The sequence below is a fragment of the Trifolium pratense genome, linkage group LG1 (genome assembly GCF_020283565.1).
Source record: "Trifolium pratense cultivar HEN17-A07 linkage group LG1, ARS_RC_1.1, whole genome shotgun sequence".
Classification (NCBI taxonomy): Eukaryota; Viridiplantae; Streptophyta; class Magnoliopsida; order Fabales; family Fabaceae; genus Trifolium; species Trifolium pratense.
Window position 1 is genome coordinate 31,620,502 of NC_060059.1, and position 144,179 is coordinate 31,764,680.

The following is a 144,179-nucleotide window of genomic DNA, read 5'->3' on the forward strand; positions in this document are numbered from 1 at the left end:
ATAATTATTGCTTTAACATGTGAAATATTGCACATGTTAGACAAACCTTTAAGTTAATGATTTAGGGTTTTTGCTTTTAATTTAGGAGTTAATGATGTTTTCTCGGTTGAGTTTATTGGTGCAATTGCTACTATTGAGATCGCACATAAGAGGGTTAGAATCATCTTTGGCTTGAGTGTGACTCCAAACTTTTGACTCTAACTTTCAAGTCTCAATCTATTCCTTGGAAGCTAAGAAACCGTTTGAACAATTGTTTGCATTTGGTGAGAAATATGTATTTTGTAGTCTCTCATATCTATAGGAAGAGAAATCATGTGGCAGATAAACTAGCTAGTTTAGGCCTTGACATTAATGATACCATATGGTTTGATAGTTACCCATTGTTTTTAGGAATCACCTTGTTAATAGATTTGATCCGTCTAATTTTCAATTTTCTTAACCTTGAGGAAGGTTTGTTTGTTTTCGTCTCTTCTGTATCTCTCTCTTTTTATGTTAAGTTTCTAGAAGTTGGTCACCTTAGCTTTTCTCCTTTGTTAAAAAAAAGCGTGCACGAATAAAATCAAAGATAAATTTAATATATTTGAAATGATAAGTGAAATGATAAATTCACTAAGATATATTTGAATGCAAATTTTTCAAGAACACAAAAGATATTATATGGATTGAAGAATGTATTGTACAACTTGTGGGACTATCCCAAAATTCAAGAGTGGTTGGAGGCAAGTGAATCTTCATGATGATGAAAATGTACACTCTAAGAGCTGAAGATGCTATGATACAACTTGTGAAATTACCTAAAAAGCCTAATGTAGTTCAATGCAAGTAGAGATTAATGTCTAGGTCAAGGTTCAAGTAGGGATTGAACTTGGTATATTGTCTTCAAGATTAATTCAAAGGTGAAGAGAACAACAAGGAGATTATTGGTTAAATTTACATCACCACCAATTTAAAGTCAAGGTAGAGAATTGTTGTGTGTGTCTTCAAATTCTGGACAATTTCGCCTTAAGTGTTTCACACGTGAATTTAAATCACAAGGAAGTTTTGGACAGTGGATTGGAAGCTTTTCACTTTGCCTTGAACGATGGACATGTGGATTTGGCCGCAAGGCGGTTGTCACAACAATGCAGCATTTTGCATCTAGTTGATCACGAGGCAGGTGTGCTGATGTGTGAGGCGCCTACTTGTGTCTTTAGGTAAAAAAACCTCCTTTGTTTTATAGACTTGGAGTGAGCTATGTAATAACCTAGTAGAGAACCTTAGTGACAAAAACTGACGATTCTTAGGAAACCTTACGAGTTAAGGGTTGGTGTCTATTGGGAGAGATTATAGGGTTGAGAAGTACTTTGAGTGAAAACTATCAAGTGTAGGGTTGAAAGAGGAAATAAGATAATTTGGGATTGCTCCGGTGAGCAGTATATGACTGTTTCTTGGTCACTTTTGTAACTATTGTTAACAAGAGATTGAAAAAAAAATAGGGTTGGTTTTCCACTTAAAGCTAATTTCCCATAACTCTTTTGTATCTCTTGTAAAGACCATCGATAACGGATCAAAGAACGACACTCTCTTTCAGACGTAGGTCAATTTAGGTCGAAGTTGGTAAAGACTCATTGTATCTCTTGTTCCTTCGGTCTCTTTATTTTGATCTTTTGATTGGTTGTGTGATTTTGCTTTACACTTAGTGTGTGCTTGGTTTCCATTCTACACACCCTAGAATCCATTCTACCTTGAAAATGAAAAAAAATAAATTGTGTTTGGTTATTCTCCAAAATCCATTCTAATTAAGGTGAGTAGAATCAATTCTAGTTGAAGCCATAATTTATAGTTTTTATGGTGGGGAGAATCAATTCTACATTTATGACATACAAACTCCTCTATTATTTCCTTAACTGGCCTCTTTGATTTTTTCTTTCATCAACACTCTGTTTTGTATCTCATCAACATCAATACTCATGTCTTTCAATTTTTCTATCGAGAACCCTTCACTGCCCTCTACTGATTTTTTTTTTTCTTCTTCATAAATTAGCGTTGTGATAATATTTTAGTACTATAATATTGCACTTTAAATTCTATTGTCTATTTGTAATTTTTATTTGACTACTTCATATTTAGTATTATGCTAATTTAATTTATGTTTTAACGAGTATTATAATGATGTGTAATTTTTATCTATGCCCATTTTGATAGTTATACACTCAAAAGCAATTTTGTTCAAAATTATCCAAACAACATGGATTGACAACAATCAATTCTGTATTATTGTATCTAAACATAAATTAATTCTGTCAAACTCAATTCTGTCAAAATCAATTCTGTCAAATTCAATTCTATCAAAATCAATTATGTCTACCAAAAAACGAAACACATACTTAGTTGCTAGGTTAATTACTTAGACTGTTTAGTTTGATTACTATTGTTATTTACTTCACTTTTTATTCTTGTAGGTTTTAAACAAAAGAGCGTTTGTCAATTTAGAGCATCCACATGGTCTAGTCTTTTAATGTTTTAAGTGATCAAATATAACATCTTTGGAACGCATTAAATATTCAAACAATATAATATTCTTAATTTAATTTAGACTTAGTTCAAATTCCCCTCACATTCTCTCCATCTCGGTTTCCCATTTTATAGACTTTACTTATTTTTTTTGTCGAACTTTATATTAAGAGGCTCTACTATATTTTCTTTGGTTACAATAGAGAAAAAAATGAAAAAGAAAAAATTACTCCCGGATGAAAACTACATCCTGCGCATCAGCGAGAAGAGGCATAGAGAGTTCATTAGGAGGTGAAGTAATTTTCACTAATGGCAAGTTAGAGAGAGCACTCATCTTGGCTAGCACATCCGCACAAGCATTATCCTCTCGGAGCGTATGTTCCACAACCACATCCCAATCTTTATCAACTAGTTGACGGATGCTAAAGATTTCATTCGCAAACCGGTGATGAGCCGAGACTCCTTCCCGGATTAAATTAACTGCCCGAAGCGAATCTGAGAAGCAAATGATTCTTCTGAACTCATTCTCCCAACAAATTTGTAAGCCATGTAGCACCGCCATAAGCTCGGCGAATAAAATGCTCTGAACTGTTGCAACACCGTAAAAACCCAAAATAAAGTCACCATTATTATTACGCAACAGCCCACCATACCCGGCTGTATTTGTAGTGCCCAACAAGCTACCATCCACGTTAAGACATGTGGTTCCTTCTGTAAGCCTAGACCATGCTACTATAATCTTGGATTGACAAAAGTGATCGTTGACACTTATTAAAAATAAATAGTTAAGTACATTTAATTTTTGGTTTTATTATTTTTGGTTGACACTAATATGTGATAACTTTTTATTTTGGTTTTACACTTATTAAAAATAAATAGTTAAGTACATTTAATTTTCTTAATATTATGTAAAAAAAATTATATTTACTAATTTACCCCTAATACCATCTAGTAACGCATACTCACAACATTAAGTAAATACTAATGTAATAACATTTTTGAAAAAATACCATTAAATATGAATAGAATTATGGATTTACTTATATTTAAGTCCAAAAAAATTATGAAAACTTTTGTTTATAAACAAAATAAGAGACTAGTAATTAATTATTTTTGTACACGTGAGCTTTAACTCAGTTGGTAGGAACATCAATATTTTATATGCAGGGGCCGGGATTCGAACCCTGAACACTTATCCATCTTTAAAGTGGAATTTAAAGTCACTAGACAACCTGACAAAAAACAAAAACTATTTGTATAAAAAAAAAATATATTTTTGTCTGTTAAATAGCCTAATGACTAAAATATTACATAAACTATCTCTACCGATTAAATTATTCTCTCAATTACTACTTAATTAACAATTTTTAATTATCTACAACATAAGATTTGACATGAATTTTTTTGAATAAATGATTAACAAAGGATAGTAGCCGGTAAGACAGTGCCACCAACCACCAATCCTCACAGTCACACAGATCTATCACTATACATCTATAAATAATCACAATACATCTCCTCCCATTCCGCGCTTCTTCTTCATTCATTCTCTCTCCCTCTCTCTCCAGGTACGATTCAACACCTCCTCTTTCTCTCCCTCTCCCATTCCCATTCAATTATCATCATTCTCGTTAATCCTCATTTCATTCATCATCAATTTACTGCTTATAATGTTCATATATCTGATCTACTACACTATCGAATTTCTGCTCAATTTGCTTTAACCGTCTTTTCTTTTTAGATCTGTATGAAAATAATTGTCACCATTTCAGAAACTTTGTAGTTGTAGTTTTGCTTATGAAATTGCTTAGTTAATTGTTGGATCTAGCTGATCTAATTATTAATTTTGTTGATTTTAGTAATTAATTATATTAATTTTAGTTTTGTTGGTTACTTGCTTCAGGAGAATTAGTTAAATTGATAAAAAGAGAAAAAAAATGAAGGTGATAGACAAAATTAGATCAGCTGCAGCGGATCCAAACAGAGTAGTGTTTTCATTTGAGTTTTTTCCGCCGAAAACTGAAGATGGAGTTGATAATTTGTTCGAGAGAATGGACCGAATGGTTGCTCATAATCCATCATTTTGTGATATTACTTGGGGTGCTGGTGGAACAACTGCTGATCTGACATTAGAAATTGCGAATAAGATGCAGAATATTATTTGTGTTGAAACTATGATGCATCTTACATGTACTAATATGCCTGTTGATAAGATTGATCATGCTCTCGAGACTATTAAGTCTAATGGGATTCAGAATGTGCTTGCTCTTCGTGGTGATCCGCCTCATGGTCAGGAGAAGTTTGTTCAGACTGAAGGTGGATTTGCTTGCGCGCGTGACTTGGTATGGATGTTTCTTACTCTTGAGTAATTCTTGTTTATAGTACTAGTGTTAATTAATCATTGATTTGAAGATAATAATATGTTAAAATCATATTAGCATGGTTTAGATGGTTTTCGCTCTGTTTTGTTATTGTTTTTAGTGTAGTTTTAGATCACGGGGTGGAGATATGAAAATGGTTTTCTTTTTTCCCTTAACAAGCATGGTTTTAGTATGCGTGGATACTTTGTATCTGAATTGATTTTGCCTTTAAAACTCGATTTGATTAGAAGAAATAAATAAAAGTAGCTTTTACGATAAGTTGAAAAATTTGTACTAGGTTTTTTGGCAAGCTTGTTTTAGAATAAAAAACATCCAACTATAAGTGGCTTAACTTCAAACTCAATTTTAAACGAATAAATTTTATAAAATAAAGTTTATTTAAAATCATATTTGTGAAACACTCACCCAAATATGCACTTAATGTGTCTTGACGTTTCAATTAATTGTGCCATTAGGAGCTGTGCTGAGAATCATTCCTAGTTACAACACTCTCTCTTGCAGTTTTCAGTTTTTGAATAATTTGTTTATGAGTTGCTATTATAACATTTCTATTTTTGCCAAGGTTGGCTGGAATCATTACGTGATATCATGTCTTAACTCATGCTTCCATTCTCAGAGTTCAGTACTTAGATTTTTGTTCAAGCTATTTTCTCAGAAAGTATTTTGACAAAATCCTTTAATAGGAAAAGCTCTACCGTTGTAAAAAGACATACTTTCAATATAACACTGTTTGATTCATCCTTTTAAAAAAAAAATACTGTTTGATTCATCATAGCAGATGACTTCTGAAAAGATGATGCTAATTTTTCTTACTCGGGAGATTCTTAATGTATTGGGGATATTTTCAAATTATTACTGCTCCCAACATAGAAAAGTAATCAAAAACCTGTAAATGCAAAGAAATGCACCTTTTACAGACCATACTTTAAATAAATAGACACCAGTTTCCAATAAGTTATGGTACATTATATTCAATTCTTATTGATGATAAAACCTAACACTTAGTTTCATAAAATTTGACATATATGTCTCTGGTCTTGAGTCTTGATTTTTTGGATGTTGATGCTTTTGTAGGTTCAACATATCAGAAGCAAATATGGTGACTACTTTGGCATTACGATTGCTGGTTATCCAGGTTTCTTTCTTATGTTATCATTTTTTTTCATCTTTATTATTTCTTCCTACTATATGTTTTTCTTTTCCTCTTCCCACCATCTTTTGATCTCACATTCTATTGTCTTTCTCTTCAGAGGCACATCCCGATGTTATAGGAAATGATGGGTTGGCTCCAGCAGAAGGTTATCAAAAGGATCTTGCTTACTTGAAGAGCAAGGTCTTGTCTCTAAATCAGAATCTACCCTTTTTATTCCTCAAAAGTTTTTTTTTTTTTTTTTTAAATTTTTTTATCAGCTCTAGAATATAATTTTTGGGAATTGTTTAAATCTGTGACTGGCAGTGGCATGCTTAAACATGTAAGAAAAGAAATAGATAAGTCAGGAAAGTTGCATTTATTTAATAATAAAAGTGGCAGGGTTGAGCTGCAGCCATGGGGGTCTTGCAGAGACTTTTTGTTAATCTTTCTGTCTTATTTTGGCCTCCTTTTCTGAACTTATGTTTCCTTTATAGGTTGATGCTGGAGCAGATTTGATTGTCACCCAGTTATTTTATGACACTGATATATTCCTCAAATTTGTGAACGATTGTCGCCAAATTGGAATAACATGTCCTATTGTGCCTGGAATTATGCCCATTAACAATTACAAGGGATTTATCCGCATGACCGGTTTTTGCAAAACAAAGGTAAGCAAAAATTGTTTTATAGATATTCCAGCATTAAATTTCCAAAATATTCTATTAGTTTAAGAACCTTTGGAGTTTGGATCCCCCAAAGAAGGCATGAAAATTCACTTAATTGTTAATAGTTTTCTATTTGTTTGCTTTTTACTGTTGTGTTTTTGGTAGTCAATGTCATGGATTGTAATTGTAATTGTAATATGTTGTTTCATTTTCAATGAATCTAGATACCTGCTGAGATAATGGCTGCTCTAGAGCCTATCAAGGACAATGAAGAAGCTGTCAAGGCTTATGGAATACACCTGGGAACTGAAATGTGCAAAAAGATCATGGCTCATGGAATTAAGACGGTGCATCTTTATACGCTAAATATGGAGAAATCAGCACTGGCAATACTAATGGTTGGTCTCTTATTTCATGCAACATTGTAGCTTGTGATATGTATATCGTCGATTTGTCATTAACCAATTATTCTTAAAGATTGAATTGTTTGGTGAAAGCAAATGACTGGTTTTATATCTAAAATGCCCCTTCCCACAGGAGCCCTTTGGGCTTTAAGTGTGGTAATGCACAGGTCCACTTACCTTGTGCAAAAAGGCAATTTTGTATTAAAAGAATGTATGCAAAAAGGATCAAATTCTATCCCACTTAGTTATAGAGATTCTAATATAATGTTATATCCCAAAAGCTTGAGTTGTTGGGTGTGAAAGCATGTGAATGTATAGCTTTTTTCATATTATTTTGGCAAGACTTTACTTAAGTTGATGTTGATTTTTTTACTTGCAGAGCCTTGGCTTAATTGAAGAATCCAAAATTTCTAGATCCTTACCTTGGAGACGCCCTACAAATGTTTTCCGTGTTAAAGAAGATGTTCGCCCAATCTTTTGGTATGTCACTGTTGCAGCTATCGTCTTGTTCCCAAGTATAAGAGGAGTGTCTGTATTTGTTTGAAGCATTTCTCACTTTTTCATCCAACCATTGTAGGGCAAATCGTCCAAAAAGCTACATATCAAGGACCATAGGATGGGATCAATACCCACATGGGCGTTGGGGTGATTCCGGTAACCCATCATATGGCGCATTAACTGACTATCAGGTGCAGATGACCACTTTTAATATGTTGATGTCACACTTTTATTTTCTTTCACTGTTGATATCAATTTCTTTTACTTTACAATGTGCAGTTCATGCGGCCACGTGCAAAGGACAAGAAGCTTATTGAAGAATGGGCTGTTCCCTTGAAAAGCGTTGAAGATATTTATGAGGTAGAATTACTTTAGTTGGAATGTTGTTATGTAGCATTCTTACCAACAGTTCAAGATCAACTAAATAATTGTTCATTGTTACATATCAGAGATTCAGATTGTTTTGCCTGGGAAAGTTGAGAACCAATCCTTGGTCAGAACTTGATGGTCTTCAGCCAGAGACAAAGATCATAAATGAGCACCTGGAGAAGATTAACACAAAGGGCTTTCTCACCATTAATAGCCAGCCAGCAGTCAATGGGGAGAAGTCAGATTCTCCTACTGTAGGTGGGTGGAAAAATATTGTTTTGTATCCGTACTTGATTTTTTCTGAATGTTGGATTTGAGCATTCTAATTTGTGTTAACTATATATGACTAATTTTCTTTTACAAGTTAGTTATGAAACTATGGCAACATCCGTATGAGAAATCCAGTAAAATTATGATTTAGGCTATTGATGTCACCCATATTATTGGTAACATGAGATACACTAACTCTTTTATTTTGACATATTACCTAGGCTGGGGTGGACCTGGTGGGTATGTTTACCAGAAGGCATACTTAGAGTTCTTCTGCTCTAAGGAAAAGCTGGATGCACTTGTTGAGAAAACCAAGGATCGACCATTCCTAACTTATATGGCTGTGAATAAAGAAGGGGTTTGGAAATCTAATGTGCGCCAAACTGATGTGAATGCCGTGACATGGGGGGTCTTCCCAGCTAAGGAAATAATACAACCAACAATTGTGGATCCTGTCAGCTTCAGCGTATGGAAGGATGAGGCATTTGAAATTTGGTCTAGAGCATGGGCGAGCTTGTACCCTGAGGCTGATGCCTCCAGGAAATTGGTTGAAGAGGTTAGTTTTTCGACCGATAAATCCTTTAAAGCTTGCACATAACCTTTTTAGAAATACTATAGGGCCTGGTTGATTCCCATAGGGCTTGTTCCATTTTTCTTAAAATATGTTCTTCAGTTTATTAAAACTGGAAAACTTGTTTGGTTAACTTTTTCTGTAACACTGTTTCTTATTGTATTGTTTTTAAAACTAAAATGTCAAAACAGATAATACCTGTTTTAAAAAACTAAAACAACCACTATTTTAAAATCAAACCGTACGTTGAATCGGCCAGACCTTTGAATAATAGTTCGACTACTTTAACCTGCTTGTACTGTGACGAAACCGTGATCCAACCATTCAAATAACTTAACCATGGAGAGTGCCGGTTCACGGTTTAATCGATTGAACCGTCGAGCTCGATTTTTGAAACATTGAATCAAACAACCCCATCATGTACTTCATGTCAGTGCTGTATTTTTGTTTTTGGCTGTAGAGGTTTCAGAGTTTTGATAATTCTTTCTAATTGTGTCGCAGGTGGGAAGCAGCTACTTCTTGGTCAGCTTGGTGGACAATGATTACGCCAATGGTGATCTTTTTGGTCTGTTGGCTGATTTCTGACACTTCGTAATATTTTAGTTCTTTAACGAAGCCAGTTCTGTTTCTCGTCAAGTTTTTTCCTTTTAATTTTTTGTTTCCTTTCCCTTAAACGTGATTATTCACATTATATAGATGATTGTATGTTGGAGTGCAAATTAATTGTAATGGGAAATAAATATCATGAATTAAGTAGTTTATTTTAATCTTATATAATAGTTTATTTTATGTCATTTTACATTTTTATCCTTTAGGTTGTATTTAAAGGCATTGTGCCTCACTTTGAAAAGGAATCAATATTCAACAAGTTATCTTCTTCTCTAAAAAACCTTTCTCATTCAATATTATGCTTTGCATAATCTCTCTTTGGTACCGGATTCTATTCTAGATAATTGGAATCTCTACTCTTGAGACTTGATTCTACCGGCTTGTCCCTAGAATCTAATTTATCCGTTACAATTGGTATCTAGAGCCTTTGATTTGGCGCGCTCATGATGGCTGAAAAATACAAATCCGTGAAAATTTTGAGTGCTTTCGAAGTGGAAGAGAAGATGGAATTGGGTTTATGTTTATTATGCGATGAAATTTTTACTCGAGATCATGCATCGAAGCATAAGCGCATTCGATTCAAAGTAGTAGAGATGGATGAGGAAGGGGATAATGATTTTAACCACCACATCCCAGCTCCCTTTTCATGTCCACCAAAATCACTTTTACACTCCGATTCAACGACAGTTTTCTCTAATTCGACATTGTCCGATGATTGCACAAAGAAGGCACAGCTTGAAGAAAAAGTTGTGGCAGATTCAAATTTAGAGATGAACACAGAGATGAAGAGTCTTGACCACGACTCTTCTTTCTTAAACTATAGTAGCGCGGTTCCGAGGCTGTCACTCCAAGTGTTTAACCATATGCCCACAATGCAGCAGTTGAAATCCACATCGTTGAACCAAAAACCAACTATGACAGGATCTATCCCACTCTCAAAAGGTAAAAATCAAACCTTCCAATCTGCACAACAACATTCATCACCATCCAATCTGCAACTCTTGAGTAAGGTAAAAATCAAACCACTGTCATCTAACACAATTGATGTGTCTGCACAATCAATTTCTCTAAACCTCAACAAGCTCAAATGTTTTGATCCCGGTGGAATGATTTCTCTCTTGTTTCCTCCAATTTCTTCTGTTTTTATTTCGGTTCAATTTCCATCAACAATGTCATTGCCAATACCTCCAGAACCACCTGATTGGGTTGCGGTTCAATCATCGTCACTCAATTTTTCTCTGTTGGTTACTACTGCAAAGCATTTTTCAATGTTGCAAAGTTCCCTCCAACTGTTTGATGAAATGCCAAAGGGCCACATAGCTGTTTGGAGTGTCATCATCAATAGATGCATGGATAATGAGCAAGCTGTTGAATTTGATTTGTCCAAAGGCATTAATAGGATGTGTATTATGCCTAGTCACTATACCTTATTCAATATGTTGAGTTTATACTATTGGGAGTTTTGGTATTTTGGAAGACACGCTCATTATGAAGCTGAGGTAACTATGAATTTTATTTTAGAATTAAAGGTTAGGAAACATCCAGATAATTATGAAGATGATTTTAACATAAATGAATATGGATGTTGTCTTTATAGAATGAGTGGAACCTTACCTTGTGATAGATGTCCTGCTACTAATCATTCAAGGTGCATAGGGGTGATGGATTCATGGTTTCTGCACAATAACTGTGAATTTTGTCTTCTAATTTTAGAGGATTTAAAGGGAAAACACAAACCAATTTATTATAGCCCACACAATGCTTACAGCAGGGTATTTCAAGAGTGGCACATGCTTGGTGATAGTAGAAATTGCTTTGAGCTTTCTTGTGTTGGCCGCATATGCATGAGAACTGATGTTAGACATAAGAAAAGTCACAATCAAATTGGTTGGAAATGGAAAAAGGTTAGTTCGGTATTGTTTTTAAAGCAAATGTCACCCATAATTATTTTTCATAGAGAAATGATCATGCCAAAGGAATCAAATGGTCTCATTAGTACTCTAATATTGGAAGCAAATGGGGTTGTGAACTTTAATGATAAATTTCTGAATATTAGCATTTTTATTCCTAACCAAGAGGCCTATCATGATAAATCTCAACCATATTGGAAGATAACACCAATTACTTTCACATCAGATATGAAGATGTTACCTCTGGAATGTTGTGATTTAAGTTTTGGAAATTGGGGGCTAAACTCACTTAGCTCAGTTCTTCATAACTTCTCTAAGCTTCAAATGGACTTTTTAATATTTGGAAAGAAGTTTGTATTGAGGGGAGTTAAACCTCTAGTCAGTAAATTGATTCACATATCATATGCTCAAGCGATCCCACATAGCGTTCAACTGTGTTGTGTGTACATGGATAGTTTCAACAATAATTCGGAACTTCCTACTTGCAATATTCACATGGTAATTGAAATGCAACATGTTCACACTTGGAGCTGCTTGAATGGTTTTTTTTATGACGAGTGTAGTTCTATTATGGCAAAAAGTCATTGTTATTTTGGTGACAGGGCAGATGGCAGATGTGTTTATTGTGTTTCTAAGGTTGGTGGTAATGAGATTGGCTTGTTATGTTTTGAAATAATGCGAATTCACTTTGGACATCCAAAACTGACCTTGGAGCTTTTGACAAAATCATCTCACATGATTATTCATCAATTGTGTGTTCTCTTGTGTGGTCCTTTAGGTAGAAAAAAGAACTTACTAGCACTCAAATTATTGAACTCAACTAGTTTGGTAATGCTCAAGTTTAATTTAAAACAAGATGAAAGTGCTATATTTTTTGTTTGTCTGAAACATTGCATGAAGATCAATACATTCCTGGTCAAAATTTGCTATGCACTTGAAATGCTTCAATATATTAAAGGAGATACAATATATCGGAAGGCTCTATTGTTTGCTTATTTGAAACTGCACTGTTTTGAGGCTGCCTATTATGAAGTTCATAAATGGTTGATTTTGCAGAGGAAGATGATCTACAAGGGTAGTTTTCATGCTCCTAAAGTTTTAACCAACTTGAAGGATTGGCAACCGAAGAATGGATCGCGGAAGGTTGCTACTAATGTTAGTTTTGTTGTGGCTATTCTACATAGGAAGATGATTAATAGAGGAAATGTTCGAGATGCTAAAGTTCTAAGCAAATGGAAAGTGTTGCCTCTTAAACACGGCACTTGTGATTGTTCATCCTTGAGGACAAGGATGTTTGAAGGGGAGGGTATTGTAATGGGAAATAAATATCATGAATTAAGTAGTTTATTTTAATCTTATATAATAGTTTATTTTATGTCATTTTACATTTTTATCCTTTAGGTTGTATTTAAAGGCATTGTGCCTCACTTTGAAAAGGAATCAATATTCAACAAGTTATCTTCTTCTCTAAAAAACCTTTCTCATTCAATATTATGCTTTGCATAATCTCTCTTTGGTACCGGATTCTATTCTAGATAATTGGAATCTCTACTCTTGAGACTTGATTCTACCGGCTTGTCCCTAGAATCTAATTTATCCGTTACATTAATTGTCTGGAATATATGGCAAACATCTTAATTTTGCCATGTTTCAGAGTCTCATGCGTAATCTGTAATTTCATAAAATCTCCTGTATGTTGACTTGAAAACAAGTCGCTTATTCCTTTGAATTGAATTTGATGGTTGTATGAGACTGAATTTTTATCTATAAATATTATGAGTGGAGGTAGAAGTCGAAAAATGAAGTCCTATTTATAAAAAGGGTCATGCTAACCGCCCCGGGGGCACTGTTTAGCATTTTCCTTATAAAAATGAAGTAGAAGTAGAGTTTGATGTGTTATCCTTTGATGGCAATTCCATTAGCTTCCTAGTGTTCGACATATCCCTCCTCATTCCAAAGAACCAAGATATGATGAACTGTAGAAGGAATGACTCTCACAATATGAATCCACTCTCAAACAAGCAACAAGTTATAATTTTCCTTTGAAGGTGCTATTATAAACATTGTTGATTGAAATCATGGATCCTACTTTTAGATCTAGCGTAATCACACCATATTTTTGAGGTTTTACCATTAAAAGCAGCGATCTCCATGTTATGAGTGACCGTGTTTTTCTTAGTTTTTATTAACTTCATCAGTCTCTCAGACATTAGGTGACAGTAGCTCCACCATTGATCAAAACCTTGTTAACCTTTATCACATCATCATCTATCTCAACTCGAATGAACAATGGCTTCAAATAGCCACTCATCTTGTTAGAGGGGAAATTGAAGAATGTAGAATTCCACACAGGTTTGTGTATTTCCCTTAGGTATAAGATCAAGTTTTGATGTACTTAAATTCACCTACATTCAAACATCGAGCATATGTAGGTGTATTTATGTATGTCGGAAAAACAAAAATACCCTAAAATTTTGCCACAAGATAAAAATGTAGAAAACTATTATATGGAATCCAAATCTGTTATCATGCTAGGGGCATCTTCCAATTGCTATTTTTGGAACTGCTCGTCTAACTCATCAAGATCAAACACTTGTCAGCATATTCCACTGGCAACATAGAAATTATGTCCACTCCACAGATGTCTTATCAACAAATCCAATTTCAAAGTTGTCAGTAACTTCATCGTCATCATCCTGATAATCAACCAACTTGGAATCAACACGATTAGTTACCAATCCTATAGTCTTTCCCACATCACCGTGATAAGTAATTTTGTTGCCACCATATTTGATGGTCACGTTGACACATAATTATGATAAGAGATTTGCTATGAGTGAGTAAATCAATGATAAATTCATGATTTATTATGATATCTATAATATTTATATTTATTTATATTTGATTTGTTAATCATCTGTTGATGTTATTTGCTTTATATTTTGCCAAAAAAAAAATTATTTACTTTATACTTGAAAGTGAATATTTTAGAAGAGGCGTATATTAAATTCTCCGAGTTTAAGTTCAACTAGTATCCGGACCCGTGCCAAGCACGGGTAAAATAAGACTACAAAAATAATATTTTAATATTAAAATTTTCAAAATTCTCAAATAAAAAGAATGGAAATTTATAAACATAAAAAAAAAATCCCGTATTAGTAAAAAAATAAAACATAGAATATCGTATTAATATATAAATATAAATCCCGTGTAAATCTTTATGTAAAAATATAGACTCGTGTGTAAACTTTAAAAAAAAAAAACAAAAAAAGTTAAATTCGATAGTAAAATAAATATGAAACAAAAATACCCTAAAGAAATTATCATAATATGTCTTATATTAGTTAATTTTCTCATCAATATCCTCCGAATAAAATAAATATAGAACCTAGTATATATTATAAATAAAAAATATGTCTCTGTATTAATATATGAACAAACATACGGTTCCTATAATAATATATTTTTTTGGTATTCGTTTATCAAAAATATATACTTTTTGGTATTTACCATCTTGTTCTTAGGGGAAGAGTTCTCTGATAATTAATAGTTCGACCGCCATGTGCATATATATATCCCCAAATAATACATGTGCAAAATTCTCCCAAAAATAAGAAAATAGATCATATATAAATAACAAAATAAAAAGAACATAGGCCACATAATAATACAAAAAATAGGTCTATGTATTAATATATGAGTAAAAGTATAAAATCCCGTATAAATGTCTTAAAATAAAAGTATATAACCACGATAAAAAATATAACAAATAAAATAGATAAACAAAAATAGGAAAATTAATAAAAAAAAAAAAAAGAGAATGTCTTAAAATCCCGTATAAATGTCTTCAAATAATTGTACTATTTTCCTCCTTCTTTTTTTTGAACAATTCTCTTCCTCCTCTTTATTATTGGTCTTCTCTTCTTTTTTTTTGGTACAAATTATTGGTCTTCTCTAAATAAATAAAAAACTAATACATAAAATAATCTTAACCTAATCAAATAAATTTAATCCACTCTAAGAAAAGAATATCATTGATCCCGTCAAGTTCTATCGCAACCAACTTGGTATTAATTCATTCCTTTCATAGTCTTTCTATACATCTGCAAATAAAATATAATAAATGATTAAATCCAATATAAAACATTGCTTTGGATATTTTTACGGTACAATAAATATAATAAAATTAATGTTTGCAATAAAAAGAATATTCCTTAACGATGTGAATTTTCTGTACAACTATTAATAGAATGTTGCATCGCCTATTTCATTATAGAATGTTTTTAATAACGTCCAATTTGCATATTATTAGTATTAATGGTACAGTTATAAATCATCAACTTTCTATGTAGAATTTGAATTTTTGGTTTCTTATGTGAATTATGTGGATTAATTGTCAAAGCCATATGAGAAGAGAAGCCTTTTGGACATGGCATGTGTACAAAATTCTTTGAAAAAAAGGACTCAAATCACGGGTAAAAATGTGTTTGTAAATTCTTGTTCCCATGAAACTTATTTCAAGCAAGTAAAACACAAAAATTCATATTTTAAATTATTCTATTTTACTTATCTTAATAAATATGAATTTATTTATTTATTTATAATATAAGACGGAGGAAAATTTCAATACTACTATGAATTCTTTTCCTCAAATTTAACTTCCCGTTTATCAACTACTTTTTTTTACTGATTATATATAGTATTTTTTTACTAAATCTCTTTTTTAAATACTTTTTCTTTCGTCATTGTAGTATTTTCTTACCAAATATATTTTTTTTAACCAATCCTTACCAAATATTTTGAGAAAGGATTAATACTCAAATTATAGCATTTAAAGCATTTAATTATATTAAAAAATATTATATTTTTTCTCTCAAATATATTTGGCTTATTAGTAATTTTTTGTAAAAAATTGTAAAAAAAAAGATATATTATTAGTAAAGATCAATAAATTGCAGCGTTTTACATTGAATGAGATTGATATTGCTTACGTGAATTTATTGTCAAAATCATATGAGAAGATGATCACTATCGAAATGCCATGTGTACAAAAGTATCTGAAAAACAGCTATCAAATAATATATCAATAGATTCCAATAGCAATTGACGTTGCAATTAGAAATAAATGACCATTGCTTATTGTGAAATTTGAATCAAAATGTATAATGATAAAATAAATGATCATTGCTCTGTTTCCTTTTATTTTTTTGAAGCATATTAATGATAGAAAGATCAACTTTGTTATTAATTTGATTATCTATACATAATATAAAGAGGATACATAAGTTTGGTGTGGACTTTTTAAAATACCAAGAATACCCTTGGCTAATTGGCAACACTATAAATTCACATCATATCTATACATAATCTATATCTATATCTATATCTATAGTCTATACATCTATATCTATACATAATATAAAGAGGATACATAAGTTTGGTGTGGACTTTTTAAAATACCAAGAATACCCTTGGCTAATTGGCAACACTATAAAGTCACATCATATCTATACATAATCTATATCTATATCTATATCAATATCTATAGTCTATACATCTATACATCTATACATAATATAAAGAGGATACATAAGTTTGGTGTGAACTTTTTAAAATACCAAGAATACCCTTGGCTAATTGGCAACACTATAAAGTCACATCATATCTATACATAATCTATATCTATATCTATAGTATATATAAAGAAAATACAAATATTTTTGGTGTCGACTTTTCATAATACCAACAATACCCTTATTTTTTTTATTAACAAATTCACCATATCATAAGGTACATCTTTTTTTTAGTAGCAAAAATCTTTTATCAACAAACTCACCATAACATAAGACATATTTTTTTTTTTGACATAAGTTAGACACAGGCAGGCGCGGAACGCGCCTGTCTGGCCGCTAGTGATAATAATGTCAAAATACTGCTAGAAGATGATTGATATGAGTGTGTCATGTGTACATTAAACCCTAAAAAAAAGTCCAAATAATATAATATATCTTATATTAGTTAATTTTCACATCAATATCCTCCGAATAACATAAATATAGAACCTAGTATATATTATAAATAAAAAATATGTCTCTGTATTAACATATGAACAAACATACGGTTCCTATAATAATATTTTTTTTTGGTATTCGTTTACCAAAAATATATACTTTTTGGTATTTACCATCTTGTTCTTATGGGAAGAATTCTCTGATAATTAATAGTTCGACCGCCGTGTGCATATATATATCCCCAAATAATACATGTGCAAAATTCTCACATAAATAAAAAAAATAGATCATATATAAATAACAAAATAAAAAGAACACAGGCCACATAAAAATACAAAAAAATAAGTCTATGTATTAATATATGAATAAAAGTATAAAATCCCGTATAAATGTCTTAAAATAAAAGTATAAAACCACGATAAAAAATATAACAAATAAAATAGATAAAAAAAAATAGGAAAATTAATAAAAAATAGGAGAATGTCTTAAAATCCCGTATAAATGTCTTAAAATAATTGTACTATTTTCCTCCTTTTTTTTTTGAACAATTCTCTTCCTCCTCTTTATTATTGGTCTTCTCTTTTTTTTTGGTAGAAATTATTGGTCTTCTCTAAATAAATAAAAAATTAATACAGAAAATAATCTTAACCTAATCAAATAAATTTAATCTACTCTAAGAAAAGAATATCATTGATCCCGTCAAGTTATATCGCAACCAACTTGGTATTAATTCATTCCTTTCATAGTCTTTCTATACATCTGCAAATAAAATATAATAAATGATTAAATCCAATATAAAACATTGCTTTGGATATTTTTACGGTACAATAAATATAATAAAATTAATGTTTGCAATAAAAAGAATATTCCTTAACGATATGAATTTTCTGTACAACTATTAATAGAATGTTGCATCGCCTATTTCATTATAGAATGTTTTTAATAACGTCCAAATTTCATATTATTAGTATTAATGGTACAACTATAAATCATCAATTGTCTATGTAGAATTTGAATTTTTGGTTTCTCATGTGAATTATGTGAATTAATTGTCAAAGCCATATGAGAAGAGAAACCTTTTGGACATGGCATGTGTATAAAATTCTTTGAAAAAATGGACTCAAATCACGGGTAAAAACGTGTTTGTAAATTCTTTTTTCCATGAAACTTATTTCAAGTAAAACACAAATTCTAATTTTAAATTATTCTATTTTACTTTTCTTAATAAGTATGTATTTTTTTATTTATTTATAATATAAAACGGAGAAAAATTTCAATACTACTATGAAAAGAGAATAATTTAATATCTCCTAGTACCCAAACCCGTGCTAAGCACGGGTAAAAATGTGACTATATAAATAATATTTAAATATTAAAATTTTCATAAATAAAAAATAAAAAAATTAAAAGTTATAATTATAACATAAAAAGCGAACATGTTTAATAAGTCACACAAAATACCCACATCAGTAAAAATATGCTTAATACTTGTTATCATTTTATTAATAAAAAATTGAATTAAATATAAAACTATTATTTGAGAGAAGAAAGAAATACTCCAATAAAAACATTAAATTATATTATGATATTTGATTCTATTCAAATCTATTTAACTAATTTTTTATTTTATAATAATACATGTATTTTATCTCCAAAAGTTTTTATAGGTTAAAAGACATCTCAAATTCAAACTCCATTCATTTATTTGTAAGTGTTCTTTCGGTCCTAAGACATTCATTATGTTAGAATGAGGTTTTCAAATACATTCTTTTTTCTACTTTACCCATTTTTAGAGCACACTTTAAAAATTCATTTATTATAGGGGCTTTTTAAAAAAATTGTATCATTTTGGTTTAACAAAATTAAATTCATTAAAACAACAAATCGTTCTCTATATAAATTCATTTGCTTGGAACAAAAACATTTGCAAATGCAAGTGTTAAGTCAAAAATATAATAATTTGAGTATCATTTCTTTTAAAAGCTTAAGGTAAGCAATATATCATGTATTATGCCCAGACCCGTTTTTATGATTTTGGTGGCCTATGGATAAACTTATAATTGGGCCTAATTTGAATTCTTAAAAAATATTGAATTCAACTGCTAATTTTTTTTTAAGGAAATTACTCTCATGTCAACAACCACCAAAAAATAATTGACTCTAAAAATTCTTCGGGTGATTGTATTCCTCGTCATTATCATTTTCGTCACATTGACTTTTTCTAAAGCCACAATGTTTTGTTGGCATATATAATATTAATATACTTCCGGATACTAAAAATCCGGATACTAAAAATCATAATTGGATGAAAGTTCATAATAAAAAAACTTAAGGATGAAAATTCATAATGAAAAAACATAACAATATCACATGAATGTATAATGTAATCATTCAACCAAAACAACACAACTTGACTGTCACTTAAAATTTACAATACACATTACACTTTTATGTAAAAATAATAATACACATTACATCTTTAAAACCAATTTACAACATTCATAATTATGTGGCAAAATAATCTTCACTTAAAACTAATCAATTTTAATCAATAGTGTCAGATCCAATATCTATAGAGTTCAGATACCATATTCTTCATCTAAGATCCATTTCTGCAAAAATTAAAAAGAATGATGAATATAGATTAAGATGAATAATAAGCGGAAAAGAGAAGGGTACAAAAAGTTTAAGAATTGTACCCGTGAATTTGAGACTGTGGCCACTTGGCAACATCCATTGTCACTGGATTCCTTATGTATTCATGTCAGCCTATGAATTTTTTTGGGTACAAAATCAGCATATAAGTTTTACTTGAGTTGTGAAATCCCAATTAAAAAAATGAATGTAACGATAGCCATAACCATGAATTTTCAAAAGTGAAGAATATGAGAGTGCATATATATCTATATATATTTGAGTCATTCTCATTCATACTCAGACTAATATGCTCATAACCTGATTTATTTGCTGTCATAATTAATATGTATTAATGCAAATAATACCAATATTTTATGATTAGATGTATTTGATATGGATGCAAGAATTAGGGGTGAAACATATTGTTAATCAATGAGCATTAAAATATTAAAATAATGGCTAAAATGAATTTCTATTGGAAGAATGAATTTGACGTGATTTTATGGGGAATGGTAAAAATTATTAGTCATTAATATTAGGTGTAAAATTTCTATGAAAGTGATTGGGATGGACATGATATGGACAAATTATTAGTCATTAATATTAGGTGTAAAATTTCCTTAATAATAGTAAACGATAACATGATATGGACAAATCCACTATTAAATGGTAAATTGATGCGATCCTTAATAATAGTAACCGATAATGATATGGACAAAATTGAATAGGGGAATGAGTAATTGGACAAATCCACTATTAAATGTTGAATCAATTGCCATAAATGTAAAGACTAAATAAATTTTGCAAAAGAAACATTAAATGTGAGAAATGAGGTTGAATGAGGAGAGGAGAGAGAAAGGGAAATATGTCTGGCTTATTACATATTATAGATTATAGATTTATGTGAAGAACAATTTATGAGTGGTTGGACTCAAGTGACTAGGTTAATAAGCTTTAGTTAAAGACAAATCACACGAATTCAAATCCTAATTATAACACTCATTAATTGACTATATTTTATTTACCTTATGGTTCAACTTCAAATTACAAGATACTCCATTCTCGTGAAAATAAGAGAATTAAGGCAAAAGAAGTAATACGAATTACGAGTGTAGTATTTTCTCTTCCAATTTTACTATTGATTTAAACTATTTAATCATAATTTTTTCGTTTATTACTCAATCAAATAATTGAATTTCTATAGGGATGCTAACTTTTGATATTACGACATTTTCTTTCAATGTTAACCTTCATTTAGACTATTTTATTTTCAATTTTACCTTTCTTTACTCAACAAAGAAGAGAAAGAAAAACAAGTGATTGACACAAATGGTCATACATCCAATTAGTGCCAATCTATATGCTAGTATTATATGATATTGACAATAGCATAGTTATCGTGTTGGCGGTCAATTTCATTTTCCATTTTCAAAATATAAATTTAGGATTCAATTACTCACACTTCACTTTTTTTTTTGTTTTTTTTTTGCAATTTGGTTTCGTGCTCGTAGCAAATTCGCTGAATTGTGCATTTGAAATGTGGGTTTTAGGTTTTGGACTTTGATTTGCTTTTATGTTGATTTCCTTTCTTTACCATTTAGAATTATTATGTATTATCCCTTTATAGGTTGTTCGTTCTCTGTTTTGATTGAGTTACACTCTATCTCCCCCCAACCTTTTGTACTTTTTTATTTAATCTATTTAGAGGTTGCAAGTTCACCCACACCTTTTTGCTTAAAAAAACTCAACTTGAATGACTCAATATCAATTTTTAGTAAAATAAAAATAGTTATTTTGAAGGTGGGTGGGTAGCAGAACTAGTTTTAACTAAAAGTTAACTCAGTTAAGATGTAAGAAGATTAAAGTTTAAGTCCGGATTAAAGTGAAAAATATTATGGAATCTTGGTAATATATATATATATATATACACACACACACGTATGATAATTACACTTGAATGGAAGGTAAACGGGGCAACAAGCTGTGCCTCTAATCCTTTTTGAATGGCAAAACCAATTCTCTTGAATACTATATCTAGAGACATAAGAGACACCACATTGCTATGCATGACTTTTTGAATTCTTATCAAAATATTCACAGCATCTGCTACTAGGAAACAAAAAGTGTCAAAAATATTAGGCTTAATTATAGTTTTTTTTATCCTCTTATTTTCATTCATTCACAAAAATGACCCTATTTTAAAATAACGCAGTTTTGGTCTCTCAATTAATTTTTTATACTTAAAAATGATGATTTAATATATTTTAAATGACATAACATACAATTTGATCATTCAAGGGAATTAATTATTTACATTTTATCAATTAAATTACAAAAATGAACAATTTTTATAATTGAAAGTGAATTTTTGTAATTAATTTTCTTGTAACTTTATGACATTTTTTTCTAGTCTAGTAGTTAGAAATTCACCTTTCAAGATGAATAACGGAGAGTATCAGAGTTCAAATTCTGACCATACATATTAATACAATGTTCATACCATCACCGGAAAAAATTAAAATAATTTCTTGCAGCTTATTATTATTATTATTTATTTTTTGTAAATTTGACAATTTTTTAAAAACATAGTACTAATATTTAAGAAAATAATTATATATATAAAAAAAAAACATGTGCGTGAAGTAATGAAGTTGGGAGCGAAGGTGGGAGAGGCTTCTCCATTTTACTGAGAGAGTGAGCAGCGCCGAATAGCTGTGGGAAAAAGGAAGCTAAGCTTAGATACAGATTAAAGAGATCACAAAAACAACACAAAACCAACGCAGTAAGATGCATCTTTTTTTCTCTGATTTATTTTCACGTTATATAAGTATCTCGACACACACGCACACAACGTGTTTGATGAAATGTTTCGTTGAAATCACACATATATTCATCTCCTTTTTTTATCGATACCCATTTCCCTGAATCCAATTATTGTTCCATTGCATCACACACGTTTATGTCTAAATTTTTTTAGGGTTAGTTCACCCCTTTTTCGCACCTAAATGTCATAATTTTATTTTTTGTAGTTTTCTTTTTTAACTTTGATGTGCTTAGTATTGAACTGTTGCATACCCAGGAACTGAATCAAGACAATGAGTGTGTTTTCTATGTTTGGAATTTGATTGAGAAACTATTTCCTATTCTCTTGTACAGAAAAAAAGAACACAATTATGGTGCAGTGGCAGAGGCATATTTTCCCGATTCTTCGTCGTATTCATAAGGGAGTGGAGCATGCTAATAGTTCGGCTACAAACCTTGTAATTTATCGCTTTGGCTCTTCTCTTTCACAAGGTTAAAAGTGTTTCTTCTGTTTCCATTTTGATATTCTTTTAGTTTTCTAGTCACGAGTTAGTTTTGTAAGGGTTTATTAAGAAAAACATTTTTTTTGGGTATTGTAGGTCAGTTACAGAGGCAATGGTCAACAAGTTTGCCAAGTGTCTCAAGGCCTTTTTATCATTGTTTTCAATATCAGGTAAATTCGTGTTTCAACAAATCATCATTGTTCCGCGATACACAATCTAGTACTAAGTGTTGTCAAATAGTGGCTATAATTGCAACATAGTACTGTAGCGTAGCTGAAATTGAACAACCAGCTATTTTCCGCGATATGAGATTGAGACACTGCTTGGTTTAGAAGTTTGGTGCTTAGGTTTAGTTGGAACTGAGGGCATCTTGTATTCTCATGTATAACAAAATTGATTTGATGTTACCAAATGTTTGTTCCTGGTGTGATTTATGCAGTACTAGCAACGCAATTATTTTTAACTAGTCTTCACAAATTATTCACCAAGGGCCTGTTTACTTTGAGAAATTGTGTTCTGTTTTCTGTCAGTGTTTCCTGTACAAATGTTTGAAAACAGCTTTTTTTTAAAAAAATGTTTGAAAACAGGAAACAATTTAAAAATAAGGTGATATTTTCGTAATCCAAATGAAAAAGGCTTTCTCAAAGTAAAGGGACTTTGCAGTTTTCTCCTATAGATTGCATGAGATTCTTATTGTATTGATACTATTGCAAAAAGTGTAAGTGCTTTTGCTCCCGCTGATTGAGTTTTCCTTATTTATATAGTTTTGAATATTAAACTGTGAATCTTATCCATTTAAAATTGATTGTGCATTTATGCCAAAGGATTCCTCCTCAAGCAATTTAGTAAACATTTGCACATCTCAAGAGTATTCTTTCTCTGTTATTGTGACATAGGGACACTGATACATAAAATCTTTCCTAGAATGTGTTGATCTTTCATGTTCACAGGTTGGAGAATTTCACTCCCAGTGGTTTCTTTAGTTAGCACTTTGTTTTAAATTCATTCTTCTAGCATAGATAAGTTTTCCCTTGATAATTTTATTAAGAAATGGAAAAACATTCCTAAGGCGAAGTTGTTTGCCTTGATATTATTTGTATAATGTGCACGATCAACTCTGATGCAGTTATACATTTTGTACATTGCCTTATTGCTAATTTTTTGTAGAACAGGTAGTTTGGTGTCTGTGGTGAGTATTAGGTTTGTCTCTTGAGCTTTCCTGACATAGGGATAGGGTTTAAAGGGTTTGAAGTTTGATCAAGAAAAATAGTTTAAGCTTATTTGGAACGGTGCTTTGTTGTTGTGTGGTTCATGTCTTGTAGAAAAATGCTTGGACTTTTTGAGGTGTTTCAATGTTTGTAGAATTGTTTTTGGAAATATTAAGGTTGTTGGTTTCACTTTAGTGCTTGGCCCATTGACCTTTAAGGGAGTTGCCGTTTGGGACTAGACATGCCACTATTGTAGGAACAAAACAAAACTGATAAATGAGAATAATATTATATTATGGATCATAGTCACATAATTTTTGCACCAAGTAGAGAACCACAAATTGGTTTACGGTTACCAATTCACAGTACTTCTGCAAATAGGTTCTCTCCGATACACACACAATTCACTGAAAATGAAGTACCGGATCAATGAAACTAATCTGGACAAAAAAATGGCCAATATCAAACGGCTAAAACCTGAAAGCTATTAGCCGAATATGAGAATCAGCTCATAAGCTTCGAATTGCCTGGCACTTTAGCTTTGCTTTGCCGCCTCTGTTGTTTGTTTAAAGCGGCTGGAGCGGCCACTATCGTGGCGCAGCGCGGAAAAAATGAGGTCACCGCTTCTAGCCGTGTCGGAGCGGCGCAGACGAGTAATGCGGTGGAGCAGATGGGATCACGGGCGCTATTGCAGATTGGATCGGTGTTGACGCGGACGCTACTAGTGATTCTGCGTTTTTGATAGGTTTCACAGCTGCACATAAGTTGTGGTTCGTGGGTCGCACTAAAAAACAACATTGACTTTAAAAACCCTAAATAACGCATTTAAAACATGTGAAGCCGTTTGGTTTCTTTCTTTCTATCTTTTTTGTTTATTTATTTTTTAATAAAAACCTGTCGTTCAGTTCCTAACCCACTAGTATATTACACTTCACATATGCACCTCTTTTATAGCTAATGTTCCTCTGTGTTGTTTTGAAATTTCCGATGTGTGACTATTTTAAAAATGTAAGTTTGAAAGCTTAAACTTATATTGGTTTTAGTTTTAGCATTCATTCGATGTAGGGCTGTTACTATCCTATCATTGCTAGTTGTTGGGTTAGTTTCTCTTTTATTTTATAATTGTTAATCAAATTAGAATGAGTAATTAATGTGCATAAATATTAGAGGAAGCCTTGTTCCACTTCTGGTGTACCATTTAAAATATTAGAACGTACCACGATCCCAAAAAGTGCACAGAGTATATATGCCCCCACTTATCCAATACTTCAAGAGCTGCGTACCACGTACCCGAATCCGTACCACATACCAAAAAGAATTGTGGAACATACTTTTCTTCTTGCTTCTTTCTAAACTGTGCCGACCTATTTTCTTGGACTTCATGAGCATACTTTTATATAGAGTAGTTTGTTCAAATTTATCTTTCAACTAACCAAATCACTATCTTGGGTCACACTGAGCTCGTGTTATAACTATTATATCTCTGTAAAGATTTATTTTGCTACTGAAAATGTTCTCTTCTCAACTTCATGTTTTGTATTTTATTATTTGTAAATTCAATTTCAGGGAATTTCAAGTTCTACCCAGTTGCTCAAAAATTCATCGGAGGAGGCACCTGTTTCGTCGCCTTTAGTTCCAATTTCATCATTAGGTAGTTCAAAAGGTGAAGAACAGAATCAGAAAGCTATTACTAAGGCTGAAAAAGTTCAAGCAGTACTAAAGAAAATAAAGCAGGTTTGAGATGCGTTTTCTCTTCGTGCTCTTGATGGATTGCTTTTGGTTTTCTTATATGTCTGATTTGGATGCAAGTGCTTCACATTCAATTTTACACTATCGACTTATTTGATAGATCTTAAAAAATCAGTATTTAAATTTTAGTCCTGAAATTTTTAAAATGGAATGTATTTTGTATGAAAAGATTTTAATTTTAAGCGCTAAAGTGTGCATTAAAGAAAAACAATAGCTTTTCACGAAATAAATAGGGAATAAGTAAAGAAATTATCATCATTTAATGCTTTAGATGGAAAACTAGTTTCTGCTTTATTCACTCAGTTGAGCCAATGAGCTGAATATACTCAGCCTATTTCACTTAAATGCCAAATAGTTTAATTTTTAATATCACATATTCTGATAGAAACGGGAAAATCAAAGTGTTGATATACAAACTGTATAAATTTTGAAGCAGACTCCTGTCACTGTTATAACTTATGAGTAACATGATGAGGAAAGCATATGTAGTATCCAAATGAACCACCGAAAATTGGAAAGTAGACTGAGGCAGAACTTCAAGGATCTGCTGGGCCTTTCCCCATATCTCAACTCGTGCATAGCCTCATTTTTTTATAGTACTAACTTGCTCCTAGCACTTCCGACGTTCCCTTCCCTGTGTAAAAGTTGGTTACGCACAAACTTCCTACTATTTTCAGACTTCTCAACCTTAGCAACCGGTACAATTCCACCAATACCCGTCCAACTCTTTCTGCTATACTCCTTTGAAATAGGAGAGTAACACACTTTCAGATCTACAATTCATTGTTGAATATTTTCAATTCATCCTAAAATGATCAAATAGGCTTTAATTTTTGAAATACTTTATTTCATTTGCAGTTCATTATTGTACTCCATTCAGGTGTAACTGATTATAATTCAATCTGATATGAATTTAGGTTCTGTTCAGGATAGATTGTGTTATGGTTATGGCAAATTTTGATGTAATTGCTTAAAATCCATAGCTTATTTTTGCTTCAGCGTTAGACTTTTTATATTAAATGTTTTAGAGGCAAATGCTTTTTTTAAGGCAAAAATTAGAGTGCAAAGGCATCACATGGTAAAGGTTGACATCCGAACTATGTTGAAACCTCAAGGCAACCACCTATCCTATACAGCACCCTAATAAATTCATTGAAGTAAAATAAAGAAAAATAAGTAGCTTGGGGGAACTAGGCAAAAACCCAAGGAATCAAAGATGATGTAGTACAGCAAAACATTACACTACTTTTTTTTAAATATCACGTGTTTTCCCTTTTGTGTTATCTTTGGTTAGGTACGTATTTAAATTTAATGTGTTTATCAAGCTTGTTAAAGTGGACACAAGAAGCTTCACCAATAGTATATTCATATCATTGTAATGACGTGGATATTGAAAAGATGGAATTGTTTTATTTCAGCGTTTAGCGCCACTTCCAGTTTGGTGAACCTGTAGACCATAACCCGGTGGCATTAAATATAATATATGTTTAATAGATGGTAGAGATTCATCACCTCTGTCTTGTACGAGGTTAGATACATAATTTATGCAAATTGCAAACCTATCCTCTTCAAATCAATCTCTGATACTACTATAGCTATGCATATGAAAATTGAGATGAAGATGAGATACAGAGAAGAAAGAAATAAGAATAGATATAACCCTAGCATCCATCCCTTCCTTTTCTCTCTCCATCCACAATGGCCACCTACCACACATTATTCCCTCTATTACTATCTCATTCCCAATTACCTCTTCTACTGCTACCCTTCCTACTCTGTCTCTCACCCCCCCTCCCCTCTCTCCATCGACTCCGATCTCATCCCTCCTCTGCACTGCCTCCTTTGCCCCAAGCTTCAGATCGCCCTTTTTCATTTGGACGTGTCAAAATCACATCTACTTGATAAGAAACTGTTATTTTATTCAGTTTGCAACAATATTTTGCAGACAATTTGCCATCTAATTTTCTATCCGTTGAAATGCCTCTCTTATAGATCTTTATTACTCTGGAAACTGTTATCATGGTTTATGTTTCAAGGGTTTAATTTATGTTCATTTTTCAAACTGTATTTTAGAGTCCAAAGAAGGTCAACTTGGTTGCTACTTTGGTTCGTGGTATGCTTGTTAAAGATGCATTGCTGCAGTTGCAAGTGACAATAAAGCGGGCATCAAAGACTGTATATCAGGTAGTAACACTTGTTATTGTTCTTTGTCACCTAATTTGACAAGATTGTAAAAACTATATATTTTAATTGCTTTCCAAGATCTGGGATATGCATCAGCTATTGTTAAATTTAATTTGAGGTCTTTACGATTTTAATTGAAGAGGAAGGTTCTTCTATTCCTAGTTATAGGAAAAACATGCTTTAAAATTTCATACAAATTGCAGGTTATTCATTCAGCCCGAGCAAACGCTTCTCACAATCATGGTTTGGATCCAGAACGCCTCATTGTTGGTAATATTTTTTATGCTCTAAATTGTTAGGGGTGAAGTTTTTTATTTTTATTTTGTTGCCTTGTTTTCTCTTTACTGATGATGCGGTGTTCATGTTTCTTACAGCTGAAGCATTCGTAGGAAAGGGAGATTTTAAGAAGAGAGTTTCCTACCATGGCAAAGGAAGATCTGGAATCATGCACAAACCGGAATGTAGGCTTACTGTTGTAGTAAGAGAGATAACCCCTGAAGAAGAGGCAGAGATTGCTAGGCTGAAGGTCCACAACTTTAAGAAGCGCACTAAGAGGGAGAGTCAACTTGTGCCGCACCAACTTATCGAGACAACTCCTGTTTGGGGCAGAAAAAACAAATCTAACCGTCAAAACTCAAGTGCATCAGTTGCATGATCCTTATTTATTTTAAAGTTTCATGGTTTAATTTATGGTTATGGCATAGTTTTTTGCAATAGATTCTTGTGCATTACCTCGAAATAGTTGAGACATGCAAACTATGGAGTATTAGAATTTGTTTGCTCCTTGTTGCAAATAATAAAATTTTGTTTTGAACCATGATTCGTATTAATCTCATTATCAGCTTTGTTTCGGTCCTACAATAATGCCTGAAGACATCACAAACATGCACTCTAATAAGTTGTTATAAATTGATCGGTAAACTAGTAAGTTGATTACTTGTATGACGTTAAATTTGAAAAATGCTCTAATCTTGGCATCATAAGGGATATTCAAGAAAACTGAAGACATTACAAACAAAATGCACAGTAAAATCTTAAACTAGATACGCACTGAAGGTTTCTCTAAAGAAATAAAAATATTAATCAAATTTATATTTTATAGTAACCAGCAAGCAAATGACATTGGCAAACCCAAATTCCATCTTTCTGTTCACGACAATGTACATATCATAAACATGCACTCTGATAAGTTATCATATCAACCACAATTTGGAAACTAGCAGACAATGTGGCCGCTTTAGCTAGATTATGAGCAACATCATTTATCTGTCTCTGCAAAAACTCTACACTAAAGTTTCTATAATAAGTAGAGAAAATTAATTTACAATGATCCATAATAACACCAAATTCAATAAAGTCTCAACTTGAAGAACGGAATCTATCAACCACTCTCTTAGAATCCAACTCAAACTCTACCGGTCCTAAATTAAGCTTGTGCACCCAATTAAGTGTAGACAGTACACAGTAGCCCACATGCTTCACCAACATGAATATCACTTTTTGGAGAAAACCATTCATTCTTAGCTAAAATGAAGGCTCCATGTTCATCTAATACAAATACCAATACCGCCTCTATTAAAATTAACCGGAAATGAAGCATCTATGTTGCATTTTATCCGTCCAACCATCAGTTTACGCCAAGTTCGCTGCATTTCAGCATGCGTTGCTGCTGTACCTGATGTAGCAGCTGCATCGCGCACTGCTCTCTAGTCCTGCAACATTGAAACAACACGAGAAAACACAAAACTCTGAGCATCGGAGACATTATTCCAAATTTGATTGTTGCATTGCTTCCAAATACTCCGGAAAATACATGCAAACAAGGCTACATCATTCTTTAACAATTGTTGCAAAATATGAAAAATCACGGTTTTACCATCATTGTCACTATTAGCAGCGTTAGACACCACCTGCAGAAAGACAAACATACTCCACATTTTGACTACTAGGACAATTGAAAAACACATGCTTACTATCCTCTTCCTCCACATTACACAATGCACAGACTGCCGGACATTCCACTCTACATTACGGTGATGGAAACTTTGTATCGATATCATGATAATAAAAAAAAAACTTAAATCTTCAATAATTTACTTTTAACAAATGCTTTGCATAAAGTTGATGAATAGTGGATCGTAGAGTCACATCACATGGATTGCCAATATAAGATAAATGGTAATGAGATATTAATGGTGAATGAAGCACCACAGCAACTGAACCGAACAATAAAGCATTCAAATAAATCTAATGACTCATACGGATCAATAATTTTAGGACATTTACCCAACAACCAATAAAAATAAATTATATAAGTAGATTTATATGTAGTATTTATAACTAGCTTTTAATCAAATTTTACCTCACATTCATATGACTTGTTTTATTCGATGGTTGCATAAATACCTTTAAATTATCGAGAAATAATGTAAAAACATAAAATTCATTATATTTCTTAATTAATTTTATGTGCCAAAGTTTCTTATATTTTGAGGTAGATATATATTATCTGCATCACCTCCAAAGTGTGAAATGATCACATCTAACTTTCATTGATGTGAGACGGATCATAAGTATTAGCTATAAAATTATTCTTTCACTGTCATTAAAATATGTTGTTATTATTATGCATTTGTTTATATCTATTTATTTTTTAGAAAAGAAAAATTATTAAAAGGATCAAGGCTAAACACAAGATGTACAAAGATCATTATTTAAGGGAATATTACAAAGTCATGTTTAATCTATATCAATCATATCTTTTATTTACTTTGATCTTCAAGCCATCTTTCATGCGAAGAGCAATAGAAACTTTTGGAGCTATAGAGTGACCTTCCACAACATGTATGCGGAACTTCCATAAAATAGAAATTGCAACCATTTTTATTTCAACAAAGCTAATATCTTTCCCAAGACAACTTCTTGGACCAGCATTGAATGCAATGAACTTGTAAGATGGTACGTGTTTAATTTGTCCTCTGTCTGATATCCATCTCTCCGGTTTAAATTCCAGACAATCTTCTCCCCATATTTGTTCCGTCCTTCCCATTGCATACAAAGAGTATATTAACTTTGTATTTGGCTTAACATGGTCTCCACTAGGTAGTTTATCAGATTTGATTGCACATTTGTGTTGAAATGCTAGTGGAGGAAAAAGCCTTAAGGCTTCACTTATAGCTCCATGAAGGTAAACTAGCTTATCAAGAACTTCTACACTGAAATTAGTGATTAAGTTCTCCCCTTGTGTTAAACAATTATCTCTAATCTCTTGAATAATTTTAGCTTCTACAATAGGATGAATTGAAACAAGCCAAAAAAACCAACTGAGACCAGAACTAATTGTTCCATTTCCTGCAATTAAAAGATTGACTGCGGTGTCTCGAATATACCTGTCAAACTTTTCCCCCTTTTCCAGTCCTTCCTTCATTAGTTCCTTTAACAAGCAAGAATGGCTTTCATCCACATCTTCATTGCCTTTGTAATAATTTATACATTTGTATAAAAATTGGTGAAGAGTTTCTTGAGCTACCTTGCCCTTCTTCTCTTGACCAATGTTTAACCATTTTTGTAGCTTCCAAATGCATTTTGGAATATAGTGCCTGAACAATATCATATCCTCAAGCACAGAAATAGCTTTTACATAAGCAATTTCTGATAACTCGTTAAAGTTGTAAGGAAGGCAATTAGGATCAAATCCAAATAAAGAAGTGCAAGCAGTATCAAAGGTGAACCTTTCAAGAATATCTTGCAAGTCAAGTACTTGTACTCCTTTAGATGCTTGATCAAGAAATGGTAATAAGCAATTCTCTAGCTTATTTTGAATGATTTGTTGGAGGAATATCTCAAAGTTTTTATTTTTGAGCAATGAATGAAGTAGTGTCCTTTCGTGCTTCCATTCATCGGAATCCAAATTGAAAATACCAAGACCAAGAAGTTCAAAAATCTCATGGAAATCAGACCCTTTTCCATAGTTTGTGAAATTCTTGCTAGTGATGTGGTGCACATTCATGGGATCACTAGTGAGGATAAAGTTGGCAATGTTTGTGAACCAAGGTCCTTTAAACTGAAAAGTTCCTCCATGATGTTTCAAAATCCAGGCTGCATAATCATGAATATTGGATTGATTATGCAAAATTGATGGTAGCATGCCAATTATTGGCCAATTTGGTAAAAGTGCATTTTTGGTGTGTTTCCATATATTGTAGAATATGATGAAAAAAATGGCAACAAATATTGTAATATAGTGAAACATGGTGATTGTACTTAGAGTGCAAGTAAAATTCAAGAAGAGGATATGAGTGATCAATTGTAATTGCAATTGTAGAATATACTGAACAAGAGGAGATGAGTGATATATATAAGGAAGAAGAGGAGATGAGTGATCAATTGTTAGTACAACTGGATTTTAATTCATATTGAATGTAGGTATGTGTGTCTGTATGTAAATATACACACGTATACCCCTTTCTCATTATGGTGGTTGATTAGATGAGTTCTAATTTGTGGTGGTGTGACTCATTGTTTCTTTGTAGTTTTTGTCATTGCTATACTAGTTTACCATGAACCAAAATAGATAATTTTTTTTTTGTACATAATAGATAACAGTTTATATAGAAAAGAGAATGTAACTTTGATGTTTGTGAAGTAGTCTGAATAGATGAAAAAATTAAGAATAGTTTACCAAGAATCAGAGTAGAGAACAATTTATATAGAAAAGTGATGTATGTGAAATAATCTGAAAAATCTAGAATGCAAGTAAAAAACTCATAATAGTATTTTTTTTAGAAAGCAAAAAGCACAGGACAACTCATGTGAATTAGCTAAAATACCTCTGTGATGAAGTGCAGATCTCATTGGCAACCTTTCTAATAATAACCTCCAGCCAAATACATGTACCTTTGACGGTACATCATTCCTCCATAGCTTCTGAATAGCAGATAACACATTAGAGTTCAACCCTCAACCTGTCTATGTTCTAATAACCAATCATAACAAGACTTTACAGAAAACTGACCTGTTTTACCAAGAGCCCACCCCATGTATCTCCCATGTTTGGTTGTAACATAAACCCATCAGGAACTCCTTAAGGTCTTCCAAAAGTTGTTCTTCGCTAGCGGTTAAATGCTCAGACCACTGCCAATACCACTGTAAAGACACTCCATTCCCTTTTATCCTCTGAGCTATCATTACATCTTGAGAAGCCTCTTTAGCAAAAAGATTAGGGAATAAATCTAGAAAAGTATGATTCCCAAACCATTTAAGCTATCATTACATTTTGTTTAAACCAATCAGTCTCCATCCCCTGCCCAGACCTATGACATCCTTCCACCAAAAAAATGACCTTGCATTAGACCTCACAGTGTCTCTGCCCACCAAAAAAACGACCTTACATTAGACCTCACAGTGTCTCTGCCCAACAACTGAGTTGGTAAATGACCATACCTAAAACATAAAAAATCACTCCACACAACATCCCCATCAGATAGAAACAGCTATTTCCAATTACATAACAATTGTTGATTAATCAAACCTAAGTTCTTAACTCCCAACCCACCTTTCTCCTTTGGTAATAGAAAAAAGGTATGTAATTTGATGTACCAATTTGTATCAATATAAACTTTAACTAAAACAAACATGACCGTAAAAAATTAAGTTCTATAATATTCCATGAATATAGGAAATATTAGTTTTGAAACTAAAGTAGTGGCATTTTTTGGTTGCGTCATCAAATGGATAAGAGTAAGTAAAAACAAATAAACATTACTGAATAAGAGATAAAGATGCATAACACGTGTACTTAGCATATTTGGTTTAAATAAAATAAAACTAACTTAAAACACTTTACGAAAAAAAAAAAAAAACTAACTTAAAATACAACCGTATTATTTATTGCTAAACTAATGTTTCAAAGAAAAAAAAATACCTAAACTAAGCTACGAGAATATTGAATAATATAAAATTTTACTATAAATTTAAGGGTAATTATTAAGTTTAAAAAAAAATTATTAATTTAATTATCACGTATTGTTCGGATTTTTTTTTGTTAAGTGTCCGGATAAATTTTTTATTATGAAAAGAAGAAAAGTTGAACAAGCCAATTACACTCTTTTGTGAGTTCAACGTCTAATTTAAGTAAGATTGTTATGTTACAAAAATATGATAATGAATACCACGAGATTATTTTATCATAAAAAAGTCTCTTAAATTTTTTTGAAATCACAATCCAATACACCCATCAGTTTTAAAGGATCATGCTAAACAGTGTTCCAGAGTACTTGTTAAGCATAACAAAAAAGGAGATAAAAATAAAATTAATATGGAAAAGACAATTTTTTATACTTTTGAGGTATTGAATACACGCATTTCAAGACAGAATTTCTACTTTAACATACGTAACCAGTGTCCGGAGGCACTGTTTAGCATTTTCCTTAAAACAATTATGAATTTGAACCTCAACATATATAGTCGGAATTGGATCTTCTAATGTAACTGTGTCACACAGTTACAGTTCTCAAACATCCGATCTAAATAGATTATTGAGATAATTCATGTGATGTAGACCGTACGATCTCAAATCAAAATTGCAAATTATTACCGCATGAATAGTGGACCGTAGAGTCACATCACATGAGTTACCAATATAAGATGAATGATTTATAAGATACTAACGGTGAATGAAACATCATAGCAGTTGACCGCATCGACGAAGCCTTAAAATCAATCCAATGACTTATATATTAATTGGTTTAAATAATGTAATATATTTGTTTTTCTTTTACTGAATCTTACTGAATTTTGTCTTTACTTTATTTTTCTTTTCGTTTTTATATTTATATATAATAATGTATAATTTTTTTATGAGAATAATAATGTTGTCATTAAAAAAGTAAAAAATTATCTATGAATTAGGCGTGTAACATTCTAAAATTACTAAACTAAGCTACTAGATTATTGAATAATAAGGTTTTGTGATGAATTTAAAGGTAATTATTTAATTTTAAGAAAAATAATTATTATTTTATCATATATTGTCCGGATAAATTTTTTATTATTCAAGAAGAAGAAAAGTTGAACAAGCCAAAATACACTCTTTTGTGAGTTCAACATCTAATTCAAGTAAGATTGCTATGTTACAAAAATATGATAATGATTTTACCTAATTAACCGATGGAAACAAAGCATGCATGGACCAAAAATGGTGTTAAATAGAGCCTTGGTAATATCACTTTCTTTCAGAAAAATAATATTTCTTTCATTAGAATAGTCCATTTTTAAGGTAATTAAGTTATAATAAATTAATAATTGTCTTCATTGAATACCACAAGATTTATTTAAACTTTATAAAAGTCTTGGTTGAATATAAACAAATTCAGATAGAACTCTGTTCCCAAATCCTCCTTTTCTCTCTACTCTAATCACTACACTCATCACTTAAAATCTCTTAATTGAATACCACAAGATTATTTTATCATTAAAAAATCTCTTAAAATCCTTTAAAATATCGATATAATATCCCCCCAGTCATAGAAGGAATAGGGTGCCATAACTTTTACTAATAAACCATTTTTGAGATTTAAGTTTCACCCTATCTATCATATAATCAACATAAAATATTCTATCATAAAATATTACATCCCATAAGCCCACTTTCTTTAGTAATCTTTTATTTTTAGTCGGTTTCATAAGATTTTAAAAATTCAGAGCTTTATTTTTTTAATTTTATATCCCAGTACCAAATCCCCAACTCCTATATCTTATGAAATTTTCAATTTTACCATTGTAATTTTTCAACCCACTTTTCTCTCTTTTTTTTATTGAATAAAATATATATATTCCAACTTACTATATAAGCAACGAGCATCATCATTTATATGATGACATTACCTTTTATTTTTATTTTTTTTAAACAGCAAAATATTATTAATAATAATCGATCTCTGCACAAGATGAACAGAGGTCGGGATAAACGGAATTACAAAACAGAGGCGCCGTATATAAGCGGAATACCAATGAGAAAGCAAAAAGACGGACACCACCTAGTACACACTCCACAGTCACCAGACCACCTAGAGCACACAACAAAAACACCGGACCACCAAAGAGGACCATCAACCCGACCCAAAAAGATGCCATAAGACTCTAACTCTCGATCTCGAATCAAAAGTGATCGACCCATCAGAATAAAAAAAGCAGCTTAGCGAGACAAAAATTAATGGGGCAACGGTAGAATGAAAACTTAGGCAGTTAAATCCCCAGATCGCAGTCAACACCGATGCGAAAAAGGTCGACCAGATGCAAAGAAACCTGCAAATCTCAGCAGATTTGGAAACTCTCAGAGACTCAAAAACGAGTCCTGCAAACCTCAACAGATTTGTAAGCAGTCAGAGAACCCGTATCGAGAAAAACCAGTCACACACAGCATCAACCTCACCGGCGGCGCCAAAACCAACACATCTACTTCAACCCCCGTATATGTCCTTCTCTAATAACATTGATTCCTACGCATTTATATGATGACAATAACTTTTATGGATATGTCCTTCTCTTAGAACATTGATTCCTACACAAATAGTAATTGTCAACATTGCTACACCTTAATTTTTCAGCTTAACACCGCGCGATAATTTTCAGACGCGAGTCTCAAACTCTATAATTTTTCTCGCATACATAAGATGCATGGACTATCGTCTACTGTTCCAAAAATCTTTCACATTGCAAACTAACTTTAATTACGTAGCAGATGCGTCTTTTCATTTAGACGATCATTATGTTGTCTATAATTCTCCGATTCAGGATCTCATTATCTCTTGTCACACATAGCTAGATCTTGGGTTGCCCCATAGCTTGGTCCTATGGCCGACGACATAGTACTATATGTGAACAATAGAAAGTTTTGGTGGAAAAAAAAAAAGAACTGACTGAAGGAAAAAAGACTTTGGAAGGTAGGCAAAATCTTGAGGGTTTGAGTGAGATGGTTGGATGAGTGCAGTATGTGTATTTTTAACTAAAAAGTCTCACAAAATCCACTCTTTGAAAGAATCCATTCAAATTCATAGACTTTTTAATACCAAGAGGCATTTTATAAATCATAAGAAATCTCAATTCATTGCCGGCGGATTAATTGGATATCACAAGATTATTTTATCATAAAAAAGTCTCTTAAAATCCATTGAAATCTCAATCAAATATACCCCTTAGTTTTAAAATAATTATGAATTATGAATGTGAACCTGAACATATAGTCGGAATTGGATTTTCTAATGTAATTGCGTCACACAGTTACAGTTTTCAATCGTCCGATCTAAATAGATCATTGAGATAATTTTATGTAAGTGATTTAGACAGCCCAATCTCAAATCAACAATCCAAATTACCTCGTGAAACAACATGAATAGTGGACTGTAAAGTCACTTCACATGGGTTGCCAATATAAGATGAATGGTTTATGAGATATTAATGGTGAATGAAACATCACAGCAGCTGAACCACATCAATGAATCCTTCAGATCAATCAAATGGCTCGTATAATAACTAGGTTAAATAATGTAATATATTTGTCTTTCTTTTACTGAATTTTGTCTTTACCTTTTTAACTTTTCGTTTTTATATTTATATATAATACTGTATAATATATTTGTCATTAAAAAAATAAAAAATTAGGTATGAATTAGGTGTGTAACATTCAAAAATTAATAAACTAAGCCACTAGAGTATTGAATAATAAGGTTTTATGATGAATTTAAGAGTAATTATTTAATTTTAAGAAAAATAAGAATTATTTTATCATATATTGTCCGGATAAATTTTTTATTATTCAAGAAGAAGAAAAGTTGAACAAGCTAATTATACTTTTTTGTGAGTTCAACTAAGATTCCACTAAGATTGTTATGTTACTAAAATATGATAATGAGTTTACCTAAATGATAGAAACAATGCATACATGGACCAAAAATGGTGTTAAATAGAGTCATTGCAATATCACTTTCTTTCAAGAAAATAATATTTCTTTCATTCTTCGATTAACCCATTTTAAGGTAACCAAATAAAAATAAGGGTCTTGCTAAACAGTGCCCCCGGGGCACTCTTTAAGCATTCCTTTTAAAGAAATAATTTATCCAAAAAGTGAAACATTTCGATTTCCAAAGCGTTGACTTCACACATTTCCATAAAAATTTAACAAAAACTTACTATTTAAGATGCTTAAAGAGTGCCCCAGGGGCACTGTTTAGCATTTTCCTAAAAATAATACCGGCAATTGGTAGCTTGGTAGTAGATTTTAAGCTTAATTGCATATTTAGTCTCTTATGTTTATTTTAGGTTTTAATTTGGTCACTTATGTTTAAAAAGTTTCAAGTTGGTCCCTTATGTTATCGATGTCAACATAAGCTGGTCCTTTTCGCTAAATTTTGAGCTAATTTTTTCTAATCTTTTGTTAAATTTTGAGTTAATTTCTTCCAAACTTTCACATAGTACACTCCTAAGTTGTCCGCCTATGCAAATACATTAGTCACATAGATGATTTAAATAATTTTTTTGCTAAAAGGATCAACTTGAAACTTTTTAAACATAAGTGACCAAATTGAAACCTAAAATAAATATAAGGACCAAATATGCAATTAAACCTAGATTTTAAAATCTTACATTTTAACATTGGGTAGATTAGCGGTAAATGTTAAAATCATATATTTCAGTTAAAATCTTATAATTACTTTTAATATATATTTAGTAGCTTAATAGTAGATGTTCCTATTTATTTTATTTTTCTATAATTTTTTTATAGACTAAACTTTCTATAATTTTTTGTTTGTTTTTCCTATTTTTATGTGAGAATATACATGCTTGAAGATATATATTAAAGAAATCATTATTGAGTACATCGACAGGTGTAACAGGCTGCGGAGGACAGGAGTGTTACAGAACTATCATGGTGGTTTCGATCCTTGCTTCTTTCGTTGCTAAAATGGGACCAGTTTCATGCAAAAACATATTCATGTGGAGTCTCATTCTTTGATAGCAATTAATCTCATCCTCGGAATGGCTGCAACAAAGATCATCATGTGTTCCAATTACTTGTGCATGCATGCTGCTTTGCGTTTTACTGAAGTGATTTGGAAACAGTGTTATATATGGAGGTGATAACATTTAGTCAAGCAATGAATGTTTAAACATTGGACACAACAAAAAAAAACTCCTAACAAGTCCCTGAAATTACCATAGATACTTAATGGGTTTACATTTACATAAAATTATTTATTGCATGAGTTTACATTTATGCAGGAAGAAAGAAGAGTGTTTTCAAGATTCAATGTTTAAAAGATTTATGAATGGTGTATTAAGTATATATGGTAATTTTAGGGATACACTACCTAATCATTGATCCTTATAGAAATTTAAGTGTCATTGTAATCAATGTCTAAGCAAAAGATATGATGTTTGAAATTCTACCCTTAAATTCTCACACGGTTTCAAGACTTGGGATTTATCGAACATATAATCGGAATTGGATTTTCTAATGTAACTATGGCACACAATTACAGTTCTCAATCGTCCGATCTAAATAGACCATTGAGATAATTTCGTGTAAGTAATTTAGACTGTTCGATCTCAAATCAACAACCTAAATTATTACCGCGTGAAACTGCATGATTAGTAGACTGTAAAGTCACATCACATGTGTTGCCAATATAAGATGAATGGTTATGAGATACTAATGGTGAATGAAGCATCACAGCAGCTGAACCGCATCAATGAAGCCTTAGACCAATCCAATGACTCATATACGGATCAATAAATTTAGGACATTTACCCAACAAACAATAAGAATAAATTATATAAGTAGATTTATATGTAATATTTATAACTAGCTTTTAATCAAATTTACCTCACATTCTATGACGTGTTTTATTCTATGGTTGCATAAATACCTTTAAATTATCGAGAAATAATATAAAAAACATAAAATTCATTATATTTATTAATTAATCTCATGTGCCAAAGTTTCTTATATTTTGAGGCAGATATATATTATGTGCATCACCGCCAAATAATATGTTTGAAATGATCACATCTAACATTCATTGATGTGAGCCATCCTAAGGCATCTCATATATGAAACATCAATGTAAATAACATAGATAGATGTGATCATTTAATCATATATGAAACATTATTTAATCCAATTAATATATGAGCCGTTGGATTGATCTGATGGCTTCACTGATGCGGTTCACCTGCTATGATGTTTCATGATCACCAGAAGTAGTGGTGACCGTATCCGAAAAAATCTAAAAGTAAAACCGCAAACCGAATCAAACCGCAAAAACCGCATTTGGTTTGGATGTATTTGAATGACTTTCTTACTAAACCACAAATCGCAAAAACTGCAAACCGTAAAAACGGCGGTACCACAAAAATTGCATTAAGTTACTATTATATATTTATATTCCAATATACATAGCCCAATTACCAAGTCAGTCGACCAAATTAATTGAACTTCAAGTTGTTTTTATTTTTGTGTTGTGGTGTTATTTTGGTGTTGTAATGTAATTTTAGATAAAACAACTCTTATTGGTATTGTGATGTTATGGAAATTCAAGTTGTTTTTTTTTTAATATTTAAAATTGTAAGATATTATAATGTTATTTTGAAACTTCAAGTTTTTTTTTTTTTATGTTTAAAATTGTTAGGTGAGACGTCATCCGCTATGATTCGTGAAATATACTCTCACGACATCTAGCATTTTTCTTTCTTTGATCGTCGTATTCTTTTATAGTTTGGCCTATCAGTCTCCCCCTTAGCAGATATATATATATATATTTTTTGGTGTGATGATAAAAAACCATAAATACATGCATGATACATACAATTAAGGAAAGAAGTGTCTTATTCAAACACAAATTTTGAGACACAAAATTAACATAACTCTCTTTCTACTCACAAGCACGCAAAACGAGGTATGTAAAAAATATTAAAAAAATTAAAAAAGTACATTTGTTGTATTTTTGTCAAATAAATGTGTTTACATAACCTTTTCTTTAAGGAAAGAGGTGTCTTATTCAAACACAAATTGAGACACAAAATTAACATAACTCTCTTTCTACTCACAAGCACGTAAAACGATGTATGCAAAAAATATTAAAAAAATTAAAAAAGTATATTTGTTGTATTTTTGTCAAATAAATGTGTTTACATAACATTTTCCCTTAAGGAAAGAGATGTCTTATTCAAACACAAATTTTGAGACACAAAATTAATATAACTCTCTTTCTACTCACAAACACGCAAAACGATTTATGCAAAAAATATTAAAAAAATCAAAAAAGTATATTAGTTGTATTTTTTGTCAAATAAATGTGTTTGAATAACATTTTTCTTAAGGAATGAAGTATCTTATTCAAACACAAATTTTGGGAGACAACTTAGTTGCCCATCCATAAAAATTGGGCTGATCAGCCCATCCTAGCTGTCACGAAAAGAGTGGTTGAGAAATATCCAATTTCAATGTCATTAAGATGACAATTTGTTTTCAATTTTAGCAATGAAACTTTTATTAATTATAAAAAGACCCTGCAGCATTGCGTTTTCCAAAACTAGTGAAGGGGAAGTTTTAAAATCAACGCACACAATTCAAGGTTTGTATTTGCACATTATACTAAAAAAGGACCAGACCACCAAAGAGGACCATCAACCCGACCCAAAAAGATGCCATAAGACTCTAACTCTCGATCTCGAATCAAAAGTGATCGACCCATCAGAATAAAAAAAGCAGCTTAGCGAGACAAAAATTAATGGGGCAACGGTAGAATGAAAACTTAGGCAGTTAAATCCCCAGCTCGCAGTCAACACCGATGCGAAAAAGGTCGACTAGATACAAAGAAATCTGCAAATCTCAGAAGATTTGGAAACTCTCAGAGACTCAAAAACGAGTCCTGCAAATCTCATCAGATTTGTAAGCGGTCAGAGAATCCCGTATCGAGAAAAACTAGTCACACAGAACAACAACCTCACCGGCGGCACCAAAACCAACACATCTACTTCAACCCCCGTATATGTCCTCCTCTAATAACATTGATTCCTACGCATTTATATGATGACAATAACTTTTATGGATATGTCCTTTTCTTAGAACATTGATTCCTACACAAATAGTAATTGTCAACATTGCTACACCTTAATTTTTCAGCTTAACACCGCACGATAATTTTGAGACGCGGGTCTCAAACTCTATAATTTTTCTCGCATACGTAAGATGCATGGACTACCGTCTACTGTTCCAAAAATCTTTCACATTGCAAACTAACTTTAATTACGTAGCAGATGCGTCTTTTCATTTAGATGATCATTATGTTGTCTATAATTCTCTGATTCAGGATCTCATTATCTCTTATCACATATAGCTAGGTCTTGGGTTGCCTATAGCTCGGCCCTATGACCGACGACATAGTACTATATGTGAACAATAGAAAGTTTTGGTGGAAAAAAAAGAACTCACTGAAGGAAAAAAGACTTTGGAAGGTAGGCAAAATCTTGAGGGTTTGAGTGAGATGGTTGGATGAGTGCAGTATGTGTATTTTTAACTAAAAAGTCTCACAAAATCCACTCTTTGAAAGAATCCATTCAAATTCATAGACTTTTTAACCAAGAGGCATTTTATAAATCATAAGAAATCTCAATTCATTGCCGGCGGATTTCGTTGCCATTAAAAAAAATTCATATTTGTTTTAATTGGATATCACAAGATTATTTTATCATAAAAAGTCTCTTAAAATCCATTGAAATCTCAATCAAATATACCCCTTAGTTTTAAAAAATTATGCATTGTGAATGTGAACCTGAACATATAGTCGGAATTGGATTTTCTAATGTAATTGCGTCACACAGTTACAATTTTCGAAGTCCGATCTAAATAGATCATTGAGATAATTTTATGTAAGTGATTTAGACAGCCCAATCTCAAATCAACAATCCAAATTACCTCGTGAAACAGCATGAATAGTGGACTGTATATGTAAAGTCACTTCACATGGGTTGCCAATATAAGATGAATGGTTTATGAGATATTAATGGTGAATGAAACATCACAGCAGCTGAACCGCATCAATGAATCCTTCAGATCAATCAAATGACTCGTATAATAAATAGGTTAAATAATGTAATATATTTGTCTTTCTTTTACTGAATTTTGTCTTTACCTTTTTTTCTTTTCGTTTTTATATTTATATATAATACTGTATAATATATTTGTCATTAAAAAATAAAAAATTAGGTATGAATTAGGTGTGTAACATTCAAAAATTAATAAACTAAGCTACTAGAGTATTGAATAATAAGGTTTTATGATGAATTTAAGAGTAATTATTTAATTTTAAGAAAAATAATAATAATTTTATCATATATTGTCGGGATAAATTTTTTATTATTCAAGAAGAAGAAAAGTTGAACAAGCTAATTACACTTTTTTGTGAGTTCAACATCTAATTCCACTAAGATTGTTATGTTACTAAAATATGATAATGAGTTTACCTAAATGATAGAAACAATGCATACATGGACCAAAAATGGTGTTAAATAGAGTCATTGCAATATCACTTTCTTTCAAGAAAATAATATTTCTTTCATTCTTCGATTAACCCATTTTAAGGTAACCAAATAAAAATAATACCGGCAATTGGTAGCTTGGTAGTAGATTTTAAGCTTAATTGCATATTTAGTCTCTTATGTTTATTTTAGGTTTTAATTTGGTCACTTATGTTTAAAAAGTTTCAAGTTGGTCCCTTATGTTATCGATGTCAACATAAGCTGGTCCTTTTCGCTAAATTTTGAGCTAATTTTTTCTAATCTTTTGTTAAATTTTGAGTTAATTTCTTCCAAACTTTCACATAGTACACTCCTAAGTTGTCCGCCTATGCAAATACATTAGTCACATAGATGATTTAAATAATTTTTTTGCTAAAAGGATCAACTTGAAACTTTTTAAACATAAGTGACCAAATTGAAACCTAAAATAAATATAAGGACCAAATATGCAATTAAACCTAGATTTTAAAATCTTACATTTTAACATTGGGTAGATTAGCGGTAAATGTTAAAATCATATATTTCAGTTAAAATCTTATAATTACTTTTAATATATATTTAGTAGCTTAATAGTAGATGTTCCTATTTATTTTATTTTTCTATAATTTTTTTATAGACTAAACTTTCTATAATTTTTTGTTTGTTTTTCCTATTTTTATGTGAGAATATACATGCTTGAAGATATATATTAAAGAAATCATTATTGAGTACATCGACAGGTGTAACAGGCTGCGGAGGACAGGAGTGTTACAGAACTATCATGGTGGTTTCGATCCTTGCTTCTTTCGTTGCTAAAATGGGACCAGTTTCATGCAAAAACATATTCATGTGGAGTCTCATTCTTTGATAGCAATTAATCTCATCCTCGGAATGGCTGCAACAAAGATCATCATGTGTTCCAATTACTTGTGCATGCATGCTGCTTTGCGTTTTACTGAAGTGATTTGGAAACAGTGTTATATATGGAGGTGATAACATTTAGTCAAGCAATGAATGTTTAAACATTGGACACAACAAAAAAAAACTCCTAACAAGTCCCTGAAATTACCATAGATACTTAATGGGTTTACATTTACATAAAATTATTTATTGCATGAGTTTACATTTATGCAGGAAGAAAGAAGAGTGTTTTCAAGATTCAATGTTTAAAAGATTTATGAATGGTGTATTAAGTATATATGGTAATTTTAGGGATACACTACCTAATCATTGATCCTTATAGAAATTTAAGTGTCATTGTAATCAATGTCTAAGCAAAAGATATGATGTTTGAAATTCTACCCTTAAATTCTCACACGGTTTCAAGACTTGGGATTTATCGAACATATAATCGGAATTGGATTTTCTAATGTAACTATGGCACACAATTACAGTTCTCAATCGTCCGATCTAAATAGACCATTGAGATAATTTCGTGTAAGTAATTTAGACTGTTCGATCTCAAATCAACAACCTAAATTATTACCGCGTGAAACTGCATGATTAGTAGACTGTAAAGTCACATCACATGTGTTGCCAATATAAGATGAATGGTTATGAGATACTAATGGTGAATGAAGCATCACAGCAGCTGAACCGCATCAATGAAGCCTTAGACCAATCCAATGACTCATATACGGATCAATAAATTTAGGACATTTACCCAACAAACAATAAGAATAAATTATATAAGTAGATTTATATGTAATATTTATAACTAGCTTTTAATCAAATTTACCTCACATTCTATGACGTGTTTTATTCTATGGTTGCATAAATACCTTTAAATTATCGAGAAATAATATAAAAAACATAAAATTCATTATATTTATTAATTAATCTCATGTGCCAAAGTTTCTTATATTTTGAGGCAGATATATATTATGTGCATCACCGCCAAATAATATGTTTGAAATGATCACATCTAACATTCATTGATGTGAGCCATCCTAAGGCATCTCATATATGAAACATCAATGTAAATAACATAGATAGATGTGATCATTTAATCATATATGAAACATTATTTAATCCAATTAATATATGAGCCGTTGGATTGATCTGATGGCTTCACTGATGCGGTTCACCTGCTATGATGTTTCATGATCACCAGAAGTAGTGGTGACCGTATCCGAAAAAATCTAAAAGTAAAACCGCAAACCGAATCAAACCGCAAAAACCGCATTTGGTTTGGATGTATTTGAATGACTTTCTTACTAAACCACAAATCGCAAAAACTGCAAACCGTAAAAACGGCGGTACCACAAAAATTGCATTAAGTTACTATTATATATTTATATTCCAATATACATAGCCCAATTACCAAGTCAGTCGACCAAATTAATTGAACTTCAAGTTGTTTTTATTTTTGTGTTGTGGTGTTATTTTGGTGTTGTAATGTAATTTTAGATAAACAACTCTTATTGGTATTGTGATGTTATGGAAATTCAAGTTGTTTTTTTTTAATATTTAAAATTGTAAGATATTATAATGTTATTTTGAAACTTCAAGTTTTTTTTATGTTTAAAATTGTTAGGTGAGACGTCATTCGCTATGATTCGTGAAATATACTCTCACGACAACTAGCAATTTTCTTTCTTTGATCGTCGTATTCTTTTATAGTTTGGCCTATCAGTCTCCCCCTTAGCAGATATATATATATTTTTTGGTGTGATGATAAAAAACCATAAATACATGCATGATACATACAATTAAGGAAAGAAGTGTCTTATTCAAACACAAATTTTGAGACACAAAATTAACATAACTCTCTTTCTACTCACAAGCACGCAAAACGAGGTATGAAAAAAATATTAAAAAAATTAAAAAAGTACATTTGTTGTATTTTTGTCAAATAAATGTGTTTACATAACATTTTCTTTAAGGAAAGAGGTGTCTTATTCAAACACAAATTGAGACACAAAATTAACATAACTCTCTTTCTACTCACAAGCACGTAAAATGATGTATGCAAAAAATATTAAAAAAATTAAAAAAGTATATTTGTTGTATTTTTGTCAAATAAATGTGTTTACATAACATTTTCCCTTAAGGAAAGAGATGTCTTATTCAAACACAAATTTTGAGACACAAAATTAATATAACTCTCTTTCTACTCACAAACACACAAAACGATTTATGCAAAAAATATTAAAAAAATCAAAAAAGTATATTAGTTGTATTTTTTGTCAAATAAATGTGTTTGCATAACACTTTTCTTAAGGAATGAAGTATCTTATTCAAACACAAATTTTGGGTGACAACTTAGTTGCCCATCCATAAAAATTGGGCTGATCAGCCCATCCTAGCTGTCACGAAAAGAGTGGTTGAGAAATATCCAATTTCAATGTCATTAAGATGACAATTTGTTTTCAATTTTAGCAATGAAACTTTTATTAATTATAAAAAGACCCTGCAGCATTGCGTTTTCCAAAACTAGTGAAGGGGAAGTTTTAAAATCAACGCACACAATTCAAGGATTGTATTTGCACATTATACTAAAAAAGGACCAGACCACCAAAGAGGACCATCAACCCGACCCAAAAAGATGCCATAAGACTCTATCTCTCGATCTCGAATCAAAAGTGATCGACCCATCAGAATAAAAAAAGCAGCTTAGCGAGACAAAAATTAATGGGGCAACGATAGAATGAAAACTTAGGCAGTTAAATCCCCAGCTCGCAGTCAACACCGATGCGAAAAAGGTCGACTAGATACAAAGAAATCTGCAAATCTCAGAAGATTTGGAAACTCTCAGAGACTCAAAAACGAGTCCTGCAAATCTCATCAGATTTGTAAGCGGTCAGAGAATCCCGTATCGAGAAAAACTAGTCACACACAGCAACAACCTCACCGGCGGCACCAAAACCAACACATCTACTTCAACCCCCGTATATGTCCTTCTCTAATAACATTGATTCCTACGCATTTATATGATGACAATAACTTTTATGGATATGTCCTTTTCTTAGAACATTGATTCCTACACAAATAGTAATTGTCAACATTGCTACATCTTAATTTTTCAGCTTAACACCGTGCGATAATTTTGAGACGCGGGTCTCAAACTCTATAATTTTTCTCGCATACATAAGATGCATGGACTACCGTCTACTGTTCCAAAAATCTTTCACATTGCAAACTAACTTTAATTACGTAGCAGATGCGTCTTTTCATTTAGATGATCATTATGTTGTCTATAATTCTCTGATTCAGGATCTCATTATCTCTTATCACACATAGCTAGGTCTTGGGTTGCCTATAGCTCGGCCCTATGACCGACGACATAGTACTATATGTGAACAATAGAAAGTTTTGGTGGAAAAAAAAGAACTCACTGAAGGAAAAAAGACTTTGGAAGGTAGGCAAAATCTTGAGGGTTTGAGTGAGATGGTTGGATGAGTGCAGTATGTGTATTTTTAACTAAAAAACTCTCACAAAATCCACTCTTTGAAAGAATCCATTCAAATTCATAGACTTTTTAATACCAAGAGGCATTTTATAAATCATAAGAAATCTCAATTCATTGCCGGCGGATTTCGTTGCCATTAAAAAAAATTCATATTTGTTTTAATTGGATATCACAAGATTATTTTATCATAAAAAGTCTCTTAAAATCCATTGAAATCTCAATCAAATATACCCCTTAGTTTTAAAAAATTATGAATTATGAATGTGAACCTGAACATATAGTCGGAATTGGATTTTCTAATGTAATTGCGTCACACAGTTACAATTTTCGAAGTCCGATCTAAATAGATCATTGAGATAATTTTATGTAAGTGATTTAGACAGCCCAATCTCAAATCAACAATCCAAATTACCTCGTGAAACAGCATGAATAGTGGACTGTACATGTAAAGTCACTTCACATGGGTTGCCAATATAAGATGATTGGTTTATGAGATATTAATGGTGAATGAAACATCACAGCAGCTAAACCGCATCAATGAATCCTTCAGATCAATCAAATGACTCGTATAATAAATAGGTTAAATAATGTAATATATTTGTCTTTCTTTTACTGAATTTTGTCTTTACCTTTTTTTCTTTTCGTTTTTATATTTATATATAATACTGTATAATATATTTGTCATTAAAAAATAAAAAATTAGGTATGAATTAGGTGTGTAACATTCAAAAATTAATAAACTAAGCTACTAGAGTATTGAATAATAAGGTTTTATGATGAATTTAAGAGTAATTATTTAATTTTAAGAAAAATAATAATTATTTTATCATATATTTTCGGGATAAATTTTTTATTATTCAAGAAGAAGAAAAGTTGAACAAGCTAATTACACTTTTTTGTGAGTTCAACATCTAATTCCACTAAGATTGTTATGTTACTAAAATATGATAATGAGTTTACCTAAATGATAGAAACAATGCATACATGGACCAAAAATGGTGTTAAATAGAGTCATTGCAATATCACTTTCTTTCAAGAAAATAATATTTCTTTCATTTTTCGATTAACCCATTTTAAGGTAACCAAATAAAAATAATACTGGCAATTGGTAGCTTGGTTGTAGATTTTAAGTTTAATTGCATATTTAGTCTCTTATGTTTATTTTAGGTTTTAATTTGGTCACTTATGTTTAAAAAGTTTCAAGTTGGTCCCTTATGTTATTGATGTCAACATAAGCTCGTCCTTTTCGCTAAATTTTGAGCTAATTTTTTCTAATTTTTTTGTTAAATTTTGAGTTAATTTCTTCTAAAACTTTCACATAGTACGCTCCTAAGTTGTCCGCCTACGCAAATACATTAGTCACGTAGACGATTTAAATAATTTTTTTGCTAAAAGGACCAACTTGAAACTTTTTAAACACAAGTGACCAAATTAAAACCTAAAATAAACATAAGGACCAAATATGCAATTAAACCTAGATTTTAAAATCTTACATTTTAACATTGGGTAGATTAGCAGTAAATGTTTAAATCATATATTTCTGTTAAAATCTTATAATTACTTTTAATATATATTTAGTAGCTCAGTAATAGATGTTCCTATTCATTTTATTTTTCTATAACTTTTTTTATAGACTAAATTTTCTATAATTTTTTATTGTTTTTTGTTTTTATTCCTATTTTTATGTGAGTCTATACATGCATGAAGATATACATTAAAGAAATCATTATTGAGTACGTCGACAGGTGTAACAGGCTGCGAAGGACAAGAGTGTTACGGAACTATCATGGTGGTTTCGATCCTTGCTTCTTTCGCTGCTAAAATGGGATCAGTTTCATGCAAAAACATATTCATGTGGAGTCTCATTCTTTGATAGCAATTAATCTCATCCTCGGAATGGCTGCAACAAAGATCATCATGTTCCAATTACTTGTCCATGCATCCTGCTTTGCGTTTTACTGAAGTGGAAACAGTGTTAAGGAGGTGATAGCAATTAGTCAAGCAATGAATGCTTAAACATTGGATACAACAAAAATAAAAACTCCTAACAAGTCCCTGAAATTACCATAGATACTTAATGGGTTTACATAAAATTATTTAGAAGAGTATTTTCATGATTCAATGTTTAAAAGATTTGTGAACGGTGCATTAAGTATATATGGTAATTTTAGGGATACACGACATAATCATTGATCCTTATAGAAATTTAAGTGTCATTGTAATCAATGTCTAACCAAAGATATGATGTTTGAAATTGTACCCTTAAATTCTCACTCGGTTTCAAGACTTGGGATTTATCGAACATATAATCGGAATTGGATTTTCTAATGTAACTGCGGCACACAATTACAGTTCTCAATCGTCCGATCTAAATAGACCATTGAGATAATTTCGTGTAAGTAATTTAGACTGTCCAATCTCAAATCAACAACCTAAATTATTACCATGTGAAACTGCATGATTAGTAGACCGTAAAGTCACATCACATGTGTTGCCAATATAAGATGAATGGTTATGAGATACTATTGGTGAATGATGTAGAGTCACATCACATGGATTGTCAATATAAGATGAATGGTTATGAGAAACTAATGGTGAATGAAGCATCACAGCAGCTGAACTGCATAAATGAAGCCTTAGATCAATCCAATGACTCATATACGGATCAATAAATTTAGGACATTTACCCAACAAACAATAAGAATAAATTATATAAGTAGATTTATATGTAATATTTATAACTAGTTTTTAATCAAATTTTACCTTACATTCATATGACTTGTTTTATTCGATGGTTGCATAAATACCTCTAAATTATCGAGAAATAATATAAAAAACATAAAATTCATTATATTTCTGAATTAATCTCATGTTATATTTTGAGGCAAATATATATTATGTGCATCACCGCCAAATAACATGTGTGAAATGATCGCATCTAACATTCATTGACGTGAGCCATCGTAAGGCATCTCATATATGAAAAATCAATGTAAATAACATAGATGTGATCATTTAATCATATATGAAACATTATTTAATCCAATTAATATATGAGCCATTGGATTGATCTGATGGCTTCACTGATGCGGTTCACCTGCTATGATGTTTCATTCACCAGTAGTAGGGGTGATCGTATCCGAAAAAATCTAAAAGTAAAACCGCAAACCGAACCAAACCAAACCACAAAAACCGCATTTGATTTGGATGTATTTGGATGACTTTCTTACTAAACCGCAAATCGCAAAAACCGCAAACCGTAAAAATTGCGGTACCGCAAAAACCGCATTAAGTTACTATTATATATTTATATTCCAATATACATAGTCCAATTACCAAGTCAGTCGAACAAATTAATTGAACTTCAAGTTGTTTTTATTTTTTGTGCTGTGATGTTATTTTGGTGTTGTAATGTAATTTTAGATAAACAACTTTTGTCGGTATTGTGATGTTATGGAAATTCAAGTTGTTTTTTTTTTTAATATTTAAAATTGTAAGATACTATAATGTTATTTTGAAACTTCAAGTTTTTTTTATTATGTTTAAAATTGTTAGGTGAGACGTCATTCGCTATGATTCGTGAAATATACTCTCGCGATATCTAGCATTTTTCTTTCTTTAATCGCCGTGTTCTTTTATAATTTGGCTTAACAGTCTCTGCCCTTAGCAGATTTTTTTTTTTTTGGTGTGATGATAGAAAACCATAAATATATGATACATACAATTAAGGAAATTCCGGTATTAGAATGGAGAGATGTATATATTCAGGTATATTTAAGAAATCAACAAACCTATCTTCTTAAAAAGAGCTGGGATATGTACGGGACAAGATGGTATTAAAAACCTCTAGTCAGGAATTTACAGTCACACAAATTGGAATCCAGCAGCAAGGAAATCAACTCCCATAAATATCTAATGGGTCTGTATTTTTATTTGCAAATCTAAGTTATGCAAGATATCAAATATGTCAACAAAGTAAATGCTTGATTTGTCTCCAGCAATGAATTCAAATACTCTACTGTTCACCTCAATAAAACTGACACCCGGCATCTTTTCGACACCTGCATCCCGCATAACCTTTCTTGCCTCCCGAGATTCACTCCATCTACCGAGTGAAGCATAGGTATTGGACAAGAGTGAATAATTTCCGCTATGGCCAGGCTCCAACACCGTGAGATGGCGCAAAGCTTCCTCTGCTAGCTCAGCATCACCACATCTAGTTGAGGCAGCAAGCAGTGATCCCCATATAGCTGCATTTGGTTCAAAGGGCATCCTCAAAACCAGTTCTTTCGCTTCTTGAAGATGGCCAGCACGTCCAAGCAAATCAATCATGCAACCATAATGCTCAATCTTAGGTTCAATTCCATATCTAGACCTCATAGACGTGAAATAATCGCGGCCTAGTTCTACCAATCCAACATGGCTACAAGCAGAAAGGACGGCGATAAAGGTGACTTCAGTGGGCTTCACTCGACCCTCTTTCTCCATGCAGGAAAATATATGAATGGCTTCCTTTCCTAGACCGTGTAAAGCAAGCCCGGTGATCATTGTTGTCCATGTTATAATTGTTTTATGCTTCATATTCTCAAATAATTGTAGTGCTTTGTGTATGTTGCCGGATTTGGCATACATGTCTATGAGTGAGTTGTAAATAGGAACAATCTTGTTCAACTTGTGCTTTTCAATGTAGTTGTGAATCCACTCTCCCAAGTGAAGAGCACCCAAATCAGCACAGGCAGATAGTACAGCCAAAATTGCAATTTCATCTGGTTTCACATTCTCTAGCTGCATTCTACGGAAGAGCTTAATAGCTTCATTGGGATTATGAGTCTGCAAAGACATTTGGTAAACATATTAGAAAAGTGCAAAACTGAATATATATTGTGTAAATTACACCGACATCCAATAAAAATTCACTATTTTACCACATCACCTCGCTTTTGTAACTGTATTTTTGAATTAATTGAATGACATGAAAATAGTTTGATATCAACATAAAACTAATTTACACTGACAGTGTAAATCAATTAAACTCTTCAACACACATTAGTTTAAGACAATTCAAGATTTTGATTCTCTCTAGTCATGTACTCACACATTTGTAGATTTTGACCGTCACATGAAAATCAGATATTTCATATTCCAAAATGTTTTTTAAAGCCAATTTGATGATTTAGAGTCCTCTTATATTCATCTAACAGCCAAGACTCCTTCATCGCACGACTGCTTGCTTTTCTTGACCATGAAGAATCCAAGTCCGAAAATTTTGTTGGGACTCTAAGTCCCTTTAGTCGACAAAACATTCATGCAATCAATCAACACATCAGTGGTTGTCGGATCAAGATCAAATAGGAAAAGTTCCAAGTTCATTATTTCAAAAAATGTTGATATCTACATCCAACAATCACCAATGCACAAATCGCATGAATGCAGAATATTCCAACGACCCGGATTCCATTTCCAATTTACTAATGTCCCAATAGAACAAAACAATTCCTGTTACATTCCAAAATTACCTGCGTGTAACCCGAAATAAGAGTAGTCCATGAAATAACATCCTTATCCATTTGAGGCATAGAATCAAACAACTTCCGTGCATTACAAACATCACCAACTTTAGCATAAGCAGCGATCATAGCATTCCAAACAGACCCATTTTTTCCAAACCCATCATCATCAAACATCTTCCGAGCAGAAACAACATCATTACAACAACAAGAATACATTTGAATAATCGAACTAACAACAGATAAATAACAATCCAAACCAGTAACAATACCAACACAATGAACCTGTTTTCCCAAAACAACGTCGTTTAATGAAACAATAGCTTTCATAACATAAGGCAAAGAATAAGAATCAAACGACAATTCAAAACTACGAACAACATTGAATAACGAGACGGCACGTGTAGGGTTAGATGAAGAAAGAGCCCAAATAACGTTGTTGTAGACAAAGATGGGTAATGGACGGTTGTGATTGGAAGTGAAAATAGAGTAAGAGTAGTTTGGGAAATTGAGTGAAGCGGATTTGTGAATGAAACGGGAGAGGTTGATGTCGTTTTGGTCGAGTGATGTTTTGAGCATGAAGGAATGGGTTTGTTGAAGGTGAGTTAGGTTGGTGCAATTAGAGAGTAGTTGTTGGAGTTGGTATTGTGATGAGGTTATTTGTTTTTGGTAATGTTGTTTTGTGTTGGAGAGTGTTCGAATTACTGATGAATTCATAGGTAATAGTGCGGTTTAAGTTTGGTTATTTAGAATAGATTATCATAGTGGTGTGATCAATGGATGTTGAAGCAAGCAACTATTATAGTCGGTTCCCTGTAACTTGGGAGAGATTGAATAGATGATGAGATGATGATCGATAGGGTAATCGTACGGTTGCTAATCAAAGCAACCTACAGATATTTTTTGTTTTTTTTTTTTTTTTTTGGTACATAAAGAGGGCAACAAGCCCAAAAAAAGAAAGAAAAAAAACTACGAAATTAGACGAACATTTCTAGGCATGCAAGTCCCTGAAATGTCATCAAACAAGATACTCTGCAGCTCCCTCGGTGGGGCCTCTAAAACAATGGGAAAAAATGAATCATTTGTTAGACTATATGAAGCTAACCAATCAGCACATCTGTTGCCTTCTCGCAAGGTATGGTTAACCTGAACATGCCAAGAAAGATTAATAAGATCTCGGATTCGACGAATCAGAACGGGAGTAGCACCATTAATCTGGCAATTATTTGTAACCATGTCCACTAGCAATTTAGAGTCACTTTCCACAATTATATGTGAAAAACCTTGGCGTCTAGCTATCTTTAACCCCTCATACATTCCCCACATCTCAGCATGAAGAGCATCACATGTTCCGATCTTTCGAGTATAACCTGTTCGCCATTGACCGTCGCAGTCTCGAATAAGGCCCCCACATCCTGCAAGATCCAAGGACTCCTTATAGGCTCCATCACAATTAAGTTTAACCCAACCTCCTTGTGGTCTCTTCCAGCCAATGTAGATAGTGTCAATACGTCTCGACCCTCTTATTAGGTGAAGATGTCCGCCCCTATCAATAGCTTGAACCAAATCAAGAATGACCCGAATAGGATCAGTAGGCCGATGAAAGTCTTCCTCAAAAATAGATTTGTTCCTCCACGTCCAGAGATTCCAACAGGTCACCATGAATATAGATCGCCACTCCTCTTTGCGTGTTCCATACACTTGATTGGCGAGGTTCTTGAAGATCCAGTCCCTGCAATTCAAAGAAAAGAAATTAGTAATATGAATTGAGGCAACTAACTTGATCCATACCTGGGTTGCGTAAACACAATCTCGCAAAACATGTAAAAGTGTTTCGTCACCATTCCCACAACTAGGGCAAATGGGTGAAACTCCAATCCCCCATCTGCTTCGGCGATAGTTAGTTAGGAGACGTTCATGTGCCGCTATCCACATGAAATTTTGGAGTTTGTGGGGACCCTTCCAGTCCCATATCTTTTGCCAATCCCCTTCAATATGGTTTAAATTTTGACACTGAAGTTCATAGGCGCTTTGAACTGTGAAGTGGCGAGTACTAGTTCCTTTCCATCCAAGAGAGTCAGGACCATCAGCTTCCATGGGTGCAGGAATGGCCAACACCTGATTAGCCTTGTCAGGGGGTAGATGTGCCTTTATGAAGTCAATATTCCAATGACCATTAATCGTCACGACATCTTTGACAGTGAGAGTTGTGTCAACAAACTGTTGGGTAGCATTCAACATCAGCGATGAACCACAAGGAGCCCATTTGTCCAACCAAAAATTTATATTTTTCCCATCTCCTAGTTGCCACACAGTATGGTTCTGGAACTGGTCCCAAATGCAAGCAAGGGATTTCCATAGAGGGGAGTCGTATGGTTGAGAACTAATAGCTTGTCGGAGATCCTTCTTCCTACCATACTTATTGTAAAGGACCTTACACCAAAGGTTATCAGGTTTGTTGATCATGTTCCAAAGAATTTTCATAAGGAAGGCATCATTCATTTGATGAGGACTTTTAATTCCGAGTCCTCCAGCTTTCTTTGGCAAGCAACAAACATCCCAACTAATCAGATGAGGTCTACGCTTCTGTTCAGTGTCTCCCCACAAAAAACCTCTCTGAATTTTCTCCATCTCATCACAAAGAGTTTTAGGGATCTTAGCATATTGCATATGATAGTACGGTATAGAGCTCAACACAGATTTTGTCAGAGTAAGTCTACCAGCAAAACTCAGACATTGATGTTTCCACCCACTTAACCTGTTTTGCATCTTGCTTATAACATGTTCAAACTTCCCTCTTGTTGTTCTCCCGGGAGCAATATTAGCCCCCAAATACTTGCCAAGACTATCAACTTGTGTGAATCCTGTATGCTGCAAGATGTCACCTTTGAGCTGTTGGTCAACATTTTTGGAGAAAAATATTTGAGTCTTTTGATTATTAATCCTCTGGCCTGACGCTTGGCAAAACTGGTCAAGGCAATGCATCACACAATGAGCTTGTTCAATCGAAGCCTCTGCAAAAAGAAGAAGATCGTCAGCAAAAAGGAGGTGTGAAATTTGAGGGCCAGATTTACCTGCTCGCATTGGCTTCCAGTAGTTAGCCTCCACTTGATCAGCAATAATATGGGAGAGTCGTTCCATACAAATAACAAATAAATATGGTGATAATGGGTCTCCTTGACGAATGCCTCTCGTAGGAGAGAAATTATCCGTCTTGTCCCCATTCCACAAAATTCTAAAGGAGGGAGAGGTAATGCAATAATGAATTATGCTAATAAGTTTAGAGGGAAACTTACACTCTGTCATACAATTTTCAATAAAGTTCCAATTGAGACGATCATAAGCTTTTTCTAGATCAATTTTTATAGACATGAACATTCGTTTACCTTTCATCTTAGCCATGGAGTGTACCATCTCTTGAGCCACAATGATGTTGTGGTGAATGGTACGTCCTGGAATAAAGCTAGATTGATAAGGGGAAATAATGTCATCCAGCAAAGGCTTGAGTCTGTTAACAATAACCTTAGTAATAATTTTATAAGTCACATTACATAGGGCAATCGGACGAAATTGAGAGACAGACTCCGGCTTATCAACTTTGGGGATCATCACAATAAGAGTATTATTAATAAAAGATATAAGAGAAGGGTTAGACCAAACCTGGTTCACATACTGATAGAGAGAATTTGCTATCGTATCCCAACATTGTTGGAAGAACATGGCTGGATAGCCATCTTCACCCGGCGCCTTGTGGGGTCCCATATCAAACAAAGCGCGTTTGCACTCTGAAAAACTAACCAGAGCACTCAACCTAATCTGATTCGCCTCAAGATTCATAGGATAAGTAGACGAAGAAACCAATGGTTCCCTGATTGGTTGCTCTTCTTTGTATAAGTCAATATAGAAATTCCGCACCATATCTTTAAGTGTCTCAGAATCTTCCACCCAATCTCCCGCCTCGTTACGCAAGGAAATAATTTTATTCTTTCTTCTTCGGATAATGGTTTTCGAGTGATAATACTTGGTATTACGGTCACCATCTGAGATCCACTTACCTCTAGATTTTTGAAACCATAAGCACTCCTCTTGGTATAAAGTAATGGCTAGTTTCTCTTGAAGCTCTTTTTCAAGTGAATCCAAAAAAGTACTATAACCATAACTGGAGCTATTCTGAATACCATTCAATCTAGCAAGTAACTCTTTCTTTCTTCTAAAAATATTACCGAAAGTATCCTTATTCCATTCCTTCAGAAGGGGAGTGAGTTGATGAAGTTGCTCCACCAAGTTATTGTCTCGTCTCCATTTATCTTTAAGGAAGTGATGAAAATCAGCATGAGTAGTCCACGCAGCCTCGAAACGAAAAGGGCGATTCCTACTAATATTAGATTCACCCTCCGTAAGAATCATAATGGGATGATGATCAGACTGCACACGAGGTAGGACCCTGCCGAACGCTTCTTGGTATCTAAGTCTCCACTCGACATTGCAGAGAACTCGATCAAGCTTCTTGAAGACTCTATCTCTCCCATTCCACTTAGGCCCTCTCCAAGTAAATTTGGTACCTGCAGTAGTAACTTCCATCAATTTGCACTCATTAATCCAACAATTGAATTTTTGACATTTACTAATATCTAACTGAGCGCCTCCTTTTTTTTCATCTGGACTAGCTATCTCATTAAAATCACCCATCATAAGCCAAGGCTCAGTAGTGGTATCAGCCATATTTCGTAGTTGTTGCCAAGTACCCTCCCTCTCCTGTTCTCGAGGACTAGCATAGACCACAGTGAGCAACCATGGTTCCGTATTTTGCTCATTCACCTGCACATGAAGAAAGTGAAAATCATTTTTAATTAAATGGACTTTAATATCCATTCTATTCCACATAAGCCATATTCCGCCGGAGAACCCCCTAGCTTCAGCAAGAAAATGGTTTTTAAAACCGAGCTTTCTTATGGTGTTAATGGCAGTGTTGCCACTACATCGAGTCTCTTGCAAAGCTACCATATCGACTTTGTTTTTCCTGCAGAAATTATTTAGTGCTCGACGGAAATTTTTTCCTTGAGCACCTCTACAATTCCAATTTATCAATATCATTAAAAGATAAATAAAAAAATAATAAATAAAACACACTAAGTTAAAAGCAATAAAACCCATTAATTTAGATGCATGCTTGTATCCTCCGCAGCACCAAAACTGCTCTTCATCTCCTCAGGTGACATATTTTGCGCAGCACCCACTATTGTTGCTGAAGCCATGTCAACATGTGTGGATTTTGAAATGTTTTGTTTTACACTACCATTCCCAATATCATAATCCTTGTGATGCTTTTGTGCAATACTAGTGGAAGCTCCATGAATATTTTCCACGTTTGGAATTCCACTCTTAATTAGGCTAGCATTCTTTTCCATTTGTATATGGTTTGGAATTTGAGTAACCTTGGCATTTATTGTATTATGTCCACCATTGTATACTCCCATTGATGTAGAAACATCTACCTTGGAAGTTACATGCTGACTAATTTTATTTGTACCAGTGGTGTCATATCTAGGCCTCTTCTTTTTAAATTTCCTTTTTGAATTTTGATTGGGCCCAGCTTCAGACCGTTGACTTGTATTAACATGATTTCCATTATTGTGTTCAATTACAGGCTTGTTTAGCTCCTTGCTGTGATTTTGCACGTTGGTAGGAAACGGAATCCCACTATTATTGCTAGCATTAAATTTATTTCCCCGTTTCTTTCTCTCCACTCTGATCCAATCACCGTGCAAAAAATCTGGATCTCCTTCCTCTCTGTTGGGAACCATATTCCAAGCGCTATCCTCCGTAATTTTAGCCTCGATTTGAGTTTGTGGAGGTGTCACCGGAGTGCCTTCTGTTGCGGGACTATTGGCGGTTTTCGCAACCTCTGTAACTGGCTTCTTTTTTGTCTGTGCACAGTCTTTTAGAAGGTGACCATAACATCCACATTGAGTGCATATGATGTGTAACCCTTCATATTGAACTTGATACCATTCGCCGTTGACTCCTACTCGACCAACTACCGGCTTTGTGAGATCAATTTCAACGCACATTCTAGCGAATCTTCCCCGTTCTACTCGCAGCGTGTGAAGGTCAACCTTTACAGGATTGCCAACCATTGATGCCAGGGCCCAAAGTAAACTTTCATCATAATAAACAAGGTTCAGGCTTGGAACCCGGATCCACACCATCGTCTTGTCGATCGTCGCAGTAGCCGCGTTGAAAGTTGGAGACCACTGACTAACGGCCAAGTAGTGATCATAGATCATCCAAGGACCCCCATTTATCACCTTGTTCTTGTCATCTTCTCCATCAAACTTCACCATGTAGAAAGCATTACCAATATCCATCAACTCTATGCCTCCTACTAGTTTCCATGTAGTTTCCAATTTATTCTTCATCGTGTTGTATCCTAACTTCTTTCCCAATAATTTAATCACCAAAGCATCCTTCCATGGTATACTCAATTCTTCTATAACTTTCCCTTCAACGTGGAGCATCGGCATTAAACGATTTCCTTTTACCAGTTCAACCTTAGCCAACTTATTAGCTAATAGATCCACACGTTCCCTTGTGATAACAGCTTGTTTCCCTAACACTTTATCCCTAAAGGATATCATCTCTCTTTTTTCATGCACCTTATCAATATTAGATCCGTTACCACTTCCTCCTTTATCTGGTGGTTCCGGTGGCAGTCGTTGTTCTGCCGGTGGCGGCAGATTGGCTGTAAACGTGAAGTCCATTTTCTCCAAACCCTAGCAGAGCAGTTTTAGAGAAAAATAGGGTGATTACAGATATTTTTTGTTTTATTAATTAGAAAAATGCTAAACAGTGCCCCGGGCACTAGTTAAGGATATAAATATAGAAGTTTTATCTCGTAAATTGTGCATTCAATGTTTTAATGATGTGAAAAGTTATTCTCTCCCATCATTAACTTTATCATTTGTTTCATTTTTTAGTATGCTTAACTAGTGCCCCAGGGGCACTGTTTAGCATGACCCTATTAATTAATGAGGAGGGTTATATTGACTCCAAGAGTAAGTTTTATAACTTACTCCAAATCTTCACCTTTGATTTTAATTCCAATTAATGGCTAAGATGGATTGATAATAATTGTTAAGGTGAGACTTATTCTTTTGTTGCACTTGAAAATCAAGATTATCAAAACATACTTTAAATAGAATATAACCCTCCTCTTGGAGTAAGTTATAATATTTCCATTTATTTTTGAATAAATTGACTTTTGTATATCCCCGTCAATATAACTCAGTTGGCAGGAACAATGCATGTAATATGCAGATGTATTTGTAATAGACAAACTGATAAACACGCATCAAATTTACACATATAACTGTAAGTTCGAACCAGGGTGAAGAAATTGAGCCTTAATAATATCAACATCTTTTTTTATTTGTTGACAATATTTATAGGATTTAGATACTTTAAAGTAAGTAAAGTGTAAAGTGAGAAAATTAAGCTTTGTGATTCATGTTCCTCTCTTTACACTCTATATCTACCTTTAATTTGTTAATTAAAAGTTGATATTACTCATTTTACACTCTAAAGTGAATCATTCACATTAATATAGTTGAGGATACGAATCATTTCTTCCAGAATTATTATGTATATGGGGTGGCTTGTAACGGTATAATTTCATGTCTAGGGGTTCCTTGCATCCTTCCTAATGTTATAGCTATGGCTTCTAAGTTTTATGGGGCATGCAATTTTCGCAAAATTCCAAGAAGCTACCTACAAGCAACCTGGTAAGCGACTGTTTGATTTATTTGAAAAGAGCATCATAATAGAGTTATTAACCGCAAAGATGTGTCAGCAACTACATTGGTTTACTTCGTACCAAAAAAAAAACTACACTTTTTTGACAATATCAAAATCAACACTTGGTGGTGGATGAAAGTTAAGCATAAAGGCTTTTGTTTGTTGTCCAATCCATATGCTTGTATAGGGATTGTGGTAGGTTGAGTTTTATCTCTGTTTGTTTGATGTCTATTTTTTGTACTCTTACTTTAGCCATTTCTTGTACCTTTATGCTTCCATGTTTACTTCCATGTTTTGGATGGGAGATGATGATGGTAATGTAGATTTTGCAGCACCACGTAATGAGAAGATATCGTGCAGAACAGATTCCTCAACCTTTTCGAATTCAAAACCCTGAAGTATATTTGCATCATGAAGCCTCGCTAGAATCTTCTGAATCTGAAATATCAGCCATCTTCTCAAGTGCATCTAGGTTGCCAGCTTCAGAAGTTGTCTGTAATCTGAGTAGGTCGGCGTCTTCACTGAGGAAAAAGAAAACCAAGAAACATTTCTTTCTGAGCATGATACTTTAGTATTCTGACAACAGAGACAGTACTATTGATAAAAAAAAGTTCAATGGATTTCTAGCATGTACATTCATAGCTAGTATCTATTGTTAATTTTTTTTTACGAGAAAAAGTTATGTGAGACATTAAGTTCATTTTATGTGAGAATGCTGATAGAGATATCAAGTTCTTTAAGAAACTTCAGAGTGGGAATAATAGTTAGAAGTAAAACGTAAAGCATCGATTCTTCACACTTTTTTTTTAATCAAACTAAAGTATGAACGAAAAAACCATATAAACGCATACTCTGTAACCCCGAAGATTTCCTTGACAACTAAAGAGCTATCACTTGAACAGAACTCTGGCAGCTGGAATCAGAATAAAAGGAAAAAATCTAATCAATTCATCATCATATATTAAAAACAAGAAACTCAATAACAAGAATGTACATTATTAGCCTTTCACCTAAAACATATATATTAAAAAGTATGAGAAATTTCAGATTAGAAAACAACTAAATTATTCAATGTTAAAATATAATATATATCTTCCTAAAACCAGAAAATAGAACCACTCCTTTCCAAAAATAACTATATACGACCTTTTAAGCATTTCCCCAAAAGTCAAAATAAACATTGCAAAAACCATAACCTTTACCCTTTAAGTGGCATGGGCTATTATGAATCATGTCTAATGACATCATTTAAAACCAGATATTTCTTGGTGACCTATATTTGTATGTGGTCTATCCCCATCACTAACAATTGAATCATAGTTCCTTTATTTTTATCTTATCTATCCTCTTTATTGTTTCTTGTTTAGATCTTCTTCGCACATGTCCTCTTAGAATTTGGATTGGGCCTAACTCAATCTCCTACAAAACTAGCTTATAAGATGAGGACTGTCCAAACTATATAATCACTACTTAAGCAATGTCTTCCGGCAACGTGGGACAAAATCCCCGGCCACACCCAGCACAACGAAGGTGCTGGAGGCAGCAATGAAGGCAACACAAATGCCGCCATTAAGCATGTCCAAACCACCAAAGCCAGGATACTCTGCCTTGTTAGGCATGTGTGGTAATTTTGTATCAAACTACACTGAAGCACTCTTATGTTTCATCCACCTTACTTGAACCCTATGGTTCCTATTTCCTTGGCATTTTGTATGATGGATTCAAGATACTCAAGTCATAGTACTTGTGGTATGGTGTATTATTGGGATTTTCACATCTCCCGGCCTATAACAATTTCCGTATTATTGGCCCATATAAATTGTTGAACAAATTCAGAAACCACAATTGAGGTTACCATATCAGATGGTATCAGAGCCTCTTAATGGTTCTGAGCATACAGAAAGAAAGACAAAAATAATTGTGTCGAATGGACTGTTTAAGACCACTCACCTCAGATAGATAGAAAACCTTTCCAAAAAGGGCCTGAACAGCTAGTTTTCTCTTGAAACCCTTTTCAGTATAACCTGATTTATTCATTACAATTGGGCCTAGAAATCATTTAAAAAAATTAGAGTCAGAGAATAGATATAAAAATGCCTACTTCTTAATTTAACTAAATATTAACTGAAAAAAACAATTTCATGGACTGAGAAAAAATGATTCGGTATATGTCTGTTCTGACGTAGAACTTGCTATTATTTAAAAGTGTGTTGGCTTCAAAATAGCTTTATAGTAATGGAAAACCAAAGTATACAACCCTCAGTATGCTGCCGACAGAGAAACAGACTAGGAAAAAAGCAATCTCGATAGATACATAGTTGCAATTCCATGCATATTATCATTAGTGGCAGATTGGCATGTCAGAGCCTCCGGCCACTGTGAGAATCAGCTAGTGTTGCATTTCACTGTTGTGGGAGTTTGACCAGACCAGCTGATGTTACTAAAATTCCTTTTTTCGACTGTTATTTTATCCAAATTTTTTAGTTCCACTATTGTTAGTTTTCTATTTTTTTCCCCAAACTTGCAACAAAAGATTTATGGGTTGATTTGCTGGGTAGGATGAAACAGGACATTCAACAGTTTAAGGCAGCCTGTGACATTGTTCTGTTCAGAGAAACATATATCAGAGTCTATCCGATCCTTGCAGGGAGTCTACAGCCTTTACCTATTCCTACCAACATATTGCGGGGATCTTGATGAATTTTATCATGGGTAGGTTACAAAAAGTTAATCTTGAAGACAAAATTCTGCTGGTGGTTGAATTACATGCAAAAATATGTCGATGTTATTTATCTAACTCATTGTTTTACTTCAAAGGATCTAGTTGAGACTTTTCTCAAAGAGGTGGTTCAGTTGCCTGGTTTTCAGCATCGAGTCTCGGACTGAGGCAAGGTGGCATTTTTTATTTAGGTTGTTTCACTTAGCTGGTACCAAAGAAATTCAGATTTTTTTTTATGGTGAATGTTAGTAAGTTATTTCACTCTTCAATTTCTCCACCCGAACCACCAAGCCAGCCTTATACATCCAAGACAAACAAACAAATTATGTTTTACTTACTATCTGAAATCAAACGGCTAATCAAAAGTGATGAATAAGTGTTTGGAGATCGATATGAGAAGCTCGACAGATGAAAAAACAAAACAATGGCACAAATGTGACCTAATATGACCAAGACCCTTCTATGTTACCGAAAGAAACTACTTTTCCCTCAGCAACTGGGGAAGTTATATGGCTGGTGAACAGGATGCCATGCCAGCAGTTTTGAAGGTGAATCTGTGTCATACTTGGGCCAAAATGAAAACTCAATCGGATAAGCGCAGATTGAATGTTCACTTTCAAGTAGGTGATTGGGTTTTGCCCAATTTGCAAACTTGCAACCCCAAGATTCAGGTCACAAACCAAAATACTCAATGACAATTTAATCCCAAGGTTATTCAAACAGATGGGCAGGTCACCCACCCATCACTTTTAACTAGCCTAAACACGGTAACATCCATCTTGTCCTTCATGTGTTACCCATTTGAAAAGGAAAATTTCACATCATGCATTTCACAACCATTGCCTCTATTGTTTTGTGAGGATTTGAAGTTTCAGGTTCAACTAACTCTGGTTCTGGTCCACAGACATCTCTTGTGAAGTTGCAGAAGTTTTGATAATTTTAAGGCCAGAGAGAAATAATCATTTTCGCTACAGTTCACCAGTATACTTTCCTATGCAGCCTTGGCCAAAATATACTACCATGCACAAGAACTACTCAGATGAAAATTTTGTCTAATATTAAGAATACATTATATATTACCTTTGTCTCGCACAATTCTTCGTGAAATTTCATTCAGAATCTCAGCAACTTGTGAGTCATTTAACGTAGAAGCTCTCCTTAGCTGAATTAAATCAGCTACAACATCAGGGTTGAATGGTTTCTCATTCAGAACATACCGGATATATTTGCGCAAAATTTCTTGCAAACCAAAACCTGTCTGGATATGAATTTGCAGTTGTTACATAAAATCAGATGGCACATATGCACAGAAAGACAAAATTACGGGTAGCAAGCAAACAGAAACAAGATCTTCCATCAGATTTTCCTCAGCCAGCAAAATGAAATGTAAGAACTAATTTTTTATCTAGACAGCTGGCATGATACCTATATTAGAAAAGCCACAAAGGTAGCTGCTTAATTGTCTACTCAATTGCACCGAAAAACATATCATGATTAGGAAACAAAGCATATACTACTCCGGTTCTAAATATAAGGAAAAAAAAACTTTCTAGGTTCATTGAATAAAGCATGTATGTCAGGATAAAAAGGTCCAGATACATGTTTTATTCAATAAACCTAGAATGTTATTTTTTGCTTATATTCAGAACCGGAGGGAGTACACATTAACAACAAAAATTTCACCTAAGGTTAGACAGGATAAAGATGCAATATGTCAGATTCAGACTCTTAGTCTATATACTATAAAAAATATCATCAAAATGAATTGATGGTGGTAATTATTTACAATACTATATTAGTATTTATGGTCTTTCAGTGCAATCATTGTTCTTATTTTGTAAAAATAAGACATATTATTATCGACTAGTACGAAGCATGGATTCCAGGCAGATGACATGGCACGACACTAGATGATAAACAAACCAAAACTGAGAAAATATACAAGCAAATACTCAGCCTTACACATAACTAAGTGAAAGAAAACATAATGTCTCTATTGTAATTGATAAGCAGTCAACTATGTCACTCAAGTTAACTGCATCTGTTCGTGATAGTTTTTTATTCTCTTACACTAGCATTGTATGACTGATACTAATTCTCAACAGATACAAAGACTGTATTCTGTTGTCAATTATTACTACTAGAACTACTGCGAGTTTCTTCGTGTAATTTCTCTCAAGGTAGCACTCAACATGCATGTGGAAGAACGATCATTCTCTACAGTTAGTAGACACCAATTTAAAAAGTGATTCCATTACCATCCAGAACAGAATAAGGGGGCCATACATTATTCAACAACAAATAGTGACTACATGCCATATTCAAGGTTTTTCAAAAAAAGGTCCACAACTGCAATATAAACCTTCAATATTAACAGTTTTTTTATGTCTCTATGCCTACACAGTGACTGCAGTTGAAGCCACATTTAACTACGATTTTTCATAGTATCAAAATTGCGATGCAAATAGTTCCAAACTATGGTCTGAATACAGGCGTCATTTGATCCATGTAGCCAGTCCCACTTAGCAGGATAAGACTTGGTTGTTGTATGGTCTGCAAGACTGCAACCACAATTGCTTGCTGCCTGCCGCAATATAAATTTTTCAGAGGTCCTAACTCCTAACAACGGCATCACAATTGCAATTGCAGCCACATTTGGTTGCATTTTGCCGCAATATCAAGATTCTCAATGTAACCACAACCGCAATTTAGAACCATACACAACTACATCTACATCTACAATATAAAACATTGGCCATTGTCTTTTAAACAAGATATTTTTCATATTATACACCTCACCTTATCCGCAATTGCCTTGAGATCATCAACCTTAACTTCATCTCTTCCTCTTTGTAACAACAACTCATCCACCGACTTACACAGCATCGCATTTTTACCAACCTAAAACAAACAAACAAAAAACATTATAAATTCCCTTTTTGGAAATATTCATAAAATTTGGTGGTTTAGTTTACTGAACAAAAAAGGAAGGTTCGAAAGAAACAAGAAACCAACCAATTTACGTCGCTGTGCTTTAGGAGAAGTAAACTTCTTAACAGTCTTAACAAACGCAATAACAAAAGTAACACCAACATAACCAAGAGGAACAGCGAGAATCCACGGCAACGAAGTGGGACCCACTCTAGGTCCAGGAATAGCTTGTGTAACCGAACCAGTGAACTCAACAAGGTCAAGAGCTTTTACCATCATTGTCAGTTGTCACTATTGGCAGCGTTAGACACCACCTGAAAAAAGACAAACATACTCCACACATTTTGACTACTAGGACAATTGAAAAACACATGCTTACTATCCTCTTCCTCCACATTACACAATGCACAGACTGCCGGACATTCCACTCTACATTACGGTGATGGAAACTTTGTATCGATATCATGATAATAAAAAAAAACTTAAATCTTCAATAATTTACTTTTAACAAATGCTTTGCATAAAGTTGATGAATAGTGGATCGTAGAGTCGCATCACATGGATTGCCAATATAAGATGAATGGTTATGAGATATTAATGGTGAATGTAGCACCACAGCAACTGAACCGAACAATGAAGCATTCAAATAAATCTAATGACTCATATATGCAGGGCTGTTCCCGAGTATTTGGAGGCCCTGTTTGAAAATTAAAAATGTATCTTTAATAAAAATATAATTTTTTTTAAAAGTCATTCTCTATTTAAATTGTAAATAGCATAAAAAATAGTTATCATAGTAAATAACATTTAAAAGCAACATATTTTAATCAATAACATTAAAATACATCTTCAATATAATATCATTATCAACTTTACATTTCCTTAGGAATTTTCTTATAATGTTGCTTTTTTTATTTACAATCAACCGCAAATTACTTATAAAATTAAGAGTATGTCCATTAGATTTTTTATTTTTTTAAAGTAATAAAATATTTTTAGTAGTAACAAAGTTATTAAATTTTTTTTACATATATAAATTTTTTAATAGATCGATATAAACAATTAGAGGCCCCTAATTGTTTGAGGCACTGCGCGGTGGCTCACCTTGCACACCCACATGGCCGGCCCTGCATATATGGATCAATAATTTTAGGACATTTACCCAACAACCAATAAAAATAAATTATATAAGTAGATTTATATGTAGTATTTATAACTAGCTTTTAATCAAATTTTACCTCACATTCATATGACTTGTTTTATTCGATGGTTGCATAAATACCTTTAAATTATCGAGAAATTATGTAAAAACATAAAATTTATTATATTTCTTAATTAATTTTATGTGCCAAAGTTTCTTATATTTTGAGGTAGATATATATTATCTGCATCACCTCCAAAGTGTGAAATGATCACATCTAACTTTCATTGATGTGAGACGGATCATAAGTATTAGCTATAAAATTATTCTTTCACTATCATTAAAATATGTTGTTATTATTATGCATATGTTTATATCTATTTATTTTTTAGAAAAGAAAAATTATTAAAAGGATCAAGGCTAAACACAAGATGTACAAAGATCATTATTTAAGGGTACATTACAAAGTCATGTTTAATCTATATCAATCATATCTTTTATTTACTTTGATCTTCAAGCCATCTTTCATGCGAAGAGCAATAGAAACTTTTGGAGCTATAGAGTGACCTTCCACAACATGTATGCGGAACTTCCATAAAATAGAAATTACAACCATTTTCATTTCAACAAAGCTAATATCTTTCCCAAGACAACTTCTTGGACCAGCATTGAATGCAATGAACTTGTAAGATGGAACATGTTTAATTTGTCCTCTATCTGATATCCATCTCTCCGGTTTAAATTCCAGACAATCTTCTCCCCATATTTGTTCCGTCCTTCCCATTGCATACAAAGAGTATATTAACTTTGTATTTGGCTTAACATGGTCTCCACTAGGTAGTTTATCAGATTTGATTGCACATTTGTGTTGAAATGCTAGTGGAGGAAAAAGCCTTAAGGCTTCACTTATAGCTCCATGAAGGTAAACTAGCTTATCAAGAACTTCTACACTGAAATTAGTGATTAAGTTCTCCCCTTGTGTTAAACAATTATCTCTAATCTCTTGAATAATTTTAGCTTCTACAATAGGATGAATTGAAACAAGCCAAAAAAACCAACTGAGACCAGAACTAATTGTTCCATTTCCTGCAATTAAAAGATTGACTGCGGTGTCTCGAATATACCTGTCAAACTTTTCCCCCTTTTCCAGTCCTTCCTTCATTAGTTCCTTTAACAAGCAAGAATGGCTTTCATCCACATCTTCATTGCCTTTGTAATAATTTATACATTTGTATAAAAATTGGTGAAGAGTTTCTTGAGCTACCTTGCCCTTCTTCTCTTGACCAATGTTTAACCATTTTTGTAGCTTCCAAATGCATTTTGGAATATAGTGCCTGAACAATATCATATCCTCAAGCACAGAAATAGCTTTTACATAAGCAATTTCTGATAACTCGTTAAAGTTGTAAGGAAGGCAATTAGGATCAAATCCAAATAAAGAAGTGCAAGCAGTATCAAAGGTGAACCTTTCAAGAATATCTTGCAAGTCAAGTACTTGTACTCCTTTAGATGCTTGATCAAGAAATGGTAATAAGCAATTCTCTAGCTTATTTTGAATGATTTGTTGGAGGAATATCTCAAAGTTTTTATTTTTGAGCAATGAATGAAGTAGTGTCCTTTCGTGCTTCCATTCATCGGAATCCAAATTGAAAATACCAAGACCAAGAAGTTCAAAAATCTCATGGAAATCAGACCCTTTTCCATAGTTTGTGAAATTCTTGCTAGTGATGTGGTGCACATTCATGGGATCACTAGTGAGGATAAAGTTGGCAATGTTTGTGAACCAAGGTCCTTTAAACTGAAAAGTTCCTCCATGATGTTTCAAAATCCAGGCTACATAATCATGAATATTGGATTGATTATGCAAAATTGATGGTAGCATGCCAATTATTGGCCAATTTGGTAAAAGTGCATTTTTGGTGTGTTTCCATATATTGTAGAATATGATGAAAAAAATGGCAACAAATATTGTAATATAGTGAAACATGGTGATTGTACTTAGAGTGCAAGTAAAATTCAAGAAGAGGATATGAGTGATCAATTGTAATTGCAATTGTAGAATATACTGAACAAGAGGAGATGAGTGATATATATAAGGAAGAAGAGAGATGAGTGATCAATTGTTGGAGTACAACTGGATTTTAATTCATATTGAATGTAGATATGTGTGTCCGTATGTAAATATACACACGTATACCCCCTTTCTCTTTATGGTGGTTGATTTGATGAGTTCTAATTTGTGGTGGTGTGACTCATTATTTCTTTGTAGTTTTTGTTGTTGCTGATACTAGTTTACCATGAACCAAAATAGATAACAATTTTTTTTTATTTTTTTTTAGAAAGCAAAAAGTACAGGACAACTCATGTGAATTAGCTAAAATACCTCTGTGATGAAGTGCAGATCTCATTGGCAACCTTTCTAATAATAACCTCCAGCCAAATACATGTACCTTTGAAGGTACATCATTCCTCCATAGCTTCTGAATAGCAGATAACACATTAGAGTTCAACTCTCAACCTGTCTATGTTCTAATAACCAATCATAACAAGACTTTACAGAAAACTGACCTGTTTTACCAAGAGTCCATCCCCATGTATCTCCCATGTTTGGTTGTAACATAAACCCACCAGCAACTCCTTAAGGTCTTCCAAAAGTTGTTCTTCGCTAGCCGTTAAATGCTCAGACCACTGCCAATACCACTGTAAAACACTCCATTCCCTTTTATCCTTTGAGCTATCATTACATCTTGAGAAGCCTCTTTAGCAAAAAGATTAGGGAATAAATCTCGAAAAGTATGATTCCCAAACCATTTAAACTTCCAAAATCGAATGTCCTGACCATTCCCAAACCATTTAAGCTATCATTACATTTTCTTTAAACCCATCAGTCTCCATCCCCCTGCCCAGACCTATGACATCCTTCCACCAAAAAAACGACCTTGCATTAGACCTCACAGTGTCTCTGCTCACCAAAAAAACGACCTTGCATTAGACCTCACAGTGTCTCTGCCCAACAACTGAGTTGGTAAATGACCCTACCTAAAACATAAAAAATCATTCCACACAACATCGCCATCAGATAGAAACAGCCATTTCCAATTACACAACAACAACTGATTAAACAAACCTAAGTTCTTAACTCCCAACCCACCTTTCTCCTTTGGTAATAGAAAAAAGGTATGTAATTTGATGTACCAATTTGTATCAATATAAACTTTAACTAAAACAAACATGACCGTAAAAAATTAAGTTCTATAATATTCCATGAATATAGGAAATATTAGTTTTGAAACTAAAGTAGTGGCATTTTTTGGTTGCGTCATCAAATGGATAAGAGTAAGTAAAAACAAATAAACATTACTGAATAAGAGATAAAGATGCATAACACGTGTACTTAGCACATTTGGTTTAAATAAAACTAACTTAAAACACTGTACGAAAAAAAAAAAAAACTAACTTAAAATACAACCGTATTATTTATTGCTAAACTAATGTTTCAAAGAAAAAAGAATTACCTAAACTAAGCTACGAGAATATTGAATAATATAAAATTTTACTATGAATTTAAGGGTAATTATTAAGTTTAAAAAAATTATTAATTTAATTATCACATATTGTTCGGATATTTTTTTTTTGTTAAGTGTCTGGATAAATTTTTTATTATAAAAAGAAGAAAAGTTGAACAAGCCAATTCCATCTTTTGTGAGTTCAACGTGTAATTTAAGTAAGATTGTTATGTTACAAAAATATGATAATGAATACCACGAGATTATTTTATCATAAAAAAGTCTCTTAAATTTTTTTGAAATCACAATCCAATACACCCATCAGTTTTAAAGGAAATAAAAATAAAAATAATATGAAAAAGATAATTTTTTATACTTTTAAGGTATTGAATACACATATTTCAAGATAGAATTTCTACTTTAACATGCGTAATCAGTGTCCGGGGCACTGTTTAGCATTTTCCTTAAAACAATTATGAATTTGAACCTCAACATATATAGTCGGAATTGGATCTTCTAATGTAACTGTGTCACACAGTTACAGTTCTCAAACATCCGATCTAAATAGATCATTGAGATAATTCATGTGATGTAGACCGTTCGATCTCAAATCAAAATTGCAAATTATTACCGCATGAATAGTGGACCGTAGAGTCACATCACATGAGTTGCCAATATAAGATGAATGATTTATAAGATACTAATGGTGAATGAAACATCATAGCAGTTGACCGCATCAACGAAGCCTTCAAATCAATCGAATGGCTTATATATTAATTGGTTTAAATAATGTAATATATTTGTTTTTCTTTTACTGAATCTTACTGAATTTTTTCTTTACTTTTTTTTTCTTTTCGTTTTTATATTTATATATAATAATGTATAATTTTTTTATGAGAATAATAATGTTGTCATTAAAAAAGTAAAAAATTATCTATAAATTAGGCGTGTAACATTCTAAAATTACTAAACGAAGCTACTAGAATAATATTTCTTTCATTAGAATAGTCCATTTTTAAGGTAATTAAGTTATAATAAATTAATAATTGTCTTAATTGAATACCACAAGATTTATTTAAACTTTATAAGAGTCTTGGTTGAATATAAAAAAATTCAGATAGAACTCTGTTCCCAAATCCTCTTTTTCTCTCTACTCTAATCACTACACTCACCACTGAACCAAAAAACAAAAATATATCTTAATTGAATATCACAAGATTATTTTATCATTAAAAAATCTCTTAAAATCCTTTAAAATATCGATATAATATCCCCTCACTCATAGAAGGAATGGGGTGCCATAACTTTTACTAATAAACCATATTTAAGATATAAATTTCACCCTATCTATCATATAATCAACATAAAATATTCTATCATAAAATATTACATCGTTTCCATAAGCCCACTTTCTTTAGTAATCTTTTATTTTTAGTCGGTTTGATAAGATTTTAAAAATTCATAGAGATTTATTTTTTTAATTTTATATCTCTACCAAATTCCCAACTCCTATATCTTATGAAATTTTCAATTTTACCATCGTAATTTTTCAACCCATTTTTCTCTTTTTTTTTTTTATTGAATAAAATATATATATTCCAACTTACTATATAAGCAACGAGCATCATCATTTATATGATGACATTATTTTTATTTTTATTTTTTTTAAACGGCAAAATATTATTAATAATAATCGATCTCTGCACAAGATGAACAGAGGTCGGGATAAACGGAATTACAAAACAGAGGCGCCGTATATAAGCGGAATACCAATGAGAAAGCAAAAAGACGGACACCACCTAGTACACACTCCACAGTCACCAGACCACCTAGAGCACACAACAAAAACACCGGACCACCAAAGAGGACCATCAAACCGACCCAAAAAGATGTCATAAGACTCTAGCTCTCGATCTCGAATCAAAAGTGATCGACCCATCAGAATAAAAAAAGCAGCTTAGCGAGACAAAAATTAATGGGGCAACGGTAGAATGAAAACTTAGGCAGTTAAATCCCCAGCTCGCAGTCAACACCGATGCGAAAAAGGTCGACTAGATACAAAGAAATCTGCAAATCTCAGAAGATTTGGAAACTCTCAGAGACTCAAAAACGAGTCCTGCAAATCTCATCAGATTTGTAAGCGGTCAGAGAATCCCGTATCGAGAAAAACTAGTCACACACAGCATCAACCTCACCGGCGGCGCCAAAACCAACACATCTACTTCAACCCCCGTATATGTCCTTCTCTAATAACATTGATTCCTACGCATTTATATGATGACAATAACTTTTATGGATATGTCCTTCTCTTAGAACATTGATTCCTACACAAATAGTAATTGTCAACATTGCTACACCTTAATTTTTCAGCTTAACACTGCGCGATAATTTTGAGACGCGGGTCTCAAACTCTATAATTTTTCTCGCATACATAAGATGCATGGACTATCGTCTACTGTTCCAAAAATCTTTCACATTGCAAACTAACTTTAATTACGTAGCAGATGCGTCTTTTCATTTAGACGATCATTATGTTGTCTATAATTCTCTGATTCAGGATCTCATTATCTCTTATCACACATAGCTAGGTCTTGGGTTGCCCATAGCTTGGTCCTATGACCGACGACATAGTACTATATGTGAACAATAGAAAGTTTTGGTGGAAAAAAAAAAGAACTGACTGAAGGAAAAAAGACTTTGGAAGGTAGGCAAAATCTTGAGGGTTTGAGTGAGATGGTTGGATGAGTGCAGTATGTGTATTTTTAACTAAAAAGTCTCACAAAATCCACTCTTTGAAAGAATCCATTCAAATTCATAGAATTTTTAATACCAAGAGGCATTTTATAAATCATAAGAAATCTCAATTCATTGCCGGCGGATTTCGTTGCCATTAAAAAAAATTCATATTTGTTTTAATTGGATATCACAAGATTATTTTATGTTTAAAAAGTTTCAAGTTGGTCCCTTATGTTATTGATGTCAACATAAGCTGGTCCTTTTCGCTAAATTTTGAGCTAATTTTTTCTAATCTTTTATTAAATTTTGAGTTAATTTCTTCTAAACTTTCACATAGTACACTCCTAAGTTGTCCGCCTATGCAAATACATTAGTCACATAGATGATTTAAATCATTTTTTTGCTAAAAGGATCAACTTGAAACTTTTTAAACATAAGTGACCAAATTGAACCCTAAAATAAATATAAGGACCAAATATGCAATTAAACCTAGATTTTAAAATCTTACATTTTAACATTAGGTAGATTAGCGGTAAATGTTAAAATCATATATTTCTGTTAAAATCTTATAATTACTTTTAATATATATTTAGTAGCTTAATAGTAGATGTTCCTATTTATTTTATTTTTCTATAATTTTTTTATAGACTAAACTTTCTATAATTTTTTGTTTGTTTTTCCTATTTTTATGTGAGAATATACATGCATGAAGATATATATTAAAGAAATCATTATTGAGTACATCGACAGGTGTAACAGGCTGCGGAGGACACGGAACTATCATGGTGGTTTCGATCCTTGCTTCTTTCGTTGCTAAAATGGGACCAGTTTCATGCAAAAACATATTCATGTGGAGTCTCATTCTTTGATAGCAATTAATCTCATCCTCGGAATGGCTGCAACAAAGATCATCATGTGTTCCAATTACTTGTGCATGCATGCTGCTTTGCGCTTTACTGAAGTGATTTGGAAACAGTGTTATATATGGAGGTGATAGCATTTAGTCAAGCAATGAATGTTTAAACATTGGACACAACAAAAAAAAACTCCTAACAAGTCCCTGAAATTACCATAGATACTTAATGGGTTTACATTTACATAAAATTATTTATTGCATGAGTTTACATTTATGCAGGAAGAAAGAAGAGTGTTTTCAAGATTCAATGTTTAAAAGATTTGTGAATGGTGTATTAAGTATATATGGTAATTTTAGGGATACACTACATAATCATTGATGCTTATAGAAATTTAAGTGTCATTGTAATCAATGTCTAAGCAAAAGATATGATGTTTGAAATTCTACCCTTAAATTCTCACACGGTTTCAAGACATGGGATTTATCGAACATATAATCGAAATTGGATTTTCTAATGTAACTATGGCACACAATTACAGTTCTCAATCGTCCGATCTAAATAGACCATTGAGATAATTTCGTGTAAGTAATTTAGACTGTTCGATCTCAAATCAACAACCTAAATTATTACCGCGTGAAACTGCATGATTAGTAGACTGTAAAGTCACATCACATGTGTTGCCAATATAAGATAAATGGTTATGAGATACTAATGGTGAATGAAACATCACAGCAGTTGAACCGCATCAATGAAGCCTTAGACCAATCCAATGACTCATATACGGATCAATAAATTTAGGACATTTACCCAACAAACAATAAGAATAAATTATATAAGTAGATTTATATGTAATATTTATAACTAGCTTTTAATCAAATTTTACCTCACATTCTATGACTTGTTTTATTCTATGGTTGCATAAATACCTTTAAATTATCGAGAAATAATATAAAAAACATAAAATTCATTATATTTATTAATTAATCTCATGTGCCAAAGTTTCTTATATTTTGAGGCAGATATATATTATGTGCATCACCGCCAAATAATATGTTTGAAATGATCACATCTAACATTAATTGATGTGAGCCATCCAAAGGCATCTCATATATGAAACATCAATGTAAATAACATAGATAGATGTGATCATTTAATCATATATGAAACATTATTTAATCCAATTAATATATGAGCCGTTGGATTGATCTAATGGCTTCACTGATGCGGTTCACCTGCTATGATGTTTCATGATCACCAGAAGTAGGGGTGACCGTATCCGAAAAAATCTAAAAGTAAAACCGCAAAACGAATCAAACCGCAAAAACCGCATTTGGTTTGGCTGTATTTGGATGACTTTCTTACTAAACCACAAATCGCAAAAACTGCAAACCGTAAAAACGGCGGTACCACAAAAATTGCATTAAGTTACTATTATATATTTATATTCCAATATACATAGCCCAATTACCAAGTCAGTCGACCAAATTAATTGAACTTCAAGTTGTTTTTATTTTTGTGTTGTGGTGTTATTTTGGTGTTGTAATGTAATTTTAGATAAAACAACTCTTATTGGTATTGTGATGTTATGGAAATTCAAGTTGTTTTTTTTTTAATATTTAAAATTGTAAGATATTATAATGTTATTTTGAAACTTCAAGTTTTTTTTTATGTTTAAAATTGTTAGGTGAGACGTCATTCGCTATGATTGGTGAAATATACTCTCACGACATCTAGCATTTTTCTTTCTTTGATCGTCGTATTCTTTTATAGTTTGGCCTATCAGTCTCCCCCTTAGCAGATATATATATATTTTTTGGTGTGATGATAGAAAACCATAAATACATGCATGATACATACAATTAAGGAAAGAAGTGTCTTATTCAAACACAAATTTTGAGACACAAAATTAACATAACTCTCTTTCTACTCACAAGCACGTAAAATGAGGTATGCAAAAAATATTAAAAAAATTAAAAAAGTACATTTGTTGTATTTTTGTCAAATAAATGTGTTTACATAACATTTTCTTTAAGGAAAGAGGTGTCTTATTCAAACACAAATTGAGACACAAAATTAACATAACTCTCTTTCTACTCACAAGCACGTAAAACGATGTATGCAAAAAATATTAAAAAAATCAAAAAATTATATTTGTTGTATTTTTGTCAAATAAATGTGTTTACATAACATTTTCCCTTAAGGAAAGAGATGTCTTATTCAAACACAAATTTTGAGACACAAAATTAATATAACTCTCTTTCTACTCACAAACACGCAAAACGATTTATGCAAAAAATATTAAAAAAATCAAAAGAGTATATTAGTTGTATTTTTTGTCAAATAAATGTGTTTACATAACATTTTTCTTAAGGAATGAAGTATCTTATTCAAACACAAATTTTGGGTGACAACTTAGTTGCCCATCCATAAAAATTGGGCTGATCAGTCGATCCTAGCTGTCACGAAAAGAGTGGTTGAGAAATATCCAATTTCAATGTCATTAAGATGACAATTTGTTTTCAATTTTAGCAATGAAACTTTTATTAATTATAAAAAGACCCTGCAGCATTGCGTTTTCCAAAACTAGTGAAGGGGAAGTTTTAAAATCAACGCACACAATTCAAGGTTTGTATTTGCACATTATACTAAAAATTTACAATAAAATTCAACTGCCTAGAGCCCTAGATACAGTAGTACACGTTTTATATTCTAATTCTAATAGCAATATTTTTTGACTAATAGCAATTATCAACGAATATATACTCTTTTTTGTCATAATTATAAATAAATTTGACATTTTATATATTGAAATTTTTTGTCATAATTATAAATAAATTTGACATTTTATATATTGAAAAATTGATGTATTTAATTCATAAACAATTTTTAAAAAAGTTAAAAACTAAATTTATCTTTGAAAAAAAAATATTTAGTCCACGAATTTTAGCTCAACTGACAGAAGTGTCGAAATTACTAGGTCAGATGTCATGATCGGGGTTCGTTCGAACCCCGGTCACTCCACTGTGTGTGAGTTTCCAATAGCTTTGTCATTTCGTCTATGTAAAAAAAAAATTATAATAGTGATCGGAGAAATTATAATAAAAATACTTGTACAAACTAGTAACACAAACTAATAGAAACATTCACTCACTCTTCTTTTATTATTTTTATTTTTTGGCACTCTTTTCAATTTGATTTAACAAATTCAAACATTTTTTTTTTACGGTAACAAATTCAAACATAATACATACTCCCTTTCTGATAAAATATAAATAAAATTCAGTTTTTATGTTCATTGTATAACTAATGTATTTAGTCTATATAAACAAAATTCATGGAAGGAATAACACGTGATAAAAAGATGTTTATTGGCTTGTTAAAAAAAATGCGATATAAAAATATAGGTATGGTCATATTTTTAAATAAATTTTTATTTATTTAAATTGATTAAGTACTTTTTTACTACTTATAAATACAACAAAGGGATTCTCTAAGATTGAAATCTAGCACATAAAAACACACACCGAAAAGAATGTCAGGTCTAGAAGCAGTTAAATAAAGTAGAGAATCAATCATACCTCTATATAAATATATCAAATTTCATATTTAGTCCCACTAAAATCTCCTTCAAATTTTAGTCCCCTAAATTTTTAGTTTTCAAATCTAACTCCTTTTTTTTTCCTTTCAAAAGTTTATGTCTCACTAAATGATTTTTTTGAAACATATCATTATTAAGACCTTAAAATATTATTAGTTTGATTATTTAACTATTTAATTTTTTTTTATAAATATAAAAAAATATGGGTGATGACAGTCAATTATATGATGTTTTTAGTAGTAGATTAGGGTAGATTTAATAGCAATTGAAGCCCAAAAGCAAGCAAATACCTGAAATAGTGAAGTTACTTGGCCCATAAGCAAGAAAAGTGGAAAAAGCAGCAAAAAAGGCAAAAACGTAATAAACAGTGTGCACCATCGTACCTAAGATGCGATCCAGCGTGACGCGATGAGAAGACAGTTTAAATTAAAGAAAATCTGCAACAAATCTTTCCCATCATACCACGATGACTTGTCATCGTGGCACGATGAAAGGCGGTTGAAGAAAATAGAAAATCCTGATCAAATCTTCCATCGTACCACGATATGATCCATCGTGGCCACGATGAGGCAAAATTACATGCCATCGTATAGGTCATCGATAAAAAATTTAGAAAAATTGAAAATCATTTGATATGTTATTGAGTATCAAGATTAACGGTATTTAAGAAAACTCATAAACCGTTAATCTTAATGAGTTTCAATAACATATCAAATTATTTTCAATTTTTCTAAATTTTTTGATGATCTATATGATATAAACTTTAAATCCAACGGTGAATTTTTAAAATTCGTATTCGTTATAACGTTATTTATGAGTGATCCACCATGGACCACTTGACGAAGTGGTCCATATTAGAATTTATCTGTAAGTGCTGCTAAGATTAAGGCCAACGTTACAGCGGAGTAGTTTTACAAGTGGTTCACCGTGGACTAATGCTTAAAATTATCATAAATTTGAATGTCTGTCGTTAATAATTTTTAAAAGTAAAAATCACGACTTTTCTCGTTTTTATGGTTAAAAAAATGACATTATTAACGCCAATTCAGTAAAAGTTATATCTTTATTATATGTTATTTTAATCAAATCGTTGTTGATTAAGTTATTATTTAATCATAAAAATAAAAATAACCATTATTTTTAAAGATGAACGTATATTATCAATAATATTTTAAATATTTTTTAGATACTAGTCTAAAATTGACCTGAGATTAAATATTCACCTTTTTGTTAATAAACAACAGTCATGCTGTAGTTACGTTAAAAAAAACACTCATGTATGTACCAGTTTAAAAATCCAGAGGATTCTGTCTAATTACAACATCATATAAAATCATAAAATTTTTAGAAAATACAGTACATTTACAAATGATTTCCATATTAGTTTGGATTGAAAACATAAAATTTAATGGTATCAATGGACTACGAGCAAACGCAGTTAAGGAAGCCGTAGACATGGTGACAGATCTGAAAGTTGGTGGAAGATGATTTTTCTCTATGGTTTTTTTTTTTTTTTTTAAGAAATTATCTCTTTTTGCTGTGTATAGAACTATCCCAACATTCATTTACAATTTTTTTCCTTAAATAATTCTTGTATGCATATAGAAATTAAGCTGCGCAAAGCTCATGTGAGAGAGAAGAAGATGCTTTTTTTTTACACTGAGAAGATGGTTTAAAACATGGAACATAACTTTTCTCTTCCTTTGATCAAAAATAAAAAAACTCTTCTCTTCCTTGAACAAATAAATCATTAATGCAAATGAGGCTGAATTGCAATTACAGTAAATAAATGGCTAAAATTAAAAACTACACATTTTTTAACAGAAATAAAAAATGATATTAATTTGGACCATTCTAATTCTTACAACTAAGATGGGTAACTCAGCCCATTTTCCCATGATGGGTAGATAAGAATTTGCCCAAATTTTGAGGCACAAAATTAACATAACTCTCTTTCTACTCACAAGCACGCAAAACGATTCCGGTATTAGAATGGAGAGATGTATATATTCAGGTATATTTAAGAAATCAACAAATCTATCTTCTAATTAAAAAGAGCTGGGATATGTACGGGACAAGATGGTATTAAAAAACTCTAGTCAGGAATTTACAGTCACACAAATTAGAATCCTTCAATCAAATATTAGATGAATTCACTAATCTTATGCTCGAAAACTCAGATTTGAAAAGAAAAAATATCAATATCTGCACTGCACACACTGCACTTCATGAGCTGGCCAGGTGACTTCGAATACCCCGACAGCAAGGAAATCAACTCCCATAAATATCTAATGGATCTGTATTTTTATTCGGATACAACTCATAGGTTCATGATACCAATCCGAAAAAGAATAACTAGAATTATTTCTATGTTTCCAAAAATTCCAAGAACTAAATTTAATATCTTCTACAAGTTGGGAAGCACTTGAGAAAACTCCATTAAAAATCACATTATTTCTATGTTTCCAAAGATTCCAAGTAGTAGCCAACCAAATCAAGTGTCTAACACTCCCTCCTTTCTTTGAATGAACCATATCGCCGAACAATTCAAAGTGATTCCAACCTTCTTTGTCGAATGGAAGATAGTTACCCAACCACCTATAAATTGTCTCCCACACACCCTTGCTGAATGGACAAAGAAAGAATAGATGGCTGCAATCCTAGTTGTTAAGAAAGCAAAAAACACAGGACAACTCATGTGAATTAGCTAAAATACCTCTGTGATGGAGAGCAGATCTTGTTGGCAACCTTTCTAATAATAACCTCCAGCCAAATACATGTACCTTTGAAGGTACATCATTCCTCCATAGTTTATGAATAGCAGATAACACATTAGAGTTCAACCCTCAACCTGTCTATGTTCTAATAACCAATCATAACAAGACTTTACCCTATTTTACCAAGAGCCCATCGCCATGTATCTGGCATGTTTGGTTGTAACATAAACCCACCAGCAACTCCTTAAGGTCTTCCAAAAGTTGTTCTTTGCTCGTGGTTAAATGCTCTCCATTCCCTTTTATCCTCTCAGCTATCATTACATCTTGAGAAGCCTCTTTAGCAAAAAGATTAGGGAATAAATCTCGAAAAGTATGATTCCCAAACCATTTAAACTTCCAAAATCCAATGTCCTGACCATTACCAACACAACTTCTTACATTTTGTTTAAACCAATCTCCACCCCCCTCCCCAGACCTATGACATCCTTGCACCAAAAAGACTACCTTGCATCAGACCTCACAGTGTCTCTGCCCAACAACTGAGTTGGTAAATAACCGTACCTAAAGCATAAAAGATCATTCCACACAGCATCACCATCAGATAGAAACAACAATTTCCATTTACATAACAACGTCCGATTATTAACTCCCAACCCACCTTTCTCTTTAGGTAATAGAAAAAAGGTATGTAATTTGATGTACCAATTTGTATCAACTTAAACTTGTAACTAAAACAAACATGACCGTAAAAAATTAAGTTCTATAATATTCCATGAATATAGGAAATATTAGTTCTGAAACTAAAGTAGTGGCATTTTTTGGTTGCGTCATCAAATGGATAAGAGTAAGTAAAAACAAATAAACATTACTTAATAAGAGATAAAGATGCATAACACATGTACTTAGCACATTTGGTTTAAATAAAACTACCTTAAAATACAACCGTATTATTTATTGCTAAACTAATGTTTCAAAGAAAAAAAAATTACCTAAACTAAAGCTACGAGAATATTGAATAATATAAAATTTTACTATGAATTTAAGGGTAATTATTAAGTTTAAAAAAAATTGTTAATTTAATTATCACATATTGTTCGGATTTTTTTTTGTTAAGTATCCGCATAAAATTTTTATTATAAAAAGACGAAAAATTGAACAAGCCAATTACACTCTTTTGTGAGTTCAACTTCTAATTTACGTAAGATTGTTATGTTACAAAAATATGATAATGAATACCACGAGATTATTTTATCATAAAAAAATCTTTTAAATTTTTTTGAAATCACAATCCAATACACCCATCAGTTGTTAAGCATAACAAAAAAAGAAATAAAAAATAAAATTAATATGGAATAGACAATTTTTTATATTTTTGAGGTATTGAATACACGCATTTCAAGACAAAATTTCTACTTTAACATGCTTAATCAGTGTCCGGGTGCACTGTTTAGCATTTTCGTTATATATAATAAAGTTTAATTTTTTTTATGAGAATAATAATGTTGTCATTAAAAAAGTAAAAAATTATCTATGAATTAGGCGTGTAACATTCTAAAATTACTAAACTAAGCTACTAGATTATTGAATAATAAGGTTTTATGATGAATTTAAAGGTAATTATTTAATTTTAAGAAAAATAATAATTATTTTATCATATATTGTCCGGATAAATTTTTTATTATTCAAGAAGAAGAAAAGTTGAACAAGCCAAATACACTCTTTTATGAGTTCAACATCTAATTCAAGTAAGATTGCTATGTTACGAAAATATGGTAATGATTTTACCTAATTAACCGATGGAAACAAAGCATGCATGGACCAAACATGGTGTTAAATAGAGCCTTTGCAATATCACTTTCTTTCAGAAAAATAATATTTCTTCATTAGAATAGTCCATTTTTAAAAAGAGTTTACATTTATTTATTGCATGAGTTTACATTTATGCAGGAAGAAAGAAGAGTATTTTCATGATTCAATGTTTAAAAGATTTATGAATGGTGCATTAAGTATATATGGTAATTTTAGGGATACACTACATAATCATTGATCCTTATAGAAATTTAAGTGTCATTGTAATCAATGTCTAACCAAAGATATGATGTTTGAAATTATACCCTTAAATTCTCACTCGGTTTCAAGACTTGGGATTTATCGAACATATAATCGGAATTGGATTTTCTAATGTAACTGCGGCACACAATTACAGTTCTCAATCGTCCGATCTAAATAGACCATTGAGATAATTTCGTGTAAGTAATTTAGACGGTCCAATCTCAAATCAACAACCTAAATTATTACTATGTGAAACTGCATGATTAGTAGACTGTAAAGTCACATCACATGTGTTGCCAATATAAGATGAATGGTTATGAGATACTATTGGTGAATGATGTAGAGTCATATCACATGGGTTGTCAATATAAGATGAATGGTTATGAGAAACTAATGGTGAATGAAGCATCATAGCAGCTGAACCGCATAAATGAAGCCTTAGATCAATCCAATGACTCATATACGGATCAATAAATTTAGGACATTTACCCAACAAACAATAAGAATAAATTATATAAGTAGATTTATATGTAATATTTATAACTAGTTTTTAATCAAATTTTACCTTACATTCATATGACTTGTTTTATTCGATGGTTGCATAAATACCTCTAAATTATCGAGAAATAATATAAAAAACATAAAATTCATTATATTTCTGAATTAATCTCATGTTATATTTTGAGGCAAATATATATTATGTGCATCACCGCCAAATAATATGTGTGAAATGATCGCATCTAACATTCATTGATGTGAGCCATCGTAAGGCATCTCATATATGAAAAATCAATGTAAATAACATAGATGTGATCATTTAATCATATATGAAACATTATTTAATCCAATTAATATATGAGCCATTGGATTGATCTGATAGCTTCACTGATGCGGTTCACCTGCTATGATGTTTCATTCACCAGTAGTAGGGGTGATCGTATCCGAAAAAATCTAAAAGTAAAATCGCAAACCGAACCAAACCACAAAAACCGCATTTGATTTGGATGTATTTGGATGACTTTCTTACTAAACCGCAAATCGCAAAAACCACAAACCGTAAAAACTGCGGTACCGCAAAAACCGCATTAAGTTACTATTATATATTTATATTCCAATATACATAGCCCAATTACCAATTCAGTCGAACAAATTAATTGAACTTCAAGTTGTTTTTATTTTTTGTGTTGTGATGTTATTTTGGTGTTGTAATGTAATTTTAGATAAACAACTTTTGTCGGTATTGTGATGTTATGGAAATTCAAGTTGTTTTTTTTTTTTAATATTTAAAATTGTAAGATACTATAATGTTATTTTGAAACTTCAAGTTTTTTTATTATGTTTAAAATTGTTAGGTGAGACGTCATTCGCTATGATTCGTGAAATATACTCTCGCGATATCTAGCATTTTTCTTTCTTTAATCGCCGTGTTCTTTTATAATTTGGCCTAACAGTCTCCCCCCTTAGCAGATATTTTTTTTTTTTTTTGGTGTGATGATAGAAAACCATAAATACATGATACATACAATTAAGGAAATTCCGGTATTAGAATGGAGAGATGTATATATTCAGGTATATTTAAGAAATCAACAAACCTATCTTCTTAAAAAGAGCTGGGATATGTACGGGACAAGATGGTATTAAAAAACTCTAGTCAGGAATTTACAGTCACACAAAATGGAATCCAGCAGCAAGGAAATCAACTCCCATAAATATCTAATGGGTCTGTATTTTTATTTGCAAATCTAAGTTATGCAAGATATCAAATATGTCAACAAAGTAAATGCTTGATTTGTCTCCAGCAATGAATTCATATACTCTACTGTTCACCTCAATAAAACTGACACCCGGCATCTTTTCGACACCTGCATCCCGCATAACCTTTCTTGCCTCCCGAGATTCACTCCATCTACCGAGTGAAGCATAGGTATTGGACAAGAGTGAATAATTTCCGCTATGGCCAGGCTCCAACACCGTGAGATGGCGCAAAGCTTCCTCTGCTAGCTCAGCATCACCACATCTAGTTGAGGCAGCAAGCAGTGATCCCCATATAGCTGCATTTGGTTCAAAGGTGGACTGAGCCGACCTGATTGACAAACGTCTACGCTTTAACAAACTTGACGCCTGGTGGACTGTGGACTTATATGGAGACCATACCATATGAATTATATTATACTTTGACCATCCATGTCATCGTGAGCTCCACCTCCGCAGGCCTAGCTCAACTTCATCATGAGCTCCACTTCCGAAGGTCTAGCTCAGCTTCATTATGAGCTTCACTTCAGCAGGTCTAGCTCAACTTCATCATGAGCTCCACTTCCACAGACCTAGCTCAACTTCATCATGAGCTCCATCCCAACTCAACCCCATCACGAGCTCCACCTTCAGCATGTTTAACTCACCTCAGGTTATGGTGAACCCAACCTCCATCATGACAAGCTCAACATGATCATTTAGGTCTAGCTAAGTTTAAAGTAATGTGTCTCGTACCAAGGAACATAGTGACATGAGCTACGCAGCTCCACCTGATCTGCATGAACGAATCACGTGAGCTACACGTGCTTTAACTCCATGTGTCTTGTACGGACGAGCTGCTTATGGATCTCAGTGTTATAACTTATTGGGCCTAGCCACCTCAACCCAAAACAAGGCCCATTAGGTCAAGGAATATTGCACTATAAAAGGAGACACTTCGAAGGAAAAAGGGGGGATCCATTCTAGGTTCAAAACAATATATTGTAATAGTCATTCTCTTGAGTGTTCTAGAATTCTCTAGGGCAGCTCACCTCTTGTATTAATCTTATGTTTACATACGTGAACAAAAGGGCATCCTCAAAACCAGTTCTTTCGCTTCTTGAAGATGGCCAGCACGTCCAAGCAAATCAATCATGCAACCATAATGCTCAATCTTAGGTTCAATTCCATATCTAGACCTCATAGACGTGAAATAATCGCGGCCTAGTTCTACCAATCCAACATGGCTACAAGCAGAAAGGACGGCGATAAAGGTGACTTCAGTGGGCTTCACTCGACCCTCTTTCTCCATGCAGGAAAATATATGAATGGCTTCCTTTCCTAGACCGTGTAAAGCAAGCCCGGTGATCATTGTTGTCCATGTTATAATTGTTTTATGCTTCATATTCTCAAATAATTGTAGTGCTTTGTGTATGTTGCCGGATTTGGCATACATGTCTATGAGTGAGTTGTAAATAGGAACAAACTTGTTCAACTTGTGCTTTTCAATGTAGTTGTGAATCCACTCTCCCAAGTGAAGAGCACCCAAATCAGCACAGGCAGATAGTACAGCCAAAATTGCAATTTCATCTGGTTTCACATTCTCTAGCTGCATTCTACGGAAGAGCTTAATAGCTTCATTGGGATTATGAGTCTGCAAAGACATTTGGTAAACATATTAGAAAAGTGCAAAACTGAATATATATTGTGTAAATTACACCGACATCCAATAAAAATTCACTATTTTACCACATCACCTCGCTTTTGTAACTGTATTTTTGAATTAATTGAATGACATGAAAATAGTTTGATATCAACATAAAACTAATTTACACTGACAGTGTAAATCAATTAAACTCTTCAACACACATTAGTTTAAGACAATTCAAGATTTTGATTCTCTCTAGTCATGTACTCACACATTTGTAGATTTCGACCGTCACATGAAAATCAGATATTTCATATTCCAAAATGTTTTTTAAAGCCAATTTGATGATTTAGAGTCCTCTTATATTCATCTAACAGCCAAGACTCCTTCATCGCACGACTGCTTGCTTTTCTTGACCATGAAGAATCCAAGTCCGAAAATTTTGTTGGGACTCTAAGTCCCTTTAGTCGACAAAACATTCATGCAATCAATCAACACATCAGTGGTTGTCGGATCAAGATCAAATAGGAAAAGTTCCAAGTTCATTATTTCAAAAAATGTTGATATCTACATCCAACAATCACCAATGCACAAATCGCATGAATGCAGAATATTCCAACGACCCGGATTCCATTTCCAATTTACTAATGTCCCAATAGAACAAAACAATTCCTGTTACATTCCAAAATTACCTGCGTGTAACCCGAAATAAGAGTAGTCCATGAAATAACATCCTTATCCATTTGAGGCATAGAATCAAACAACTTCCGTGCATTACAAACATCACCAACTTTAGCATAAGCAGCGATCATAGCATTCCAAACAGACCCATTTTTTCCAAACCCATCATCATCAAACATCTTCCGAGCAGAAACAACATCATTACAACAACAAGAATACATTTGAATAATCGAACTAACAACAGATAAATAACAATCCAAACCAGTAACAATACCAACACAATGAACCTGTTTTCCCAAAACAACGTCGTTTAATGAAACAATAGCTTTCATAACATAAGGCAAAGAATAAGAATCAAACGACAATTCAAAACTACGAACAACATTGAATAACGAGACGGCACGTGTAGGGTTAGATGAAGAAAGAGCCCAAATAACGTTGTTGTAGACAAAGATGGGTAATGGACGGTTGTGATTGGAAGTGAAAATAGAGTAAGAGTAGTTTGGGAAATTGAGTGAAGCGGATTTGTGAATGAAACGGGAGAGGTTGATGTCGTTTTGGTCGAGTGATGTTTTGAGCATGAAGGAATGGGTTTGTTGAAGGTGAGTTAGGTTGGTGCAATTAGAGAGTAGTTGTTGGAGTTGGTATTGTGATGAGGTTATTTGTTTTTGGTAATGTTGTTTTGTGTTGGAGAGTGTTCGAATTACTGATGAATTCATAGGTAATAGTGCGGTTTAAGTTTGGTTATTTAGAATAGATTATCATAGTGGTGTGATCAATGGATGTTGAAGCAAGCAACTATTATACTGTACATGAGGAGAAATGTTACAAAGCTACTATTCCCTCCTTCCAACTTTTTATATATAATCCTCACAAATTATAAATCATTTACAAAATTAATGAAGGATTTAATATTATTTTTTTATACCCTTAATTATTTACTTTCTCCAGAAATACATCGGTTATTAGATATTTTTTGTTTATATATGAGACTGGATGAGAGTATATTCTCTCTTTACCTTTTTCATATCATTAATGAAGAATAATTTTGTAAAATTACCCATAATTTTCCTTTTTCACATGAAATTATTTACATTTCTTAATTTGTATGAAATTGTCAAAACTCAAAACAACTTTATATAATTTAAAACAAAGGTAGTACAATTTTTAAATTGGATTGTTGTGAATTCGGAACCTCTTTGTCCAAATCAACACTAGCAAAGAGTGGAACAAATATCAATAGTAACCAATACCATGCAAGTCAAACAATTAAAGTTCTAACAACCTAAGTGCATGCCACAACCCACCAGGCAAAATAAGTAAAGAAAGAACAAACACGGATAAATTTGTTACCCAGTTCACTCCAACAATGACATACGTTTGGGAGAGAGAGCTACTCTCAAAGTCACTATTCCAAGTTTGTTTACAAGAGATAAAATGGGTTATAAGAAATTAGCTAAAAAAGTTCTCCAAGAACAATCATAGTTTCTACCCATTTCTCAATCTCTTCCCTTGAACAAGAGACTTAAGAAAATGTACCAAGAAAATATTTAGAATTGTTCTCCAAGAACAATACCTATTTTCTTTACGTTTTACTCTTCACTCAAGAACAAAGATGAACAATATATCTCACTCCCAAGATGTTTGTAATGTGTTTCTCAATCCTAGATATACCTCAAAAAGCTCTCAATCATTGATTATTAATGACCCAATGATTCTCTCTTTTTGTCTCTCTAAGATTCCTAAAACCCTAGCACACATCCCAAGAAAACGGTAAGAAAAAACAGGTTTTTATACCATATCTCGCAAATACTCCCCGTGAATAATTTCTACGCTCTACGGGTGATCCATGCTTCCATGCGTAACCGGCACAATCCAAAACCAAGAAAACAACGGACCTTATGCACCCCGCGCATGCCTAATGCGCCCACACGCAAGAGACGTAAACTGAAATTTCCTCTATCATGGAATCTTGAGATTTTAAGGCACGAACAACATGAATATATTATAGTCACTCCGGTTCTCATAAAATGGATATTGAATCTGAGAGCACTGATGATGTTCAATAAAAACAGATATACTTTTTAACCTTTATAAATCTCAATAGCATCAAAAAATTTATATGGATGATCTACAAACTAGTGGAAAGAATGGTTCTTCATCGACCCAGAAGCTCGCAAATCAGTTCCCACGCTCCTCATATCAAACCTTATGCAAATTATTTGTAGCGTTATGAGTTTGTAGTGTTCAGATCTGTACCTTTGCACAAAAAATACAGGTTTTGTCTTGTACAAAATACACTTCCAAAGAGGTATTTTTGGAAAAGTGGAAGGGTGCCAAAGTTGTTTCAATAGAAGAAATTGAGTTAACAAACTCACAGCCCAACCATACCATTTGAAGTTAAAATGGGGGAGAAAATGCCTCCTATTATTGAAGTGATATTCCTAAACGAACACAAAATATCATTCATTCTATATCCATATACCGAAATGTGTTTTTATTACACTTGTTAATTCAATTTCTCAACAGTAGCATTATATCTGTAAAAGACCGACTTCTAGGACACTAATGAAAATGTCAAGCACAAAATTTAATCCTGAAGGAAGCTGAAAGTACATAAGTTGTATCGTAAAAAAGAAATTAAACATGTAAAAAAACATGTATTTAAAAGTATTAAAATAAGATATTGCTTATTGTAAAAAAAAATTAAATAACAGTATATTGCTGACCACTGCTACCTTTTTGTAAAAAAATTATGATAATGTCTTTCAATTTATCAAATACGTCTTATTAATTTTTAATATCTTTAAAAGTATTGTAATATAATTTTCCATTTAAAATAGCTAAAAACACGTTTAAAATATTTGTTAAAAGCGTATAACATTTCCTTTACGAATGAATATTGCATAGATGCATGAACATATAGCTTTTACATCCGTATACCACATGATGTTGGTGGAGTATAGAACAGGTATAGTAAGGAATATTTTTTTGGCTGGAGTATAGTATTGGAATATTTCCCTTCAAAATAAAAAAGAAGAACCATACAGTATATCTCCCAATATTGACTGTATTTATTTTTGAGGAAAAATAAATATTGACTACTATTTTTTATTCATAATATATAGCACGAGAAAGAAAATAGAGACACCTCGTGGCGATAATAAAGGGCAATCCCAATATATGTTCCAGCACGTCATGGCTTTGATCATGGTGATTAAGTAGTAAGTATTGAAATTTTTTACTTCCATGTTTTGGATGGGAGATGATGATGGTAATGTAGATTTTGCAGCACCACGTAATGAGAAGATATCGTGCAGAACAGATTCCTCAACCTTTTCGAATTCAAAACCCTGAAGTATATTTGCATCATGAAGCCTCGCTAGAATCTTCTGAATCTGAAATATCAGCCATCTTCTCAAGTGCATCTAGGTTGCCAGCTTCAGAAGTTGTCTGTAATCTGAGTAGGTCGGCGTCTTCACTGAGGAAAAAGAAAACCAAGAAACATTTCTTTCTGAGCATGATACTTTAGTATTCTGACAACAGAGACAGTACTATTGATAAAAAAAAGTTCAATGGATTTCTAGCATGTACATTCATAGCTAGTATCTATTGTTAATTTTTTTTTTACGAGAAAAAGTTATGTGAGACATTAAGTTCATTTTATGTGAGAATGCTGATAGAGATATCAAGTTCTTTAAGAAACTTCAGAGTGGGAATAATAGTTAGAAGTAAAATGTAAAGCATCGATTCTTCACACTTTTTTTTTTCAATCAAACTGACTAGTATGAACGAAAAAACCATATAAACGCATACTCTGTAACCCCGAAGATTTCCTTGACAACTAAAGAGCTATCACTTGAACAGAACTCTGGCAGCTGGAATCAGAATAAAAGGAAAAAATCTAATCAATTCATCATCATATATTAAAAACAAGAAACTCAATAACAAGAATGTACATTATTAGCCTTTCACCTAAAACATATATATTAAAAAGTATGAGAAATTTCAGATTAGAAAACAACTAAATTATTCAATGTTAAAATATAATATATATCTTCCTAAAACCAGAAAATAGAACCACTCCTTTCCAAAAATAACTATATACGACCTTTTAAGCATTTCCCCAAAAGTCAAAATAAACATTGCAAAAACCATAACCTTTACCCTTTAAGTGGCATGGGCTATTATGAATCATGTCTAATGACATCATTTAAAACCAGATATTTCTTGGTGACCTATATTTGTATGTGGTCTATCCCCATCACTAACAATTGAATCATAGTTCCTTTATTTTTATCTTATCTATCCTCTTTATTGTTTCTTGTTTAGATCTTCTTCGCACATGTCCTCTTAGAATTTGGATTGGGCCTAACTCAATCTCCTACAAAACTAGCTTATAAGATGAGGACTGTCCAAACTATATAATCACTACTTAAGCAATGTCTTCCGGCAACGTGGGACAAAATCCCCGGCCACACCCAGCACAATGAAGGTGCTGGAGGCAGCAATGAAGGCAACACAAATGCCGCCATTAAGCATGTCCAAACCACCAAAGCCAGGATACTCTGCCTTGTTAGGCATGTGTGGTAATTTTGTATCAAACTACACTGAAGCATTCTTATGTTTCATCCACCTTACTTGAACCCTATCGTTTACCTCTCTCTCCCTATTTCCTTGGCATTTTGTATGATGGATTCAAGATACTCAAGTCATAGTACTTGTGGTATGGTGTATTATTGGGATTTTCACATCTCCCGGCCTATAACAATTTCCGTATTATTGGCCCATATAAATTGTTGAACAAATTCAGAAACCACAATTGAGGTTACCATATCAGATGGTATCAGAGCCTCTTAATGGCTCTGAGCATACAGAAAGAAAGACAAAAACAATTGTGTCGAATGGACTGTTTAAGACCACTCACCTCAGATAGATAGAAAACCTTTCCAAAAAGGGCCTGAACAGCTAGTTTTCTCTTGAAACCCTTTTCAGTATAACCTGATTTATTCATTACAATTGGGCCTAGAAATCATTTAAAAAAATTAGAGTCAGAGAATAGATATAAAAATGCCTACTTCTTAATTTAACTAAATATTAACTGAAAAAAACAATTTCATGGACTGAGAAAAAATGATTCGGTATATGTCTGTTCTGACGTAGAACTTGCTATTATTTAAAAGTGTGTTGGCTTCAAAATAGCTTTATAGTAATGGAAAACCAAAGTATACAACCCTCAGTATGCTGCCGACAGAGAAACAGACTAGGAAAAAAGCAATCTCGATAGATACATAGTTGCAATTCCATGCATATTATCATTAGTGGCAGATTGGCATGTCAGAGCCTCCGGCCACTGTGAGAATCAGCTAGTGTTGCATTTCACTGTTGTGGGAGTTTGACCAGACCAGCTGATGTTACTAAAATTCCTTTTTTCGACCGTTATTTTATCCAAATTTTTTAGTTCCACTATTGTTAGTTTTCTATTTTTTTCCCCAAACTTGCAACAAAAGATTTATGGGTTGATTTGCTGGGTAGGATGAAACAGGACATTCAACAGTTTAAGGCAGCCTGTGACATTGTTCTGTTCAGAGAAACATATATCAGAGTCTATCCGATCCTTGCAGGGAGTCTACAGCCTTTACCTATTCCTACCAACATATTGCGGGGATCTTGATGAATTTTATCATGGGTAGGTTACAAAAAGTTAATCTTGAAGACAAAATTCTGCTGGTGGTTGAATTACATGCAAAAATATGTCGATGTTATTTATCTAACTCATTGTTTTACTTCAAAGGATCTAGTTGAGACTTTTCTCAAAGAGGTGGTTCAGTTGCCTGGTTTTCAGCATCGAGTCTCGGACTGAGGCAAGGTGGCATTTTTTATTTAGGTTGTTTCACTTAGCTGGTACCAAAGAAATTCAGATTTTTTTTTATGGTGAATGTTAGTAAGTTATTTCACTCTTCAATTTCTCCACCCGAACCACCAAGCCAGCCTTATACATCCAAGACAAACAAACAAATTATGTTTTACTTACTATCTGAAATCAAACGGCTAATCAAAAGTGATGAATAAGTGTTTGGAGATCGATATGAGAAGCTCGACAGATGAAAAAACAAAACAATGGCACAAATGTGACCTAATATGACCAAGACCCTTCTATGTTACCGAAAGAAACTACTTTTCCCTCAGCAACTGGGGAAGTTATATGGCTGGTGAACAGGATGCCATGCCAGCAGTTTTGAAGGTGAATCTGTGTCATACTTGGGCCAAAATGAAAACTCAATCAGATAAGCGCAGATTGAATGTTCACTTTCAAGTAGGTGATTGGGTTTTGCCCAATTTGCAAACTTGCAACCCCAAGATTCAGGTCACAAACCAAAATACTCAATGACAATTTAATCCCAAGGTTATTCAAACAGATGGGCAGGTCACCCACCCATCACTTTTAACTAGCCTAAACACGGTAACATCCATCTTGTCCTTCATGTGTTACCCATTTGAAAAGGAAAATTTCACATCATGCATTTCACAACCATTGCCTCTATTGTTTTGTGAGGATTTGAAGTTTCAGGTTCAACTAACTCTGGTTCTGGTCCACAGACATCTCTTGTGAAGTTGCAGAAGTTTTGATAATTTTAAGGCCAGAGAGAAATAATCATTTTCGCTACAGTTCACCAGTATACTTTCCTATGCAGCCTTGGCCAAAATATACTACCATGCACAAGAACTACTCAGATGAAAATTTTGTCTAATATTAAGAATACATTATATATTACCTTTGTCTCACACAATTCTTCGTGAAATTTCATTCAGAATCTCAGCAACTTGTGAGTCATTTAACGTAGAAGCTCTCCTTAGCTGAATTAAATCAGCTACAACATCAGGGTTGAATGGTTTCTCATTCAGAACATACCGGATATATTTGCGCAAAATTTCTTGCAAACCAAAACCTGTCTGGATATGAATTTGCAGTTGTTACATAAAATCAGATGGCACATATGCACAGAAAGACAAAATTACGGGTAGCAAGCAAACAGAAACAAGATTTTCCATCAGATTTTCCTCAGCCAGCAAAATGAAATGTAAGAACTAATTTTTTATCTAGACAGCTGGCATGATACCTATATTAGAAAAGCCACAAAGGTAGCTGCTTAATTGTCTACTCAATTGCACCGAAAAACATATCATGATTAGGAAACAAAGCATATACTACTCCGGTTCTAAATATAAGGAAAAAAAAACTTTCTAGGTTCATTGAATAAAGCATGTATGTCAGGATAAAATGGTCCAGATACATGTTTTATTCAATAAACCTAGAATGTTATTTTTTGCTTATATTCAGAACCGGAGGGAGTACACATTAACAACAAAAATTTCACCTAAGGTTAGACAGGATAAAGATGCAATATGTCAGATTCAGACTCTTAGTCTATATACTATAAAAAATATCATCAAAATGAATTGATGGTAGTAATTATTTACAATACTATATTAGTATTTATGGTCTTTCAGTGCAATCATTGTTCTTATTTTGTAAAACTAAGACATATTATTATCGACTAGTACGAAGCATGGATTCCAGGCAGATGACATGGCACGACACTAGATGATAAACAAACCAAAACTGAGAAAATATACAAGCAAATACTCAACCTTACACATAACTAAGTGAAAGAAAACATAATGTTTCTATTGTAATTGATAAGCAGTCAACTATGTCACTCAAGTTAACTGCATCTGTTCGTGATAGTTTTTTATTCTCTTACACTAGCATTGTATGACTGATACTAATTCTCAACAGATACAAAGACTGTATTCTGTTGTCAATTATTACTACTAGAACTACTGCGAGTTTCTTCGTGTAATTTCTCTCAAGGTAGCACTCAACATACATGTGGAAGAACGATCATTCTCTACAGTTAGTAGACACCAATTTAAAAAGTGATTCCATTACCATCCAGAACAGAATAAGGGGGCCATACATTATTCAACAACAAATAGTGACTACATGCCATATTCAAGGTTTTTCAAAAAAAGGTCCACAACTGCAATATAAACCTTCAATATTAACAGTTTTTTTATGTCTCTATGCCTACACAGTGACCGCAGTTGAAGCCACATTTAACTACGATTTTTCATAGTATCAAAATTGCGACGCAAATAGTTCCAAACTATGGTCTGCATACAGGCGTCATTTGATCCATGTAGCCAGTCCCACTTAGCAGGATAAGACTTGGTTGTTGTATGGTCTGCAAGACTGCAACCACAATTGCTTGCTGCCTGCCGCAATATAAATTTTTCAGAGGTCCTAACTCCTAACAACGGCATCACAATTGCAATTGCAGCCACATTTGGTTGCATTTTGCCGCAAATATCAAGATTCTCAATGTAACCACAACCGCAATTTAGAACCATACACAACTACATCTACATCTACAATATAAAACATTGGCCATTGTCTTTTAAACAAGATATTTTTCATATTATACACCTCACCTTATCCGCAATTGCCTTGAGATCATCAACCTTAACTTCATCTCTTCCTCTTTGTAACAACAACTCATCCACCGACTTACACAGCATCGCATTTTTACCAACCTAAAACAAACAAACAAACAAACAAAAAACATTATAAATTCCCTTTTTGGAAATATTCATAAAATTTGGTGGTTTAGTTTACTGAACAAAAAAGGAAGGTTCGAAAGAAACAAGAAACCAACCAATTTACGTCGCTGTGCTTTAGGAGAAGTAAACTTCTTAACAGTCTTAACAAACGCAATAACAAAAGTAACACCAACATAACCAAGAGGAACAGCGAGAATCCACGGCAACGAAGTGGGACCCACTCTAGGTCCAGGAATAGCTTGTGTAACCGAACCAGTGAACTCAACAAGGTCAAGAGCTTTTACCATCATTGTCAGTTGTCACTATTGGCAGCGTTAGACACCACCTGAAAAAAGACAAACATACTCCACACATTTTGACTACTAGGACAATTGAAAAACACATGCTTACTATCCTCTTCCTCCACATTACACAATGCACAGATTGCCGGCAGGGACGAATCCAGGAATCTATAAAACGGGGGGCCGGAATAACTAAATAATAAATATTAAATAAATAATAATTATAATAGTATTTAAATATACTCAATAAAAAATAAAAATACATGACATTGTTTATCTAAATTGTAGACGACATTGCTCTATATTATAAAATTCATCAACAACTGAATTTGTATTAAATTTTTTAGCAATTCTTCTCTCGGTGTAAGTAATCACATAATTAGTTTGAAATTCATTTTCTATCTTGTTTCTCAACCTATTTTTGACAATCTTCATAACAGAAAATAATCTTTCACTTGTAGCAAACAATCAGAACTAACTTAATTGAATTTAGACTTTAGTAGTGTATAATATATATTATCAAAATATTTTAAAGTAAATTGTTACAATTACTATGCTCTGGGTACATGTTTTACACCAAACGGTAGTTACCAATATTTAAACACATCTCTCAAATATCAATTTATGTGTACATATGTATCAAGAACAAGTATATGAAAAAAAAATACGACAAGAGGGGGGGGGCCTCAGCCCCTACTTGCCCCCCTTATGTCCGTCCCTAACTGCCGGACATTCCACTCTACATTACGGTGATGGAAACTTTGTATCGATATCATGCTCGGGCACGTGCCCGAGCTGCCCAAACTATTATTTATTTTTTTTTTTATATAAATAGAAACCAGAAAAAGATACACTAAAAAAATAAAGAAAGAAGATACGCGTACGACTTCCACTCCACCGCTCTGTAACCAAAGAAATCAACCGCTCTCGTTCTTTCTCTCTCGGCTAGTCTTCGTTTCCTTCAATCTCTCGCCGCTCAATCTCTGCCGACTGCCACCGCTCTCACTCTCTCTCGCTTTTGCAGAATCGCAGCCTAGCCTCTGTTTGAGGTAAGCAAACCCTAAAACCTTATTTTCTTCCTTGCTCTGTTTGTTCCTTCTCAAATCCTAACTAAACTTGATGGTGTTTATGTTTCTGTCTCTGTTTCCTTGCTCTATTTTCTGTTTATGTTTTTGTTACCTATTAAGTTGTTTTGAATTTTAAATGATTATATGAATAATTGTTAAGCTGTTGCTCTATTTTCTGTGATTGTATACTTTGAAGTTTAAAGATTGTTAAGTTGTTTTGTTTTGAATTTTAAATGTTTCTATTTTCTGTTGTTTTGTTTTGAATTTTAAATTCGTTAAGTTGTTTCTGTTAAGCTATTTTGATTGTTAAGCTGAATTTTTAAATTCAGTTTCTGGTTCTGTAACTCTGTTATTATATTTTGATTGTTCACTTCAAAGTTTAAGATTTCTGCAACTTTTATTTCAGAGATGAGGAGGTTTTTGGTTCCTAGAGCAAGTATTGAGAATGTGAATGTTGTGCAATCGGAAGCCGAAGTAGAAGAACCACCACCTAATGTGGTCAATGAGTTTAATTCAAATGAGATTGTGCGTGATCCGGGTCTTAGGAAACAAATTCATGAGTATGCTCCGGATATTCAAGACCAAGTGAGGAGGGCATATATATTGAAGGGTCCAACACAACCAATTTTGGAAAAATTTCCTCGCACTCAATTTGCTAGAGAACCAAGAACAAGGGCATTTTGTAAATCATGGTATGAAAAGTATACATGGATAGAATATAGTGAGTTCAAGGATGCAGCTTATTGTTTCCATTGCTTTCTCTTTAAGAAACCCGGGAGGAGTGAGCAATTTGGTTTTGAAGTCTTCACCAAATCCGGATATAAAGATTGGAAGCATGCATCTAAAGGCTTGCAAGGTCATGTTGGTGGTCATGGTAGTATGCACAACTCGTGTATGAAGGACTATGATGATTATAATAATCAAAGACAAAGTATAGGGGCTAAGTTTCTTAGAGCAACTAGAGAATCTGAAGAATTGTATAAGATTCGTTTGACTTGTTCCTTAGATTGTTCAAGATATCTCATAGCACAAGGCATGGCTTTCCGTGGCCATGATGAATCCGTTACTTCTCTAAACAAGGGCAATTTTAGAGAGATGGTAGATTGGGTAAAATCTAATGATGAAAAAGTGAGAGATGCTTATGACCGTGGTTCAAATGATTGCAAAATGATTTGCGGTGACATTCAAAAGGACTTTGCAACGTCTTGTGCAGCTGAAGTTATGAAGGTGATTATGGGAGAGCTTGGTGATATGTTATACCGAGCGGGAGATATTCAAGTCACTTGATGATATTGATATTATCCGATCCTTCACCGCAAAGAAGTCTCGGAAAGGGCATTTACCTCCTAATTTTATGTAGTATACTATTGGTATGTTATATTTTATTCCTCTTATTTGACTCATGTTTTGTTGGTTTTTTCTAGTTTTTTTTTTTGTTTTAATCCTGGCTCCGCCACTGCATGGATTGCCAATAAGATGAATGGTTATGAGATATTAATGGTGAATGAAGCACCACAGCAACGAACCGAACAATGAAGCATTCAAATAAATCTAATGACTCATATATGCAGGGCTGTTCCCGAGTATTTGGAGGTCCTGTTTGAAAATTAAAAATGTATCTTTAATAAAAATATAATTTTTTTTAAAAGTCATTCTCTATTTAAATTGTAAATAGCATAAAAAATAGTTATCATAGTAAATAACATTTAAAAGCAACATATTTTAATCAATAACATTAAAATACATCTTCAATATAATATCATTATCAACTTTACATTTCCTTAGGAATTTTCTTATAATGTTGCTTTTTTTTTTTTTTACAATCAACCGCAAATTACTTATAAAATTAAGAGTATGTCCATTAAATTTTTTATTTTTTTAAAGTAATAAAATATTTTTAGTAGTAACAAAGTTATTAAATTTTTTTTACATATATAAATTTTTTAATAGATCGATATAAACAATTAGAGGCCCCTAATTGTTTGAGGCCCTGCGCGGTGGCTCACCTTGCACACCCACAGGGCCGGCCCTGCATATATGGATCAATAATTTTAGGACATTTACCCAACAACCAATAAAAATAAATTATATAAGTAGATTTATATGTAGTATTTATAACTAGCTAGCTTTTAATTAAATTTTACCTCACATTCATATGACTTGTTTTATTCGATGGTTGCATAAATACCTTTAAATTATCGAGAAATTATGTAAAAACATAAAATTTATATCTATTTATTTTTTAGAAAAGAAAAATTATTAAAAGGATCAAGGCTAAACACAAGATGTACAAAGATCATTATTTAAGGGCACATTACAAAGTCATGTTTAATCTATATCAATCATATCTTTTATTTACTTTGATCTTCAAGCCATCTTTCATGCGAAGAGCAATAGAAACTTTTGGAGCTATAGAGTGACCTTCCACAACATGTATGCGGAACTTCCATAAAATAGAAATTGCAACCATTTTCATTTCAACAAAGCTAATATCTTTCCCAAGACAACTTCTTGGACCAGCATTGAATGCAATGAACTTGTAAGATGGTACATGTTTAATTTGTCCTCTATCTGATATCCATCTCTCCGGTTTAAATTCCAGACAATCTTCTCCCCATATTTGTTCCGTCCTTCCCATTGCATACAAAGAGTATATTAACTTTGTATTTGGCTTAACATGGTCTCCACTAGGCAGTTTATCAGATTTGATTGCACATTTGTGTTGAAATGCTAGTGGAGGAAAAAGCCTTAAGGCTTCACTTATAGCTCCATGAAGGTAAACTAGCTTATCAAGAACTTCTACACTGAAATTAGTGATTAAGTTCTCCCCTTGTGTTAAACAATTATCTCTAATCTCTTGAATAATTTTAGCTTCTACAATAGGATGAATTGAAACAAGCCAAAAGAACCAACTGAGACCAGAGCTAATTGTTCCATTTCCTGCAATTAAAAGATTGACCGCGGTGTCTCGAATATACCTGTCAAACTTTTCCCCCTTTTCCAGTCCTTCCTTCATTAGTTCCTTTAACAAGCAAGAATGACTTTCATCCACATCTTCATTGTCTTTGTAATAATTTATACATTTGTATAAAAATTGGTGAAGAGTTTCTTGAGCTACCTTGCCCTTCTTCTCTTGACCAATGTTTAACCATTTTTGTAGCTTCCAAATGCATTTTGGAATATAGTGCCTGAACAATATCATATCCTCAAGCACAGAAATAGCTTTTACATAAGCAATTTCTGATAACTCGTTAAAGTTGTAAGGAAGGCAATTAGGATCAAATCCAAATAAAGAAGTGCAAGCAGTATCAAAGGTGAACCTTTCAAGAATATCTTGCAAGTCAAGTACTTGTACTCCTTTAGATGCTTGATCAAGAAATGGTAATAAGCAATTCTCTAGCTTATTTTGAAAGATTTGTTGGAGGAATATCTCAAAGTTTTTATTTTTGAGCAATGAATGAAGTAGTGTCCTTTCGTGCTTCCATTCATCGGAATCCAAATTGAAAATACCAAGACCAAGAAGTTCAAAAATCTCATGGAAATCAGACCCTTTTCCATAGTTTGTGAAATTCTTGCTAGTGATGTGGTGCACATTCATGGGATCACTAGTGAGGATAAAGTTGGCAATGTTTGTGAACCAAGGTCCTTTAAACTGAAAAGTTCCTCCATGATGTTTCAAAATCCAGGCTACATAATCATGAATATTGGATTGATTATGCAAAATTGATGGTAGCATGCCAATTATTGGCCAATTTGGTAAAAGTGCATTTTTGGTGTGTTTCCATATATTGTAGAATATGATGAAAAAAATGGCAACAAATATTGTAATATAGTGAAACATGGTGATTGTACTTAGAGTGCAAGTAAAATTCAAGAAGAGGATATGAGTGATCAATTGTATTTGCAATTGTAGAATATACTGAACAAGAGGAGATGAGTGATATATATAAGGACACTAGTACAGAAAACACTTTTTACATCTGGCCAAAAACCCATTTTACATCTGCAGCCTGTCAGATGTAGACGCACAAGATATAATAAGTTTACTCGTTTTACATCTGACTTAGCCAGATGTAAAATCAACACTTTTTACCTCTGTTCTCGTGCTTCAATTATTATTTTTTTAAATTAAATTGGACTTTTTACATCTGGCCAAGCTTTCCACCAGATGTGAAAACTTCACCTTTTTTTTTTAATTTTAAATCCTGATTTTTTTAAAATCTAACCCACAAGCCAGCAAGACTATATATATATATATATAACATAACTTGCATATATAAACATAATTTCACAACAAACATCCAAAATTAAAAATCAAGAACATGACACTACATTCGAATTAAGGCAAATAGTAATGTTAACAATGCTAATATGTACCATTCAACATCCAAAATTAATATCAAAACAATTCACCATACAATAACTTCACACATACCTAGATCCCTTCCTAAATCAAGATAGTTCACCACACTAAAATGCCAAAGCCTAATACTTATTAAATTCAAATCACATATGTACAATAGCACTATACTATACATCCCTTTCCTAAATTGCATCACTAATATTGTCATCAAAATCAAGACAGTTCGCAAGATCTAAGAGCTCCTATATAGCAACTTACCAAAACTTAAGCTAAACAATGTACAACGTCAAATAAGAGAGAAACCCGGCCTCGCTCCTAAATAGCTGCAGTCTCTTTTTTTTTGGGGGGGGGGGGGGGGGGAGCACAGTACCCTACTCAATGTGAAGCTGCAGACATAAGAGACAAATTAGTGAATGGGATTAGTGATATTTCTAACACCAAAAGAATAGAATAATCCTGGAGAGAAGGAAAAGAGCTTGAGTTTTCTTACCTATGATCAAGAATGGTTGGATAGGGGAAAGAACAACACACACAGGCTAGACGAGCTGTTCAGTAACAGAAACGCAGCTTTTGCTGCCACTCCACTTGTTCTTAAACAACCCTTAATTTTCTTCTACCTTAGATCCAGGTTTGAATTTGTCTTTCTCCTTCTTGAAAACATCCAGGTTTGAATTTGTCTTTCTCCTTCAACAAGGTTTAAAAATCCTGAAAACAACATCAATGAAAGTCCATATAAATTCATTTTGTAAAATAAAAACACAGTATCTTGTAGTTGCCTGAAACATCATTTAAGATTTACATAGTCCATATACTGTCTAGGAAGCAATCAAAGAGGAAAAATATAAGCAATGAGGAAGCTGTAGAAATTGATATTGGAATGGAATTCTCATATGAATTCAACAAAGAACATGCAAACAGAATTTCATGATAAACTCACCAAAAACAGAATTCAACAAATTGTGACTACTAAAAGTCTAAAACTAACTCTTTTGTAAAAAAAAACAAAGAGAGTCTAAAACTAACTAAAAAAATAGAAAAAAGCTGCAGAGCCTTGGTGTTATACATTAGTGAATATGAAAGCCAAAATTGCATCAAAACCTAGTCCTACAAGCTGAAATCAAAGAGACATAACAAAATCAAACTACTACCTGAAAAAAAGAGTCATGGTGGCTGATTATACCAGAGTAAACTTAGAAGACAAACCTTGTTGAAGAGATGCTTAGTCAATGACTGGATCATGTTATTTTTAACTATACTTCTCTATACTCTACAAATTCAATACTTCAATCAAATGAGTTAAAACACAAATGTAATCAAGTCAAAGTGAAATTTTAGTTCACTTTCAAAAGCATAAATTGTATTATTGGAATGTAAGGGATAATGATCAAGTATTATTGCAAAATAAATACATTCATATTGAATATTTATACATGCATAATAACTCCCTACATGTGACATCAAGAACATGGTAATAGCTAACATGTTAAATTAAGTTACCAACAGGACATGAAATTAATACAAAGTGATATTTATTCAAGACTGTGTTAGAAAAGAGAACCATCTCAATCTTATTCAAGACTCACAATGGACTAACATTGATGATGACGGTGAATCCGGAGATTAGATCAAGAGGACCACCACCAAAGCGTTGTCCGAGAGCAAAAATTATCACGGTCAGCAGATGGAAAGACATCACACATGGATATCAAAGCAGTCCAACAAAAATAAAAGTCACATCAGAGGCTAAAATAATTTTAATAACAAAACATACAATACATAATTGGATCATGTTTATATGATAGGTTGTGGCCAGAATCTGCACTACATCTTTTTTTTTTGAATATCAGAACCTACACTACATACCTGCATAGATATCCAACAAATTGCTTCCATCAATATCCCAATTGTTTCTCATAGTCTGGATCCCTTCTTCAATCATTCAACTGTAAAAGTTATAAGAGTCACGAAACTGCCGAATCTGTCAAAATATTTTGATAGAATGTAGGTCATCTTACCTAAGCAGAATGCTTACTAGTACAATAACAAAATGAACCGGAGAGAAACTGCTCCAAATTTGAAGTTCTTTATGTAAACTCTTAGTCTCTTCTGTCAGTATCTCACAACATCTATTCAAATACGCACAATCCACTTCTGTTTGCTGCAACTGGTCCTACAAAATCACAGTCCAAGAAAATCAGGCTTTGTTGAACATATAAAAGCATAATTCAATGCGCACTGACACGAATCAAACTCACTGTACAGAGGAACGCAACAAAACAACTTCAGCTAGCTGAAAGCCAAATTAATGCATTGACAAGTAACAAGAACACAATGCAGTCCCAATATTGTACAAGCTTCAGATATATTTTTAGATATATTTAAAGGTAAGTCAGACACCAATTCAGTAACTTCTTCAAATCCTTAATGATCTCGTATTCATGAAGCATGTAAGTGACCTTGAAAAAATATACTATATCATTATCAAACATAGTTTCCACTTTCCAATAAATGTAATTACTACACACTACCAGTGGCTTTCACAAAACAGAACATATCTTAGAAAACAATATAATTTACACTCAAAGGATCCCAATGAATATGAAACTCATGAACAAGATCTCATTTTGATTTTCTTGCTCTTGTAATTTGACTGGAATCATTTTGATTTTCTTGTTCTTGTAATTTGTAAATCTTTAGTTCAACCTTAACTAACTTTAACATGTTTTGATAAACCTTTACTAACCTTAGTAGCTATTGTCCTAGCTATAGACCAACGCAAAATCATAGTTTCATGTTTCTCAATGTCAAAGAAAGGTATCGAGCTGCTTTAGTTCAACAAAATCTAAAAGCTTCCACCTATATATGGTTAAAACAAAAGATCAAAATTAAAACACATGAAATTAAATTTGTGTACAATTGAGTGCAAAACTTCCCAATATTAAGTAAATATAACATACCAGATTTGTTCAAGAAGAATTGCATACTCAGGTAGCTTTCTTCGTGTGCGAAAACTCTTGTATGCTTTCTGCAATTTAAATACAGCCATGTGATTATGATTTTCCTCCTGAATAAAAACTGTAGATTCAAGGGATTGATCTTCCATGTTTTCCATACACACTATCAATAAGAGGATTATAGAGTAAAACAATTGAACAATAAGTTGAACACAAACTGAATCACTCAAATGACCTAATTTAATTATGAAAACCATAAAATTGAAGCTAATTTGAACACAATACCACTAAATTCAAAAACCCAACTAAAAAAATTATTCATAATCAAACAAAAAATTATTCATAATTCATAATATATCACTCCTCAATACCATTGAAATCAAAAACCAACCAAAGTAATTAACTCAAAAAAACCATGAGTAAATTAGGGTTTGACCTTTTCTCTGGGTTTAGGGCTAGAGAAGATGAAACGAGAGAGAAGACAGATATGAGTGCTTCAACCTTCAATTCATGTTTCACTGGGTTTTGGAATTTCCGATTCAGCCATCAATTCGTGTTTCAGTGAGACAGAGAGACGACAAAGATGAGCGAGTACGTGAGGTCGGTGAGAGAGATGACGCCGCCGAGTTCGAGTGAGATTAGTGAGAGAGAAGACGAGATCGATCGTGAGAGAGATATGGCCGCTAGGGTTCGAGTGAGAAGTGAGAGAAATCGAGTGAGCAGTGCGTGAGAGAGATGAGTGAGATCATGATAGTACTGCGAGTTACACAATTCTCACCATAATTACAGGATTGCCACCGCATTCAGCCTTGCTTCTGGTTATATTATGACCAGATGTAAAAAGTTGTGTCTATGTATTTTTCACTTCTGTGGATATTGAAACCAGATGAAAACCCTACTCCATATAGCTTATTACATCTGACATATGTTCCACAGATGTAAACTTCTTAAGTAATATGTCATATTTTTACTAGTGGGAAGAAGAGAGATGAGTGATCAATTGTTGGAGTACAACTGGATTTTAATTCATATTGAATGTAGGTATGTGTGTCCGTATGTAAATATACACACGTATACCCCCTTTCTCTTTATGGCGGTTGATTTGATGATTTCTAATTTGTGGTGGTGTGATTCGTTATTTCTTTGTAGTTTTTGTTGTTGCTGAAACTAGTTTACCATGAACCAAAATAGATAACAATTTTTTTTTATTTTTTTTAGAAAGCAAAAAGCACAGGACAACTCATGTGAATTAGCTAAAATACCTCTGTGATGAAGTGCAGATCTCATTGGCAACCTTTCTAATAATAACCTCCAGCCAAATACATGTACCTTTGAAGGTACATCATTCCTCCATAGCTTCTGAATAGCAGATAACACATTAGAGTTCAACCCTCAACCTGTCTATGTTCTAATAACCAATCATAACAAGACTTTACAGAAAACTGACCTGTTTTACCAAGAGCCCATCCCATGTATCTCCCATGTTTGGTTGTAACATAAACCCACCAGCAACTCCTTAAGGTCTTCCAAAAGTTGTTCTTCGCTAGCCGTTAAATGCTCAGACCACTGCCAATACCACTGTAAAACACTCCATTCCCTTTTATCCTTTGAGCTATCATTACATCTTGAGAAGCCTCTTTAGCAAAAAGATTAGGGAATAAATCTCGAAAAGTATGATTCCCATACCATTTAAACTTCCAAAATCCAATGTCCTGACCATTCCCAAACCATTTAAGCCATCATTACATTTTGTTTAAACCAATCAGTCTCCATCCCCCTGCCCAGACCTATGACATCCTTCCACCAAAAAAATGACCTTGCAGTAGACCTCACAGTGTCTCTGCCCACCAAAAAATTGACCTTGCATTAGACCTCACAGTATCTCTGCCCAACAACTGAGTTGGTAAATGACCTACCTAAAACATAAAAAATCATTCCACACAACATCTCCATCAGATAGAAACAGCCATTTCCAATTACATAACAACAACTGATTAAACAAACCTAAGTTCTTAACTCCCAACCCACCTTTCTCCTTTGGTAATAGAAAAAAGGTATGTAATTTGATGTACCAATTTGTATCAATATAAACTTTAACTAAAACAAACATGACCGTAAAAAATATTAAGTTCTATAATATTCCATGAATATAGGAAATATTAGTTTTGAAACTAAAGTAGTGGCATTTTTTGGTTGCGTCATCAAATGGATAAGAGTAAGTAAAAACAAATAAACATTACTGAATAAGAGATAAAGATGCATAACACGTGTACTTAGCACATTTGGTTTAAATAAAACTAACTTAAAACACTGTACGAAAAAAAAAAAAAAAACTAACTTAAAATACAACCGTATTATTTATTGCTAAACTAATGTTTCAAAGAAAAAAGAATTACCTAAACTAAGCTACGAGAATATTGAATAATATAAAATTTTACTATGAATTTAAGGGTAATTATTAAGTTTAAAAAAAAAATTATTAATTTAATTATCACATATTGTTCGGATATTTTTTTTGTTAAGTGTCCGGATAAATTTTTTATTATAAAAAGAAGAAAAGTTGAACAAGCCAATTACACTCTTTTGTGAGTTCAACGTGTAATTTAAGTAAGATTGTTATGTTACAAAAATATGATAATGAATACCACGAGATTATTTTATCATAAAAAAGTCTCTTAAATTTTTTTGAAATCACAATCCAATACACCCATCAGTTTTAAAGGAAATAAAAATAAAATTAATATGAAAAAGACAATTTTTTATACTTTTGAGGTATTGAATATACATATTTCAAGACAGAATTATGGATTTGAACAATTATGAATTTGAACCTCAACATATATAGTCGGAATTGGATCTTCTAATGTAACTGTGTCACACAGCTACAATTCTCAAACATCCGATCTAAATAGATCATTGAGATAATTCATGTGATGTAGACCGTTCGATCTCAAATCAAAATTGCAAATTATTACCGCATGAATAGTGGACCGTAGAGTCACATCACATGAGTTGCCAATATAAGATGAATGATTTATAAGATACTAACGGTGAATGAAACATCATAGCAGTTGACCGCATCAACGAAGCCTTAAAATCAATCCAATGGCTTATATATTAATTGGTTTAAATAATGTAATATATTTGTTTTTCTTTTACTGAATCTTACTGAATTTTGTCTTTACTTTTTTTTTTTCTTTTCGTTTTTATATTTATATATAATAATGTATAATTTTTTTATGAGAATAATAAGGTTGTCATTAAAAAAGTAAAAAATTATCTATGAATTAGGCGTGTAACATTCTAAAATTACTAAACTAAGCTACTAGATTATTGAATAATAAGGTTTTATGATAAATTTAAAGGTAATTATTTAATTTTAAGAAAAATAATTATTATTTTATCATATATTGTCCGGATAAATTTTTTATTATTCAAGAAGAAGAAAAGTTGAACAAGCCAAAATACACTCTTTTGTGATTCAACATCTAATTCAAGTAAGATTGCTATGTTACAAAAATATGATAATGATTTTACCTAATTAACCGATGGAAACAAAGCATGCATGGACCAAAAATGGTGTTAAATAGAGCCTTGGTAATATCACTTTCTTTCAGAAAAATAATATTTCTTTCATTAGAATAGTCCATTTTTAAGGTAATTAAGTTATAATAAATTAATAATTATCTTCATTGAATACCACAAGATTTATTTAAACTTTATAAAAGTCTTGGTTGAATATAAACAAATTCAGATAGAACTCTGTTCCCAAATCCTCCTTTTCTCTCTACTCTAATCACTACACTCATCACTGAACTAAAAAACAAAAATATATCTTAATTGAATACCACAAGATTATTTTATCATTAAAAAATCTCTTAAAATCCTTTAAAATATCGATATAATATCCCCCCAGTCATAGAAGGAATAGGGTGCCATAACTTTTACTAATAAACCATTTTTGAGATTTAAGTTTCACCCTATCTATCATATAATCAACATAAAATATTCTATCATAAAATATTACATCCCATAAGCCCACTTTCTTTAGTAATCTTTTATTTTTAGTCGGTTTCATAAGATTTTAAAAATTCAGAGCTTTATTTTTTTAATTTTATATCCCAGTACCAAATCCCCAACTCCTATATCTTATGAAATTTTCAATTTTGCCATTGTAATTTTTCAACCCATTTTTCTCTTTTTTTTTTTTTATTGAATAAAATATATATATTCCAACTTACTATATAAGCAACGAGCATCATCATTTATATGATGACATTACCTTTTATTTTTATTTTTTTTAAACGGCAAAATAGTATTAATAATAATCGATCTCTGCACAAGATGAACATAGGTCGGGATAAACGGAATTACAAAACAGAGGCGCCGTATATAAGCGGAATACCAATGAGAAAGCAAAAAGACGGACACCACCTAGTACACACTCCACAGTCACCAGACCACCTAGAGCACACAACAAAAACACCGGACCACCAAAGAGGACCATCAACCCGACCCAAAAAGATGCCATAAGACTCTAACTCTCGATCTCGAATCAAAAGTGATCGACCCATCAGAATAAAAAAAGCAGCTTAGCGAGACAAAAATTAATGCGGCAACGGTAGAATGAAAACTTAGGCAGTTAAATCCCCAGATCGCAGTCAACACCGATGCGAAAAAGGTCGACCAGATACAAAGAAACCTGCAAATCTCAGCAGATTTGGAAACTCTCAGAGACTCAAAAACGAGTCCTGCAAATCTCAACAGATTTGTAAGCAGTCAGAGAACCCGTATCGAGAAAAACCAGTCACACACAGCATCAACCTCACCGGCGGCGCCAAAACCAACACATCTACTTCAACCCCCGTATATGTCCTTCTCTAATAACATTGATTCCTACGCATTTATATGATGACAATAACTTTTATGGATATGTCCTTCTCTTAGAACATTGATTCCTACACAAATAGTAATTGTCAACATTGCTACACCTTAATTTTTCAGCTTAACACCGCGTGATAATTTTCAGATGCGGGTCTCAAACTCTATAATTTTTCTCGCATACATAAGATGCATGGACTATCGTCTACTGTTCCAAAAATCTTTCACATTGCAAACTAACTTTAATTACGTAGCAGATGCGTCTTTTCATTTAGACGATCATTATGTTGTCTATAATTCTCTGATTCAGGATCTCATTATCTCTTATCACACATAGCTAGGTCTTGGGTTGCCCATAGCTTGGTCCTATGACCGACGACATAGTACTATATGTGAACAATAGAAAGTTTTGGTGGAAAAAAAAAAGAACTGACTGAAGGAAAAAAGACTTTGGAAGGTAGGCAAAATCTTGAGGGTTTGAGTGAGATGGTTGGATGAGTGCAGTATGTGTATTTTTAACTAAAAAGTCTCACAAAATCCACTCTTTGAAAGAATCCATTCAAATTCATAGACTTTTTAATACCAAGAGGCATTTTATAAATCATAAGAAATCTCAATTCATTGCCGGCGGATTTCGTTGCCATTAAAAAAAATTCATATTTGTTTTAATTGGATATCACAAGATTATTTTATCATAAAAAAGTCTCTTAAAATCCATTGAAATCTCAATCAAATATACCCCTTAGTTTTAAAACAATTATGAATTATGAATGTGAACCTGAACATATAGTCGGAATTGGATTTTCTAATGTAATTGCGTCACACAGTTACAGTTTTCAATCGTCCGATCTAAATAGATCATTGTGAGTTCAACTAAGATTCCACTAAGATTGTTATGTTACTAAAATATGATAATGAGTTTACCTAAATGATAGAAACAATGCATACATGGACCAAAAATGGTGTTAAATAGAGTCATTGCAATATCACTTTCTTTCAAGAAAATAATATTTCTTTCATTCTTCGATTAACCCATTTTAAGGTAACCAAATAAAAATAATACCGGCAATTGGTAGCTTGGTAGTAGATTTTAAGCTTAATTGCATATTTAGTCTCTTATGTTTATTTTAGGTTTTAATTTGGTCACTTATGTTTAAGAAGTTTCAAGTTGGTCCCTTATGTTATTGATGTCAACATAAGCTGGTCCTTTTCGCTAAATTTTGAGCTAATTTTTTCTATTCTTTTGTTAAATTTTGAGTTAATTTCTTCCAAACTTTCACATAGTATACTCCTAAGTTGTCCGCCTATGCAAATACATTAGTCACATAGATGATTTAAATAATTTTTTTGCTAAAAGGATCAACTTGAAACTTTTTAAACATAAGTGACCAAATTGAAACCTAAAATAAATATAAGGACCAAATATGCAATTAAACCTAGATTTTAAAATCTTACATTTTAACATTGGGTAGATTAGCGGTAAATGTTAAAATCATATATTTCTGTTAAAATCTTATAATTACTTTTAATATATATTTAGTAGCTTAATAGTAGATGTTCCTATTTATTTTATTTTTCTATAATTTTTTTATAGACTAAACTTTCTATAATTTTTTGTTTGTTTTTCCTATTTTTATGTGAGAATATACATGCATGAAGATATATATTAAAGAAATCATTATTGAGTACATCGACAGGTGTAACAGGCTGCGGAGGACAGGAGTGTTACAGAACTATCATGGTGGTTTCAATCCTTGCTTCTTTCGTTGCTAAAATGGGACCAGTTTCATGCAAAAACATATTCATGTGGAGTCTCATTCTTTGATAGCAATTAATCTCATCCTCGGAATGGCTGCAACAAAGATCATCATGTGTTCCAATTACTTGTGCATGCATGCTGCTTTGCGTTTTACTGAAGTGATTTGGAAACAGTGTTATATATGGAGGTGATAGCATTTAGTCAAGCAATGAATGTTTAAACATTGGACACAACAACAAAAAAAACTCCTAACAAGTCCCTGAAATTACCATAGATACTTAATGGGTTTACATTTACATAAAATTATTTATTGCATGAGTTTACATTTATGCAGGAAGAAAGAAGAGTGTTTTCAAGATTCAATGTTTAAAAGATTTATGAATGGTGTATTAAGTATATATGGTAATTTTAGGGATACACTACCTAATCATTGATCCTTATAGAAATTAAAGTGTCATTGTAATCAATGTCTAAGCAAAAGATATGATGTTTGAAATTCTACCCTTAAATTCTCACACGGTTTCAAGACTTGGGATTTATCGAACATATAATCGGAATTGGATTTTCTAATGTAACTATGGCACACAATTACAGTTCTCAATCGTCCGATCTAAATAGACCATTGAGATAATTTCGTGTAAGTAATTTAGACTGTTCGATCTCAAATCAACAACCTAAATTATTACCGCGTGAAACTGCATGATTAGTAGACTGTAAAGTCACATCACATGTGTTGCCAATATAAGATGAATGGTTATGAGATACTAATGGTGAATGAAGCATCACAGCAGCTGAACCGCATCAATGAAGCCTTAGACCAATCCAATGACTCATATACGGATCAATAAATTTAGGACATTTACCCAACAAACAATAAGAATAAATTATATAAGTAGATTTATATGTAATATTTATAACTAGCTTTTAATCAAATTTACCTCACATTCTATGACGTGTTTTATTCTATGGTTGCATAAATACCTTTAAATTATCGAGAAATAATATAAAAAACATAAAATTCATTATATTTATTAATTAATCTCATCTGCCAAAGTTTCTTATATTTTGAGGCAGATATATATTATGTGCATCACCGCCAAATAATATGTTTGAAATGATCACATCTAACATTCATTGATGTGAGCCATCCTAAGGCATCTCATATATGAAACATCAATGTAAATAACATAGATAGATGTGATCATTTAATCATATATGAAACATTATTTAATCCAATTAATATATGAGCCGTTGGATTGATCTGATGGCTTCACTGATGCGGTTCACCTGCTATGATGTTTCATTATCACCAGAAGTAGTGGTGACCGTATCCGAAAAAATCTAAAAGTAAAACCGCAAACCGAATCAAACCGCAAAAACCGCATTTGGTTTGGATGTATTTGGATGACTTTCTTACTAAACCACAAATCGCAAAAACTGCAAACCGTAAAAACGGCGGTACCACAAAAATTGCATTAAGTTACTATTATATATTTATATTCCAATATACATAGCCCAATTACCAAGTCAGTCGACCAAATTAATTGAACTTCAAGTTGTTTTTATTTTTGTGTTGTGGTGTTATTTTGGTGTTGTAATGTAATTTTAGATAAACAACTCTTATTGGTATTGTGATGTTATGGAAATTCAAGTTGTTTTTTTTTAATATTTAAAATTGTAAGATATTATAATGTTATTTTGAAACTTCAAGTTTTTTTTTTTATGTTTAAAATTGTTAGGTGAGACGTCATTCGCTATGATTCGTGAAATATACTCTCACGACATCTAGCATTTTTCTTTCTTTGATCGTCGTATTCTTTTATAGTTTGGCCTATCAGTCTCCCCCTTAGCATATATATATATATATATATATATATATTTTGGTGTGATGATAAAAAACCATAAATACATGCATGATACATACAATTAAGGAAAGAAGTGTCTTATTCAAACACAAATTTTGAGACACAAAATTAACATAACTCTCTTTCTACTCACAAGCACGCAAAACGAGGTATGCAAAAAATATTAAAAAAATTAAAAAAGTACATTTGTTGTATTTTTGTCAAATAAATGTGTTTACATAACATTTTCTTTAAGGAAAGAGGTGTCTTATTCAAACACAAATTGAGACACAAAATTAACATAACTCTCTTTCTACTCACAAGCACGTAAAACGATGTATGCAAAAAATATTAAAAAAATTAAAAAAGTATATTTGTTGTATTTTTGTCAAATAAATGTGTTTACATAACATTTTCCCTTAAGGAAAGAGATGTCTTATTCAAACACAAATTTTGAGACACAAAATTAATATAACTCTCTTTCTACTCACAAACACGCAAAACGATTTATGCAAAAAATATTAAAAAAATCAAAAAAGTATATTAGTTGTATTTTTTGTCAAATAAATGTGTTTGCATAACATTTTTCTTAAGGAATGAAGTATCTTATTCAAACACAAATTTTGGGTGACAACTTAGTTGCCCATCCATAAAAATTGGGCTGATCAGCCCATCCTAGCTATCACGAAAAGAGTGGTTGAGAAATATCCAATTTCAATGTCATTAAGATGACAATTTGTTTTCAATTTTAGCAATGAAACTTTTATTAATTATAAAAAGACTCTGCAGCATTGCGTTTTCCAAAACTAGTGAAGGGGAAGTTTTAAAATCAACGCACACAATTCAAGGTTTGTATTTGCACATTATACTTAAAAAGGACCAGACCACCAAAGAGGACCATCAACCCGACCCAAAAAGATGCCATAAGACTCTAACTCTCGATCTCGAATCAAAAGTGATCGACCCATCAGAATAAAAAAAGCAGCTTAGCGAGACAAAAATTAATGGGGCAACGGTAGAATGAAAACTTAGGCAGTTAAATCCCCAGCTCGCAGTCAACACCGATGCGAAAAAGGTCGACTAGATACAAAGAAATCTGCAAATCTCAGAAGATTTGGAAACTCTCAGAGACTCAAAAACGAGTCCTGCAAATCTCATCAGATTTGTAAGCGGTCAGAGAATCCCGTATCGAGAAAAACTAGTCACACACAGCAACAACCTCACCGGCGGCACCAAAACCAACACATCTACTTCAACCCCCGTATATGTCCTTCTCTAATAACATTGATTCCTACGCATTTATATGATGACAATAACTTTTATGGATATGTCCTTTTCTTAGAACATTGATTCCTACACAAATAGTAATTGTCAACATTGCTACACCTTAATTTTTCAGCTTAACACCGCGCGATAATTTTGAGACGCGGGTCTCAAACTCTATAATTTTTCTCGCATACATAAGATGCATGGACTACCGTCTACTGTTCCAAAAATCTTTCACATTGCAAACTAACTTTAATTACGTAGCAGATGCGTCTTTTCATTTAGATGATCATTATGTTGTCTATAATTCTCTGATTCAGGATCTCATTATCTCTTATCACACATAGCTAGGTCTTGGGTTGCCTATAGCTCGGCCCTATGACCGACGACATAGTACTATATGTGAACAATAGAAAGTTTTGGTGGAAAAAAAAGAACTCACTGAAGGAAAAAAGACTTTGGAAGGTAGGCAAAATCTTGAGGGTTTGAGTGAGATGGTTGGATGAGTGCAGTATGTGTATTTTTAACTAAAAAGTCTCACAAAATCCACTCTTTGAAAGAATCCATTCAAATTCATAGACTTTTTAATACCAAGAGGCATTTTATAAATCATAAGAAATCTCAATTCATTGCCGGCGGATTTCGTTGCCATTAAAAAAAATTCATATTTGTTTTAATTGGATATCACAAGATTATTTTATCATAAAAAGTCTCTTAAAATCCATTGAAATCTCAATCAAATATACCCCTTAGTTTTAAAAAATTATGCATTATGAATGTGAACCTGAACATATAGTCGGAATTGGATTTTCTAATGTAATTGCGTCACACAGTTACAATTTTCGAAGTCCGATCTAAATAGATCATTGAGATAATTTTATGTAAGTGATTTAGACAGCCCAATCTCAAATCAACAATCCAAATTACCTCGTGAAACAGCATGAATAGTGGACTGTACATGTAAAGTCACTTCACATGGGTTGCCAATATAAGATGAATGGTTTATGAGATATTAATGGTGAATGAAACATCACAGCAGCTGAACCGCATCAATGAATCCTTCAGATCAATCAAATGACTCGTATAATAAATAGGTTAAATAATGTAATATATTTGTCTTTCTTTTACTGAATTTTGTCTTTACCTTTTTTTCTTTTCGTTTTTATATTTATATATAATACTGTATAATATATTTGTCATTAAAAAATAAAAAATTAGGTATGAATTAGGTGTGTAACATTCAAAAATTAATAAACTAAGCTACTAGAGTATTGAATAATAAGGTTTTATGATGAATTTAAGAGTAATTATTTAATTTTAAGAAAAATAATAATTATTTTATCATATATTGTCGGGATAAATTTTTTATTATTCAAGAAGAAGAAAAGTTGAACAAGCTAATTACACTTTTTTGTGAGTTCAACATCTAATTCCACTAAGATTGTTATGTTACTAAAATATGATAATGAGTTTACCTAAATGATAGAAACAATGCATACAGGGACCAAAAATGGTGTTAAATAGAGTCATTGCAATATCACTTTCTTTCAAGAAAATAATATTTCTTTCATTCTTCGATTAACCCATTTTAAGGTAACCAAATAAAAATAATACCGGCAATTGGTAGCTTGGTAGTAGATTTTAAGCTTAATTGCATATTTAGTCTCTTATGTTTATTTTAGGTTTTAATTTGGTCACTTATGTTTAAAAAGTTTCAAGTTGGTCCCTTATGTTATTGATGTCAACATAAGCTGGTCCTTTTCGCTAAATTTTGAGCTAATTTTTTCTAATCTTTTGTTAAATTTTGAGTTAATTTCTTCCAAACTTTCACATAGTACACTCCTAAGTTGTCCGCCTATGCAAATACATTAGTCACATAGATGATTTAAATAATTTTTTTGCTAAAAGGATCAACTTGAAACTTTTTAAACATAAGTGACCAAATTGAAACCTAAAATAAATATAAGGACCAAATATGCAATTAAACCTAGATTTTAAAATCTTACATTTTAACATTGGGTAGATTAGCGGTAAATGTTAAAATCATATATTTCTGTTAAAATCTTATAATTACTTTTAATATATATTTAGTAGCTTAATAGTAGATGTTCCTATTTATTTTATTTTTCTATAATTTTTTTATAGACTAAACTTTCTATAATTTTTTGTTTGTTTTTCCTATTTTTATGTGAGAATATACATGCATGAAGATATATATTAAAGAAATCATTATTGAGTACATCGACAGGTGTAACAGGCTGCGGAGGACAGGAGTGTTACAGAACTATCATGGTGGTTTCGATCCTTGCTTCTTTCGTTGCTAAAATGGGACCAGTTTCATGCAAAAACATATTCATGTGGAGTCTCATTCTTTGATAGCAATTAATCTCATCCTCGGAATGGCTGCAACAAAGATCATCATGTGTTCCAATTACTTGTGCATGCATGCTGCTTTGCGTTTTACTGAAGTGATTTGGAAACAGTGTTATATATGGAGGTGATAGCATTTAGTCAAGCAATGAATGTTTAAACATTGGACACAACAAAAAAAAAAACTCCTAACAAGTCCCTGAAATTACCATAGATACTTAATGGGTTTACATTTACATAAAATTATTTATTGCATGAGTTTACATTTATGCAGGAAGAAAGAAGAGTGTTTTCAAGATTCAATGTTTAAAAGATTTATGAATGGTGTATTAAGTATATATGGTAATTTTAGGGATACACTACCTAATCATTGATCCTTATAGAAATTTAAGTGTCATTGTAATCAATGTCTAAGCAAAAGATATGATGTTTGAAATTCTACCCTTAAATTCTCACACGGTTTCAAGACTTGGGATTTATCGAACATATAATCGGAATTGGATTTTCTAATGTGTTGGTGTTTTGATTGGCTACATTTTGCAAAAGCCAACCAGCCAGATGCTGGACTGAGATGCTGTAGCATTATAGTACAGCATACTGATACTCTATTTTCGTGCAGAATTTTTATTTCAAATCTGAGTCAAGATTTGCTTCAATTATATATTCAGGCACGTGCGTCTGGGCAAAACGAGCCTTACTCAGCAAGTTTTATTGAAGTCGGTCAAAGGAAAGTTATTTAAAACAAAAATATAATTATATTATATTTTGGGCGTTTTTTTTGTTTGGTACAACATGAAACAAACAAATTATATTTTTGAAATTAATTTAGGGTTGGGCCGCAATTCTCACAGCTGTATTTGTCTGAAGACCTAGCTTGCCCATCAAGACAATTGAAGACTATAAATATGTGAAGCCTCAAGCTATTCTACTCATGTATTCTAAACCGTGTTCTTTACAAAGTGTGAGTTTTTAGGGTTTAGAGTTTGTGTCTTTTGTCAGCCTTTCTTGTATCAATTTGATGCAAGTTTAGGACTGTGTTTTGGTTGTTAATTGTAAGCTACTCCTAAGCTTTGAAGCACGGAGTTAGTGTGTGTGATTCACTCATAAGCTTTTAAGCAAGAGTGTGGTCTAGTTTCTAGGAGAGTGTCTCCATCTTGATTATTATTATTGACAGCAACATGGTACGTGTTGTTAGAGGGAATTTGGGACGGGGTCTCATTATCTAAGAGGTTCTTAGGTAGGATTGCACGGGTAGTGTCTAGGTGATAAGTCAAGTACCGGGTGTTGGTCGAGGGCTTTGAACTAAAGCTATTATAGTGGATTCATTCCTGGATTGGTATCCCCCAGAGTAGGTGACGTTGCACTGAACTGGGTTAACAACTATCTGTCTTATTTATTATTCTGCAATTTATTTATTTATTTCCTGTGTTCTGCGACTGTCTTGCTGCAACGTATGCTATAGCATCTTGTGCAGCATTGTGTTCACTGCGTGCCAGATTTCAATTGGTATCAGAGCAGGCACCCTTTCTGGTTATAGGGTGAGCTCCAGGGAGAATGTCTGGCAACATGGAAAAAGAAGGAGGGCTTGTAAGCAAACCACCGCTTCTAGTTGGTGTCTCCAACTATGATTATTGGAAATCACGCATGATTGCTTTCCTAAAATCTATGGATAGCAAAACTTGGAAGGCTGTTCTGAAAGGATGGGACCCCCTTGTGGTCATGGACAAGGATGGAAAGCCAACACTTGAACTAAAAGCTGAGGAGGACTGGTCTAAAGAAGAGGATGAGCTTGCTTTGGGAAACTCAAAAGCATTATATGCATTATACAATGGGGTAGACAAACACATCTTCAAACTGATCAAAAAATGTGTCTCAGCAAAGGAAGCTTGGAAGATTCTTGAAACTGTTCATGAAGGTACTCCTCAGGTAAAAATGTCTAAATTACAGATTCTTACTACTCAGTTTGAAAATTTACGCATGAAGGAGGAGGAAACAATTCAAGATTTTCATATGACTATTCTAGACTATGATAATCAATTTGATGCTTTGGGGGAGAAAATTCCCGAAGAAAAGTTAGTAAGAAAAAAGCTTAGATCACTTCCAAAGAAATTTTGATATGAAAGTCACAGCTATGGAAGAAGCCAAAAACATATCTCAGATGAAACTGGATGAACTGGTTGGATCACTCCAAACTTATGAAAGTGCTGCAAATGGAAGAAGTGAAAAGAAAAATAAGAGCATTGCCTTCTCATCTAAAAATAATGAAGAAGAACTGGAGGAGGATGAAGAATCTAATGAAAGTATCTCTGAAGCTATGGAGTTGCTGGGAAAACAGTTCAACAAAGTTCTAAAACAAATGGACAAAAGACCTAGACCAAATTCTAAGAATGATGCTCCAGGCACTATGCACAGCATTGTGAATCAAGGAAAACCTAAGAGTGATGAAAAGTCAAGCTTAAACAAGAATATTCAATGTCATGAATGCGAGGGATATGGTCACATCAGACCTGAATGTCCAACATATCAGAAAAGAACGAAGACAGGACTAACTGTCAGTTGGTCTGATGATGATGACTCAGAAGATGATACAGCATCTGTGACTGCCAAACATATCTCAGTCTTAACAGGTACTATTACATCTGATACAGAATCTTGTGATGGAGAGGTAACCTACGAAGAACTTGCTGATTCTTACAAAGAACTCTGCCTCAAGAGTGGAGAAATATGCAGAGTCATTGAGAAACAAAAGGTAACCATCAATCAATTGAAGGCAGAAAAATTTGAAAATATATCAAAGATGGATGAGCTCCAGAAGAAGGTAAATTATCTATCCTCTGATCTTAATGAAGCTAAGGAAGTCATTGAAAAATTAAATGCTGACATTTGGCGTTTGAGAAAATTCTCCGACATGTTGTATAAAGATGATGATCATCTTGATAAACTTCATAAAGCTGATGGTCAACTAGAAGAAATCTTAGAGAAAAATATTCTAAAGCCTAAACATATTGGGCTTAGTTATGAGAATGTCAACAAACATAAAGGTTACAGCTCAGATCTCACGTACATGCATCCAAAAGAAACTCATAAGCAAAAAATGCCTCAACAGATGCTACAACATCATAAGCAGCATCCCTTGTCAAAAAACAAAAGAAAACATCACTCTTGGATATGTCACTACTGTGGTAGAAAAGGGCATATAAGACCTTTTTGTTACAAATTGTTTGGATACCCTAACAGGCATCATCAGCCTAAACCAGTTTCCACAACTGCCTCCACTCAACAAGAATGGAAACCTAAAGGTAAGAATGTGAAGACCAATGATGGTACTCAACTTGAGAAGAAGATTACTGCTCTGGTTGCTCACACATCACTTAGAGCTTCATCAAGGGAAGACTGGTATTTCGATAGTGGTTGTTCAAGACACATGACCGGAATTGGAAAATTTCTTGTTGATTTAAAGTCTTACTCAACTAGTTTTGTAACTTGTGGTAATGGTACTAAAGGAGAAATTGTTGGTATAGGGGAGCTCAACAGTAATAGCTTGCCTAAACTAAGCAATGTGTTGTTAGTAAAAGGATTGACTGCAAATTTAATAAGCATCAGTCAATTATGCGACCAAGGGATGAAGGTAAACTTCACCAAGTCTGAATGTTTGGTTACAAATGATGAGGGTGAAATTTTGATGAGGGGCGTCAGATCAAAAGACAACTGCTACTTATGGGTTCCCCAAGAAGAGGCAAATGTGTCGACATGCTTAATCACGAAAGAAGATGAAATAAAATTGTGGCACCAAAAACTTGGTCATCTCAACCTAAGAAGCATGAAGAAAGCTATACCTGAAGAAGCCATCAAGGGCTTGCCAAATCTCAAGATCGAAGAAGGAAGCATTTGTGGTGAATGTCAAATTGGAAAACAAACCAAGAAGCCACATCCAAAGCTGCAGCATCTTACCACTACCAGAGTTCTTGAGCTTCTACACATGGATTTGATGGAACCTATGCAAACTGAAAGCTTAGGAGGAAAAAGGTATGCCTATGTTGTTGTAAATGATTTCTCTAGATATACCTGGATAAATTTTATTGGAAAGAAATCAGAGACCTTTGACGTATTCAAAGATCTATGTATTCTACTTCAAAGAGAGAAAAACAATGTTGTGTTAAGGATCAGAAGTGATCATGGAAAGGAGTTTGAAAACTCTAGATTCTCTGACTTTTGTGCCTCTGAAGACATCATCCATGAATTTTCATCTCTCATTACACCACAACAAAATGGTGTAGTAGAAAGAAAGAATAGAATTATACAAGAGTCTGCAAGAGTAATGTTACATGCAAAGAAACTCTCTCATGGTTTTTGGGCAGAAGCTATGAACACTGCTTGTCATATTCATAATCGTGTCACCTTGAGATCTGGAACTACATCTACTCTGTATGAATTGTGGAAAGGTAGAAAACCTACTGTTAAGTACTTTCATGTGTTTGGAAGTAAATGTTATATCTTGTCTGATAGAGAACCAAGAACTAAATTGGATCCTAAAAGTGATGAAAGCATATTCTTGGGATACTCAACAAATAGCAGAGCCTACATAGTATATAACTACATAACCAAAACCATGATTGAATCTATAAATGTAGTAATAGATGGTATTTCAAGTGAAGTTGTGAAAGATGATACAGAAGATACTACCGCATCTATCCCAGGTAGTATAGATTCTGAAACTATTGAGGAATTCAAGAATGATACAGAGATTACTACACCTGAACCAATCTTTGCTACTTTAAAGAAAGGGTCATCCATTCGTACTCAAAAGAATCATCCTACAGATCTGATTATTGGTAATCCTAATCATGGAATTACTACTAGAAGGACACTTGACTTAGTTCCTAATGCTTGTTTTGTTTCTAAGTTTGAACCCAAAAATGTGATGGATGCCCTCACTGATGAGTTTTGGATAAATGCTATGCAAGAAGAGCTAAATCAGTTCAAGAAGAATGAAGTTTGGGACTTAGTTCCTAGACCAGAAAATACTAATGTGATTGGTACCAAGTGGGTCTACAAGAACAAGTCTATGCTAGAGGGGTATTGTAATGCTGATTGGGCAGGTTGTGCAGATGATAGAAAAGGCACCTCAGGAACTTGTTTCTTTTTAGGCAACAATCTTATATCCTGGAAACAAAAGTGTGTATCTTTATCTACAGCTGAAGCAGAGTACATAGCTGCTGGTAGTAGCTGTTCCCAACTATTATGGATGAAACAAATGTTGTTGGAGTACAATGTGGTACAAGATGCTATGGCATTGTACTGTGATAACCTTAGTGCAATCAATATTTCAAAGAATCCTATCCAACATAGTAGGACGAAGCATATTGATATTAGGCACCATTTTATCAGAGATCTTGTTGAAGAAGGTATTATAACTCTTGAGCATATTGCCACTGAAGAACAACTGGCTGATATTTTTACTAAGGCTCTAGATGCGGTCCAATTTGAAAAATTGCGAGGCAAACTTGGGATTTGCCTATCTGAAGAGTTATAGCAATTATTGCAAGTGTGGCGTGCAGTTTTCTCTTCAACTTATTTAGTAATGCACGCTGTTATGGGTAATGTTGAAACATCTGAAGATTTGGTAAGAATTGTGTGTTTGTTGATGATAAGGATGTTTCTTGTGGTGAGAAAGTATTTGTAACACCCTAACCCATACTACCCTTAAAAACGTAATTTTAAAAACTTTTCAACAAGTGTAAAGGCAGAGTGCCACGCGGTAATTAAAACACAATACATACACACAGAGCGTCATGAACTTTAACATGAAAAGCAACAGCGGATTCATTCAAACCAAGCATGCATATATATACATATATATATACATAAGCCATATTCATCCCTAAGGATGTCACTTATACAAGAACTAGCATATCAAAAGGTAACACCGATATACGATGAAATCCAAGCGTAAACCCCGACTCGATGTTACATTACCAGAGCATTTACTATTTACAAACTCTAGTCAAAAGCTAGTACTAAGAGGAGTAATCTATTCTAAGTCTCCTCACCAAAAGGTACTTCAACACCACGCTAAAACCGCAGTCTAAACGTCGGCACCGTCCTCAGCCTGAATATCTGAACCCCCAAAGGTCCAGCAAATAACACAAAGCAGAGAGTTAGAAAACATAACCGCATATCATACGAGTATAAGAAAGGTCTTACACTTTCAAACTACATCATACATATTCTAACTCACGTCAAAACATCGCACCAAACAGTTATCAATTAATAAAGTTTAGCACAGTTCAACCAGATAATGTCACATACCATTTATCAAATATATGCGCATTTACCCTAATGTATCTAATGCCAATCATTCTATGTCATGTCATCCCTAGACACGACTAATGCATGTGGTACCAATTGCCTTTTACCCCTCATGGATAAGTTAAACAGTTTTACATCTTGCCGGATTGTTCGGAACTTACCAAACCTTCATATCCCTCATGGATAAGTTAAACAGTTTTATATCCTGCTGGATAGCAGCTCTAGATCTTATGGATTCATCTAATCCGATCCTCGGCTTCCTTATGGACTCAAAAATCCATTTAAATCTATTGGAACCCTAGTTTCCAATTCAACATATATATACATGAATGCATGTATGTTTACACATATCATCAATATGATATTTCTCTAGCTCGAAGCTACTCTTTTATGAATGCGGGAACACAATCCTAACACATTCACTTAACATTGCAAATTAATGCCAAAACATAACATTGCTCACATTAAGCTACAACTTATTGCATACACGTTTATCAATCATATAACGATTAACAATAAGCCTTAACAGCATCAACATGTATCAACAATCATGTAAGGATACTTTTAAATCATGTTACAAGTGCCTAATTACACTTACAAACATCAACAAAAATTGCTGTCACAGAGGCCTTCGCTAAGCGAAGCCTTAGCGAGACTTGGCGAACCTCACCGGGAAGTCACCTGCTCATAGCGAGCTTCGGCGAGATCCAGCGAACCTGTTCGCTACAGCGAACTCCTGGTCGCTTAGCGAACCACACCAGAACAGAATATCTGTTCTTGCTAAGGCGGTTTAACCTCAAATCAACTCAAAAATTCATCCAAACATGTTATAAATTCATATAAACAGCTATTCCAAACATATATGGTATCAAGGAACATTAATCATCCCTTCCAAACATCCAATTACCTCAAATAATCAAAATCATGGCAATTTCTTGGGTTTTAAGTAACTTTTATAAACTTAACAAAAATGATCCCAACACATACATATTCTTCATGGAATCAAGCTAGTGATTAACACATACAAAGTGATGATGAAGAACATCATACTCACATACAAAAGCTTAATCAAAGTCTAAAAGAAATTGAGTGGGAGAGTTCGGGAACGGAGACATAGACAATCTCCCCTCTCCTTGCCACTCAAGAATCATGAATTCTAATCTCTTAACTTAAGTTTGGTGATGATTCAAGCCTTCTCTTGCTCAAGCTTTCTCTTAGCCAAAACCCTAGCTCTTGCTCTATCTTGCTTCTACTCACTCAAACTCAAAGAAATGAATTTATGATACTATTCATATGTTTGACTTGCTACTTATACTACTTCTCATTTGTCATGAACCAAGCCCAAATGGCTTAGGCCCATGCCTCTCACGCCCATTTAAGCCCAAAACAAGGTCCTCGCGCCTAATAACTTACGTTCGGCTAAATAATTATTCGCCGCTCACTAAAATAATAAAAGCCAATTAATAAATAAAATAACATTTAATAAAATATACGAATACGAAAAATGGGTCGTTACAATCCTGTTGGGTTTTGTGTTTGGCTACATTTTGTAAAATCCAACCTTGCCAGATGCTGGACAAAGATGCTGCAGCATCCTCGTACAGCATCCTGATGCTCTGTTTTAAGTGCAGAATTTTTTCTGTCAATCTCGTTCAAGATTTGCTTCAAATATTAATTCCAGCACGTGTGTATATGCAAGACGAGACTTACTGCACAAGAATTGTCCAAGTCGGCCTAAGGAAAGTTATTAAAAACAAAAATATAATTATATTATATTTTTGTTCGCTTTTTTTTGTTTGGTACAACACAAAACATATTTTCAATTTTAATCTAGGTTTGGCCGCAGCTGTTGCAAGGGTTTTTGTCTGCAAACCTAACTTGGACATCAAGACATTGAAGACTATAAATATGTGAAGCCTCAAGCTATTATTTTCATGTATTTTCTAAACCGTGTATTACTAAAGCGTGAGTTTTTTTAAGGTTTAGTGTGTCCCTTTTTGTGAGCCTTTCTTGTGTCGTTTTTGATGCAAGTTTAGGACTGAGTTTTGGTTGTTTATTGTAAGCTGCTCCTAAGCTTTTAAGCACGGAGTTAGTGTGTGTGATTCACTCATAAGCTTTTAAGCAAGAGTGTGGTCTAGTTTCTAGGAGAGTGTCTCCATCCTTATCGTTATTATTGACAGCAACATAGTACGTGTTGTTAGAGGGAATTTGGGACGGGGTCTCATTATCTAAGAGGTTCTTAGGTAGGATTGCATTGGTAGTGTCTAGGTGATAAGTCAAGTACCGGGTGTTGGTCGAGGGCTTTGAACTAGAGCTATTATAGTGGATTCATTCCTGGATTGGTATCCCCCAGAGTAGGTGACGTTGCACTGAACTGGGTTAACAATTTCCTGTCTTATTTATTGTTCTGCAATTTATTTATTTATTTACTGTGTTCTGCGACTGTCTTGCTGCAACGTGTGCTATAGCATCTTGTGCAGCATTGTGTTCACTGCGTGCCAGATTTCAAATCCTACCCCCCTTAAAAGAATTTCGCCCTCGAAATTACCTAGAAACAGATCGGGATAAGAATCTCTCATCTTGCTTTCCAACTCCCACGTCGCATTCTCACCAGCCGGTCCTCCCCACACGACTTTCACGGATGCAATCTCTTTGTTTCTCAACCTCTTCACTTCTCTTCCTTCGATTCTCAAAGGCACAGTCTCAATGGTCAAGTCATCCCTCACTTGAACATTGTCCGATTCAATCACGTGTGTCGGATCAGACACATACTTGCGCAACTGTGATACATGAAAAACATCGTGCAAATTCGCCAATGATGGCGGTAATGCAATCCTATACGCAACTTTCCCAACTCGCTTCAAAATCTCAAACGGCCCAATAAACCTCGATGTTAACTTCCTTGACTTCAACGCACGTCCTACTCCAGTAGTCGATTTAACTCGTAGGAATACATGATCCCCCTCTTGGAATTCAATGTCCTTCCTCCTCTTATCATGATAACTCTTCTGTCGACTCTGAGATGTTTTCATCTTCTCACGAATCATCCGAATCTTCTCTGTTGTTTCTTGTACAATCTCTGGTCCAAGAATTGCACCTTCTCCAGTTTCATACCAACACAGAGGTGTCCTACACCTTCTCCCATACAAAGCCTCAAACGGTGCCATTCCGATACTAGAATGGTAACTGTTGTTGTATGTAAACTCTACCAACGGCAAACAAGAATCCCAATTCACGTTTTGCTCCAAAACACAAGCTCTCAACAAATCCTCTAAGGATTGTATCGTCCTCTCCGACTGACCATCTGTCTGAGGATGATACGCTGAACTCAACCTCAACTTCGTTCCTAAAGCTTCTTGCAAGCTTTCCCAAAATCTAGAAGTAAATCTCGGATCTCTATCCGAAATAATACTTGTTGGAATACCATGTAGCTTCACAATCTGCTCCACATAAATCTCGGCCAACTTAGGCACCAAAGTACCTTTCCTGATAGCAATGAAGTGAGCACACTTCGTCAGACGATCTACCACTACCCAAATCACCTCGTGACCTTTCTTGGTCTTTGGTAAACCTCCCACAAAATCCATTGCAATGCTATCCCATTTCCATTCGGGTATAAACATTGGTTGTAACAAACCAAACGGCTTCTGATGCTCAATCTTCGATTTCTGACAAGTTAAGCATGAATAAACAAATTCAGAAATTTGCCTCTTCATTCCCGGCCACCAAAATAACTTCCTCAAATCCTGATACATCTTGGTTACTCCAGGATGAATACTCAAACCACTTCTGTGACCTTCTTCCATGATCATTCTCTTCATTTCGGGTACATCCGGTACACAAACTCTTCCGTGAAATCTCATGACTCCACTTTCGTCAATCTTGATATTGGTCTCCTTACCTTCATTGATGAGTACCATCTTCTCCATCAATCTCTTATCCGATTTCTGACGTTCTTTAATATCTTCAAGAAAAGGATTCGTCAATCTTAACATTCCAAGCTTCACACTTGTAGAAGTAACCTCGCACACAAGACTCAAGTCTCGGAATTCTTCAATCAACTCTAACTCTTTCACCATCAATGATGACATATGCAAAGTTTTCCTACTTAATGCATCGGCCACCACATTGGCTTTTTCGGGGTGATAACTCAATTCAAAATCGTAGTCCTTTAAGAATTCGAGCCATCTACGTTGCCTTATATTCAACTCCTTCTGGTCGAATAAGTACTTCAGACTCTTGTGATCACTAAACACTTCAAACCTCGATCCATACAAGTAGTGTCTCCACGCTTTCAAAGTAAACACCACGGCGGCTAACTCCAAATCATGCGTTGGATAGTTCCTCTCGTGAACCTTCAGTTGCCTTGAAGCATATGCTACCACGTTACCCCCTTGCATAAGCACTCCACCAAGTCCTAACTTCGAAGCATCGCAATACACGACGAACGACTCTTTGGCATCAGGTAAAATCAACACGGGTGCAGTAGTCAATCTTCTCTTGAGCTCTTGGAAACTCTTCTCACAAATACCATCCCAAACAAACGCTTGATCCTTCCTCGTTAACTTGGTTAACGGTAAAGCCAACTTCGAAAAACCTTCGATGAATCTTCTATAATAACCGGCTAAACCAAGGAAACTTCTAATCTCTGAAACAGATTCCGGCGTTCCCCACTGTGACACAGCTTCAACCTTCGCAGGATCTACCGTGATTCCTCCACTCGAAATTATATGCCCTAGGAAACTCACCTCTTTCATCCAAAATTCACACTTCGACAACTTGGCATACAACTTCTTCTCCTTCAAGACTTGCAAAACAATCCTCAAGTGCTCCTCGTGCTCTTCCTCGGATTTTGAGTAAATCAAAATGTCGTCAATGAACACCACCACGAATCTATCCAAAAATGAATGGAAAATTCGGTTCATATACTCCATGAAAACTCCAGGTGCATTGGTCACACCAAACGGCATAACTGAATACTCGTAGTGCCCATACCTCGTCCTAAATGCAGTCTTAGGTATGTCTTCCGTCTTCACTCTAATCTGATGGTATCCAGATCTCAAATCGATCTTACTAAACACACAAGCTCCAACTAGTTGATCCATCAAATCATCTATCCTCGGGAGTGGATATTTATTCTTGATCGTCACTTTGTTCAACTGACGATAGTCTATACATAATCTCATGCTTCCATCCTTCTTCTTCACAAGCAATACCGGCGCTCCCCATGGCGAAACACTCGGTCGAACAAACCTCTTCTCAAGCAGCTCTTCAAGTTGCTTCTTCAACTCATTCAACTCAGACGCTGACATTCGATACGGCGCCATCGATATCGGACTAGTTCCAGGTACTAGGTCGATAGAAAACTCTACCTCTCGCTTTGGAGGCACGTCAGATATGTCATCTGGAAACACATCTGGGAATTCACAAACGATCGGTAACTCTTCTATCTTAACTCCTCCTTCGAGCTTCAATGATGCAAACATCATGAACATCTCGGCATGTTCTTTCAATGCTTCCGATACTTCCTTCCCGCTCATCAAATGCAAGTTCTCCTCCGGCTTCGGAAAAACAACGGCCTTCTCACGACAGTTGATATGAATTCGGTTGAAGATTAACCAATTCATACCAAAAATCACATCCATACCACTAAGTGGAATACACACTAAATCCATACCAAAATGCCTACCAAAAATGGTTACGGGGCAGTTACGACATACTTGTCGGGTAATCACTGAACCATTAGCAGGAGTTTCTATTTCCATCCTACCCATCATATCCGTTAAAGGAATACTAAGACGCTTCGCACAATCCAAAGAAATAAAAGAATGCGTCGCTCCCGTATCTATAATCGCAATTAAAGGAGTGTCATAGATGAAACACGTACCTCTAATGAGATTGTCCTCAAGGCTAGCATCCTCTCCACTCAAAGCAAACACCTTGCCCACCACCTTCTTGGGCTTCTTGCAGATTATACTCTTGTGGCCCTCCTCACCACAGTTGAAACAAAACACTCTTGTCCTACACACTTCAGTTTTGTGGCCTAACTTCCCACAATTCAAACACTTGTCCAATTTCTTCGGGCAATCATACGACATATGACCCCGCTCTCCACATTTGTAACAACTTCCATTCACCGGCTTCTTACCACCACTTGTATTACCCCTACCGCGGTTATCATAAGGTTTTCCGCGCTCTTGTCCTTTCCCTTTTCGGTCGTTCACAGCTTTGTAGTAGTTCACCTTTGTCATACCATCTTCATCACAGATCCTACTCTTGTTCACAAGGGTCGCAAAATCCCTTATCTGTGAAAATCCAATCATATGCTTAATGTCTGGACGTAGACCACTTTCAAACTTCACACACTTGTCGTTCTCCGCTTCCAAAGTGTTGTAATGCGGGCTAAACGCACACAAAGTCTCAAACTTGACGGCATAGTCAGCTACCGTCATATTTCCCTGTTTCAATTCCATGAATTCCACCACCTTCTTGTTCTTCACATCCACAGGAAAATACTTAACCAAAAATTCTCTTTTAAACATTGCCCATGGTATAGCCATACCACCGGGTCCTAGCCTCAACTTGGCGTTCTTCCACCACACGTTCGCTTCCTCACGCAACACATATGTCCCAAGGGTTGTCTTCCCTTCCTCGGAACAATCCATTGCTTCAAAAATTATTTCAAGTTCCTCCAGCCACTTGTGAGCTCCATCCGGGTTGTAACCTCCGGTAAATGTTGGCGGTTTCTGCTTCATGAACCTTTCCAACCTCATCTCTACCTCTCTTCCAGGTTGATGATCTCTAACCACAATGTTGGTGAGTGCGGCCAAAGCCTCTGCAATCTGAGCATTCGTTCTCGCAGCAGCCATGATTCCTGAACGAATCACAACTAGACGTTAGAAAGTACTAACAGTGTTCCCTACACATGCTCATACGGGGAAAAGAAAAGTCCTAATTGGTTCACACGAACCGACCTGCTCTGATACCACTATTGTAACACCCTAACCCATACTACCCTTAAAAACGTAATTTTAAAAACTTTTCAACAAGTGTAAAGGCAGAGTGCCACGCGGTAATTAAAACACAATACATACACACAGAGCGTCATGAACTTTAACATGAAAAGCAACAGCGGATTCATTCAAACCAAGCATGCATATATATACATATATATATATACATAAGCCATATTCATCCCTAAGGATGTCACTTATACAAGAACTAGCATATCAAAAGGTAACACCGATATACGATGAAATCCAAGCGTAAACCCCGACTCGATGTTACATTACCAGAGCATTTACTATTTACAAACTCTAGTCAAAAGCTAGTACTAAGAGGAGTAATCTATTCTAAGTCTCCTCACCAAAAGGTACTTCAACACCACGCTAAAACCGCAGTCTAAACGTCGGCACCGTCCTCAGCCTGAATATCTGAACCCCCAAAGGTCCAGCAAATAACACAAAGCAGAGAGTTAGAAAACATAACCGCATATCATACGAGTATAAGAAAGGTCTTACACTTTCAAACTACATCATACATATTCTAACTCACGTCAAAACATCGCACCAAACAGTTATCAATTAATAAAGTTTAGCACAGTTCAACCAGATAATGTCACATACCATTTATCAAATATATGCGCATTTACCCTAATGTATCTAATGCCAATCATTCTATGTCATGTCATCCCTAGACACGACTAATGCATGTGGTACCAATTGCCTTTTACCCCTCATGGATAAGTTAAACAGTTTTACATCTTGCCGGATTGTTCGGAACTTACCAAACCTTCATATCCCTCATGGATAAGTTAAACAGTTTTATATCCTGCTGGATAGCAGCTCTAGATCTTATGGATTCATCTAATCCGATCCTCGGCTTCCTTATGGACTCAAAAATCCATTTAAATCTATTGGAACCCTAGTTTCCAATTCAACATATATATACATGAATGCATGTATGTTTACACATATCATCAATATGATATTTCTCTAGCTCGAAGCTACTCTTTTATGAATGCGGGAACACAATCCTAACACATTCACTTAACATTGCAAATTAATGCCAAAACATAACATTGCTCACATTAAGCTACAACTTATTGCATACACGTTTATCAATCATATAACGATTAACAATAAGCCTTAACAGCATCAACATGTATCAACAATCATGTAAGGATACTTTTAAATCATGTTACAAGTGCCTAATTACACTTACAAACATCAACAAAAATTGCTGTCACAGAGGCCTTCGCTAAGCGAAGCCTTAGCGAGACTTGGCGAACCTCACCGGGAAGTCACCTGCTCATAGCGAGCTTCGGCGAGATCCAGCGAACCTGTTCGCTACAGCGAACTCCTGGTCGCTTAGCGAACCACACCAGAACAGAATATCTGTTCTTGCTAAGGCGGTTTAACCTCAAATCAACTCAAAAATTCATCCAAACATGTTATAAATTCATATAAACAGCTATTCCAAACATATATGGTATCAAGGAACATTAATCATCCCTTCCAAACATCCAATTACCTCAAATAATCAAAATCATGGCAATTTCTTGGGTTTTAAGTAACTTTTATAAACTTAACAAAAATGATCCCAACACATACATATTCTTCATGGAATCAAGCTAGTGATTAACACATACAAAGTGATGATGAAGAACATCATACTCACATACAAAAGCTTAATCAAAGTCTAAAAGAAATTGAGTGGGAGAGTTCGGGAACGGAGACATAGACAATCTCCCCTCTCCTTGCCACTCAAGAATCATGAATTCTAATCTCTTAACTTAAGTTTGGTGATGATTCAAGCCTTCTCTTGCTCAAGCTTTCTCTTAGCCAAAACCCTAGCTCTTGCTCTATCTTGCTTCTACTCACTCAAACTCAAAGAAATGAATTTATGATACTATTCATATGTTTGACTTGCTACTTATACTACTTCTCATTTGTCATGAACCAAGCCCAAATGGCTTAGGCCCATGCCTCTCACGCCCATTTAAGCCCAAAACAAGGTCCTCGCGCCTAATAACTTACGTTCGGCTAAATAATTATTCGCCGCTCACTAAAATAATAAAAGCCAATTAATAAATAAAATAACATTTAATAAAATATACGAATACGAAAAATGGGTCGTTACAATCCTGTTGGGTTTTGTGTTTGGCTACATTTTGTAAAATCCAACCTTGCCAGATGCTGGACAAAGATGCTGCAGCATCCTCGTACAGCATCCTGATGCTCTGTTTTAAGTGCAGAATTTTTTCTGTCAATCTCGTTCAAGATTTGCTTCAAATATTAATTCCAGCACGTGTGTATATGCAAGACGAGACTTACTGCACAAGAATTGTCCAAGTCGGCCTAAGGAAAGTTATTAAAAACAAAAATATAATTATATTATATTTTTGTTCGCTTTTTTTTGTTTGGTACAACACAAAACATATTTTCAATTTTAATCTAGGTTTGGCCGCAGCTGTTGCAAGGGTTTTTGTCTGCAAACCTAACTTGGACATCAAGACATTGAAGACTATAAATATGTGAAGCCTCAAGCTATTATTTTCATGTATTTTCTAAACCGTGTATTACTAAAGCGTGAGTTTTTTTAAGGTTTAGTGTGTCCCTTTTTGTGAGCCTTTCTTGTGTCGTTTTTGATGCAAGTTTAGGACTGAGTTTTGGTTGTTTATTGTAAGCTGCTCCTAAGCTTTTAAGCACGGAGTTAGTGTGTGTGATTCACTCATAAGCTTTTAAGCAAGAGTGTGGTCTAGTTTCTAGGAGAGTGTCTCCATCCTTATCGTTATTATTGACAGCAACATAGTACGTGTTGTTAGAGGGAATTTGGGACGGGGTCTCATTATCTAAGAGGTTCTTAGGTAGGATTGCATTGGTAGTGTCTAGGTGATAAGTCAAGTACCGGGTGTTGGTCGAGGGCTTTGAACTAGAGCTATTATAGTGGATTCATTCCTGGATTGGTATCCCCCAGAGTAGGTGACGTTGCACTGAACTGGGTTAACAATTTCCTGTCTTATTTATTGTTCTGCAATTTATTTATTTATTTACTGTGTTCTGCGACTGTCTTGCTGCAACGTGTGCTATAGCATCTTGTGCAGCATTGTGTTCACTGCGTGCCAGATTTCAATTGGTATCAGAGCAGGCACCCTTTCTGGTTATAGGGTGAGCTCCAGGGAAAATGTCTGGCAACATTGAAAAGGAAGGAGGGCTCGTAAGCAGACCACCGCTTCTAGTTGGTGTCTCCAACTATGATTATTGGAAATCACGCATGATTGCTTTCCTAAAATCTATGGATAGCAAAACTTGGAAGGCTGTTCTGAAAGGATGGGACCCCCCCGTGGTCATTGACAAGGATGGAAAGCCAACACTTAAACTAAAAGCTGAGGAGGACTGGTCTAAAGAAGAAGATGAGCTTGCTTTGGGAAACTCAAAAGCATTATATGCATTATACAATGGGGTAGATAAGCACATCTTCAAACTAATCAAAAAATGTGTCTCAGCAAAGGAAGCTTGGAAGATTCTTGAAACTGTTCATGAAGGTACTCCTCAGGTAAAAATGTCTAAATTACAGATTCTTACTACTCAGTTTGAAAACTTACGTATGAAGGAAGAAGAAACAATTCAAGATTTTCATATGACTATTCTAGACTATGATAATCAATTTGATGCTTTGGGGGAGAAAATTCCCGAAGAAAAGTTAGTAAGAAAAATGCTTAGATCACTTCCAAAGAAATTTGATATGAAAGTCACAGCTATGGAAGAAGCCAAAAACATCTCTGAGATGAAGCTGGATGAACTGGTTGGATCTCTCCAAACTTATGAAAGTGTTGCAAATGGAAGAAGTGAAAAGAAAAATAAGAGCATTGCCTTCTCATCTAAAAATAATGAAGAAGAACTGGAGGATGAAGAAGAATCTAATGAGAGTATCTCTGAGGCCATGGTGTTATTGGGAAAACAATTCAACAAAGTTCTGAAACGAATGGATAAGAGACCTAGATCAAATTTCAAAAACAATGCTCCAAGCACTACGCGCAGCAATGAAAGTCTAGGAAAACCAAAAGGTGATGAAAAATCAAACTTAAACAGAAACATTCGATGTCACGAATGTGAAGGATATGGTCACATCAGACCTGAGTGCCCAACATATCAGAAGAGAGCAAAGAAAGGGCTAACTGTCAGTTGGTCTGAGGATGATGACTCAGAGGATGATACAGCATCTGTAACTGCTAAACATATCTCAGTCTTAACAGGTATTGTTACATCTGATACAGAATCTGATGATGGAGAGGTAACCTATGAAGAGCTTGCTGCATCCTACAAGGAACTTTGTCTTAAAAGTGAAGAAATCTGCAGGGTTATTGAGAAACAAAAGGTAACCATCAATGAGTTAAAAGCAGAAAAATCTGAGAATATCTCAAAAATAGAGGAACTTCAAAAGAAAGTAAATTTTCTGTCCTCTGATCTTGAGATCTGCAGGGTTATTGAGAAACAAAAGGTAACCATCAATGAGTTAAAAGCAGAAAAATTTGAGAATATCTCAAAGATGGAGGAACTTCAAAAGAAGGTAAATTATCTATCCTCTGATCTTGAAGAAGCTAAAGGAGCCATTGAAAAATTAAATACTGACATTTGGCGGCTGAGAAAATTCTCTGACATGTTGTATAAAGATGATGAGCATCTTGACAAACTTCATAAGGCTGATGGACAACTGGAGGAAATCTTAGAGAAAAATGTTCGAAAGCCTAGAAATATTGGGCTTAGCTATGAGAATGTCAATAAATTCAAAAATTACAGTCCTGACCTCATGTATATGGAGCCTAAAGAAACTCAAAAGCAAAGGATGCCTTATCAGAAGCCGCAGCATCATCAGCAGCATCCCATGTCAAGAAATAGAAGAAAGCACCATGCTTGGAGATGTCATTACTGTGGTAGAAAAGGGCACATAAGGCCTTACTGCTACAAGCTATATGGGTACCCTAACAGACGTCCTCAGCACAAACCTGTTTCCACAACTGCTCCTACTCAACAAGAATGGAAACCTAAAGAAGAAAATGAGAAGAAAAGTGATACAACTCAACCTGAAGAAGAGATTACTGCTCTGATTGCTCACACATCACTTAGAGCTTCATCAAGGGAAGACTGGTACTTCGATAGTGGCTGTTCAAGACACATGACCGGAATAAGTAAATTTCTTGTCGGAATAAAGTCTTACTCAACTAGCTTTGTTACCTTTAGTGATGGTGCAAAAGGAGAAATTGTTGGGATAGGAGAGCTCAGAAGTAATAGCTTGCCTAAACTAAACAATGTATTGTTAGTAAGAGGATTGACTGCAAATTTGATAAGTATTAGTCAATTATGCGACCAAGGAATGAAAGTAAACTTCACCAAATCTGAATGTCTGGTTACAAATAACGAAGGTGAGATTTTGATGAAAGGTGTCAGATCAAAAGACAACTGCTATCTATGGGTTCCCCAAGAAGGAGAAAATATGTCAACATGCTTAACCACTAAAGAAGATGAAGTAAAACTATGGCACCAAAAGCTTGGTCATCTTAATCTAAGAAGCATGAAGAAAGCAATATCCAAAGAAGCCATCAGAGGACTGCCAAATCTCAAAATTGAAGAAGGTAGCATATGTGGAGATTGTCAGATTGGAAAGCAAACCAAGATGCCACATCCAAAGCTGCAGCATCTTACCACTACCAGAGTTCTTGAACTTCTACACATGGACTTGATGGGTCCTATGCAAACTGAAAGCTTGGGAGGAAAAAGGTACGCATATGTTGTTGTTGATGACTTTTCTAGATACACCTGGATAAATTTTATTAGAAAGAAATCAGAAACCTTTGATGTGTTCAAAGATCTATGTATTCAACTTCAAAGGGAGAAAAACAATGTGGTATTAAGGATCAGAAGTGATCATGGTAAGGAGTTTGAGAACTCCAGTTTCTCTGACTTCTGTGCCTCTGAAGGCATCATACATGAATTCTCATCTCCCATTACACCACAACAAAATGGTGTAGTAGAAAGGAAAAATAGAACTATACAAGAGTCTGCAAGGGTAATGTTACATGCAAAGAAGCTTTCACATGGCTTTTGGGCAGAAGCTATGAATACTGCCTGCTATATTCATAATCGTGTTACCCTGAGATCTGGAACAACAACTACTCTATACGAATTATGGAAGGAAAGGAAACCTACTGTTAAGCACTTCCATGTGTTTGGTAGTAAATGCTACATCTTGTCTGATAGAGAACCAAGAACCAAAATGGATCCTAAAAGTGATGAGGGCATATTCTTGGGATACTCAACAAATAGTAGAGCCTACAGAGTATATAATAATAGAACCAAAACCATGATGGAGTCTATAAATGTGGTAATAGATGACACCTCAAGTGAAACTGCCGAAGATGATGCAGAAGATGCTACAGCATCTATAACAGGTGATGTAGATTGTGAAACTACTAATGAATCAAAGAATGATACAGAGGTTACTGCATCTGATCAGATCTCTGCTACTCCAAAGAAAGGACCTTCTACTCGTACCCAAAAGAATCATCCTACAGACCTGATTATTGGTAATCCCAATCAAGGAATTGCTACTAGAAGGACGCTCGACATAGTTTCTAATGCTTGTTTTGTGTCTAAATTTGAGCCAAAAAATGTGAAGGAAGCTCTGACTGATGAGTTCTGGATAAATGCTATGCAAGAAGAGCTAAATCAGTTCAAGAGGAATGAAGTTTGGGACTTGGTTCCTAGACCTGACAATGCAAATGTAATTGGTACCAAATGGGTCTACAAGAACAAGTCTGATGAAAGTGGAACTGTGACCAGAAACAAGGCAAGGCTGGTTGCACAAGGATATTCACAGATTGAAGGGATAGATTTTGATGAGACTTTTGCTCCGGTTGCTCGTCTTGAATCCATTAGATTACTCCTAGGAGTGGCATGCATTCTAAAATTCAAGTTATTTCAAATGGATGTGAAAAGTGCCTTCCTCAATGGGTACTTAAATGAAGAAGTATATGTGGAACAACCAAAGGGGTTTGTTGATCCAAGCTTTCCAAATCATGTTTACAAATTAAAGAAAGCTCTTTATGGATTAAAACAAGCACCTCGAGCATGGTATGAAAGATTGACTGAGTTCCTTATTAGTCAAGGCTACAGGAAAGGAGGAAATGACAAGACTCTGTTTGTGAAAGAAGATCAAGGCAAATTTCTAATAGCACAAATCTATGTTGATGACATTGTATTTGGAGGAATGTCTAGTGAGATGGTACAGCATTTCGTGCAGCAAATGCAGTCTGAGTTTGAGATGAGTCTTGTAGGTGAACTAACCTACTTTCTTGGGCTCCAAGTAAAGCAGATGGAAGATACTATTTTTATCTCCCAAAGCAAGTATGCAAGAAATATAGTGAAAAAGTTTGGTATGGAAAGTGCTGCTCATAAAAGAACACCTGCAGCAACCCATTTAAAGCTTACCAAAGATGAAAAGGGAGTTGATGTAGATCAAAGTCTTTATAGAAGCATGATAGGAAGCTTATTATACCTTACAGCCAGCAGGCCTGATATTACTTTTGCTGTAGGAGTATGTGCTAGGTACCAAGCTGAGCCAAAGATGAGTCATCTTGCTCAAGTGAAAAGAATTTTGAAGTATGTGAATGGTACATGTGATTATGGGATCTTGTATACTCATGGTGAGAACTCTATGCTAGTAGGATATTGTGATGCTGATTGGGCAGGTTGTGCAGATGATAGAAAAAGCACCTCAGGAGCTTGTTTCTTTTTGGGCAACAACCTTATATCTTGGTTCAGCAAGAAACAGAATTGTGTATCTCTATCTACAGCTGAAGCAGAGTACATAGCTGCTGGTAGCAGCTGCTCCCAGCTATTATGGATGAAACAAATGTTGCTGGAGTACAATGTGGTACAAGATGCTATGGCATTGTACTGTGACAACCTTAGTGCCATCAATATTTCAAAAAATCCTATCCAACATAGCAGGACGAAGCATATTGATATTAGGCACCATTTTATTAGAGAACTAGTTGAAGAAGGTATTGTGACTCTTGAGCATATCTCAACTGAAGAACAATTGGCTGATATATTCACTAAAGCTCTAGATGCAGTTCAATTTGAAAAATTGCGAGGCAAACTTGGTATTTGCCTATTTGAAGATTTGTAGCAGTTACAGCACAAAAGGCGTGCAGTTGAAGTGGTTCTCCTCACTTCATTCATTGGTGCACGCAAATTAAGGGAAGTAATCAAAAATTTCCTTAACTTCCCCTTTCACGCGCTACAACCTCATCATCTCCTCCATCACACTATCTATCTTCATTCTCTCTCTTCAACAACCACTCAACTTCTCCTCTCAACCGCCATTATTGAAAACCTTCCTCCAAAAATACAAACCACCATGTCAAGTCATCAAACTTCATCCCCTTCCAAAAACGACGAAACTGTTCATTCACAAACCACCATATCACCTTCATACGATTCTCTCCCTCAACAAATCACCATCGCTTATCCTCTCACTACCATTTTTCCTGAGGAAACAACGAAGAGAAAGAAGATTTCAGCGAAGAAGCCAACGCCAAAGAAAACTACTTCGCGTGACGCATCTGCTTCAAAAACGGGTAAGAAATCAAAATCTAAATCTACTCTTAAAACGGTTCATACAATGCGTGAACTGTATCTCGACAATCCTGCTACTGCAAATGTTGATGTTAATGTTGAAGCATCTGATTCTAGTAAGAAGAATTTAAGCTCTGAATTGGATTTAACTGAAACCCTAGGATTAGAAAAACCTAGGTCTGCTGAGAAATTGGGGGAAACCTCCTTGGAAAACCCTAATGTTGTTGTTGATGAAATTGGCGCTAACTCTAAGGCCAATTTTGTGTCTGAGATGACAGTTGATGAGAATGCAGGTTCTGGGCTAGATGCTGCAAATGATGCTACAGCATCTGAAGCACATGTTGATATTAGTGCCTCTGTAGTCCCTGATTCACCAAACTCTCCTGTGGTTCCTGTTAATGAAAAGGGTACTGAAACCACCACCCCTGCTGATGTCATTACTCAGGATAAGGGTAAAACTGCGAGTATGCCTGATACAAGAGAGGCAAATGTAGTTGATGTTGAAAACCTACAAGTCAAGAGTACTCCTAGGGCTGGTATATCTAGGAGGCTGAGGAGTAATACAGGAAAGGAGATAGCCACTCCTCTAGGGGCCACCAAAACTAAAATTGGGCCTAAGAAACAGTGGAGCAAGGTCACTGTGCCCTCTGACAGTAAGAAGAAGAATGTGAAGAGAAAAGTTGTCTCCTCAAGTGATTCAGACTTTGAGGATGATGCTGCAGCACCTATTGCAGCATCCTCACAGAAGGCTGCTAAGAAAAAGAAGACTGTGGAAGATATTCCTCCTGTTCCTATTGATAATATATCCTTCCATCGTGTAGAAAATGCAGAAAGGTGGAAAATTGTGGTTAACAGAAGATTAGCTTTGGAAAGAAACTTGCATGAAGACTTTCTTGAATGTCAAGAGGTTATGGACTTGATCAATAAGGCTGGGCTGCTGAAGACTGTGACTGGTCTTGGAAACTGTTATGAGAAATTGACCAGAGAATTCTTGGTCAATGTTACAGCTGAGTGTGGTAATCCTCTGAGCTCTGAGTACTTGAAAGTTTTTGTTAGAGGAAGGTGTGTGGACTTCTCTCCAGCCATCATCAATCAAAGTCTGGGAAGGAGTACTGATCCCTCACCTGAGTTAGAAGTATCTATGAAAAAGATCTGCAGCATTCTCACAGGTGGTGGTATGAAGACTTGGCCTAGGACTGGAAAGTTGCCTGCTGCAAAATTGACTGCCAAATATGCACTTCTCAACAAAATTGCAGCTTCTAACTGGGTCCCCACTACACATTCCAACAGTGTAGCTACAGGTCTGGCAAAATTTATATATGCTGTAGGTACTGGTACATGCTATGATTATGGCACTCATATTTTTCATGCTACAATTCTCCATGGCTCTTCTACTGCTGTAAAAATGCCTATAGCATTTCCCACTCTGATCTGTAGTATTATCTTGTCTCAACATCCTGACATCTGCACTAACTCTGATGTGCCTGTCTCTAGACCCTCAGCTTTAACCATGGATTTTAGATTATTGGAAGGAAAACATGCTGCAGACATTGCTGTAGCATCTTTGAAGACACCAGCTGTAGGTATGACCAAGAGACAGATGATTGCTAATCTCAGGGAGGTTAGTAATATGCTAGGTGAGAAGAAGGAGCTGATAGATGGTGTAATCCAAGCCTTGGAGCTTGAGCAGACAAAGGCAAATGAGGATGGAGTTGGTCCTTCCCATGATGTTTCTCATTATGATGATCTTGCAGGTGGTGACACTGTAGAAGAGGAGATGGCCTCTGATGAAAGCCCCTCCGTATGAACTGCTCATTTTTTTTCTTTTGGCTGTATTGTTTCTGTCTTTATCTGGATTTTGTTTTTTGAAGGCTTAGGGCCTCTTGGGTTGTAATATGTACCATGTGATTCCCTATGCTCTGACATCTGTGACTTTCAGCTACTTGGTATTCTATGGATCTTTGTTTTGCTCCTATTCTATGCTCCTATTTGTCAGAATTTCTGGCTAAAAAGGGGGAGTAAAATATGTGAATATGCATGATGTGATGAAGAATGCTATAGCATCTAGTATAGCATGTTGTATGTGATATGCATGTTTTGAGGGGGAGTGAAAGTTTATGCATATATTGAGGGGGAGTAGGTAGAATTTATTTTTCTACTACTTTTAATATGCATGCTTATATAGGAATTTATTTTTCCTATTCTCTGTGGCGTTGCTTAAATTTTAAGGAGTTTATTTCTCCGATCTTGAATCCACTATGTGAGAGTTTATTTCTCTCTATCTGTACTTTGAGGCTAAGATGTGTTATGTTCCGCTGTTGCATGCCTCTGATGCTTACATGCTAGCTACCTTTTCATCTGATGAAATTTTACTTTCTTTCCTAGTTGTGTGCTCATGTTGACTTGAAGGAAAATTTAAATAGCCTAGCATTGTTCTACTTTCTTTCCTAGTTGTGTGTTTATGTTGACTCGAAGGAAAGTCTAGACAGTATCTCTCCATGCACTGGGCCAAAGTTGTTTTAGCCAAAATTTGCCAAAGGGGGAGATTGTTGGGTTTTGTGTTTGGCTACATTTTGTAAAATCCAACCTTGCCAGATGCTGGACAAAGATGCTGCAGCATCCTCGTACAGCATCCTGATGCTCTGTTTTAAGTGCAGAATTTTTTCTGTCAATCTCGTTCAAGATTTGCTTCAAATATTAATTCCAGCACGTGTGTATATGCAAGACGAGACTTACTGCACAAGAATTGTCCAAGTCGGCCTAAGGAAAGTTATTAAAAACAAAAATATAATTATATTATATTTTTGTTCGCTTTTTTTTGTTTGGTACAACACAAAACATATTTTCAATTTTAATCTAGGTTTGGCCGCAGCTGTTGCAAGGGTTTTTGTCTGCAAACCTAACTTGGACATCAAGACATTGAAGACTATAAATATGTGAAGCCTCAAGCTATTATTTTCATGTATTTTCTAAACCGTGTATTACTAAAGCGTGAGTTTTTTTAAGGTTTAGTGTGTCCCTTTTTGTGAGCCTTTCTTGTGTCGTTTTTGATGCAAGTTTAGGACTGAGTTTTGGTTGTTTATTGTAAGCTGCTCCTAAGCTTTTAAGCACGGAGTTAGTGTGTGTGATTCACTCATAAGCTTTTAAGCAAGAGTGTGGTCTAGTTTCTAGGAGAGTGTCTCCATCCTTATCGTTATTATTGACAGCAACATAGTACGTGTTGTTAGAGGGAATTTGGGACGGGGTCTCATTATCTAAGAGGTTCTTAGGTAGGATTGCATTGGTAGTGTCTAGGTGATAAGTCAAGTACCGGGTGTTGGTCGAGGGCTTTGAACTAGAGCTATTATAGTGGATTCATTCCTGGATTGGTATCCCCCAGAGTAGGTGACGTTGCACTGAACTGGGTTAACAATTTCCTGTCTTATTTATTGTTCTGCAATTTATTTATTTATTTACTGTGTTCTGCGACTGTCTTGCTGCAACGTGTGCTATAGCATCTTGTGCAGCATTGTGTTCACTGCGTGCCAGATTTCAAATCCTACCCCCCTTAAAAGAATTTCGCCCTCGAAATTACCTAGAAACAGATCGGGATAAGAATCTCTCATCTTGCTTTCCAACTCCCACGTCGCATTCTCACCAGCCGGTCCTCCCCACACGACTTTCACGGATGCAATCTCTTTGTTTCTCAACCTCTTCACTTCTCTTCCTTCGATTCTCAAAGGCACAGTCTCAATGGTCAAGTCATCCCTCACTTGAACATTGTCCGATTCAATCACGTGTGTCGGATCAGACACATACTTGCGCAACTGTGATACATGAAAAACATCGTGCAAATTCGCCAATGATGGCGGTAATGCAATCCTATACGCAACTTTCCCAACTCGCTTCAAAATCTCAAACGGCCCAATAAACCTCGATGTTAACTTCCTTGACTTCAACGCACGTCCTACTCCAGTAGTCGATTTAACTCGTAGGAATACATGATCCCCCTCTTGGAATTCAATGTCCTTCCTCCTCTTATCATGATAACTCTTCTGTCGACTCTGAGATGTTTTCATCTTCTCACGAATCATCCGAATCTTCTCTGTTGTTTCTTGTACAATCTCTGGTCCAAGAATTGCACCTTCTCCAGTTTCATACCAACACAGAGGTGTCCTACACCTTCTCCCATACAAAGCCTCAAACGGTGCCATTCCGATACTAGAATGGTAACTGTTGTTGTATGTAAACTCTACCAACGGCATACAAGAATCCCAATTCACGTTTTGCTCCAAAACACAAGCTCTCAACAAATCCTCTAAGGATTGTATCGTCCTCTCCGACTGACCATCTGTCTGAGGATGATACGCTGAACTCAACCTCAACTTCGTTCCTAAAGCTTCTTGCAAGCTTTCCCAAAATCTAGAAGTAAATCTCGGATCTCTATCCGAAATAATACTTGTTGGAATACCATGTAGCTTCACAATCTGCTCCACATAAATCTCGGCCAACTTAGGCACCAAAGTACCTTTCCTGATAGCAATGAAGTGAGCACACTTCGTCAGACGATCTACCACTACCCAAATCACCTCGTGACCTTTCTTGGTCTTTGGTAAACCTCCCACAAAATCCATTGCAATGCTATCCCATTTCCATTCGGGTATAAACATTGGTTGTAACAAACCAAACGGCTTCTGATGCTCAATCTTCGATTTCTGACAAGTTAAGCATGAATAAACAAATTCAGAAATTTGCCTCTTCATTCCCGGCCACCAAAATAACTTCCTCAAATCCTGATACATCTTGGTTACTCCAGGATGAATACTCAAACCACTTCTGTGACCTTCTTCCATGATCATT

The 144,179-nt window shown here is 33.7% G+C and overlaps 13 protein-coding genes, 1 long non-coding RNA gene and 1 pseudogene across 17 annotated transcripts; 5 read left to right on the top strand and 10 right to left on the bottom strand.

The window, feature by feature from the left end:
- Window positions 1–2,719: 2,719 nt before the first annotated feature.
- LOC123892375 lies at window positions 2,720–3,055 on the bottom strand. The gene has a single exon (XM_045942164.1). It carries the CDS (start codon window positions 3,053–3,055, stop codon window positions 2,720–2,722), a length of 336 nt encoding a protein of 111 aa, XP_045798120.1.
- An 820-nt stretch (window positions 3,056–3,875) lies between these two features.
- LOC123899454 (methylenetetrahydrofolate reductase 2-like) lies at window positions 3,876–13,102 on the top strand. The gene is made up of 13 exons (XM_045950589.1): window positions 3,876–4,061; window positions 4,397–4,835; window positions 5,949–6,009; window positions 6,125–6,207; window positions 6,501–6,674; window positions 6,896–7,069; window positions 7,455–7,555; window positions 7,653–7,764; window positions 7,853–7,933; window positions 8,023–8,200; window positions 8,434–8,768; window positions 9,285–9,501; window positions 12,907–13,102. Exons 2-12 carry the CDS (start codon window positions 4,431–4,433, stop codon window positions 9,366–9,368), a joined length of 1,788 nt encoding a protein of 595 aa, XP_045806545.1. The 5' UTR covers window positions 3,876–4,061; window positions 4,397–4,430; the 3' UTR covers window positions 9,369–9,501; window positions 12,907–13,102.
- Window positions 9,680–12,738, top strand: LOC123899447. The gene is made up of 2 exons (XM_045950578.1): window positions 9,680–11,938; window positions 12,359–12,738. Exons 1-2 carry the CDS (start codon window positions 9,836–9,838, stop codon window positions 12,653–12,655), a joined length of 2,400 nt encoding a protein of 799 aa, XP_045806534.1. The 5' UTR covers window positions 9,680–9,835; the 3' UTR covers window positions 12,656–12,738.
- Window positions 13,103–22,578: 9,476 nt separating the features above from the next.
- Window positions 22,579–29,390, top strand: LOC123899459 (50S ribosomal protein L22-like). Its single transcript, XM_045950592.1, has 7 exons — window positions 22,579–22,732; window positions 23,107–23,244; window positions 23,352–23,425; window positions 26,030–26,197; window positions 28,286–28,396; window positions 28,600–28,666; window positions 28,771–29,390. The coding sequence occupies exons 2-7, from the start codon at window positions 23,124–23,126 to the stop codon at window positions 29,049–29,051; spliced, it is 822 nt and encodes a 273-aa protein (XP_045806548.1). The 5' UTR covers window positions 22,579–22,732; window positions 23,107–23,123; the 3' UTR covers window positions 29,052–29,390.
- Window positions 29,391–31,091: 1,701 nt separating this feature from the next.
- On the bottom strand, window positions 31,092–34,104 carry LOC123896686 (alkane hydroxylase MAH1-like). The gene is made up of 3 exons (XM_045947047.1): window positions 33,411–34,104; window positions 33,226–33,322; window positions 31,092–32,494 (listed from the first exon to the last, which is right to left on the bottom strand). Exons 1-3 carry the CDS (start codon window positions 33,459–33,461, stop codon window positions 31,146–31,148), a joined length of 1,497 nt encoding a protein of 498 aa, XP_045803003.1. The 5' UTR covers window positions 33,462–34,104; the 3' UTR covers window positions 31,092–31,145.
- Window positions 34,105–52,133: 18,029 nt separating this feature from the next.
- Window positions 52,134–54,672, bottom strand: LOC123894874 (pentatricopeptide repeat-containing protein At5g56310-like). The gene is made up of 2 exons (XM_045945006.1): window positions 53,879–54,672; window positions 52,134–53,192 (listed from the first exon to the last, which is right to left on the bottom strand). The coding sequence occupies exons 1-2, from the start codon at window positions 54,584–54,586 to the stop codon at window positions 52,275–52,277; spliced, it is 1,626 nt and encodes a 541-aa protein (XP_045800962.1). The 5' UTR covers window positions 54,587–54,672; the 3' UTR covers window positions 52,134–52,274.
- Window positions 54,673–59,022: 4,350 nt separating this feature from the next.
- On the bottom strand, window positions 59,023–60,630 carry LOC123892394. Its single transcript, XM_045942181.1, has one exon. It carries the CDS (start codon window positions 60,628–60,630, stop codon window positions 59,023–59,025), a length of 1,608 nt encoding a protein of 535 aa, XP_045798137.1.
- A 1,036-nt stretch (window positions 60,631–61,666) lies between these two features.
- On the bottom strand, window positions 61,667–67,628 carry LOC123895009. The gene is made up of 6 exons (XM_045945213.1): window positions 67,398–67,628; window positions 67,182–67,283; window positions 65,463–65,640; window positions 63,614–63,711; window positions 62,515–62,576; window positions 61,667–62,184 (listed from the first exon to the last, which is right to left on the bottom strand). Exons 1-6 carry the CDS (start codon window positions 67,590–67,592, stop codon window positions 62,073–62,075), a joined length of 747 nt encoding a protein of 248 aa, XP_045801169.1. The 5' UTR covers window positions 67,593–67,628; the 3' UTR covers window positions 61,667–62,072.
- Window positions 67,629–68,938: 1,310 nt separating this feature from the next.
- LOC123892403 (alkane hydroxylase MAH1-like) lies at window positions 68,939–70,463 on the bottom strand. The gene has a single exon (XM_045942189.1). It carries the CDS (start codon window positions 70,439–70,441, stop codon window positions 68,939–68,941), a length of 1,503 nt encoding a protein of 500 aa, XP_045798145.1. The 5' UTR covers window positions 70,442–70,463.
- Window positions 70,464–85,488: 15,025 nt separating this feature from the next.
- On the bottom strand, window positions 85,489–88,759 carry LOC123895085 (pentatricopeptide repeat-containing protein At5g56310-like). Its single transcript, XM_045945314.1, has 3 exons — window positions 87,992–88,759; window positions 86,744–87,305; window positions 85,489–85,989 (listed from the first exon to the last, which is right to left on the bottom strand). The coding sequence occupies exons 1-3, from the start codon at window positions 88,697–88,699 to the stop codon at window positions 85,634–85,636; spliced, it is 1,626 nt and encodes a 541-aa protein (XP_045801270.1). The 5' UTR covers window positions 88,700–88,759; the 3' UTR covers window positions 85,489–85,633.
- A 2,434-nt stretch (window positions 88,760–91,193) lies between these two features.
- Window positions 91,194–96,916, bottom strand: LOC123894934 (annotated as a pseudogene).
- A 798-nt stretch (window positions 96,917–97,714) lies between these two features.
- On the top strand, window positions 97,715–99,333 carry LOC123895164 (zinc finger MYM-type protein 1-like). Its single transcript, XM_045945426.1, has 2 exons — window positions 97,715–97,935; window positions 98,360–99,333. The coding sequence occupies exon 2, from the start codon at window positions 98,362–98,364 to the stop codon at window positions 99,238–99,240; it is 879 nt and encodes a 292-aa protein (XP_045801382.1). The 5' UTR covers window positions 97,715–97,935; window positions 98,360–98,361; the 3' UTR covers window positions 99,241–99,333.
- Window positions 99,334–100,291: 958 nt separating this feature from the next.
- Window positions 100,292–101,816, bottom strand: LOC123895243 (alkane hydroxylase MAH1-like). The gene has a single exon (XM_045945516.1). The coding sequence runs from the start codon at window positions 101,792–101,794 to the stop codon at window positions 100,292–100,294; it is 1,503 nt and encodes a 500-aa protein (XP_045801472.1). The 5' UTR covers window positions 101,795–101,816.
- Window positions 101,817–102,857: 1,041 nt separating this feature from the next.
- LOC123895317 lies at window positions 102,858–106,069 on the bottom strand. 4 transcript variants are annotated; one of them, XR_006804250.1, is made up of 6 exons: window positions 105,707–106,069; window positions 105,274–105,341; window positions 105,060–105,172; window positions 104,332–104,486; window positions 103,900–104,259; window positions 102,858–103,021 (listed from the first exon to the last, which is right to left on the bottom strand). It is a non-coding gene; the product is annotated as an uncharacterized LOC123895317 (long non-coding RNA). The 4 variants fall into 4 exon arrangements; XR_006804290.1 differs by having other exon boundaries at window positions 103,520–104,259; XR_006804273.1 differs by having other exon boundaries at window positions 103,465–104,259.
- A 33,053-nt stretch (window positions 106,070–139,122) lies between these two features.
- Window positions 139,123–141,147, top strand: LOC123892411. Its single transcript, XM_045942200.1, has one exon. The coding sequence runs from the start codon at window positions 139,123–139,125 to the stop codon at window positions 141,145–141,147; it is 2,025 nt and encodes a 674-aa protein (XP_045798156.1).
- The last annotated feature ends 3,032 nt before the right edge of the window (window positions 141,148–144,179 follow it).

Excerpts from the sequence above, each read along its gene's own strand:
- LOC123892375 (XM_045942164.1), bottom strand. The coding sequence starts at position 3,055 with ATGGCGGTGCTACATGGCTTACAAATTTGTTGGGAGAATGAGTTCAGA.
- LOC123899454 (XM_045950589.1), top strand. The coding sequence starts at position 4,431 with ATGAAGGTGATAGACAAAATTAGATCAGCTGCAGCGGATCCAAACAGA. Across the intron at positions 6,208-6,500 it reads TTGCTTACTTGAAGAGCAAG|GTTGATGCTGGAGCAGATTT; the intron begins GTCTTGTCTCTA and ends TTTCCTTTATAG. Across the intron at positions 6,675-6,895 it reads CCGGTTTTTGCAAAACAAAG|ATACCTGCTGAGATAATGGC; the intron begins GTAAGCAAAAAT and ends CAATGAATCTAG.
- LOC123899447 (XM_045950578.1), top strand. The coding sequence starts at position 9,836 with ATGATGGCTGAAAAATACAAATCCGTGAAAATTTTGAGTGCTTTCGAA. Across the intron at positions 11,939-12,358 it reads GTGTTTATTGTGTTTCTAAG|AGGAAGATGATCTACAAGGG; the intron begins GTTGGTGGTAAT and ends TTGATTTTGCAG.
- LOC123899459 (XM_045950592.1), top strand. The coding sequence starts at position 23,124 with ATGGTGCAGTGGCAGAGGCATATTTTCCCGATTCTTCGTCGTATTCAT. Across the intron at positions 23,426-26,029 it reads ATCATTGTTTTCAATATCAG|GGAATTTCAAGTTCTACCCA; the intron begins GTAAATTCGTGT and ends ATTCAATTTCAG. Across the intron at positions 28,397-28,599 it reads CATCAAAGACTGTATATCAG|GTTATTCATTCAGCCCGAGC; the intron begins GTAGTAACACTT and ends TACAAATTGCAG.
- LOC123896686 (XM_045947047.1), bottom strand. The coding sequence starts at position 33,461 with ATGTTACAACCAAACATGGGAGATACATGGGGTGGGCTCTTGGTAAAA. Across the intron at positions 33,323-33,410 it reads GTGGGCTCTTGGTAAAACAG|AAGCTATGGAGGAATGATGT; the intron begins GTCAGTTTTCTG and ends TCTGCTATTCAG. Across the intron at positions 32,495-33,225 it reads ATCTGCACTTCATCACAGAG|CCTGGATTTTGAAACATCAT; the intron begins GTATTTTAGCTA and ends ATGATTATGCAG.
- LOC123894874 (XM_045945006.1), bottom strand. The coding sequence starts at position 54,586 with ATGAATTCATCAGTAATTCGAACACTCTCCAACACAAAACAACATTAC. Across the intron at positions 53,193-53,878 it reads TTATTTCGGGTTACACGCAG|ACTCATAATCCCAATGAAGC; the intron begins GTAATTTTGGAA and ends ATGTCTTTGCAG.
- LOC123892394 (XM_045942181.1), bottom strand. The coding sequence starts at position 60,630 with ATGGACTTCACGTTTACAGCCAATCTGCCGCCACCGGCAGAACAACGA.
- LOC123895009 (XM_045945213.1), bottom strand. The coding sequence starts at position 67,592 with ATGATGGTAAAAGCTCTTGACCTTGTTGAGTTCACTGGTTCGGTTACA. Across the intron at positions 63,712-65,462 it reads AAGAATTGTGCGAGACAAAG|GCCCAATTGTAATGAATAAA; the intron begins GTAATATATAAT and ends AATGATTTCTAG. Across the intron at positions 62,185-62,514 it reads GAAATCTTCGGGGTTACAGA|TGAAGACGCCGACCTACTCA; the intron begins GTATGCGTTTAT and ends CTTTTTCCTCAG.
- LOC123892403 (XM_045942189.1), bottom strand. The coding sequence starts at position 70,441 with ATGTTTCACTATATTACAATATTTGTTGCCATTTTTTTCATCATATTC.
- LOC123895085 (XM_045945314.1), bottom strand. The coding sequence starts at position 88,699 with ATGAATTCATCAGTAATTCGAACACTCTCCAACACAAAACAACATTAC. Across the intron at positions 87,306-87,991 it reads TTATTTCGGGTTACACGCAG|ACTCATAATCCCAATGAAGC; the intron begins GTAATTTTGGAA and ends ATGTCTTTGCAG. Across the intron at positions 85,990-86,743 it reads AGAACTGGTTTTGAGGATGC|CCTTTGAACCAAATGCAGCT; the intron begins CCTTTTGTTCAC and ends CGGCTCAGTCCA.
- LOC123895164 (XM_045945426.1), top strand. The coding sequence starts at position 98,362 with ATGAGGAGGTTTTTGGTTCCTAGAGCAAGTATTGAGAATGTGAATGTT.
- LOC123895243 (XM_045945516.1), bottom strand. The coding sequence starts at position 101,794 with ATGTTTCACTATATTACAATATTTGTTGCCATTTTTTTCATCATATTC.
- LOC123892411 (XM_045942200.1), top strand. The coding sequence starts at position 139,123 with ATGTCAAGTCATCAAACTTCATCCCCTTCCAAAAACGACGAAACTGTT.